Below are 144179 nucleotides of genomic sequence, written 5' to 3' on the forward strand. Positions count from 1 at the left end.
ACGTTAACAGAATGGATGCTGACATGCTGCTTGCACTTCAGACAGCCACTGAGGCAATGAGAGGCTCCTGGAGATCCTGGAGATCCTCAACACCTCGGCGTACGTGAAGTGCCACATTCCAGGGGACAATCTCCCAGGCCCGCGGTAAAATTGAGAAAAGTACTGGTGAACTTTCAAAGTGAGCAGTGAATCAAAGGCTACTATGGGCTAACCCAAGGAGTGCTGGGACCCACCTGCCTCAGTGTATTGATTACGTCGATGAAGAGAACAGCCCACGTAGCGGCTGTCCCCACCCACTTACTGTGGTAGTGAAGTGAACTTCATGTGTACATGTTACCATCAACCTGACTCGTGACATTCTTTTGCAGGCTCATTGGCCCAATTCTGGAACAAGAACCACCCAGATGACCTATAGACCAACATGACCCATCGACGTTGGAAAAATTAAGTGCCACTCAGTTTAATTGAATCAAAGACTAACCACACTAACTACAGAACTGTTTTTGCATAGTTCTGCAGAATCTGTCTATGTCATTTACTGTATTCAGAAATATTGTAAATGTAATGTATAGGAGAGATTGTTACTAATGTATATCGAAGTAAAGAAAATTATGACTAATTGCTTCCAAGCAATGGACAAGTAAGGTCCTCTTTATTGGATTTGCAAGCCAACAACAGACAGTATCCCATTTCGCCCAACCACCTGGGACAACCCAACCCACCCTCCACCTCACCTGTCCTTACCATCCCTACAGTCTGACCCCATACTTATCATGACACACTCAGTGTCTCCTGCCCCCCTAAAGAACAATAGGCATATACACCATGTCCAACTTTCATTTTCAATCTGTCATGTGTGGTCACGTGTTGCTCTCCTTGCGGACCAATTGACAATGCTCAGCAACTTCCAGCCTCAATCGTCTCAGGCAAAGGGCGTATGTTCATTGCTCACTGTCCCTGTTCTACTAGGGAAGAAACCTCCATTGTGGTACCCGGCACAAACCGGCCAAGTCAAAAGATGGCAGCTGGATGGCCTTCACACAGTGCCCCTGAGAGCCTCTCAAACTGCTGATATTAGCACTCCATACTGTGTGTGCTCCATTTTGGGACTCTTGGGAGCAAAAATTGGCTATATTAAAAAGATGACGGGATACCCTAACAAATGTCAGCTTTAACGTACTGACACAAGAAAGACCTCTCTTGCTTATATTAGTGCTAGACATAGTGCTTGTATCCAGTACATGGGAGACTTCCTAATAGATACACTCATTATTCCACCATTTTGATTTACGACCCAACCAATCATTTCCCTGGGGCTGCCATTGCCGACATGTATGTTACTAATGCACTTCCATGATAAAATAATGTGTGAATGAATGCATAGAAAATAAGTCATGATTAGAACATGTTGTACAGTGAACACTGAAATCAGTGTGAGCAAGCAGCTGGTTATTGTGTTATTAAATACAACAACACACTGCATGGAGCTGAGGAGTATTTACCCTCTACCTTTCCCATACCTATCCTCAGCCCTCCATCTGGTTACCCTAAAGCCCCCCCCATACCTATCCAACCAACGTACCCTAAGGGGGTTGCAGAATCTTATGCTCATTTAAGTGACAGCTCTAAAACCTCTGAGGGGATGAGGAGTTTGTGCTACGCTTGCACAAGAGACCTATAGCTGCCTTCAAGCCATGACAGCTGGTCTTGTGGGATGTCTTAACCTACTTTTGCTCTGCCATGCGGCATCACTGTGTTCTGATTGTGCCAAAAATAGTAAAATGGCCACAAAACCCTAGTGTGCGCCAAAACCCTGGAAAATCGCCCTTTGCAACGCACAAAAAGATGGCTGCCCAATCTGCCATGCATGTTGTCAGCGGTGGAACCGAGATCACACTCATGAAATATGTCACTGGGCTCCACAACATGTGAAGATGGAGTACAGAAGAAAAAGCAGTGCTTTGCTGAAGGAAACCCCAAATCTTGCTTTAGATCACTTTTTCTTTGTTGCTGAAACTGCAGAATGTCAGTATAAAACACCCTCAAACATCCAAAATTCTTACTGGGTGCTACAATTCACTTAGCGCAAGAAACCATTGTGAACTTACAATGTCCTGAAAAGCTGAAAGCATCAAGGGATTTCCACAGTAAAAGTGGATCTGTCAAAATCTGGGCACCATACCCTCAGCTGCCTGAATGACAGCTGTCAGGGGCCTGCAGGATTACAACTTTAAACATGTATAAACTAAAATCAAACGTTTGCAAGGAAAGAGGCCCGTTACTGAGAGTTAACCATCTTGTAATTGTTTTGATTCCATGGTTTAAAATCTTGAAGAAGTATTTAGCTGTTATTTGATCCCACAAGTTTGTTGTAAGCTAAGGAAAAATGCAACATAATTAACATTTAAATGTAAGCCTGGCTAAAGCAACCAAACTGAAATAACAGCTTTCCTCACAGAGGCAAGGCTTCTCCCTCCACCAGGAAATCACACCTAAGTGATAATAATAGGGTGGGGTAAGAACCTGGTCTGCAGTGGGGAAGGAAACGATGAACAGCTGCAAAGCGGGAAAGGCTAGGTGTGAGGACCGTCGTAAAATGGCCTCTGCAAAGAGAACAGGGTGGAGATTGCTCCTGAACTGCAGGGAGACAGAAGGAGGCGGAGACAAACAACCATCTGTGGCTAAATATTCACAAAGAACATTTTGTTTAAATACCTATACTGTGAAAACAGAAAAATAATATGAGGCCGGTAATCCCGAAAGGAAACACACCAACACAGGTTACAAAGAAACATACAAGTCCTTTATTTCAAGCTACAACAGTTACCAAGTCAACTGACAAATGGATAGCTATTCGGCTCTCAGTATAACATAACAAACTTCAAGGAGGGTTCAATGTGTTCAGTGATAGACCGCACATTGGAATACCCAGGCTATTTATACAATTTGTCCAGCCCTTGGCCAACCCTCTTGCGGGTTAACCATTCTGCGAAATACAATACTGGTCTTAGGGTTCCTTGCCAGGTCAACCTTTAATATATGCATTTTGATTAGTTTCGCTGATATAAGTAGTACATTTACATATACGTCAACAATAGGACAAGGTCTCTGTTCGCGACCCCGACAAGTGGCCTGCAGGCATATTAATTATTCAGCTGTACGGAGGTCAAAACGACCAGAATCTTATTCGGCATGTCATTTGGCCTCCATTTTTATGTTCAGGGTGACTTCTGCATAACAAGAGAACCTAAAATGGCGGCTTAATCCAAGATGGCGGCTTACATTGATTACACTGAGGTCAAGACCTTGCCGTGGAGTTTGTTCGCGCAAGATGTTTAGACAACTTGGTGTAGGCCAATACACATACAACTATTACAATAGGAGGCATAATATTATTTCTATTCCGACAAACCCTCCTTTTGGCCTATGCCAAGTGCTAATACCATTTCTAATGTCTTTGTAAATAACTCCATGCATTGTCGTCCATACATCCTGAATCATTATCTGTAATATCTATAGCCATTAGGTCGTTCACCAGAACCTCTTGCAACACAAACTCTTTAGATGCTGTATCTGGGGGATACACTTTATGTCCTATTGTGCTCACCGCCTGAACGCAACATCCCCCTAGCACTGCACATATACTAGGTAGACATTGGATACAGCAACAAAGGAATAGCAGAATTCCCAAAATAACCAGTATGACAGAAAGCCCCTTCCAACCCCAGGATGGTAAGGAGTCCCAGAACCAAGCACTAATACTCCAATCTCCCACAGGAACATGCACTTCTGAACTAAGGACGTGCAAGTTCTGTATTGCTTTGAAATTGTCGGTGAGGAATCTGTACGAAAACACAACAAGCGGACCCCACTAATTTACATACTCCACCACGTTCTGCCAGAATGACAACTAATGCCATCGGGTTTTGGAGCGCTACCAATCTTATTGCTTTCTGTTCCAGTGTCATATTATAGAGTATATCCGTGGTCCGGTTGATGGTTCTCTCCAGTACTCTTGCTAGCCCCCTAATATTTTCAGAATTTGCCATCTGTCCCCAAAATGGCACAACTGATTTTGCTATATCTCCCAAGATTTGCCCTGGGGTATCTCCATTCTCGTCCCACCATGGGTGAGCCTTAGAAACTTCCAATGTACTAGCTATAAATACCCCAGGTAACAGGATCCCTAAATAGCAGGTTCCCTGCCAATCCTTGGGCAACCAGGGAAATGCTGTACTATCGCAAACGAAATAGACAGGCCCCCCTACGTACAAAGGCCTGTTCTCACTGATCAGATTTACAACGTTCACACAACCTTCAAAATCTCCCATTGACCGGGTGCCATTCCTTTGTACACAGAAGGGAACTGAATCGAGGCTATGGTTCATAGAGTAGGAAGGAGGCACGGCATCCGTATTGCCTATCGGAGCCATTTTAAAGGAAATTAGAGTTTGGAAAGGAAGAGACAGTTTATCAGAAGGCCTAATAGAAGCAACATTAGGCTTAATTCTATTTGCAAAAAGCGAGCATCCCAGGTGAGTCAATACACGTTTCTCAAAATCATTTAAATTAGTTCCATCAAAGTTCCCTGATGCTATCATTCGAACGGCCAAAGAATAGCGCTCTAAGAGAGGCATAGCAAGCAGTCGTTAAAGGTAAAGGGTGAATATACCATCCTAGCCCCTTGTTCCCATGTTGCGGTAAATGGGTGCAGATCCAGCAGTTACTCTTATTAAAAATGGCATGCGTTGAATTCATTATTATCATTAAAGTGTTATTGTGATACTTTCATCTATGTTGGGAGTCCCTAGGTGACACAGTATGAAGGTGTACAGAGGGAGTCAGAGCAGTAGGTACAATTTCAATTGGCAAAAGAGGCTCTAGAGGATACATTTCTTCAAAGTACCAGAGTCCCACGGCAGTAACTATACAAATTCCAATTACTATTATCACAACACAGCAATACGTTTTCGGGGCCCAGGCACATTGTTCATTGTCCGAGTTGGTCACCCCCTTATTTACAAGTCCAATGCGGTGGAGGTGGCAGACATCGTAGTTTCTCAATTGACAACCCCAATGTTCGTTGCTGGCGACACTACAGTCGCGCGACTTCTTAGTCCTTCCCCAACCCTAGCCAGCAGAATCCCTTTTTTTTCCCAAAACTTTCCTTTGCAAGACCAAAACTCTCAATGACTCTTTTCTTTTCCAGATGCACAGGCAAAACCCGTGCCGTAGTTCTATTTTCTTCGTCGAAGGTTGTACCTGGTTGTTCCCGGTACTGTTTGATCCGGAAATAAGGTAACGTCACTTCCTGAGACAGAAGTCGCAGAACTTGAAACAACGTTTTCCGGAAGTAACCTTTCCAAAGAGTGTGGAGACAAAATGGAATGTTCCCCAAGCTCCACGGGCTCAGAGGGATTCTCCGACACACTCACAGCGCTATTTGCTACTCCAGGATCAGAGATTGTAGCATCAGCAAGGGGTTCTGCTTCTTCTGTAACGTGTGGCGTCGGGTGAGGAAGTTTCTTGACATGCGTCGCGTGGATCCAATGCTTCTTTCCAGCCACCCGCACTGCTGTCTGGGTGACCAACAGCACCTGGTAGGGTCCCCGCCAGCGAGGCGCGAGGCAGGAAGACCTTTCGTAGGCCTTCACCAGGACCCAACTTCCAGGCTGAATATTGTGTCCTGGGCCCGTAAACCGTACAGGTAAAGCAGATCGAACCTGATGATAAATGAAATACAGATTTTTAGTCAACTGGTTACAGTAGTCTGCAAGCAATATATTTTCAACATCTCTGAACGCTTTAGGCTTCGGAAGACCCCAAATATTAGCAGGCCTCCCCATCACCACCTCGAATGGAGAGAGCCCCGTCTTAGTTTGAGATGTGGCACGCATGGCTAACAACACAATAGGTAAGGCGTCCGGCCATTTCAGTTTGGTGCCGGCGCATGTTTTAGCAAGCTTATTCTTTAGGATACCGTTATGTTTCTCTACCAACCCAGCACTTTGAGGATGTCTAGCCGAATGAAATCGCTTTTCGATGTGTAATGCTGTGCATATCTGCAAAATTACTGCTGCAACAAAATGTGGACCGTTGTCCGACCAAATTACTATTGGCAACCCAAATCGTGGGAAGAATTCCTTTACCATAGTCTTCGCAGTGGTCATGGCAGTAGCATCTTTAACGGGGAAAGCCTCAACCCATTTACTAAAGGCACAAATGATCACAAGGACGTATTTTAGATTGTTACACTGTTCCATCTCAATAAAATCAAAGTGGATGACCTCGAAGGGGACAGGAGGAGGCCCAAAACTACCCCTTGGAGTTGCTGTCTCCTTCCCCACATTGTTCTGCAAGCAAATCATTCAATCTTGGACATAGCGCTGCACGATTTTCAAAATCTTATCATTTACCCAGACTTGTTCTAACATTTCCGTGATCTGCTGAGCACACACATGCGTAGGACCGTGTGCTATCGTAACCATCGCCAGCACATATGAATTAGGGAGCAACCATTTCCCTTCAGATGTGTACACCCAACACCCATCTTCATCTAGTTTCCCCATCCCTTCGGCCCACTTCTTAGACTCTTCTATTGTGGCATCAGCTTGGATATCTCGTACAGACCCAATACCCTCATCCATTACATAGGCATCTCTTGTTTCTCTTAGAGCATACATGTCTGTGCTAAGGTCTGTGGCCATTTGCCTGGCTATCTGGTCAGCAAAAGCATTCCTTTTCCCCACATCATCTATGACCTTACGATGCGCTGCACATTTCATGATCGCTAACTGACTAGGGAGCGCAAGTGCCGAGAGCAATCAGGGGGCCATGCTGAATCTTGGTCCCATGTGAGGTTAGGAACCCTCTTTCCGACCAGAGCCTCCCAAAGTTGTGAGCCACCCCAAAGGCATACTGGCTATCAGTATATATATTTCCTGTACGCCCTTCGGAGAGTTCACAAGCTCGGGTCAACACTATAATCTCTGCGGCCTGCGCGGAGTTATGCGGAATTCTCTTAGTTTCAACAACCGTACTCAATGTAGTGACTGCATAAGCAGCTGTAGATGTACCATCCGGAAGTTTGAAGCAGGAGCCATCACAAAACAGCTCCCCTTCCGAATTATCCAAAGGAGTATCTATAAGGTCTATCCTGCCCTTTGTTTCCTGTTCAGTAGTATACAGGCAGTCATGTGATTCTTCGTCACCGCAAACAGTATTTTGCGGGAAAGGTAGGAGTTCAGCCGGATTAAGAACACAACACCTCTTAATTTGAATGTGAGGGGCGAACAAAGTCAATTCGTACCTCGTCAGCCGTGCAGAGGTGAGGTGCTGTGTTTGGGTTTTATTCAATAGGACATCTACAGAGTGAGGTACCATCAGGGTTAAATCATGGCCTAGGACCATTCCCTCACTCTGTTTTAAAGACGCGGCAGCAGCAGCGATGGCTCTCAAACATCTTGGAAAAGCGCATGCGACAGGATCAAGGGCGGAAGAGTAGTAGCCGCACGGTCTATTCTTCCCTCCGTGTTCCTGTGTTAACACAGCCAAAGCACATCCATCACATTCATGCACAAACAACACAAAGGCCTTATTGTAGTTTGGAGTATCCAGAACCGCTGCAGAGCATAACGCAGTTGTGACAAGCTCAAATGATTGTTGATGTTCCTACTTCCATGGCAGCGGCGAAGAAATGCCCTTCTTCGTCAAGGCCAACATTGGTCTTATCACTAGTGAGAAGTTCGGGATCCACAGCCTACTGTCGGGGGGAAATTCTGCCGGGGTCGGCCGGGCCGTCCGCAGACCTCCGGGCAGGGAGGCCCCAACTCCTCCCGTGTATCCCAAAAGAGATAGAGTATGAGACACACGCAAGAAGCAAGGTGACTCTGCTGTTTATTAGACAAAACGGCAGGGATGGGTCAAGGAGCGTACGCGTCCGTCCTGACACACACACAATCGTGGGGCTCGCAGGCCCTTTTTACCTTAGTATGACGCGCTACTTGTGTCATCTTACAAAGTTTAATAAAAAACCTATTTCCACTCTGGATTGGTTACTCGAGTGGTAGGGTTAGTATAGCGCACATATAGAGAACGGTGTTAGTGGCTGAGGGTTAGTCAGGTGGTATACCTGGGCTGTCCCTTCAATTTCATACATGAAAATTGTTACATGAAGACCTCTGAGGATTGGTCAATGTGAATGGCGTCAGTGATAAGAACCCCATGTTCTAATTGGTCCGCTCGCGAGCCTCCCAGTCTGGGACTATCGCTGTTCCCAGCTCGCGGTGCACCTGTCATTTGCAACAATGTTTTAATATGAGTAGGTGTAAACAATGTGAGGATTTATTCATATGTTGGGAGGTCGAATACTCCCACTGCTGCAGATGTCCAATGAGTCTTTTAATTGTATCTGCCTGTGTCTTGAAACGTGGGATTCAGGCGTCTCCTTCCTTCTGGGCTTGGCATCTTGTCAGGTTTGGCTTTGTCACGTGAGGTGGGACCGTGTTTGAGGCAAAATTCAACACAATTAATATTGTTTTTCCTACTGTGTGCCTGGTTTATCTTGCAGGTGCGACCTTGGCGTTGGCTTGCAGCGTGCGAGATTGCAACATCGTGCCCTTGGCGGGGTGCCTTCGCCGGGCTCATTTTGCAGGGTCAGCAACCCAGTTCTTGCTCATTCAATGTTCATGGAAGCTTTTGCCTGCGGCCTACTTGGGCCTGGTGTATAGGTGGAACCGTTTAATGCAGGGCGCTTTAGATTGCGGTATCATATTGCTTTATCCTCAGTATCGTGTCCCCGTTATATTCTTCTTTATGGTACATGGCTCTTAGAAGAAGCGTGAGCAAGCCTTTTTATATAAGTTCATGATGCGTCTTGCGTTTCTGCATTTTGAGAGCCTATGTGGAAAATAATAAAGATGTACGTCCGTGAGTATGTCTGTCGCCTACGTCATTGCACTGAGTATATTCTTCGTGTAGATTGGTGCGGGAGTGTCCGGTGTGTATATTTGCACAGGTGTGCTGACCGTTGGCTAGGTCGTCATGGCATCTCTAACGACGTGTAGGTTTAGTCGAGTTGATCCGTGCCGCAGGTGTAGGCATGGACAGGGCGGGCTGCTGGGCAGGTAGATGGACACATCCGTATGTTCCTGTACCAGGGTATTTGGTTGTCCGGTAGATAGGCAAACTCCTCTCGTGGCGGGTGTCTGGGCCGTGATCCTCTAGGCCAAGCGCGAGAGGGGAAGGGCGGGAGCCTGGTCTTCCATTCTCCCACTTCACTACAGTAAGAAGCCATACCTATTAAGGCTCTGACTTCCTTCTGTGTATTTGGGACAGACATGCCAGAAATGCGTTTTATTCTTTCAAGTGTCAATCTTCTCCCCTCCTTTGACAGGAGATAGCCTAAATAGACGACCTCCTGACAACAATATTGAAATTTCTTAAGCAAAGCTTTATGACCATGTTCAGCCAAATGAATAAGCAACGATACAGTGCCTTCTTTACAAGCACTTTCAGAATCTGCAGCTAAAAGCAAGTCATCGACATACTGAAGCAGTGTACAAGTAGATGGCAATTCAAGGGTGTCAAGCTGCTCTTTCAAAGCCCTACTATAAATGGTTGGACTTTCAGTATAACCTTGAGGTGCACAAGTAAATGTGAACGAACGTCCCCCCCAAGGTGAACACGGACAAATATCTACTATCCTTGTGTATAGGAGTACTGAAGAAAGCATTCTTCAGATCCACAACACTAAAGTGAGTAGCTGTAGCAGGGATCATCGTTAGTATCGTTGTCACATCAGGCATAATTGGAAATTGTGGGGCGACAACTTTATTAATAGCGCGTAGATCAATTATGAAACAGAATGGGATTGCATTGTCACCTTTCTTGTACACGGGTAAAATCGGACTGTTACATAAACTACCTGCAATCTCTTCGATCACTCCTCGATGCACAAAATCGGAAACAATGCACTTCAAAGCACGCTCGCCCTCAACTGATATTTTATACTGCGGAATGCGTGGTAGTTTAACTCCATGTTTCAAAACTATTTTAACGGGTTCAACCTGTAATACCCCGACATCATTGTCGTCAACCGCCCACAAACATTCCGGGACAACGCTAAACTCAGGAGGCAATGGTCGAGTCAGAAACTGAGAATTGTGAAGTTGCTGTGGTGAAATCGTCAGTCGCACTCCGTCAGAGGAACAATGAATTACTGCATTTAATTTCTTCAACAGATTTAACCCCAGCAAATTCTCTCCACAGTTTGAAGTCAAGAGGAATGGACAGTGGTCCGTAAAGGGACCCAAAGAAACAGGCACCGGCGAAGAAACCGGACAAGCAACTGGTATGCCAGAAAACCCTACAGAAACATTAGTTTGCCCTGACAGTGGAATGTTTGGAACCCGAGAATGATCAATGGAGCACTTCTGTGCTCCAGTGTCTATGAAGAACCGATGTTTCCTATTCCCCACTAACAGTTCAACGTAGGGACCTTTTTGACTAACGGGAATAGGTGAAGGTTCCAAACCCTGCTTCGGGCAATCCTAACGAAACAAGATGTCGTCGAAAGGAAGCTCTTCAGAAAGGTAGGCAGCAGAAGGGTGATCAAATATGTTTCTTGTGTCCACACTCGAAGTCTGATTATCCCGTGAAAAAGGTTGCTGAGGATCTTGTGAGAACTGACCTCTATCAGGGCCCCCCACTCCGGGGCGACCTCTAGGTCGTCTACCCATACTCCCAAATGTGTTGTTTGACCTCTGTCGAAGGACGGGGCACTGTGCACGCCAATGACCTTCCTGGCGGCAATAGGCACATTGATTAATATTCACAGGACCCAAGGGGACGTTCCCTTGCGGAACATACTAACCTCTGGTCTGTGACTTACCTCCTCTGGGATTTCTAACAATTTGCTGTAACAATACTTTAGTCTTCAAATCTCCTTTCCTCTTCTCGACTCTATCTTTTTCATTATTGACACGGTTCTCGTAATACTGAGCCATGTGCAAAACTTCAGATTGGGATTTCGCCTGCCAAGCGCTCTCAGAGGACATAATCTGTGACTGGATGTCAGGCAGCAATCCATGGACAAATTTGTCTACAAACAACCTTTTCCCAGACTCTGTGTCCAAGTCCTGTCCACTGAAGTCAGAGAATATCTGTTCGAATTGATTAAAGAATTCGGTGGCACCTTCAGATTTTCCTTGAACACAGGCCGTAAGCTTGTCCCAAATAATTCTTTTCTCAGGAATTATGGTTTTCAATTTTGCAACAATCCTATCAGGCAAAGTGAGTTTTCCCTGCGGTGGTTTCTCACCAGCCGTTCTTTCCCCATCAAGCCTAGTTATGTTAGCCCACGTATCTCCCAACCCAGGCACATCGTCTATAGTTCGAACCTGCTTCAATAAATCTACGGGCAGGAGTACAGGGAATAGCAAGTCAATGTCACTTAGGGTGAACACAGAGGACTGTAAGACGGACTCTATCTCTTTGTAGAATCCTGTCGGATTTTTCCTAATATCAGGAATTGATTGTCTAATAGTGTTCACTTCCTGTCCCGAAAACGGGACGTGACCAAATTGTGATACATAATGTGCAGGAATGTCCACAGCGGGTGCACCTGTCCCAACGTTAGCAGGAATCTCAACCTTTGGGACAAATGTCGGAGGAACCTCTCTCATTGGCAACTGAGATATAGGTAATTCCGATCGCTTACTAAGCAACAGAGCCAGGTCGAGCGCTAAGGCAGTCGAAGAAGTGTCGGGCGAAAAAGCCCTCTTACAAATACCCAATAACTCTGTAGGACAACTAACCTTCTTCCTTACACATTCATCCTGCAGGTACTGAACCATTACCTGAACAATTTTTGTTCAGGTAATGGTGACAATCTTTGACCCCGCACCCTGATCAACTTCAGTCGGTACAGAACCACTCGGGAGCAGAGGTGCGGGCAGATTCAATGGAGGTATTACCATCGGCGCAGGGGGAAGAGGTGGTAGCATAGGTGGAGGAACAACAGCTGGAGGAATAGGGGCAATAGGTTGTACAGGGGGAACAGGAATAACAGCAGGAATAACAGCAGAAATGGGCAGAGCACCAGGGAGAGGATCATACGGAGGTGGCGCAGAGGCACCAGGCCTGCGTTCGTTTAACAATTTATCAATGAATTCTTCAGAAACATGAAAATCTCTAGAGGGATAGATTTTCTGGATACCGAGTGAGAAAGCCCTATCCATACTCTTGACTGACTCTGAATGTTTTTCCTTATCATATAACAACTCCTTTTCGGCATTCGTTTTATGACGGCGTGCATGCTTATCCCTACTTTTAAGCTGCTGCAATGCTTCTTTTTTCCAATTCTGCAAAACATCAAATGCTGCAGGTCTGGCCTTCTTCTTTAATAAGACCGATTCTAGGTATTCAATACGGGGGATCTCGAAACTACCATTGATTGGCCACTGAAATTCAGGGGCATGTCTGGTTTGTCTGTGCCAAATATCATTAAATACTTTACTTCCAATGCCATGCTTACAGTACATAGTACATGCCGGCGACCCCTCCTGTGGTGCCGGGCGGCTAAATTCCAAAGATTGTCGATCGCTGCGGAACAGTGCCCTAAAGCAGCTAGACAATTTCCCAGGCATTTCACAAAAAATTGGTGTTACATGGTCAATAATTGTGTCTGCAGATACAATACGCCAAATTCAAATTGTCAGGGTTAAATTAAGAGTTGCGTCACGACTACACCTGACCAAACCTAAGGAGGACTGTACAGTTTACCAAAGAACTTACCTAATGAATTTTACCTTGTGTTTGGTGGTTTCGACAAATCTGCCTGCCTCAAAAATGGACCCTCGTCAAGATGCCGTGTCAGACCACACGACTATCGTCCAAGGATCGGATCGTGCAGCGCTGCCGAGGTATCGCGTCTCGTTCGGTCAGGCCCGCAGTATCACGCTGTCCGATCCCGGTTCGATAGCCTGCGTCAACCTTCAATGATCCGGCATCAATCTTGAGGGTCCCTATTCGGGCGCCAACTGTGAAAACAGAAAAAATAATATGAGGCCGGGAAGCCCGAAAGCAAACACACCAACACAGGTTACAAAGAAACATACAAGTGCTTTATTTCAAGCTACAACAGTTACCAAGTCAACAGACAAACGGATAGCTATTCGGCTCTCAGTATAACATAACGAACTTCAACGAGGGTTTGATGTGTTCAGTGAGAGACCGCACATTGGAATACCCAGGCTATTTATACAATTTGTCCAGCCCTTGGCCAACCCTCTTGCGTGTTAACCATTCTGCGAAATACAATATTGGTCTTAGGGTTCCTTGCCAGGTCAGCCTTTAATATATGCATTTTGAGTAGTTTTGCTGATATAAGTAGTACATTTACATATAAGTCAACAATAGGACAAGGTCTCTGTTCGCGACCCCGACAAGTGGCCTGCAGGCATATTAATTATTCAGCTGTACGGAGGTCACAACGACCAGAATCTTATTCGGCATGTCATTTGGCCTCCATTTTGATGTTCAGGGTGACTTCTGCATAACAAGAGAACCTAAAATGGCGGCTTAATCCAAGATGGCGGCTTACATTGGTTTCTCTGAGGTCAAGACCTTGCCGTGGAGTTTGTTCGCGCAAGATGTTTAGACAACTTGGCGTAGGCCAATACACATACAACTATTACAATAGGAGGCATAATATTATTTCTATTCCGACAATGCCTTGCCACTTAAAATTGTCAAAAACACAAAAATAACAGAATTGTAAATCTAATTTTTGGCTGCACATTTCAAGAGGCAGCAAAATCGTGTGACATCATTTGGAGGGAAACGGCAGAAAATGTGATGTTACACCAAATGTATTTCTGCTAGAAGTATGAAACTGTATACACGTATGCCCATGTTATACGCGCACACTTGTAGAAATTTGCTGATAAATGGGACATTGTTTTCCTGATGAAAAGGGCAAAATTCTGGGAAAAGCAGACACAAGATCCCACAGCTACAGGGTTAGGAGGAGTAGCTGCTGTACAAAATATGTAATCTACCTATGTGGTTGTGATAGAGGTTGCATATGTGTAAATGTGTATTATGTCAAAAGTAGATTTTGTGTTCAAGAGGCTAGGGGTGGACTCTAAGCCTCATGAACCCACACCATAAAGGTGACACCCTGTTTTTCTCCTCCAAAAAAAGACAAACAGATTCACCCACTATCCGAATGCTGGTGGCGCACCCTGCTGCAGAACTTTCCATCTTCCTTGCTCCAGACTCCAGAAACTTGGCAAAGCAGAACCCATTGCATAGCTGAACCACTTTTCAGCTAGGCCTCAATTTTCAGAACCAGAACCAACCCCACAAACCTAAGGGGAACTAAAATACAGCGGGCTGCGCTGTACTGCTTGCCTGCTGAAATAATTATCATCAGAACCAAAAAGGGCAGATCCAATCCAGTCATGTGCCGTGCTGTGATCAGAGTGCATTGCAGATCAGATCCCGTCCGGTGTAGTGCGGTGTCCAGAGCGCCTTGACGCTGCCAAATCCGATGTGCCCAGCAGTCCGTCCTGACCATAATCATTGACCAGAATCCCTGACCAGAATCCTGACGGTTCCATTTGCAACATATCTAGTGAGTATCTATAGATAGAACTGTGTCACTAGCATATGTACCTTGCTTGGTCCAATCCCTATCTTAAAACCATCCTATCTTGTCTGAACTCTCTATCCAATCCCTCCTATCTTCCTCCTGTGCTAGTTTTGTTAAAACTATCTCTGGGCTGATCTTTTCTCATCTGAAGAAGGTGGGACCACTGTAGGCAGTCACCCTGATCAAGTGGCTGTGTTCCTGTGTGGTATTCATTATCCTCTAGTGTAAGAAATCCTATTTGTCATTTTAAAAGCGCATTCCCGCTTCCCATTCTTGCACCTATCTCGAAAAAACGACCTCCACTAAAACGTCCATAACTTCCTCAGTTTTCATGCTAGAAATGTCAACTTCTGCTTGTAGCTAACATCCACATCCCAAATCCTTACAGTTATCCTGTTGGCGCGATTATTGCGGAGTGAAAAGTTTGCCACAAATTTCGTTTTAGGGAAATTCTTGCATGTGTAAAACAGTTTATGATTGCTCCTGACCTTAATTTTAAGATTTCAAATTGATTCTTGGTATTAAATCATTGTTAGTGTTTGTCTGGAACTATCCAAAGCGGCTCCCATAAGAATTATAACAATTTCAGCAATTTAAACCATATTTAGTGTTTTTGCCCAATCCATTCTCAAGATAACTTTAAAAGCCATTCAGACAGCTTGACAATCAATTCTATTTTCTCTTGTGTTTGCTGGGGGGAAAGTGGGATTGTTATGTTTTTTGAATTCTGCCATTCATGAATACCTGCTCTCTCCTCCTATCTCTTTACATTGCCTATTGGGAGGTTGAGGGGTGTGCAGGGGGAACCTTCAACCACAGTACTATTTGATCTGCTCACACACAAAAAAAAAATATTATTTCTGTGCTGAATTGTTCTGATCATTATTACTCCTTGTGTATTAAAGAGATTATTCTGTGTTACATCACCCCATTGGTGATTATTGTATACCCATAAAAACATAGTGTAATTAAATTGTAAATACATAAATAAATATATTAACTTTGCAAACCAGCCTGATTCCTGGTTCAGTGTGACTGGGGGGTTTCCAGGAGAGGGGCGTGATATGAGTGGTACATCGTTCAGAATAAAAGAACTTTTAGACAGAAATAAATAAGGATTTCAGTTGTGCATTACACGCTCAGTGTTGACTTGGATGTGTGGCGTATTGAAATCACTTACAGCTTGGGCACTCGTCAGAAGTTCCTGAATTAGACATACCACTTGTGACAGTCTAACACAGCGTGCTAGCTGACGGGGTACATACACCTTGTTGAGTTACCACACTGAAATACTCAAAGGAGTTGGGCCTGTTTTGCAAAAATAAAATAACCCTGAGATAAGTCAGTAGGAAATTAACATTTCCGGAATGGTGACCTTAGTGGAAATCAATATGACAAAAGAACACCTATTGCACAAATTGTTTATCAGGGGTGAATGGGAAGAGCAGGACGAGAATTTTTGGCTGCAGGAAATCAAACAACAAGCCACTGCCACATAATTAGATACATGGCAGGACCAGGGTCCATTACACTAGGCCATTAGTGAACTGTATATGGCCCCAAGGGTAAAAGAAGAGCAATGTAAAATTGCCAAAGTAGCGGCATACCTGTACCTCCACATTGGAGTAATACAGGAAAAATATGCCGAAAACCTAGACCTGGCAAAAAGGCAAATACAATCACTAGAGAAGACTCAAACTGATCTGGACTCTGCAGAGCAAAGGCTACAAAAGAGCCAAGAGTCAGAGAGTGAAACCAGACAGCACCTGACAAAAGTAAATAAGATCTGGAACTCCTGCAGCAAGAGAGGGTAGAGCAAGAAACCAAATTACTGACACTGCAAAAAGAGTGCCAGTAAAGGTTGGATTCTCTACTACAGACCCAACAGAAGCTGGAACAGCAATTAAATTATAATGGGGCCTGCACAGGGCAGATAATCGCCCTGGAAAATCAGATTGATGAGATAAAGGAGGAAAATAATAAATTAATTGTGAAGGAGCTCCACACTCAAACAGATTTTGATGAGGAGCGCCAGAAATTATGTGCCATTAGAAAACAAAGGGGCGACCTGGCTGCACAGGGCTTTACTCTAATTCAGGACAGGGACGCCTTAGGCCAGGAAATCAGCCATTTAAAAACCAAGGTGGAAGAAAATCACTTGGCCCTTCAGGGACTGGCTGAACTAAACTGGACTATGAAAAGCTGTTAGAGCACACCAGGAGGGTGGAAGATGCTCTGACAAAGAATGACCAGGCCAGTAAGGACAGAACTCAGGAGGTGAGCCTCCTGCAGCAAAAATTGGCCAAATACTCCCAAATCAGACAGGAAGCACAGAGAGACAATGAGGCTCTCTGTGAGAAAAATGACAGGTTCCACACACAGATAGCCATGCAGGAACAACTGATAGAGACCAGTAAGGCCTTAATAGAAGAACAAAAGGGTCAGATTTGTGCATGCCATCAGGGATTAGGGGCTGAGAGAGATGAGGCCAGATGGGAGAGGGAAACCCCTGAGCATACCCTCAGGAACCCTGGCACCAGAGACTTTAATCTCTTAAATTCCATGGACTCTGTCACCCCCATGTCCACTTGCTCACATGAATCAAGGGCCACGGGGATGGTAGACTTCAACCCAAGGGGGAATATAGGGCTAATAGGTCAGCGCCTCCCAGAAATGGATGGGCGGGCATCTATGTACAGGTTCCCAAGTACTAGGGCCATCTTCTGTGAACAGGGAGACTCAGTGAGGGGAGAATCAGAGAAATGGATCCTCAGAAATATCGTCAAGGGATCAGGCAGTGAAATTTGGTGGGGAATTCCATGAAATTAGGCCCACTAAGAGCATACTAAAAACCTCTTCCCGGCTAGGACAGTGGGGGGGTACTCAACCAATCCGGGGGGCAAGGAAGATTCAGAAGATTCTTCTGAGCGCCACAGGATCCAAGGAACTAGGCCCCCACATTCTGCCAGCCATTCCCAAGCTCGCAGGATCTGGGAGAGTCTAGATGACCCGACAGCCACCACTGGTAGCAGTGTCTCTGAGTCAGCGGATGAGTGGACCAGGGTGACAAGATCTAAAAAGGCTAACAAAGTTAAGAGGGATTTACTCAAGGATCCCCTGAAACAAATAAAAGCTATTAGGAGCATCATCACGCCCTACCACAAAAATGCCAAATATTCGGATTGGGAGCACCTTGAATTATTTGAGCAGATAAAAAGGGTTGTGGGGGGCAGCCCACAATCAGAACCAAGGGAACCCAAAACTTCCCCCATATCTAGCTTTCACCTTTTCCTTACAGGTTCCCAAGATCTCAAACAGAATCCTGCCCAAATCACCTCTCTGTCAGTATCCAAAGCAAAGAAATTAACACACCAGTTGAACAAAAATGTGCATTATCTTTTCCCCTTTGAGGAAAAGGAGGGAAGATTTTATGCCCCGGTCCAAATACAAGGGCAATGTACAATTTTGGCACTGGTGGACACTGGATCCCAAGCCAGTCTTCTGTCAAAAAGGGCTTTTGATCAACCGAATTCGGGAAGGGGGAGAAATACCAAATTCCTCTCACCCCTCTTCCTGGACAACTTCAGACCTTTGACGGGAAGGAAATTCCCATCGAGGGGACAGCAGATTTAGACATTAAAATTGGGCGACACAAGGTGAAGCACCCAGTCATAGTTGTGACTCCAGAGGTCACACCTTGTTTACTAGGGAATGACATCCTGCGTAGGTTGTCTCCCCTCATAGACCTGGACCCAGACTAGCCGACCAATAAAATTGAAACATAATGTCAACCATGTTAGTTTAAATGGCACATGCCACATGGTTGAACAAAAACCTGACCAAATAGAATTTCACTTCCAGAATAATCAAATCCCAGACGTGACCGTAATGGCAGTAGGGCAACAAACTGTTGATGGCCAGTCCTCTCTTTTTCTGAAAATCAACCTTCCTTCCAGTCTAAGGGGGCATTACACACTGGAAGGAAACACTCTGAAATTCTATACAAATTCACAATCAGAAAATCCCATCCCTATATTCCAAAAATATGAGAAATCAGCTCAAATCTTGGATGATATTCAGAAACTTGTAGAGCAGTTGTTCATCCCTATTCAGTTAAATGAGGGGATGGACTCTGTTCTCGCCCGAGTGTGTGTGAACAACGGTAAGAGCTTCATCAGCGAGGCCATGTTCCTCACACTCCCAAAAGATCCAGCCATTCCCACATTGAAACTGGTAGACAAATGGGAAATGGACCTGGAAACACCCAATGCCATACATCACCTGCCTAGCAAGAGTATGCTCAAAATGTTCATAGGCAACAAGAGCATAGGCCATAATTGCTGGGTCGTGCGAGATGTCCCTGCTGCATTTTACTCAGGAAGTGACATTCTCAATCGCTTTGCCATCAGTTTGGACCTAATAAAATTCAAAGCTTGGTCCCAATTAGCGGGTAATCCCATGGACTTTGATGACCCAGAGAAAGCATTTTGGTCAGCACAACTACTGCCATGTGCAGTTGAAATTCAGATTGGTGAGGAAGTCACCATTCCAAAATGGACCCGACAATTCTCACTGGAAGTAAAAATCAAAAGAGGACAGAAACTGAAAAACCCTGATGCCTATGTCTACCTTAATGCTAATTTCCAACAGCAAGGGTTGGGGGTAAATCCAACACCACTAGTCAACATAAAACACAACACCATTCCAATAGAGGTGGATAACAGCGACCTAAAGAGTATCACTCTGGGCGCAGGCACCACTATTGGAATGGCGGTTGATGACCGACATTTTTCCATAGATTTAGGTAATGAACTGTTAGGACCAATCCCCAAGGACTGTTTTGACGGTGATAGCGACAATGACATAAAACCAGACAGGATCTTCACCCAGCATGGGGGGAATTTCCTGGTGTACTCTTCCTGCCCTTATGGCAAGGAAGATGTGACCTGTGACTTCAGGCGGGAAGAGGTGATCATCCAAGTCCACAAGGACTGCCTTCCTCACCTGAAGCCACCCGTCCAAATCAGAACTCTGACCAGGGACTTCTCCACCCAGCTGGTGGAGGCCGCTGAGATAGCCAAACCAGAAGTCTTTCCAGGCTTCAGGCAGAAGGTTGAAGTAAGAGTCAACCTAGCTGATGCCTGTGAGACTCTGGAGCAAAAGCAAAAATTGAAACAAGTTTTCTTAGATTTTCAAGATATCTTTGTGGTGGACTCATATGACTGTGGTCGCACTGACATTCACACAACAATTCCCACGGACCCTGGCATGACTCCAGTGTTTGTGAGGCAATATCACTTGCCTCTCACGTCAATGTAGTCCCTTACTCAAACAATTAAGAACTTTGAGTCCCGTGGGATAATTCGTCCAGTCCACAGCACCTTCAATAATCCAGTGCTGGGGATTTTGAAACCTAACGGCCAGTGGAGACTCTGTGCTGACCGAAGGGAGCTCAACCATACTTCCCGATGGCTTCTTCCCTACATTGACCAAGAGCTGGCCCAGATCCAGGGGTCAAAGGTATTCACTGGACTGTACCTGTCAGTAGGGAGAACCAATACAAGCTGGCCTTCGGGGGGCAGCAGTACACATGGACCCGGACGCCCTTCGGATACATCAACTCCGACAATGAATTTAACATCTTTCTACACAAGGCCATGCCCGACATGGGTGAAAGGGGTAACTTGGCCTATGTAGATGATGTTTTAATCAAAAGCTCAACTGTGGAGGAACTGTCAAGATCTGAGCGTCACAAAGTTATGTATACCTCCGTCCCCAGGTACCAGTCAGAGAGAGAGAAAACCACTCGCTGACCTATTATTGGGACCACAGGTGGTGGGGACAGAAACATGGATCCCAGGTGGCTGCAAGAGAAGGATAGGGTTAAATAAGAAAATGCAACAAGTACACAGGCTGTGATACTATGAATCAATGACACCTACCCATGGGAAGACTGTGGTTAATTCTTATACCTAGATGTCCCCCACTGGGAATTGAAGCGGTGGTAAGGTTCAACCAGGGTCCACCTGTGAGTTCTTTAATCTTGTAGGCAATACTGGAGTACAAGATGGGTACAGGAGTTCATGAATGTCCAAAGTCTCTAAGATTACCAAATCCAAAGGGTCAGCAAAAGCAATCCAGTAACCAAGTCCAAAGTTCACAAAGCCATGAAGGAAACAAACTAAGTTATGCAAATGCAGAAGGTTTATCCAGGGCAATTCAAAGTCCAAAAACTGTCCAAAATCCAAAAAACGGGTTCCAAGATGCAAAAACAGGTTCAGGGGCAGAAGTTGGCAACGCGCTGAAAGAACATCTGATAAGTGTATGACTAAGGTGGTGCGTTGTTTTTATGTGGAGTTTCCTGGTCATGTTACATTTGCCAAAACTGCCCCTGATTGGTCCTGACAAGCATCATGTGACCCGCGCGTATGTGTAGTTTGTCATACTACGAGCGTGGTCACGTGAGCCACCAGGACGTCGGAGGGTCCACCGGGACCACAAGCGCCATGGCTGCCTCCATCCGCCCCGTTGTCCCAAGCACCATGATGCCTGAGTTGCTGCATGGTGCCGAGCCGCAAATGACTGCAGCGGCCTGCGGCCCCTGTGGTTTGGCGCAGCACTCCCTGAAGGTGGCCCGTGCCTCTGCCAAAGCTGGGCCGGGCCCTCCGTGCCCCATTGCTGCAAGGTAAGTGTAGGTGGGATCGAGGGTAATTGCATGACAGAGCCCCTCCTCAAAGGTCCACGTCCCCTTGGACTACCAGTGAATTCCTTATGAAAATGGGAAATCAAAAGAGGAGCATGAACACCACTAGCGGGTTCGCAGGATCTCTCCTCCGGACCATACCCCAACCAGTCCAATAAGTAGTACAGACGTCCTCTGACAATACGAGATCCAAGGATAGCACTAACCTCATACTCCATGTCGTAACCCTTAAGGACGGGAGACGGGAGTAGACCAATACGCATGTTGGGCGGGCATTGTTTAAGAAGGGAAATATGAAAAACCGGATGGATCCGCCATGTACTAGGTACAGACAACCTATATGCCACAGAGTTGATTACTTTAATGACACGGTAAGGGCCAACAAAACGGGGCAGTAATTTGCGACAACCAGGTATGGGTAAATGTCTAGTAGAGAGCCAGACCCTGTCCCCTACAGCATATGCAACAGTATCTGTATGTTTCCTGTCAGCTGCTTGCCGAGTCCAGCACTGAGACTCTTTGAGATGCATTAATGTCTGGGTATGGATAGCTTTCATATCCCTAATGCAAGATGTGACGGCAGGCAGGTGAGTCACCGAAGGATCAGGGAACGGTAAGACACGGGGGTGTTGCCCATAAAGACAATAAAAAGTAGAGAAACCTGTGGATGTGTGGGGTGCATTATTGTAGGCAAACCCGGCCACATGCAGAATCAAATGCCAAGAATGTTGATATTGTAATGAAAGGCAACGGAGATACTGTTCCATGGACTGATTAACTCATTCAGTTTGTTCGTCTGTTTCAGGATGGTATGAGAAGGAATATCGGGAATCTATGCCCAGTAACCGTGTGAGGGATCGCTAGAACCGGGAAGTGAACTATGTACCTCGATCTGATATAATGATTGTTGGCAAACCGAAGAGACAAAATATATGGCGAAAGAACAGATCTGCTAAAGTTGCAGCTGTAGGAATGCCAACACAGGGGACAAAGCGGGCCATTTTAGTGAAGGAGTCCACCACAACCCATATGGTGTTGAATCCACCCACCCTGGGCATGTCTGTGACAAAATCCATAGTGATGGTGTGCCATGGTCGGGTTGGTGGTGGTAATGGTTGTAATAGACCTGCCGGGCGTGTCTTTTGATTTTTACATTGAGCACATATTGAACAAACGGCCACATAAGAGACTGTGTCCTTGTGCATTGATGGCAACCAGCACCAACGGTGGAGTAGTGCCACTGTGTGTGTTTGTCCAGGGTGTCCATTAATGACGGTATTGTGGGACCACTCTAGAGCGATCAAACTTGTGTCAGGTGTGGGGAGGAAGAGTTTGTTCTGGATAAATGTTAAGCCATCATGTATAGTGATATCCGATTCCTGGAGACGTTCAGGATGCGTGGAAACCCATTGGCGAATCATAGTCAAGAGATCAGAGGGAGGTGTACACAAACAGATTGCGTGTCTGTCTTCTAGGAGTGTCTCAGGGAATATAGGATGTGTTTCCCCTCCAAAAATACGAGAGAGTGTGTCTGCTTTACCATGGGCATTGCCTGGGTGATGTTTTATTACAAAATCGTAAGCAGAGAAAAACAAGTGCCACCGTTCCTGCTGACTATTGCTACACTTGAAGGTGGCAAGATCCCGGAGGTTACGGTGGTCGGTGAACACCACAACCTGATGTTTTGCCCCGAGTAAGTGGTGTCTCCAAGTCTGAAGAGTATCCTTCACTGCCATCAGTTCTTTCTCAGTGACCGTATAATGACTCTCCGCTTGCGTAAACTTCCATGAATGGATGGCAACTGGATGCAACAAACCAGTGGCTGGGCAAGATTGAGATAAAATGGCTTCCAAGGCGTATGAAGAAGCAGCCACTTCAAGCAGATATGGCAAATTGGGGTTGGGGTATTGAAGGATAGGGGCTGTGGTGAATGCCGTTTTAAGGGTTAGGAATGCTTTCTGTTGTTGTGGAGACCAGATGAATGGGACATTGGGGCAGCGATGGCTGAAACTCTGCGATGAAGCGCCTATAAAAGTTGGCGAACCCAAGAAATGACTGTAACTCTTTGATGGTTGTGGGAACTGGCCAATCTAAGACAGCACGGATTTTAGATGTGTTCATAGTCAGTCCTCCGGGAGTGATGTGAAATCCCAAAAAATCCACTTCTTGTGCATGGAACAGACACTTTTCAAGTTTAGCATAGAGACAGTGTGAACGGAGTCTGTTAAGGACTTCCCGCACGTGCATATGTGCTCTTCTGGAGACTGGGAAAAAATGAGTATATCATCGAGATACACTACCACATATGTGTCAATTATGTTGTGGAAGACCTTGTTCATAAACCTCTGAAAAGTGGCCGGGGCATTGCATAATCCAAATGGCATTACTGTATATTCAAATAAACCATAACGTGTGCAAAATGCCGTTTTCCATTCGTCACCCTTTCTGATACGTATCAGATTATAGGCACCTCTGAGGTCTAACTTTGTGAAAATAGTAGCATGGGTCAAACGGTCTAACAAAGGTGTAATGAGAGGAATCGGGTATCGGTCCTTGATAGTTATCGGATTTAATTTTCGATAATCTATACAAGGGCACAGATCCCCTTCCCTTTTGGGTATGAAAAATATGGGACTGGCTGCGGGGGATTGAGACTTTGTAATATGTCCCAACCATAGTGCATGTTGCAAATACTCCTTCAGGACTGCTTCCTCCGATGGAGACAGGAAGTAGATGCGTCCACATGGAATAGGAGCCCCTGGGACCAAATCCATCGGGCAGTCATAAGGACGATGTGGGGGTAAGTGTACTGCTGATTTCTTATCGAATACTTCCAAAATATCATGGTATTTGGGAGGTAGTTCGGTTGCTATAAGACCAACTACATGTCCCGAACTATCAATCTCCATTGTCTGTGGTTTGTGTAATGTTAAGTGAGCAAGAGCTCCCAGAGCTTGAGCGGGAGTCGTAGTGTCTGAAGCGTATATACAATGTTCATGACAAAATGGTGAATCAAAAACAACAGATCCTAGAACCCAATTTATGACAGGATTGTGGATTTGCAACCATGGGATACCCAAGATCAATCCATACTGTGGGGTGGTGATCAAATCAAAAGAGATAGATTCGTGGTGGGTGTCCTGTAGTATCAAAGTTGGTCTCTTGTCGGACGGGTCTGGAAACAAGGGGAGAACCATCTACCGCTTGTATGGGTTTAGGGTGTCTGTTATTCTGTAAAGGTAGATTAAAGGAAGCAGCCAGTGGTATATCGATATAGTTTCCTGAAGCCCCTGAATCGATAACCATTTGAACAGGTGTTAGGCAGAAACCTGTGCAGTTCCCTTAGGGACCACTGCAAAAAGTTTAAGACCACAGGAGTTAGCAGTAAACCCAATTGGTAGCAGTCTGCACCACCCAGATTTACCTGGTAGCTGTGGCTGAGCAGTCAGACTTCTCTCAAGAAGAGTTAGGCAGTATACAGAGCATACACAATAGGGCAGATAAACACAGTAAAACAAGCAAACACTGATCAGAGCTTTTGTTTAAAAGATATATAATGATTTATTTAAAAACACATCTATAAAACCACACTGGCACTAATATCAAGCAAGTTCAAAAACAGTCACTAAAGTATATACACTCCCTTAAAAGAATATTAGACAAGTCTTAAGTAAAGCACCACTATTTTCAGACAGCGGTGAGCGCTTAATGCAGATGGCATTCTAATAATTCGGTTTAAAAGGGAGAGAAAGGCAGAGAATAAATTGAAACAGATCCCAACACTTTCAGAAGAACACAGCAAGAGAGGAAGGCAGAATAAAACCGTGAAGTTAGAGTTCAGAAAGCCGGATCCACTTTAAGAGGATCAGTACGAAATGTGTCCAAGGTCACAAGGTTGAAAAGTGCACAAAAGTCTCGAAGGTTCAGAAAGAAGTTGGACCAACAGAAAGGGACCAGTTAGATGGGCAAGAGACCAGCCCACTCTAGAAGGTTAAGGATTTACTGTCACCTTTTTTTTAGCAATCCTTAGAATGGGAGGCCAGGCGGATACAGTACCATGAAATGGTGAGAACGCTGCCGCGGGGGCTGTTGTTCCTGGCAGCGGCTGCAAGTTGGTGCTTCGTCTGGGGGAAGAGAAGATCTTGTCTGGGAGGAAAGCAGAAGGTCGTTGCACTGCCAGGGAAGAAACCAGCCGCAGATTTCTCGATTAAAAGGAGCGGTCCTTTTATTCGCGGTTCAGTGGTAAGTGGCTATCCGGTTGCTGGGGTGCTTGGCACGGGCAATTCGACCACTAGACGTCCTGGTAGGCAAAAACGAAAGCGAACTGGTTGTCCTCACCAGCTCAAGGGGAAGAGACTCTCCGGCAAGAATATCTCCTCTGTCGTCGGGAAGTGGTGAGATGGTTCAGCAGGGCTCCACCGGTGGTGTCGTCGTTGCAGGTCAGCTCAGCTTCTCCCTCTTCGGATTTTCAGGTCCTGTGGTGACTTCTGAAGTTCCAGTCCCAAAAGCCCTGCTTTTATGCAAGAAACCCCCATTCATTCAGCCTAGCTGTCAATCAAACATGCTAAGTGGTGAGCGGGGCGGCTCACCACTTGGGCCAATCACGCAAGAGTGCAACTTGGGTTGGCAAGGCAACTTAGTCCAAGGTGCCTAAACCCCCTCCCACACCCCCGGTGGTACCCAGACAGAGTGGCACCACTTTGGAGGGCTTCTGTGTAGAAGCCTGCCAAAAGTGGAACAAAGGGCTCGACCTTTCTTTTGGAGTTACAGAGGCGAACACAAACGCCATTTTAAAGCCGAGTTCTGGCAAAAAGACCCTACCGGTGAATTAATATCAAATAAATAAACCGACAGTATCTTTAGCATTTCACCAAAAAGTGGTGCGTTTAAAATACATGGGAAAATCCCATAGAGAATATTCTTAAGGAATATTCCACGTGGTAACCACTGCCACCAGCCAGAAACTCGACGAGGGAGGACTGCACAGTACCCCCTCGAAAAACAGACCCAGGGGCAATCGAATTACCCCTACCATTACTTCCACATTATGATGGTTTGTACCAGTTCTGTTACTAAATTTAGGACTAGTAAAGCCAATGGTGACTTTACATGCCCTGGGAGACAGTAGTCAGTCCCAGGGTATGGAGTCTATAGTGGGGTGTCCCTATGACACCCCTGTGTCACTGCACTGAGGGTGCTGTGTAACACACATAGTAAAAACACATGAGACCCTATGGAGTAAAAGACCCCATAGCCCATAAAACACATCAACAGTCAAAGGAACCCATCAAATCATGTCCAAGAGTGTGAGGAAAAGAGTCTCACTCTTGGCAGGAGAAAAAAACAAACTCCAGAAATCCAGCAAAGCTGCTGGGGGACTCACTAGGTTAGGAAATTTAGCCTAAACAGAGTTTCCCCCTTAAGACTAGGAATTGGGTTGGAGTCTTCTGTGGAAGGTCCAACAGTCTGGAGGTTTTTGGCCTTAGACTTTTCTTTTCTGGTTTTCCACCAACACCGAGAATTACCAGTTCTCTTAGGCCTAGTTAGGGTTCCTGTAGGTCTATCCACCTTCTCCTCAGAAGCAGGGGGAGTCACAGACTCTATAACTGGGGGAACAATGATGGAGCTTGGTTGGGGCTCCCATTTCCCTAACAGTTTAGCCTCAAATTTGCCTGGGGCAGAGTTCAACTTACCAACACCAGGGCTTGTAGTGGGGTTCTCAGTAGAGGTTCCCACAGGCTTAGAGTGGTTCCCTAAGGTGGCCTCTCTAGCCAATTTGGTTTGGTTCTGGATCTCCATACTGGGAGGCCTGGGGGTACTGGATACTACTCCTAGAGTTCTTAGATCATTCCCCAACAGGACTCTCACAGGCACCTCAGTCTGAACACTGACAGGAATCAACACTGTCATGTCATTACACTAAATGAGGGCTGGTAGAATTGGAACCATTTGGACAGGGCCTCCAGACATCTTAGTGGGACCTTTGGGTGCCTTAGCAACATCCTCAGGCCTGAAAAAGCTTTCATCCACTACTGTTCTGTTGGCCCCAGAGTCTCGCCTGGCAGGAGTATCCTGGCCATTGACAAGAACACTGTCCATATAGTAAACTTTAGAGTTTTCTGGTATGGAGTTGTACACACTCCTATTCTGATCACTAACCAGACCCATGGACTCTACGCTTACACTTGCTTGACGACCCAAAGGTTCTTCAGCAAAGACTTCAAAGTGAGCACTAGCAATTCGACCACTAGACGTCCTGGTAGGCAAAAACGAAAGCGAACTGGTTGTCCTCACCAGCTCAAGGGGAAGAGACTCTCCGGCAAGAAGATCTCCTCTGTCGTCGGGAAGTGGTGAGATGGTTCAGCAGGGCTCCAACGGTGGTGTCGTCGTTGCAGGTCAGCTCAGCTTTCCCTCTTCGAATTTTCAGGTCCTGTGGTGACTTCTGAAGTTCCAGTCCCAAAAGCCCTGCTTTTATGCAAGAACCCCCCATTCATTCAGCCTAGCTGTCAATCAAACATGCTAAGTGGTGAGCGGGGCGGCTCACCACTTGGGCCAATCACGCAAGAGTGCGACTTGGGTTGGCAAGGCAACTTAGTCCAGGGTGCCTAAACCCCCTCGAACCCCCCTTGTAGTACCCAGACAGAGTGGCACCACTTTGGAAGGCTTCTGTGTAGAAGCCCGCCAAAAGTCGAACAAAGGGCTCGACCTTTGGTTTGGAGTTATAGAGGCAAACACAAATGCCATTTTAAAACCGAGTTCTGGCAAAAAGACCCTACCGGTGAATTAATATTAAATAAATAAACCAGCGGCATCTTTAGCATTGCACCAAAAAGTGGTGTGTTTAAAATACATGGGAAAATCCCATAGAGAATATTCTTAAGGAATATTCTGCGTGGTAACCACTGCCACCAGCCAGAAACTTGACGAGGGAGGACTGCACAGTACCCCCTCGAAAAACAGACCCAGGGGCAATCGAATTACCCCTACCAGTACTTCCACATTATGATGGTTTGTACTGGTTCTGTTACTAAATTTGGGACTAGTAAAGCGAATGGTGACTTTACATGCCCTCGGAGACAGTAGTCAGTCCCAGGGTATGGAGTCTATGGTGGGGTGTCACTATGACACCCCTGTGTCACTGCACTGAGGGTGCTGTGTAACACACATAGTAAAAACACATGAGACCCTATGGAGTAAAAGACCCCATAGCCCATAAAACACATCAACAGTCAAAGGAACCCCTCAAATCATGTCCAAGACTGTGAGGAAAAGAGTCTCACTTTTGTCAGGAGAAAAAAACAAACCCCAGAAATCCAGCAAAGCTGCTGGGGGACTCACTAGGTTAGGAAATTCAGCCTAAACAGAGAATTCTCCCTAACAGGATGCTTGAGGTTTCTTATGGGGCATAGAGATGCTTTCAGGTTCAAGGGGCTGGAGGTCTCTGATAGCGTTGGGGGAATATGCGAATGAACAGATTGGCTCATCCACCCCCCCGCCCTAGGGACGAACCTCCTGAAAACCCGAGATCTTCAGCTTGGGCCTTCTGGGACATTCCTTCACAAAGTGTCCAAGGGTTCCGCAATAAAAACAAGCGTTGGCTTGTCTACGGCATTCCAGTTCTGCGGGGGAAATGGGACTGTGTATACCCCCAACTTGCATGGGGTCACAGGTTGCCGAAGAGGAAGGTGACGTGAAAAATAGAGTGGTGTTTTTTTTATTTTCCGTCTTACGTGCGGTGTGTCGGGCATCAACCTGGAGAGCAAGATCTACTAATTTGATATACTTAGTGGGAAGTGCTGTTACAACTGCAAGGGTATCTTTCATCTGATCACTAAGAGCCCGGTAAAACACTGCAGATTTCTTATCCTCTGGCCATGCGGTCTCTACAGATAACTGGTTAAAGCGTGTGATGTATTCAATTAATGGAGACTTCCATTGTGTTAATTCCAGTAACTCCAGGTCTCGGGTTTGGGCTTTGTGGCGAGTATCAAACACCCTTGTCATTTTGGCTACTAATTGGTCAAAATCGTAGAGAACTGGAATATCATTTTCCAGAAGTGGATTTGCCCAGGTGCCGGCTATTCCACTTAAATGAGATAGAGTGAATGCAGCTTTAGTTGTGGAGTCGGGGAAGGCCTGTGGCCAGCACAGGAAATGTCATTTGCACTGGTTTAAGAAGGTGCAGAATTGACAGGGGTCATTCTGGAATTTCTCGGAAGCTGCCAGAGGAAACAGGCTTGGAACATATACCGGAATAGGGGGCCGCCGCTGCAACAGGGGGTCTGGTTAGGCAGCAGCAACCCCAAATTCTTCATCAGGGGGTAAAGCATGCCTCTCACTTTGGATGGCATCCAAACGTTGGTATATGGCCGCTGTGGCGGCAGTCATATCTGCCCTGAGGACTGTGATAGCTTGGACTAAGGCAGCCACCGGGTCCCCTGCAGATGCATCCATATCTAAGCGGAAGTAGGCTTCTCAGTCTGTCAAGATCTGAGCTCCACAAAGTTATGTATACCTCTGTCCCCAAGTACCAGTCAGAGAGAGAAAACCACTTGCTGACCGATTATTGGGACCACAGGTTGTGGGACAGGAACATGGATCCCAGGTGGCTGCAAGAGAAGGATAGGGTTAAATAAGAAAATTCAACAAGTACAGAGGCTGTGATACTATATAATCAATGACACCTACCTGTGGGAAGACTGTTGTTAATTCTTATACCTAGATGTCCCCCCCAAGGAATTGAAGCAGTGGTAAGGTTCAACCAGGGTCCACCTGTGAGTTGTTTAATCTTGTAGGCAAGACTGGAGTACAAGATGGGTACAAGAGTTCATGAATGTCGAAAGTGTCGAAGATTACCAAATCCAAAGGGTCAGCAAAAGCAATCCAGTAACCAAGTCCAAAGTTCAAAAAGCCATGAAGGAAACAAACCGAGTTATCCAAATACAGAAGGTTAATCCAGGGCAATACAAAATCCAAAAATAGTCCAAAATCCCAAAAACGGGTTCTAAGATGCAAAAACAGGTTCAGGAGCAGTAGTTGGCAACATGCTGAAAGAACAGCTGAGAAGCTTATGACTAAGGTGGTGCGTTGCTTTTATGCAGAGTTTCCTGGTCATGTGACATTTGCCAAAACTGACCCTGATTGGTCCTGACAAGCATAACGTGACCCGCGCGTATGTGTAGTTTGTCATACTACGAGCGTGGTCACGTGAGCCGCCAGGACGTCGGAGGGTCCACCGGGACCACAAGCGCCATGGCTGCTTCCATCCACCCTATTGTCCCAAGCACCGTGACGCCGGAGTTGCTGCACGGTGCCGAGCCACAGATGACTGCAGCGGCCCGCAGCCCTGTGGTTTGGCACAGCACTCCCTGAAGGCGGCCCGTGCCTCTGCCAAAGCTTGGCCGGGCCCTCCGTGCCCCGTTGCTGCAAGGTGAGTGTAGGTGGGATCGAGGGTAATTGCATGACAGGAACACATAGCAGAGATCTGTTATGTTCTGACACAGTTGAGGGCTGCCGGAGCAAAACTCTCCTTTCAAAAAGCACAGTGGTGCAGAACCCATGTCAATTTCTTGGGGCATGAGATAACTCTTCAGGGTCTCTGTCCCCATGAAGAGAAAGTGGAAGCACTCCAGAAAATAAAAGACACAACTCTGTGGGAACTATGGAGCCTCCTTGGACTAACTAATTACAGCAGAAAGTTCATTGAGGACTACCCAGAGATCACAAGACCCCTGATCCATCTTTTGAAGGGGGGGGGTCAAGTGGGAGGCAGGTTCCAGAACAAGCCGAGGCAGTAAGACAACTCAAAAGAAGCCTCTCACAGCACCTTGCCTAGCTTACCCTGTCAAAAACAAGGAGATTTTCTTGGAGAAAGGGTTCTCAAATCCATTCTTGACTGCAGTATTATATCGAAAGTATGTTAAGATCAATAAAGTAATCTCCTATGCGAGTAAGACTTTATCCTCTGTGGAGGAAATATTCAATGATTGTGAGAAGGTACTCCTAGCAACAGTGTGGGCATTGAAGAATTACCGCCCGTTTATCCAGGAGGAAAACATCATAGTGGAGACTCCACACCAACCTTTGCAATATCTTCAAAGTGACAGAATCCGGGCCAGAAATGTGAGTAATTCCCGAATTACTTCCTGGATTCTGTCAATGCAAGGCTTTCCTGTGGAGGTCAGATATGGCCAAAACAAAGAGTCCCCTCACACAAGGTCTGGCTGACTTGCATGATTGTGCCAGAGAAAACTGTCTCGTGGATGAAATTCTTAAAATCAAGGACAACATGGATGCATACCTTAATTCCTCACACAAAGTCTATGAAGAAGACCAGTGTGAGGGAATGCCCACTGTCTATGTGGATGGGTGCTCCTACCATGTTGACAACAACGGGGAAAAGGAACTTGTGGCTGGCATAGGAAATGCAGTGGTGAATGATGCCCCAGAAGCCTCCGCTGGGTACAAAATCGGTCCGCGAAGTAGTCAAGTGGCAGAGCTGATGGCTGTGCATCAAGCCATCCTCACTGCTGTCCAACACCAACTCCACAAATTGGTCATAATCAAGATTCAGATTATGTACGGAACGGGTTCATGGAGCACCTGGTTAACTGGAAAACCAGAAGCATGCTATGTGCTAATAATAAACCATTGAAATTTGAGAAATTAATACGAAATATTGACAATCTGGTCACCTCAAATGGGATAACCATCTACTGGAAAAAGATCAAGGGTCATTCTAAAGAAGAGGGACCAGACAAAACTGGAAATGATCTAGCTGATCAGTTGGCCAAAACTGGAGCCATCCAAGGGGATCTACTGGAGATCGAGTCCCTGTTGTGGGAAATCCATGTCACTGCTATCACTAGGTCCCAGACAAATGCTCACAATGAACTCTCAACTACACAATGGAGTAAGGAGACCCTAGATGCTGATTTGATTACAGCTCAAAAAGGAGATCCAAGAATTGGTAAGTTTTATCAACACATTGAGGACCCCAAGAACTTTCCCCTAATGTATACTGATTACATTGGGAAAGAGGATCTTTAAGTCTTGATGAAATGTCTAAAAATGTTCCGAATCCAAGATGTTTTGTTGGTGAGGAGATCCATAGCTGGCCATGACCAGTGGGTGGTCCCCACCTCATTCCGAAGCCTGATGCTAAGTCACACCCATGATGCGGCCACAGCCGGTCATCAGGGGTTTCATATGACACTAGAAATCTTGCGAGAGTTTGCATACTGGCCACACATGGGGCAGGAACTCGACCAATACTTGAAGGGGTGTCTTGTGTATGCACAATTTCAGCCAACATCACTCACACACCGTGCTCCCATACAAAAGAGTTGGATGACACTGCCTTGGTCAGATTTACAAGTCGATTTTATCGGGCCCGTGATTCGCTCCTCTAGGGGGAACAGGTACATGTTGACCGTAACATGCTTGTTCACTAAATGGTTGGAATGTCTCCCGGCCCCAAATTGCAAGGCAGAAACAGCAGCTGCCCTGATGATCAATCACATCTTCTCGTGTTTTGGACTACCCCATAGGATTGAGTCAGACCGAGGTAGTCACTTCACTAGCGAAGTGATGACAAAGATGTGGGAGATACTTGGGTTCAAAAGGAAACTACACATTGCCTACTGGCGAGCCTCTAGTGGTGGAGTTGAGAGATACAACAAGAAAATTGTGAGCATATTGGAACAGTTTGTGGCAGATTCTGGGCCAAGTTGGGACATTTGATTACTTCTTGTCCTGATGGCCATCAGATCTACCCCTTCTACTGCAACAAAAATGTCTCTGTTTGAGCTGATGACTGGACGAAGGATGCTGCTACCCCAGCATCTGCTCTACAGAACCCAAGAGCAGACCGTGATAAATGTCTCCACAACTCATGAGTATGTTGAGAATCTGAGAAAACACCTTCAACATCCTTTTGCCTATGCTCAGCAGAATCTAGAAAGATCTGCAGACAGTATGAAGACCCACTATGACCTTAAGACAACTAAAAAGGAGTTCCAAGTAGGAGATCATGTCTATTTGTACAATTTCCAAAGGAACCAAGCGAAACAGCGCGAATTTCTCCCAAGTTGGCGGGGTCCTTTTGAAAGTGTAGACAGAATCTCACCAGTCACCTACAAAATCCGTATCCCCAAGGGCAGTTTGGCAGAAGGGGAAGACAAGTGGGTCCACATCAACCAGCTTAAGAGTTGCCATCCCAGGCATACTTTGCGGCAAATAGAGGAGCCAACCAGAAACCCAGAAGGGGACATTCCGGACACCTAGAAGAATCCAACTGTTAAAACCATTCCACCTGCCAAAATCATTAGGAAATACAGGCGGTAATATTGTAAATGGTATTCAATGTATGCATCTGCCCCACTACATGAATAGTAGTGGGGAATGTTCCTTAACCATGCTCTGTTCTGTCATATAGCACTGAAACCAAGGATTCTAAGTACCAAGGAGGACCACTCAGAACTACAGAAGGAAAAGCAGTGCTTTGCTAAAGGAAACCCCAAATCTTGCTTTAAATCACTTTTTCTTTGTTGCTGAAACTGCAGAATGTCGGTACAAAACACCCTCAAATATCCAAAATTCTTACTGGATTCTACAATTCACTTAGTTCAAAAAACCATTGTGAACTTACAATGTCCTGAAAAGCTGAAAGCATCAAGGGATTTCCACAGCAAAAGTGGATCTGTCAAAATCTGGGCGAGTGCCCTCGTCCGCCTGAATGAAAGCTGTCAGGGGCCTGCAAGATTAAAATTGTAAACATGTATAAACTAAAATCAAATGTTTGCAAGCTAAGAGGCCTGTTATTGAGAGTAACCCATCTTGTAATTGTTTTGATTCCCTGGTTTAAAATCTTGAAGAAGTATTTAGCTGTGATTTGATCCCACAAGTTTGTTGTAAGCTAAGGAAAAATGCAACAGAATTAACATTTAAATTTAAGCCTGGCTAAAGCAACCAAACTGGAATAACAGCTTTCCTCACAGAGGCAAGGCCTCCCCCCCAACTCCCTCCACCAGGAAATCACACCTAAGTGATAATTATAGGGTGGGGGAAGGACCTGGTCTGTAGTGGGGAATGAAACAATGAACAGCTGCAAAGCAGGAAAGGCTTGGTGTGAGGACTGTCATAAAATGGCCTCTGCAAGAGAACAGGGAGGAGATTGCTTCTGAACTGCAGGGAGACAGAACGAGGCAGAGACAAATAACCATCTGTGGCTAAACTTTCACAAAGAACATTTTGTTTAAATACCTATAACTTGCCACTTAAAATTGTCAAAAACACAAAAATGACAGAATTGCAAATCTAATTTTTGGCTGCACATCTCAAGAGGCGGCAAAATCGTGTGACATAATTTGGAGGGAAACAGCAGAAAATGTGATGTTACACCAAATGTATTTCTGCTAGAAGTATGAAACTGTATACATGTATGCCCACGTTATACGCGCACACTTGAAGAAATTTGCTGATAAATGGGACATTGTGTTCCTGATGAAAAGGGCAAAATTCTGGGAAACGCAGACACAAGATCCCACAGCTACGGCGTTAGGAGGAGTAGCTGCTGTGCAAAGTATGTAATCTATATATGTGGTTGTTATAGAGGTTGCATATGTGTAAATATGTATTATGTCAAAAGTAGATTTTGTGTTCAAGAGGCTAGGGGTGGACTCTAAGCCTCATAAAACCTCACCATAAAGGTGACACCCTGTTTTTCTCCTCCTATCAAGGCAGGGAGGAGATTCTGACCAATCCCTGTCAAAGGGGTGAGTTTAGGATAAACCAGCACACACACACACACCCTGTATCATAGCATAGAGATAGCAGAGGGCAGAAAAAGACAGACAGGTTCACCCACTATCCGAATGCTGGCAGAGCACCCTGCTGCAGAACTTTCCATCTTCCTTGCTCCAGACTCCAGAAACTTGGCAAAGACAAACCCATTGCACCGCTGAACCACTTTCAGTTAGGCCTCAATTTCCAGAACCAGAACCAACCCCACAAACCTAAGGGGAACTAAAATACAGCCGGGCTGCGTGGTACTGCTTGCCTGCTGAAATAATTATCATCAGAACCAAAAAGAGCAGTTCCAATCCAGTCTTGTGCCATGCTGTGACCAGAGTGCATTGCAGATCAGATCCCGTCCAGTGCCGTGCGGTGTCCAGAGCGCCTTGACGCTGGCAAATCGGATGTGCCCAGCAGTCTGTCCTGACCAGAATACCTGACCAGAATACCTGACCAGAATCCTGAGAGTTCCGTTTGTAACATATCTAATGAGTATCTATAGATAGAACTGTGTCACTAGCATATGTACATTGCTTAGTTCAATCCCTATCTTAAATCCATCCTATCTTGTGTTCAGAACCTGCATTGTTAGGAGTACTTTTGAATTGTCTTAACTCTCTATCCAATCCCTCCTATCTTCCTCCGTGCTAGTTTTGTTAAAACTATCTCTGCACTGATCTTTTCTCATCTGAAGAAGGAAGGACCACTGCAGGCAGTCGCCCTGATCAAGTGGCTGTGTTCCTGTGTGGTATTCATTGTCTTCATAGTTATCCTCTAGTGTAAGAAATCCTATTTGTCATTTTAAAAGCGCATTCCCGCTTCACATTCTTGCGCCTATCTCGAAAAAATGACCTCCACTAAAACGACCATAACTTCCTCAGTTTTCATGCTAGAAATGAAATTTCAACTTCTGCTTGCTTGTAGCTAACATCCACAGCTTTAACTCGCATTTAAAACCGCATCACAGATCTTTACAGGTATCCTGTTAGTGCGATTATTGCGTAGTGATAAGTTTGCCACAAATTTCGTTTTAGGGAAATTCTTACACGTGTAAAACAGCTTATGATTGCTCCTGACCTTAATTTTAAGATTTCAAATTGATTCTTGGTATTAAATCATTGCTAGTGTTTGTGTGGAAATATCCAAAGTGGCCCCCATAAGAATTATAACAATTTCAGCAATTTAAACCATATTTAGTGTTTTTGCCCAATTCCTTCTCAAGATAACTTTAAAAGCCATTGAGGCAGCTTGACAGTCAATTCTGTTTTCTCTTGTGTTTGCCGGGGGAAAGTGCGATTGTTATGTTTTTTTAATTCTGCCATTCATGAATACCTGCTCTCTCCTCCTATCTCTTTACATTGCCTATTGAGGGGTTGAGGGGTGTGCAGGGGGAACCTTTAACCACAGTGCTATTTGATCTGCTCACACACAAAAAAGTATTATTTCTGTGCTGACTTGTTTTGATCATTATTACTCCTTGTGTTTTAAAGAGATTATTCTGTGTTACATCACCCCATTGGTGATTATTGTATACCCATAAAAACATAGTGTAATTAAATTGTAAATACATAAATAAACTAACTTTGCAAACCAGCCTGATTCCTGGTTCAATGTGACTGGGGGGGTTCCAGGAGAGGGGCATGATATGAGTGGTATATCGTTCAGAATAAAAGAACTTTTAGACAAAAATAAATAAGGATTTCAGTTGTGCATTACACGCTAGGCGTTGACTTGGGTGTGTGCCGGATTGAAATCACTTAGTCTATAGAAGAGAACAAACCCCCGATCCTTTTGAGCCCCAAACAAAACCTTTTGTATTTTGTGTCCACTTTAACATGACCTATTCCTGCACTAAAAGGGGTTAAGAAACTTAACTTGAGGTGAAGTATTATACCTGAAAGTTCAATAGTAAACTCTAATTTCTTTCCCAAAAATTCTGCTTGAATAGTTTGCCCTTGCTGGAATTTGTATGTTAATGGAATTCTTCCATGCTTACCAGTTGAGACAGAGACACATTTCCATCTTTACGTTATTTTGTCCCCTTTACAACACGTTAAGAATGACATACATTTTCGCCTGTCTCAAGCGAGTGCATACAACGTTTTTTTTTCTGAAAGCATGATTATTCATTAAGGTAGCTTTTGTAGCATCAACATTTGTAGTCCGAGCATGGCATGTATAGAACCAGTATTCCACTACATATGGAATTGGGACTTCTATGTATTGTAGATCAACTAGCGCTATAGCCGATCCCACTCTGAGTTGGCACCTGGACTCGTTAGTTCCACTTGAAGTGCCGAGAAGCACTGAATGATGTATTGTCATATGATAAGGCAAGTGATGTTTTACATACAAGGATACTTCTCTTTAAGTTAAAGTTGGAAGAGCTGTGGATTAGACCGGAGATCATTAATGTTGACACAAGACACATTTTTGTGGATGCCAAACACAATTACATTTGGGGTGAGTATGTTACCAAAAGTCTAAGGGCCTCATTACACGGATGGCGGAGAACCATGGCGCTATTAGCGCCATGGTTTATGCCGGTAAAATACCGGCACCGCCTTGGCGGAAAGGGGAATTACCGTCCCCATTCCAAGGTTGGCGGGGCGGTAATTCCCCCTTCCACCATTGCCCTTCCCCATTCCCATTTTTGCCCCATAGGGCATAATGGGAATGGGGAAGGCGCTAATTATGGTACCACAAATTGCGGTACCGTAATTAGCTCCCTGGGTCCCTTTGCGGATTGGTTTTTAACGCCTGCAAAAAGCAGGCGTTAAATTCCCTAACCCGCAAAGGGACCTCGTAGTAAGGCAGTAAGGATTTACCGGTACCGGTAAAATACCGGTACCGGTAAACCCTTACCGCCATCCGTGTAATGAGGCCCTAAATCCATCTATTGGGTATGAATATTTGTTTTGTAAAGATGATTTTGTGATGGAAAGTTATTTGTCTCTCATTGAAGATACATTAAAACGATCCCTGTTTGTAAAGATGAAGTTGGCGAATTTACCACTTGCTGTGGTAAAGGCTACATGGGTTAGTAAAAACGTACCCATGTGCCCCATTGCATCTCGATTAGGGAGTTATTAGAGCATTTTCTTTTTATTTGCCTATTATTTGATAATACAAGGACAAGGAATTTAAAAGCCTATATAAAGATTAGGGATAATCAAACACTGATTTCTGCGTAAAACGTATGCAAATGCACTAGAACCATGGCCATTATCATTGCTGTTTCAACGTTTAGTGCTCTATCTATGAAACCTGTGTATTGGCAGTGTAACGGTTTATTGAGAGGTCACCCTCAACACAGGGAGTTCCTCCCCTCACCAAGCTAAGTGTCACACAATAAACAGTTAATGTATTGCTCTGCTGGAAAGAAGGAGGAGTGCTCCATTATTCTGATGAAAGCTGAAAGCTTCCGCTTTAAGAAAAGTATATAGCCTCCCCCAGTGGCGCGGAGTGCAGCCGCAGAGCCTTGCGTCGAGTCCAGTCATTCGATATAATCTGGAGACGTGGCTGACTCTGCGTATTACTGTGCTGGAAAGAAGGAGAAGTGCTCCATTATTCTACTGAAAGCTGCCGCTTTAAGAGAAGTATGTAGCCTCCCCCTGTGGTGCGGAGTGCTGGCGCGGAGTCTGGCATCAAGTCCAGTCACTTGCCAGTCAGCCGACCTAGGCCGAGTAGACGTGACTCGTGGGGTGAGATAGAGTCTGAGCCCCTTTGTGGAAAGCACCAAGGATACTGCCAAATAATTATTGTGGTGGTGGCCTAAAGGAGGCTTTTGACAGAGTTCCTAGCCTTAGAAGTGCTTGCCTAACAGACTTTGTGCCATTTTGGAAACTGACTCACATGGGGATGCTGGTTTATTGAACAAGGAATCGGGTAAGAGCGATTCTCAGAACAGAGTTTCACTGATATCATTGCGCACTCCAGTGCTGCCAGTATTGTCAACAGCGGGGAGGGAGCCCTTAATCTCCCTCATATCCAATCTGCAAATGTCTTTACTGGTGGATCAGGGTCCCACCTAATAACGGTTGTGCCGGATTCTCTTATGCTAGACTCTCCGGGGGGCATTTATTCAGCCCAAAAAGATATCGACTACTGTTTAAACCCTCTAAGCTTACCATGCAACGAAAGCGTTGTAAGACAGTGATCATATTGCCGAACTGCATGAAGGGGGAGAGATGTGTGCCGAACCTGGGTGGGCATTAGGTGTTATTCAGCCGGGCAGAGACCATCTGCAGCAGACTCTGAGGCCGGAGAAGCACCGGAAATCTGCTAGGTGGACTTAAGGGCCTTACACTTGTGTAGCCCTATTGGCCAACTGTTTGATACAGAGGGCAGCTTGTCCACCAATTCGGGAGCATTTGACTGGTCAGGGGAAGACATTGACCAGGTCTATTGTCAACCAATGGAGACCGCCTCCTTCACGGAGTTGAAATCACAATCTTCAGTCAGATCCCGGCAAGATTCCAGAGAAATCACTACATTGAGCCCAATGGGGAAAGGGGAATTCCCGAATGGGCTCAATGGGGAATGGGGATTTCCTGTTCCGCCAAACCCGTGATCCGGCGCTAATAGCGCTGGTGGGTTTGGCGGTAGGGCTAATAACACCAGCGCTATTAGCGCCGGCATTACCGCCCAACTCATGATGAGGCCCTCTGTCAAAGCAATCGCTCTACTCGCTGTGCTATCAGACCTGCATAAGCTGTAGCACCAAGCTGTAGCAATTCACAAGCAATGACAAAAATGTCAAAAAATACTGTATTGTATACACAATATGTAACCAACCTACTATCTGTCCTTAGAGTCTTCCCGATGCCGTGCACCCATTAACATCCTGCACAATCCAGGCCTGGGCCCTCCAAGCCAGAAATCAGGCAGACCATTAGAGAAACACTGCATCTGCTCACCTCTCTGTTTGTTGTGCGCAGAAACTGATTTCAGGAGGCAGGTGCTGTGGCTCGGGAGGTTCAGTGAGGGACCCCCGGGACCCTCAGGGGGAACTGGTGATCATGCCGGAGTCAACACTTTTTTGACCCTCAAGAAAATCCAAACAATGGTGAGAGGGTCTAAATTGATCACTCTCCGCTCATCCACCTCCAACTCTCTGAGGGTCTGACGCTTCTCCAAGCAGGGAGTTGGGGGAAGATCTATCTCCTTGGCTGAGGCCTCCCTCTGGAACAGCCTCCCTGCCTCTCCCAAACTTGAGCAGAACCATCTCCAGTTCCCGAAGCAACTCAAGGCCTTCCTTTTCGCTTCCACTTTCTCTCTTCCTCTCCCCTGCTGATGCACCTGACTGCTCCGTGCACTAGTCACCTGATCACCCTCTGAACTCGGGCCCAGGGTCCTGCATGTTCCGTTAACCCCGCACTGCCTCCTCCGGGCTCCCCAGCACTTAAGGGTCTGTATCTGCAACCCTACAATCCCTTCTCTCTGCAATTATGAGCCACCCGCTGGCTGCACTTGTGAGCTAACTTCACTTCCCCTTCACCGCCCCCTGGGACTTCTCCCCTCCCCTCTTTCCTGCACTTGCACAATCTGAATGACACAAGGCCTAGTAAGATCATTATTTTATCCTCCATTGTTTCCCCTTCCTTGTCTTGTCGGGCCTAGAAACACTTGTGTACAGGCACGTTATAAATGCCACCTCATATCATATAATTGTAAATGCAAAATAACGTCTGGGAGAGTCAGTCAATCTCGTGGGACCGAAAAAGTGGAGAACTCGCCCCATCCATATCAGAAAGTAGTATTTAAAGACAAAAACTACAAAATTAGAATACGTATGCATGCAATCGATGGCCTTGAATTGGCTCAAATTGAATGGTGAGAAAACAGAGGTGTTAGTGGTTGGCAGAGCTACCCACTCTTTGTTTTGGACCCCTGAGTTCTGTCCCGAGAGCCTTGCCCCCCCTGTTTCATCGGTGAAAGACCTAGATGTTAAAATTTCAGCTTCATTATCCATGGCTGAATAGGTTTCTCGTTCCTGTCAGAAGGCTAATTTTAAATTGCGGACTCTATGGAAAGTTCTCCCTTGCATTCCACCTAAATTCCATGCTCTGGTGGTATCTTCATCAGTAATTAGCTATATCGATTACTGTAACGCCTTGTATTTAGCTCTCCTGCGACACTTGCTCCATCACCTTTAGTTGTTGCAGAATATGGTAGCTCGAGCAGTCCTCCATTCGGTGACCATATGATGCCACTTCTGCGCCAGCTCCACTGGCTTCCAATCAAACAACGCGTTAAATTTAAGTAGCTGTGCCTGTTTCACAAAGCTTTCTATATACAGGAGCAGAATACTGTCAAACAAAGTTCTTCCCCTACAAACCCTGCAGGTCACTTGGCTCTCAATCTTTGAAAACCATTCAGCCTCCTAGGGTTAGACTCTCTCGGGTGGTGGCCGTGCCTTCTCAGTTGCTGCGGCAAATGCATGGAATTCTTTCCCTTTTTGTCTGCATGCCATTGAGGCCCACCTCCCTTTTCGGCGGGCTCTGAAAACCTTTCTTTTCTAGTACTCTTTGACTCATCTGGTTCCGCTTCTACCTCTGCAGTTGTAGCGCCATTAAACCTTCGGGCGAACTATGTGCTTTATAATTATAGATAAGATAAGATATGATAATATAAGAATCTAAACATTATTTGTAACTATATTCTTAGTATCCAATGGGCTCCTGCCTATATAAAACCTAGGTCAGCATAAATTGTCCTATTCTAATTGGTTAGTAAATTGCCCTATTCTGAGTGGTTAGTACAATAACAGGATACATTTTAGATGTTCATCCGCGCATATTACCTAATCATGTGGAGGCAGTTTGAAGAGCCAAATCTGTCATCCCAACAATAAGCTAAATGCAAGGCCATTCTTCTCCATGAGACCAGATATTTTGGCATTCCTTGCTATTCCCTGGTCTTCCACATTAAAGCCTGTTCTCGTTACTGTCATATACTTGTCCTGCTATGCCAAGGACGAAATCCATGATTGCATAGTGTGCTCAACTCCCTTAGAAAGGATTTCATGAGAAAGTGTAATAGAGGCCTAATTCCTTAGAATATTAGCCAATACATGTGCTGCTAGGCCACCCAGCCACAAACACGGCAGCCTGAAGACTCTCTTGGATGCGGCTGAAAGAAACCTAATTCAACATGGCAGAGACACTAATATAAAATGGATACATGCTCAGAAGCCTACTTCTTAATACAATGGTTAATATTTGTGCTCCTAGCTCACTCTGCTGCGTACTTGCTGGTCCATGGACTCTCTAGAGGGATGCAGAAACAATGCCTAATTCAACAATAATGGCAAAAATACTCATGTTAATAGTAGTCCCTTTGCCTATATTTTCTCTTATGTTTAGGACGTTGCACCCCCATATTGACACATTTAAAGAATGTTCACTGTATATTTGGTTAATTAATTTGAAAAATATAATGATTACAATTTTGCATTCAAGAAAAAAGAGTTATATGGAGCAGTAACAACTTTATGGAGGAAGTTTTGGCAGAAATGCATCAGTTTCATATACTAAAGAAGGTTCTTGTGAACCACTTGTGTATAGTCACGTTATAAATGCCATATCATATCATATATATTTCAAAAATATAAAAACTGGCAAAAGCAATACATACTAACTAGTATTTTAAGGCAATGGCAACAAATGCTAAAAGTGGTTCCCTCAAACGAGAAGAGGGCATTTTGGAAGTTAATTAGTGATCAAACTACTACAACAAGCCAAAACAAATAACCCATTAGATTCTCCAACATGGGTTACATTTCTTAACTCATTATTACCAACTATTACATCATCCAACAAGTATTACATCATTTGGGTCCAAACGAAATGTCTAGAGTTGTGCAGTACTAAAAATATTGAAGAGATAATTAAAATAATAAAATCTTCAAGTGCATCTGGCCTGAATGTATTATGTGGCAATAAAGAAAGAGACTCGGTATTGCGCAAGAATCTTAGTGCCCTTATTTCAAGAAATAATTCAATATGGCCTCAAACCATCATCGTGGACCAAGGAAATTGAGATCCCAATACACAAAAAAGGAGACCGGTACAACTTCGGAACATAAGTAGCAAAATCTTTGCTGTTATAATGCTGGTTGAATTAAACATCAGGGGCCAGATTACAGAAACTTTGCAGCAACGCGTGCACAGTATTGCACTACATTTCTGCACCAGGGCAAAGTTTGCCCTAGTGCTAATAGGGAATGGCATTAGCACTAGGGCAAACTTTGCCTTGAGGGAAACATGCATCAAAAATGTATCTTTTAAGCACTAGGGCCATGTTAGCCCTGGTGCTTTTAATATGCCAAACTGTACTTGAAAGGTGCAATGTTTTTTTAATGTGTTCCCGTGTTTTTAAAAATAGGGCAACCTTTGGACTAGTGCTAATACTGTGCACAATTTGCACTTGCACCAGTTCAAAGTTTCTGTAATCTGGCCCTAGAATGGCTAAAAATGAAATCTTGTCAATCCAGCAGACAAGATTTCGCAAATGCTCATCAACGTATTGTAATATTGCAGTCTGAACATTTTTATCACATATTGTGGCATTTTTTACTACAGTGCACTTTTGACCATGTAGACAGAGAAAGATTATTGGGATGAATTAGAAGACAATATAATTATTATTAAAGCACTTTATAATGATACTAAGTCTAGAGTATGTTTAAACCGCTCAGGTGCCTGCTCAGACCCAATTGAAATTAGGCAAGGCATCAAGGAGGGATGCATATGGACTCCGACCTTATTTAATTTATATCTTGCGACCTGGATCAAAGATAAGTAGGGTCCACGCATTCCCGCCAAGATTAGCTAACCGCTCTATAACATGTGTAGTTTCTGCTGACAACTTGCACACTCTAGATTATGCACCAATTGGACTACAATGCTTTGTGAAGCATTTAGAGACTTACAGTATAGAGAACAATCTACATCAATAGCCCCCAAAATAATGAAATGTAGTAAAAATAAAATATCTACCCATCCTGTCATGTTGACAGGCTAGTTGTGGGAGCCTGGGAGGTTGGAGGCGGGACGGGAAGTGACGCCGCAAGGTGGAGTTGGTTAGTTCGAGAAAGGATGAAGAATAAAGAAGACATTCTGAGCATCAGCTCCGTCCATGTGTTTTATTTGTTCGGCACTGCCGCTGAGCTTTTGCGCGATGTGAAGCCCAGCTGTTACACTGGCGACAAAGGGAAACGCTAGTGAAGCGTATACCCACGAGGCCGTCACACGGAGCGGCCTAGAAGACGGCGGTCTCATAAGCATGGGAAGGCACAATTGCTGCTGGAGGCCGCACGGGGAACATAAAGCTCCGCCCACCCTGGAACGCTCAGCGGAGTGTCAAGAAAGCTGGGTTGCGGCCATGTCTTCTCTCACACGGCGTGAGGAGAAGCAGATCCCTCTGTGTGGAGAGTCCTGGCCACACTGGCACAAGCAAAGGAGCAGCCTTAAGCCCTGGGCTGCAGCGGTGAATGGCAAACACTCGGTGAGTGGGGGGAGTACAGCCATCAATGGTGCTCATGCCAGAAGGCGGCCATTGAGAGGCCCAGCTGCCCCACAAAGCCACATCTCCCTCACAAATACGGTGTTCGTGTCCACAGGCGGCCGCAAGGAGTGGGGAGGGTGAAGATACCAATCAGGCATGACACTGTCCAATGAAGAGGGGGCACAGGCCCAGGGCGGGGCCCCAGGGATGCTGAATCAGGGGAAAGTAGCCCCATAGGAGCAGCCACAGTCAAGGCTCCCAGACTCATTGACAGCCCAAATGCCGGGGGCGTTTGATGTGGTGGACACTAGCAATATGGGGCCAACATGGTCACATTGGATGACAAACTTTGAACTGTACATGGGAGAGAAGAAACCGACAAACATTTCTGCTGAAGCTGGCCATTGGTCCAGCCACATGCAACATCATTGATGAGATGCCGGCTACGTCTATAGGCTCCCTGCAGGACCTAAAGGATTCACTATCGGCTTATTTTACCCCACATACCAACATGGACTATGAGCGTCACCTGTTTCACAGTACCAAGCAAGCCAAAGGTGAGACCATGGACGCATATGTCATGAGGCTCAGGATCAAGATAAAACACTGCGATTTCGTGAACTACTCGAACACTGAGGCCCTGCGGTCACAGATCATCGCTGGGTGTGAGTCACAGACATTCCGCAGGAAACTGCTGCAGAAAGCCTGCACTCTAGATGAGATCATGACGCTGGCACGGGCAGAGAGGGCAGTTGACTCACAAGTAGAGAGCTTTAACGCCCCTTCCCGCGGCCGACACAATCCACCGACGGCAACAGGGTAGGAGTCGGAGGAACCATACTGCTTCAATTGTGGATTTGAATATCCACACAAAGGTTCTTGCCCGGCAAGTGGACAGTGGTGCGCCACGTGTGGCGAGGGAGGACATTTCAAGGCATTCTGCCACCTTCACAGAGACAAAGACAAAGATAGGGGCCGAAAGGCTCCCCTGAGACATAAGCCAAAGCCCCGACCCACCACATCCCAACCAGCGGGTACAACTGAAGTCCCTGCAACATCAATGGACCCTATACCTAAAGACCGAGACTCAGGGGAAGAGAGAAACCAAAGAGAGAGGAGGGAAAGGAGAAGGTACGTGACCCAGGTACGACCAGAGAGACGCTCACGCCGCCACGTGCAGTATCTAGTTGAACAGTCCCCGTCAGAGATGGAAGACAGCTCCTCAGAGAATGAACACCTGAGGAAGGCGTATGTCTATGCTCTAGGAAATGCTGTGGCCTCGGAACACAGCCCCACCCTCATCATCAAACTTAACGAAAGACCCACTGAGTTCCTCATTGACAGGGAGGCGACCATAAATGTCATAAGTGAGGAAGTGTTTTAGGAGTTACCACAAAGACCGAAGCTGTCCCCAGCTGCTGTACAAATATATGCATACGCAGCCACCACGCCCCTCACATCCGTAGGTCAATTTTAAGGATCCTGCAGATACAGGGTTAATGAAAATAAAGTCCTAATCCACGTGCTAAAGACTGGTAAAGAAAGTGGCTGCATATTAAGCTTCAAGACGGCCATAGAAATGGGTCTGATTCATGTGCTATAGAAAATCATGGTCCAGAAGTACATCAACCCTGTGCACATGATAAAGAATCTATGTCCGGGGCTATTTAAAGGCATCAATAAGCTCTGCAACAGGCATATCAAGCTACACATGGACGAGTCAGTGCGCCCTGTGGCACAACACAACAGGGGCATACCAGTGAACATTCAGAAAAAGATTGAGGATGAACTGCACAAACTGCTGGAACAGGACATTATAGAGCCAGCCACGGATCCCACCACATGGGTCTCACCCATCTTTCCTGTGCCCAAAAAGGGATCTGACGCTACCTGCGATATATCATACAACAAGCTGTGGCGGCTGGCATTGAGATGTCCCGTCTGGTAGAGGAAGTGGACGCTGATCAAGCTTCTCAGATTGTATGTGAAGGATTTTGCTCTGGCAAGTGGAGAAGGGCTGAGGAAAGGGGCTGGCTCGCCTCGGACCAGGTGCGCCAGGATGTAGACTGCCTTCTACAAGTGAAAGAAGAATTGGAAATGTCCAAAGACAATCTGTTACTCAAGGGCCACAAGGTCGTGATCCGTGCCAAGGTACCCGGAAGCACAAATTATATCATTGCTGGCGGTTCATCATGTGATACCAGTACTCAATCGCATATTCACTGCGTATGGCGTCCCACATCAGGTAAAGACGGACAATGGATCCCCGGGAGGGTGCTACAAGTGGCAAAGCTCACAGGGCAACCCTACGAACAAGTACTGCACCAGCTGTTGCAAGACTATCGCAGCACCCCACATAGGACCACAGGGAAAACTCCTGCTGAGATCATGTATGGAAGGGACATAAGGACTCGGCTACCCCAGGCTCGGCGACCTGAGGACTTGCCGCAGGCAGACGCGGAGGTGAGAGACAGGGATCAGGAAGCCAAGGATCAAGTGAAAGAGTATACAGACTGTTACAGAAGGGCCAAAGACTCTCACCTGGCTGTTGGTGACATGGTCACGGTAAAGCAGCCCCAGACTCATAAGCACAATCCACTGTTCCAAGAGGTGCCCCTCATCATCACTGAAAAGAAGGGCTCCATGATTACTATCCAAGGAGATCGGGGATCGACCATGCACAACTCGTCACACTTCAAGAAGGTCCCCCTGTCGGGCTCCAGACGTCTTAGTGGCAGTGTGGTAATACCCTGTGACAACGAGTCAGACGACTCTTATCAAGGTGATCAGGAAGATGCAGAAGTATCTGATCTGGAGAGCCTGAATGTTGGATCCAAAATGAGAGGCCCTGTCCCGTCCTCAGAAAGCTCGCACCAGGCCTCGCCGCCTCACCGACGAAATGGCATAAGGGGCCGTTTTCATGTGTATCAACCTCGTTGGGTCACTGTTTAAATTGGGTGGGATGTCATGTTGATGGGCTAGTTGTGCGAGCCTGGGAGGTGGGAGGCAGGACGGGAAGTGACGCTGCAAGGTGGAGTTGGTTAGTTCGAGAAAGGTTGCAGAATAAAGAAGACGTTCTGAGCATCAGCTCCATCCATGTGTTTTATGTATGCGGCGCTGCAGCTCTTGCGTGATGTGAAGCCCAGCTGTTACACATCCTTCATTTGGAAAATGGGAGGGAAAACATGGTGGTGGTAAACTAATTTAAATATCTAGGAGTAAAATTCAATACTAATATGAACGCAGAATACATAAAGAAGCAGGCATTTACGAAAATAAAATCTACGGTAGTAGCAATTAAAGGATTCAACGGTAGGTATGGGGGATCTACGGTGATCGTACTAAAGACATTCTATCTGCAAGAACCTGATCCACACACATAAGTTATGCGCTAATGACAGATGTAGGTCTACCATCTTCGGTTGAATAAATGGAGGTATTGCTCTGGAAACAGCTTCTAAGTTTTCCAGTTATCTGTTCAATGCAAAACATAAGAATTGAGTTTGATTTAACATCTTTAAGAATACTAATAAAACAAAGACATACAGCAGCCTTTTTTTTTTAAAATCGAAACAGCCAATGAGAGTGACACACGGTGGTGTTTAAGAGAAACTATAAGTAGTAAGTCCAGCAGAGTCTGTCAAATATTGGTCTGTTTAAACTGTTCAAAGAACGTATCAAACAGGATGACTATACACGTCGATTACAACAATGAAAAAGAAGAGCAATTTGTGGGATTGGGTGAATAATTATGAACTACTTTCAACAATAAAGCCAGCAAAACGAACTGATTATGTCACCAAGGAAAGTAGGAACGGCCACGCCATGTTTAAAAACAACGTCCCAGATAGATACTTGAGGACGGTCATGTATTTCAGATTGAATTTACTACACACCAATGAAGTGATAGCACCAAGGAATCTGGGTGAGGAAATCCAGTATGAATGGAGATTATGAAAGCAGGTTGGCTGAATAGAAACATCAAAACGCCGGGTGCTAGAGTGTTCGGCATTAGCTGAGAAGAGAAATGTTTGATTTGATACATTTGTTCATAATCCAAAGAGCCATTTCACTGAAGCCTTCTGGGAAAGATGTATGAAAGAAGATCAAGTTTCACTATTAATTGCAATTTTCTAAATGGGATCCTTAAGCATTTAGAATGATTGAAAGAATGCTCTGTTCGAAATGAATTTTAGGTTCATTAACATATGATGAACTGAGTAGATGCATAACTTTTTAGATTGATTTGTAAAAATTCCAGCATCTTGTTTTGTAGTCATTTCTGATTAGATATGCATGCATCTATGTCTAACGTACGTGTGGAAATTGCTATTTATTTGTGGTGTTGTATGTTTGGAATGTCTGCTGAAGCTTACTTGATAGATAACCAAATAACAAATAAAACATGCACATTGTAAAAACAAACAAACGGCTATTTAAAATGGCAAAATATTATAGTTCCCACAGGTTATGCAGCATAAATAGAAATCTTTCGGTAACAAATCCTTAAAAGACCTGAGACATTTGTGACACTGCTACCAGGCTGTTCAGATACAACTGGGCTACAATCAGGATAGATGAGTTACTTCTATCAGATGTATGTTTATGGTTGTATATAGTGCAAACGTAGCAAAAGAGTTGGGTAGAATGTTAAAAGTCGGATTACAACAGTGTGTAAGTGCAAGGTATGGCATTGTGGGCATCAGGCTTGTAGCGTAAGCCCGAGTGGGTCCTCCAAAGTTTGGAGCTATTTATTTGTGATATCTTCTAGGTATCCTTTAATTAGCAAATGCTCTAGCCCTTTCCTGAACTGAATGAGTATTGGATATTGTCTTGTTTAAACTACGATGTTGTTCAATTTGGCTAAAAATACCTGTTTCCGTGTTTTCTCCTCAGAGGCTATCATGGTTTCAAGTCTAGAGATAGTGTGGCTGGAGATGATCGAATAGAAAATGGGATGTTGTTTGAGTTGGCTGGAAGATAGCATAAGAATGACTATTTCCTTGTTTGTCTGAAGCCTGGAGAAGGTGTGGCCCCTAGATGTGTTTAAGTGATAGTTTCACAGTGAGGTAGGCTGGCAGCTGCTAAATGTGATGCATGCTGTTTTGCACAGTATTTTGTAACTGACTGGGTAGCCAATGTGATTGCAATTTTTATTGGACAGTTATGGTCACATGTGTTGGTTTCAGTGATTTGGCATGCTGGACTGCCTTCAGGTCATGAGATATGAGGGTGGGATTTGGGTTGTTTGACCGTGGTGGAATTATTTGCGGTGGAATTGACTGTAGCAATTTGCACCGCAAATATGTTTTTACAGCGGCAAAAGGAACCAAACCCATGTCCCCAATTCACCAGTAGATCTACAACCCCACCCCCAATTTACCTTTTCTCTGTCTGCTGCCTCTCCTGTACCCTGCAGTGCTAATTCTGTCCCTCTAACTCAGATCGAATCTGACTGTGAAGGGTCCCTTCTTTTTATTTTTATTTTTTTTCATCCTTGCTCCAATAATGAGGAATTGGGGGACACTCTTGGACCCCCGAAACCCAAAAATACCAAACATGGGGAGCAGGGACACCCCTCCAACCTCCACTCTCCGTTTTCGGTATTTTGAAAAATCGATCGAATGGTACTGGCTGAAATCGGTCAAATGTAATATTCGACCAATTTTTTACGATCAACGTGGCTAATTCCATGAGGGTGCACCCAGCAGGGATGGGATTGCTTCTAACCAGGTGTGAAAAAATCAAAGACTGAACTGTATGCCACACATCCAAGTGAGAAAGAACAATTTGTATTTTCTGGAGGAAAGCTACTTGGTACTTGGTGACATGTGATTTGTTTGCAATATGTTAGCAATGTGTTAGCAGAAGATAGATTAATGTCAATGAGGAACCTCATCCATTTTGCTGTTGGGGCTAGTTGAGATGAAAACCCCATTAAACAGGTGGAATTTCAGGTATGTTCATTTCAGCCAGGTTTAGATGGTTGTCAGACATTTTCTGAGATGCTATGCCCTGTGCTCAAGACGCTATAAGATATAGCTGTGCATCATCCACATACTGGTGCACTGATATGCCTGCATGGGTGAGGAGGGATACTAAGAGCTCTGAGTATAGGTTGGATATTAATGTGAAATGGATGGAGCACTGTGGGAATTATCTTGAGAGTGGTAACACATTTGGACTGATTGATGCTTATTACATAAGTAGGCAGTGGCTCCGCAAATTACTGTCAACGTGAATCCGATTCTTTCCAATAGTAATTTATTTGACATGGTGTGATTCACCATGCCAAGTGCATTAGAAAGATCTAGTAGTAGTGTTTTCTTTGACCAAATTCTGGATGGAATTTTCCATAACCAGTATGGTTGCTGTTTCTGTGATGCATATATGTCTGAAACCTGTCTTATGGTCATGAAGTAGCCCTTGTTGAGAAATTTGACAAGTAGATGGTAGGATACTGCATTCTCAATGATTTTACTTCTTAGCGTTGTCCGATATAGCAAATCCAGTTCCTCGCATTCTTCAACCATTCCATATTGAAGGTACTCCTCAATTCTATAGAAAATCAATGGCTTGAGACTACAGATGAGGCCCTAAATAAAAAAGACACCAGCATGGACTTAGAATGTATGCCATCAAGTGAGTGTTCAGCATTTAAACACAGGTTTGGTGTTTTTTACATAACAGAACATGATTTAGATATGCCATTTATTTTCCCTAGAACTTGGCTACCTGGTACATGTGCAACTACTGTCCCTGAAATTACACCACCACATTCCAAGATCACTTGCTAATATCACTCACTTGCCCTGGTCTAGTGTTTATATGCAGAAAATCTTTAATTATCCTCACTTGCTCAAAACAAAAGACTTGAAAAATGATGGTTTTCAAACATGTAATGAAGCAGCCCACACATTCTTAGTAATGTATCAGCATTGGGCCCTCTAATTGGCTTAGCAGATAGCCTTGTGATTTAGTGAGAGAATGCATTATGGTTCCTAAAGCACCCTAATTTTTAACTTTTTATGGGATCTAAGCATTTGTTTTGACCCGGGCTGACTGTCAATCATTACATAATAGCACACATTAGACGTAATTATTGTTAGCAATGATGCTATACACTCATGAAATCCTTGGCACTTAGTTTGTTAGATCATCTAACCATCCTTGCCTCTACTAGAGCAATGAGCAGAAAAGAAAATAAGAGCCTGTCCCAACCACTACGGCCACAGACCTGAAAAATGTTTCTGTTAGCTAAATTAGCAATTTATTGGAATATAACAGTAGGCTGAAAGCCAACAATGTTGAAGACATCCAAACCTTTGTTGAATGGAAGAAAATGGTTTCAATTTTCTAGACAAATTTACAAATCTTCTTTCCCTTCTCTAACACAAAAATTGGATGTCAAATGATTTGCCCCAGTGCAGACTTAACTCAAACAATGTCAACTATAAAGGACTAAGACTTTAGTCTAATGTAGAGGATAAAGCAATTCTGGTCACTCCTACTAAAGATTATATAAATAATATCTGAAAATCGGTGAGGTTTCTATAAAGCAAATACACTTGTCAATGAACTGAGATCCCTTCAAGCAATGGAGATCTAAGGGGCTATGCAGGAAGTTTGATAATATCCTTTTTATAACAAAAGATAGCAATCTATGAAGGCATGCAGAATAACACATTAAGAGTAGATATTTATTGAAACATGTTTTCATATGTCTGTTCTCTCAATAAACTCCTTTTAATAAGTAATTCAGTGCCTACCATAGAACTTCTAGCTGTGCAAGAAAAATATGGAATGCCCTGTTGTTTCCAATCTATTGGATGTATAGAGAACCATGCACCCCATTGTATGCCAGTACACTTTTAATTCTTGTGTGCACAATGATTGACCGTGTTCACTCTGGGACCTTTTGAAGATTCAAACCAAAGGCACTCAGAGACATGGCATTTGTGACAGCATAAGAGGAATTAAACAGTTTTGTTTTTTAAAACAATTATATCTGATAAAATCATGAAAGAAGTGTGGGAAACCTTGAAGGTTTGTGATGGAGGGTTTGTTGTGGCTCAACTGATGGTGGCATTAACATACCATTTGATAGTTAACAAGCTCTGAGAAAACAAATGCCTCACTTGAATCAGTGCACAACTCCAACTTTGATGAATCAACCATTAGAGAACTCACAATCATGGAACATAATCTAATGACTAGAAAGTATGATGCGTTTTTGTGGTGGGCAGAATTCTGGTTTGGATTAATAAGCCTGGACTGATAACATGAGGCCATTAAGGATGAGACCGGTAGAAATCAATGAAGACTTTGCAGTTTATTATAGAAAATGATACACCTAACAGTTGAAGATGCTAAAAGCCTACATGCTGGCATACCTTGAGGCCATACTAGTAGCAGCAGGATTCAGTAGAATAGTAGTACTCAAAATATAGGTTATGGTTAACACAATGATAGTGGCCGTCATTGACTTCTACTCTAGGAAAGGCTCAGAGGCTGAGTGTCCTAGAATGGAATTGTACTAAAGCTTTGTAACCATTGTAGTCTGCACACTACTAGCAGCATCCAGAAAGGCTCTATACGAGGGGATATGATTTGGCACTGTGAGAGAAGTGTGCATTACTGTCCTGCACAAGCAGCCAAATGATCTCTAGCACTTTATGGACATTGATATATGAACACATATTGTAGCAAGCATCATTTCAGATTTAATGAACACCTTAGAACAGCCTGATCAAGTCATGCTCATTCCCAACACATCTAGAAGTCGCAATCTAAGACAACCATACAATATGGTCAGTAAAGTGTATCAAGACACACTAGATGACGAGTATCCACTTGGTTCATTGCCTTGGAGATACTTATCGTTGTTGAAGTCCCTTGGACTGAAATATATTACATTAATATACACTAGGCCCTTGTCACGCTCACCTGGTGTCCGCGGGGGCGTAGCTCGTGGCTGAAGGCTGCTGTCTGCACTGGTGTTGCACTGCTTCTAAGATGGTGCTAGCCCGCGCCTTCCCTTCATTCTCACCTCGGAAGGTGTTTGCCTGCAACGGCGAAACAAGATATTAGCCACCTGAATGGAGCCGGATTGGCTTCACCATTTTTCCGATTTCCTTCTCTTCTTCTGGCTCACCTTGGGTTTTTAAAAGGTGGGCTCTCCGTCCTGCACACTCTGGCAGGGGCACGGTATGTACAGTCTTTCCCCAAGATCAAGTTACTTCACTGAACCGATGGAGGTTGCTGCTGATTTTGGAAAAACCTGAGTAAGCAGGTAAGTCTCTATACCAATGCCTTCTTGGAATAGATGTTTAAAGTCTCTGTCGCCCAAGTTTTTAACTAGCGTTTTGTTCTTTTCTTTTAGGCGTATTGTCGAGCGGTTTCCCGATGATGGATTGACTCTCCTTGCAATGTTAAGCAGGTTTCTTGCAGGTGAGTATAGCGCTATGCCAGGCACGCCGAATGTTTGAATAGCCTTTCTTGCTGTGCGTGACTAACCCGCGGTGTCTTTTCTATTCAGCAGGTGCGGTGCGATTCCAGGAAGATGATGGAAGGACCGCTCAATGATGTTCCTGGAAGATGCCGGCCCAGGTGAGGGTGGATGCTCGTGCGGTACCTTCTTTTCTGCTTCTTCTCTGCAGATGCAGCGGTCCGGGAATAAGCGGAAGGCAAGGCCGGAATGTTCGGTTGCAGGTAAGGCCTTCGTCGCTTAATAACTCCTGTTCTTCTCTTTTCCATTCACAGGTGCCGAAGGATAGAAAACTCTGCTGGACGGGCGTGGCTGAAGAAGAGCAGAGCATACACGGTGATCGTTACGCTGCAGGAGTGCAGAATAAGGCGAAGTGTGTTCTGTTTGCAGGGTGCGGTTTAAATAGCCTTGCAAGTAGTTCCAGGCAAATAGTCCCTTAACCGTATCCTGTCACTTCAGGTAAAGTAGTCCCACAGCCACACCCTGTACCGGAAGGCTCAGCCTCACTAAGCCGAGAATATAGTTCCATGAGTTCAACATCTACTATGAGCCTGGCGCCAGCGGCGCCAGGACTGAGTCCTGGAGATTCTAGGGTACGCCTTAGGGGCTTAATAAGCCCTTAAGGATGCCAGTGTCAAGGGTGCCCTCACCAGTTTCAAGGGTTTGGGAGCATGCACCATGACAGCCCTGGGTACGTGTCTGCACTAACGGAGCTGTATCGTGCATCTTTCAGTTGCAGCAGTGACAATATTTACATTGGTCATAGAGCCACTACGGCAGAAGATGAGGAAAGCCTGTCAAATTCAGGTGAAATGATCCAGGTTGTGTGCTCCAGGGGGTAGGCATCTTGATATCACTTTATGTAGATGACATCCTGCAGTAGTTAAGGAACACCTCCATTTACATAATGTTATTGAGTGCATATAAACCTGGGCTGGATAGTGGAACACATAGCTACAGGCTCACCTGACTTACAACTACTGGTGGTGTCCACCAAATTCAAGGAGAGATTTTTGTTGTTTAATCTTTATAATAGGCCTAATGGGGGTGCAAGGTTAGCAACGTTACTGAAGCTCGAGGAATTATGCAACTCAGAACTGCCCAAGATCTGTGGGAAGACCAGGATTCGGCCTGGTTCATCCCATCCCTGATGTCTACACCTATCAAGAGAGTCCACAAAGCGGCAGTGGAGTCTGTATGTATCATTGCCAATCTGAACCTTTGAGCTTGTCATGGCAGGTTGATAGGCGACCAGCCAGCCCAAACACCTTTAGGGGCCCCCAGGGTGAATCTCACATTGATTATTGCTTTATTACGGCCAGCAACCGGTTTAGGATCAGGGATCTGGTGGAAAATGATCAGAGTGAGAGTGACCACCAGCCCCTAACCCTAGCTATGATCTAGTTAGTGGTGGACCTCGCAGAGGGTCATTACGGAGGCTCACCCAAAATATCAACGTGGAGGGGCACGCCAGAACAACTTTAAAATGGGCGGCTTGGATCAGGAGGGATGGTAAAAATGAGGCCTACGCAGACATAGTGGACAACCTGGGTATTTTCTGTGCTGGTACCATGTTTGATGGGGCAATTGTTGTGCAATTTGAAACTCTATCAAAGATTTTAATACGATTCCTGACTACCCCTTGGGGCAAGGTTAAATTGAGGTTAGAGAAAAATAATCCCTGGTATGATGAGGAATGTGCAGTGGCAAAAAGAGAGATTGTTCTCCACATTAGATCCCATGCCCAATAGATAAGGGCACGCTATAAGCCAAATATTAAAGTACACACAGCTTCTATCCACAAAGAAAAGAGCACATGAAAACAGTTAATAGGAAGCTTTGTTTGAGGCAATGGTTCAAAGAGATATGCCCATGTTTTGGAAATTGGTCACCCCCTGTGCTCTTGGTGGCGAGCCGTCACTGCAATGTTATACACCGGCGTTGCCTGAAAGGTGCTCTTTTCTAATTTATAAACAGATTGAGGTTATTCGACTGAGGGGGATGCAAATAAAGAGCTGCCAGCCTCTCCCACTGAAGGGGCATTGGTTATTTCCAACAAGGAGGTGGGGGAGGCTTTACGCTCCTTGAAATTGGGTAAAGCAGCAGGGTCCGATTTGATACGGTTGGTCTTCTACCGGGACGAACCATTAATTTGGATTCTGGTATTGACTAGTCTTTTTAACGCAGTCATTTGTGCAAAAAAGCCACACGTACTTGGGCCGAGGCAAAAATAGTCCCAGTGTCTAAGAAGGGAGACAAGGAGCGGGCTGAAAATGACCGCACTCTATCCCTGCTGGACTGCATTGGGAAGTCATTTGGCAAAGTTTTACAAACCGGACAACAGAGGTGGGTGGATGACTCTGGTATTATTAGCAATGCACAGGCAGGGTTTAGAGTGGGCAGAAGAACTGATGATCATTGTTTTTTGCTATTCCTACTTATTCAAAAGTACACCAATTTGCTTAAAACATAGCTATATGTTATATTCCTCGACCTGAAATCAGTGTTCGATTCAGTGCCCAGAGAAACCCTGTGGCAATTCTTAAAGAATAGAAATGTTACTCAACCCTTAGTAGAAGCAATTAAATTGCTCAATGAGAAAATGTCAGCATCAGTTCGCTATGGGACTGGAGGTGAACACACTAAGCCATTTCAGGTTAATGGGGCGGTGCGCCAAGGCTGTTTCCTGGCTCCGCTCCTGTTTTTGCTCTATATCCAGGAAATAGTTGATGCCCTGGAACAGGGTGCATGGGACACGCTTGGGGAAATGCAAGGATCTTGGGCTAGAATTAAATATAACTAAAACCAAGGTAATGGTTTTTAAGCCAGCGTTTACAAAGTCCCATATGTTGAGAATTGAAATAGGTCGGAAATTGGAGCAAGTTAGGTATTTTGATTATCCGAGATCAGATTTAATGAAGTGGGAGGTTGGGCTGATCAATTGATGAAATCTAAGGTTAATTTATCGAATTACAGTGGGGGCATTTCTTCCTTTTTTCAAAGCCATGGATTTGGGGCAATCTTTCCGGCTATGTAATTGTTTGACAAGCTAGCCCTCCCAGCTGCGTTATATGGCCCTGAGTTATGGGGCTACACTCCCTCAAAAGGCCTATCTATAATTGACAAGGTGCAGCTAACTGTGGGTGGGTACGGAATGAGAAATCTATGCTAATAGGGTTGACTGCAGAAGCCCTTTGGACTGCCCCTCAGAATGCTGGCCTACCTCCAACGTTCACCTGAAAGTAAAGGCTAAGCTTATTGGCAGGTCCAACTTAGAGTGTGCAGGCTGTGCCTTGAAGAAGGGTCTGGAATTCCTACCTATCAGTACGATGGGGAATTGTAAACATAACTGGGATCAGATTCAAGTGCCCTATCAGCGCTTCCTTAATGCACTCTTTAGACTAGGGATTTTATACATTGCTCATGATACTCGATAATGGTCTGCTTCTAAGTCTGGTGTTTGTCATTTGTGTCGAATATTTCATGAAACCCTACTGCACTTTATGCTAATTGGCCCTGCTTCTTGATCTATGAGACATAGGTACATGAGGCCCCTCTTGTTGTGTATCTGAGTACAAGAAATACACATGATGCCAAGCAGCTTTTAACCTGTTCTCTGGAGTGGAAGGTTATTTATTCAACAGCAAGATATATGCATCGTGCTTGGATCTTAAGAAGTAGATTGTTGGGTGCTGCATGATTAAGCACGTGTAACCCTTGAGAGGCTGCAAACACACTCTCCTCTCTGGGGTATCCCCTTGAGGAGACCTTACTGTTAGGAAGAATGTATATGAGATTGTTTCTTTGTATAACCTTTATAGTATGTGCGTGTTTTAACCATACATATTAATTATAATGTATACAATTAAATGTCTATGGTCCTATTTTGGTAATGGTCTAACTGAATAAAGCTTTCAAAATGAAAAATTATAATGGTAAATAGATTACGGAAAACCTTGAAGTGCAACTAACTTCATTGAAATCCAAAACAAACCTAATTGTCACCTAATTCAGTGTCTGTCATCTCTAAGTGCAGTTCTTGAGATAATTAATCTCTTCAGGTTTTCAGGAAAACCATTGACCATGTACTTAACTTCCAGTTAGATTTAACACATTCACATTAATGGTGAATGGATATACTAAAAGTATGGTGTGGAATTTCTCGCAGAAAATATACGTGGGGACCTGAAATGTAGCCATTTATATGCCTGCACCTAAAAGCAACTTCCTTTTACGGACTGATCACTAACCTCAGTACATAGACTGACAGCCAAATGTGCATGAACCTTTGCGCTGGAACTTTCAAAGAAGTCAAACACATTGACCTTGGGATTCAACTTGTGACTTGGAGGTTGTACAAGTATGTCCACCCAAGACCAAACCTGGGTCGGAGACTATGACGGACAAAACCACCCTCCTCTTCCCAGTGTGTATTGATATTTGAAGTACCTGACTGTGCTCCCTTTCCATCATAGTGGGCAACCCGATTTTACTTATTTGCTTAATCATCTAATTTATTACAAATTCAGGCTACCTGCTCAAGCAGAATACACTTATCATTTGCTCCAATATCTTGTTTATTTTTGGTTTTTTCCTTGCAGTGCTGTTTATTCAATAATTTTAACTGCCATGGGTCCCCCCCCCCGCCCCAGGGCCAAGGCGTTTTTTGGTGATTTTGGTATTTCACCATTCAATGCCTTCTAACATTTTCTGTTTCATTAACCCCTTAAGAGCTATCTCATCTTTGGCAACAGGGTGGTAATCATAAGGACCAGATACCTCGCTCTTAGCACTTAACGGGTTAATAGATAAGATTTAACTCAATTGGTCCTCGCCTTCGATATCAAGTGTAATTAAAGAAAATATTTTACTGATTTGCAGGTTTGCTTTATTATTTTTGATGTGTCATTAAGTGAATATGTGCAGACAGATTGCAAATATTTGTACATTTAATCCATCTACAAATATGTGCATCAGAAGCAACTTTGCCTGAATGGGGGAAAAACATATGTCCTTCTGATAAACACAAATAACCCTACTTCAATCACTACCCTTCATCAGAGCACTTTTGATGGTTCCACAATCTGCACCTTCATTCAATGCCAGAACCCTGTCAACCTTGAATAACTAACTGTCGTGTTAACCTCGAGCCAGAAACTTCACCAAGGATTCCTTACACGTGTTACGAGGGATGTGCCTGTTCCGATCACTGCGCCAATACATCACTCACGCCCACACTAGCAGTAATCCTTTCACCCACGACTACCGCAACACTGTCCTAAGAATGTTGCTTGCCAGCACTATGTCCCAGCTCTAGAGGTATCAGAACATTGGAACTAGCTGCATCCTGGCCTCAATCATTCTGTTCACATCACACAATCCTCACACACGTTGCACCGGGTGGCTGCCAAATAAACAGAGCACTGCTTGCCAAACCAGCTGCTTCCACCACACAGCTCATTACAGCTGAGAAGTGGTCAGCTTTCAAAACACTATTCACTTGCTTGGGGTTACATTATACATGTCTGCATGCAAATAGCATGCTGTGCGCTTTGCCTCTGTAACATGGAATGTGGGCACAGTACCTCTGTGAAGAACAGTAACCACTGCAATGTATCTGCAACTCGGTTTGATCTTTGCTAATATCAGCAGAACATATGGCCGTGCCGACAGCATTAGCGATGGCCAAGCAATCCGCAGCTCTGGAATCAGGCTTTTCTTCTCCAGACTGTTAAGTGTGCTCTTGGCAGCATCATATCATTTCTTACAGGGGTGCAAAGCTGGGGTCTGCGCCAAGTGTAGCCTATGTATGATGTCCAGCATGTCACCCTAGGCTAGATGTCCCGAATAAGCCTCTCCAAAACCTGTTGCCTCTCCAGCCACGGAGTTATATCACATTTGGTGGAAGAACATTGAGGGTTATTCCAAGTTTGCCGGTATCCTGGTGGATAATCCACCGGAATACTGGCAAAGGGATTTACCGTTACAGCTACTTGGTCCGGCAGAATTACCACCAGATTACAAGTGGCACTAAGGGAGGTAAATCCTCATTCCATGACATCCCCATTGGAGGGAAAAGCCTGTACCGGTAATACAGGCAATTTTTTCTATTTTCTGACCAGCACACTTGGAATGACCCCCATTATATGCACATGGTACAACCTATATGTAACTTCCTCCCTTTCTCCTGCCCATGGAATCAGTTGCTTCAAAGTCTCTCTCTCCAGTCTTGACTTCCCAGAGTTCCTGTCTGAACAACACCAATACAAATTCTGAATTACACTAACCTAAACAGGGCCTCCTCAACCAAACCCCTATCACTGTACCCTACTTAGGGGTTTCCACTCGGCCTGTTCCCGTATAAAGAGTCAAACACTACGTTATGTTATTTAGTGCTATTGAATTTTTTATAAAGAGCAATGTGGGCCCTGCAATGGCAGCATGGCACTGACAGCTAAGACTTGAAAAGGTTTCATTTACAATCGTGTCATGGAATAGAACAAAACACTGATCGTGTATGTGAGGAATGCATGTACATGTCCCAACACATTCAAGCATTTGCTAAAGAGCCACGCTATTGAAACCTTTAATTATTTCAATCACTAGTTATAAAGATGGGCTATTGCCAATGCTGGCAGTAAAATTGGATACCTTCTACGACCATATCACCTTACGTGTCACTCTGAGGCAATACCTTTCTTTTTCTATTTATTTAGCCTGATATTCTATTAAAGAGGTTACATAAATAAATATTCACAAACATGATGCTATAAGCAGGCATCTGATCGCATGTTAGCCCACAGTTGAATTGCTTTACTTGCATCTTACATTATACGACTGCAAAATCTCTCTTTGAAAAAGGCAAGAACATTATTTCACGAATGTAATTATTCAGAGGCTGTGACTCGAAAGGAAATCCCCACTCACTAAGGTATGCTTGTGAAAAATGCACTCTATTCTCAAAAGGAAAGCAACAGGCACGCCCTAATGATATCTGCCCATTGTTCGTCATTCAAAGCACCCAGTGTATTCACAAATGGAAATGTAGATGCATATCACTCACCTTGCAAATGTTTGCTGGTTTTGATCGTCCGTACAGCTATAAAGTGCCCTGCCACTGTTGGGTGTTCTGACCCACGTTTGGACTATTATGCTACAACATTTGGTGCTGTGGGCTTAGGAAATCCAAGATGGCCGAAAAAGCCCACATGTGCGCCAGAATCTATGAAAACCGCGCAGTTGTGCACACTAAAATGGTTGCCTAACTTGCCACCCACCAATGCAAGCAGGATGGGCCGGGGTGCCATGAGTGAAATGGGTTGCCAAAGGAAAAACAGTAGCGCCGGTTAGCTTCAAAGCGCTTTAAAATTACCTTTGGTTTCCCTGAATGCAAGCTTCAAATGCCCATTTTAAACATTGCAGGATATGCAAAATTTTCACTGAACACCAGCAGACATTTGGCAGAATGGAGTTTTGTGTGCTTACAAAATCTGGAAGATGAAGAGCCCAGAACAGTGTTGATAACAGAACTAGCTGAGCTATGGAGTCAGCAGTTTTAAATTAAACTGAACTACAGACATTAAAAATCTAAATGTTTAAAAGAAATGAGTGACCTACTTTTGAGTGTCACATAGGCTGAAATTGTTTAAATGTCATAGTTTTAAACTTAGAATCAGCATTCTAGCTGCATATGTAAAAAAAATTGTTAGTTATTTGAATGCAGAAAACTGGGGAACAGAAACGACATGTGGCTAAAAACTGGCTTAAAGAGATTCCAATTTTGCCTGGCAACTACCCCCATCAGGAGTGAAACTTGATTCACAAGTAACTTCCCAGGCCTGGCTGTTTCCTGCTGGCCACACTAAGGATATGCCATCTCTCTGATAATTGAATTAAGGGGAGCCCCCACAGAATACAGGAGCTCTGAACAATGCAACCACCTTCACCCAGGCAGATGGTTTATTGCAGATGTCGTAAAACAGCTTCCTCTTGGCAGAAGCTGGGAGGGGCAGGGTCTCTGAGCTTGGCAGAAACTGGAAAGACTGGTTTCTGTACCATGTGACTTGAAAAGACCCACCCCTGCCAGCCAGAATATGGTTTTAGAAAAAGATGGATCATTCATAGAGCGGACTTGTGAAAATTATTTAAATGATGCCATAATTCTTGTGATTTTTCGGTGCACATTTGAAGACGTGTTAGGACCCGGTGGTATGTTCAGTGGGGTTTTAGCGGAAAAGAGGATATTACTCAAAATGTCTGCATGTGAAAAATTTGACACTTCATCAACTAATGTCCATACTCCTTGCGCACATGTGTGTAAATTTGGGTTAATGTCCGAAATTGCAAAATCAGTTAAAAAGTGCAAATGTTGCCATTTCTGAATGCAAGCCCCCAGGAAGAGCAGATTTGGACAGGGTATACCTCCTGTGATATGTGATGGGTGCGTGTAATTTTAAACGAATGTGTACCTGTGCAAATATGTTTTTTTTTATCAAATATAGATTGTGTGCAATTTGACAGGGGAGGATCCTCTGACCCATAAAACCTACAGCATCACTCTGACTCACAGTTCCTTCCCCAATCATGGGAGAGGGGAGAATTGGGCCAATGGGCAGTTGAGAGAGGGGCTGGCTAGTGATGCTGCACACACACCCATTTTCAAAACACATAAAAGCAGACAGTCAGGACAGATAGAGACCTTCAAATCCATTTGCTGCGGGACGCTCTGCCGGGGAAATCCATACTTTACCTCCATCAATCTCTAGAGAAAGCTGTGCAGAAAGATCCAGACTTCAAATCCATCAATCTCCAGAATCCAGAGAGAGAGAGAGCTGACCCAGATCACTGTGAAGTGCAGAGACCAGACCAGAGTCCAGTCTAAAACCTGACCAGATCCGTGGCGAGGCCCATTTAATTCAAGAATATAGTGTGAGTACCTAGAAAGACTGTGCAGAACCAATCTCTTAGTTAAAATAATATAATTCAATCTATTTTAATCTAAGTAGAACTGTCTCCTAACTGTCACCTGTCATTTGTAAAGCTGTCACCTGTCATTTTCTAGTTGCAAGCTGCACTTGTCTTTTTGAACTTTAAAATTTCAAATCTGAAAAACGACCTTTATTTAATCGCTCATATCTCCGGGACCGTTTGTCCTAGAGACTTGCAGTAACTTTCCTCAGAAAGCTTAGAATCGTGGCTTTCCTACGAACTCCCGATGCTTTTTCCGCAATCGCGAAAAACGCACTCGCGAATTTGCCGCGATTTGCAAATTTCTCAACGTGTGAAAACAGCAGTTTTCTTGCTTTCAGTTGCCAAAAAGTCGTTTAACCTGCTAGTTACTCCTAGATCCTTGCTAAAGTGAGCCTGGACTAATATTAACTTGATACCACTCACCCTGAACCTCTAGAGGGAATTAAAAGCATTTTAGCATATTTTTCACTTCATTGCCAGCACATATAAAAGCATTTTGGGCCTGTGTTTCTAAACTTCTGTAGTCTAAGCTTGCTGGGGTGAACTGAATTACAGTTGATTGCATTTCTGAGAACTGTGTGCTTTCCTTCCATTTCCTTGCATTGCATAAAGGGGGGAGGGGATTGCCAGAGAAAAGTGATTACATTGTTTTGTTGAACGCATATTGAGTATTTTCTGTACTGCATTTTCATTCCACCTTGCATCCATTTGAAACCATAAAGTATTGTTGCTATCTTATCCATCCTATAACCACTCATCATTGATTATAAAGAAGTGTGCTAGTGCCAGACTATCTATTATTGATTACTGCTCAGATTAGTTGTGATATTCAATTATTAAATTATTATAAAGTGTGATATATATATCTGTTGTTTAAATTATCAAATAAACCTTTTAACTTGCAAAACAGAACTACTTCTTGGCTCAGTGGGGTCAGGAGGATTCCAAGAGAGGGGTGTTATATAGGGGTAGTCATCCAGAACGCATGAACTGGACATAAAGATATATTAATAAGGGTTTCCATTCAGTATTCCAGACTAGTCATTGACTTAGCTGTAGTGTTGAATTGAATCCTCTTACAAATTGGGGGCTCGTGCCGGACGTTTGGATTAGAGTTATCACTTGTGCAGATTAATACAGTGTGCCAGCTGACCAGATACACATATCCGGTCGGATCACACGCTGTGTTACGCTGTAAAGCACTCCTCAAAGGAACGCTCTAAGGAAAAGGTCTGTTTTGCAAAAATAAAATACTCATTTCTGTAAGTCAGGACAGAGACCAATCTCTAGAATGACAACCTTAGTAGACATGAAAATAGCCAGAGAGCACTTCTTACATAAGTTATTTGTGAGAGGTGAGTGGACTCACCAGGGCCGCATGGTCTGGTTGCAGGCCATCACGCGACAGGTCACTGAAACAGGGTCAAATATATGGGGAGATCAGGGTCCCCTACATGTGGCCCTGAGTGAACTATACATGGCTCCTAAAGCTAAGGATGAACAAGACAAGATGGTTAGGATAGCCGCATACCTGTACCTATATATGGGAGACATGCAGGATAAATGTACTGAAAGCCAAGATCTGGCGAATAAGCGACAGATGGCGTTAGAGAAGGTCCAATCTGACCTGGTTTCTTCTGAGCAGAGGCTGCAGGGGAGCCAGGAGTCAGAAAATGAGAGTAGACAGCACATCATTAAAATAAAGAGGGATATGGAAATCCTGCAACAGGAAAAGGCTGACCAGGATACCAGATTTCTGGCCTTGCAGAAGGAGTACCAAGAAGGTTTGGACTCCCTACTGCAGAGCCAGAAAAAGCTGGAGCAACAATTAGACTTTAACAGGGCATGCACGGAGCAGGTAGCCACCCTGCAAAGTCATCTAGATAGAGTGAAGGCAGAGAGCAACAAGCTGATTTTGAAAGACCTGGATACCCAGGCAGAGTTTGATGAAGAACGCCAGAAAGCTGGTGCCTTTCAAAGGCAGAGGGACGACCTGGCGGCACAAATGCAGGCTCTTAGCCAGGAAAGAGACGCCTTAGGCCAGGAAGTCTGCCAATTGAAAAGAAAAACAGAAGAAAATCACCTGGCCCACAAGGGACTGGGTGACCTCCAAAAAGAACACCAGGACTTGCTAGAGCACACCAGGAGGGTGGAGGAGGCTCTGGCAAGACAGGAGCAGGCCAATAGGGACACAGCTCAGGAGGTAACCCTCCTGCAGCAAAGACTGGCCCAGTGCTCCAGGACCAATCAGGAAACACAGAGAGAGAATGAGGCTCTCTGCCAGCACAATGATAGGCTCCAACAACAGGTAGCGATGCAGGAGAGACTGATAGAGTCTAGTAAGGCATTAACTGAGGAACTGAAGGCGCAGGCTCTTGCATTGCAACAGGGAGCAGGGGCGGATAGAGATGAGGTTCGCTGGGAAAGAGAAACTCCTGAGCATAACCCCAGGAGCCCTAGTACCAGAGGCCTTTATTTCTCTCAGTCCCTGGACTCTGCCACCCCCATGTCCCCTGGCGCACATGAGCACAGGGCCACAGGGATGGCAGATTACTATCCAGCCAGAAGCATGGGGCTCATAGGCCAGTACCACCCAGGAATGGATGGGCAGGCATCCGGGTATGGGCACCCAAGCACAGTGCAATTTGATGGGGAACCCCAGGTGAGTAGGCCCATTAAGGGCATCCTGAAAACCTCTGCCCAGTTAGGTCAGTGGGGGAGGTACCCATCAAATCCTGGCAGCAAGGAGGGATCTGAAGACTCCTCTGAGCGGTACAGGACACAGGAGACCAGGTCCCCACATTCTGCCAGCCATTCCCAGGCTCGCAGAATCCGGGAAAACCTGGAAGATCAGACAGGAACCTCTGGGAGCAGTGCCTCTGAGTCAGAGGACGAATGGACAAGGGTTACCCGAACCAAAAAGGCCAATAAGGCAAAAAGGGCCTTGATTAAGGACCCATTGAAACAGATTAAGGCAATCAGGAGTGTCATCACGCCGTATCATAAGAACGCCAAGTACTCTGTTTGGGAACACTTGGAGCTCTATGAGCAAATGATGGAGACTTTTCATTTGAAGGACAACCAAAGCTGTATCCAATATGTAAAGTGGACATTCTCCCCAGAGTACTCCAGTTTCTTTGCGGGGCTGGAGGACCAAAATCATTCCAGGTGGTCCACCTATAGGGCGGCCATATTAAAACATTTTTCTACTCATAGAAATCCTCAAGAGGCTCGCAAGGCAAGCCTACAATTTACAATGTGGGGAGGATCAGGCCCCACAAGAATTTGTGCAGGAGTTAAAGCGTGCTTTTGCACAGACCACAAGAAGGGTGCGCACAGACAGCAGAGAATTCGTCAATACATTTTTCCATGCCTTGCCCAAATATATAATGACCCAGCTCGTGAGAGATTTTCATGAGAAAAGATCTTTAGACTGGGTCATTGAACAGGCTACCCGGATCTATGAGGTGCAGAAGCCCATAGAAAATAAAAGCAATACCCAGAAAAATCCCAAAACCAACAGCACCCCTGCTGCTGCCAAGGTGGCAGAGGTAAAGGTCACCCCCGTTTTGGATTTGGAGATAGGGGGGCCTAAAAACCTACCTGCACCTAATAATGCTAGGCCCAGAAGGTCCTCGGGCCAGTCACAGACAGGGAGCCAGGGAGGCAGCCCCACAAATGGGGTCCCTCGCTCTCCTGACTATGTAAGTCCCAGTTACAAGGGAAATCGACCCATCCTGGGTTATGTGTGGACTCCTCCAGCCCAAGGGGGGGGATTCAGCCAAGCACCTAACCCAGGGAACTTCCCTCCCAACTTCCCACAGGAGGGCAGAAATTCTCCAAATCCTGGGCAGAACTTTTTCCCCAGGTATCCACCCAATTTCCAGCCCCAAAATCCTCCACCCTTCTTTCCCCAATTCCCTGAGCCCAGACAACCGAATCCGGGAGAGGGGAGGCCAAGGGGGGAGGGGTATCCAAATCTTCCCAACGAGGGGTACTACCAGAGAAGGGATAGCTACCCTTCCCGGGATCAGCCCAGGGGAGAAAACAGGGCCCCGTATCAGCCTGAGCGGGTTTCCCAGTTAGAGCGCCAGGTTCAAAACATGGCGCGGGATCTGGGTCAAATACTGAGGGCTCAGCAGAACCCTCAGATCGGCATGCCGGCGCAGAACGCACCCAACTCTGGACCTGGTGCTCCAGAACAATGACGGGGGCAGCACCCCGATAACTCTCCGGTTCCCAGGGAGGAGGCACAAAGGGAAGGGGGGTGTAAAGCCTTGGAGGAAGCTTCCTTCCTCACTTGTAAACAGCCACTGGAAACCCAGGAACCGGAAACAAAATCTCTTGCCCCTGAAAGTCTGCCTCCTAAGGAGCAGAGGGGGGGTAGGAGAAACAAAAGACTCAAACAGACTCAGTTTGAGGAGGAGGTACAGATCTTCCAATTTGAGGGAGAGGGATCCTCAGAGGATCCTGGGAAAAGGATCTTCTCCTTCAGAGAGGGGGGAACTCCTCCCAAAGAAAAATGGGTCCCTAGGGATGCAAATCCAGACTGGGGAGATGTGGAGACTGAGCTACCGCCGCCCACCATCTCATCCCAGAACCAACCGCAAGAAAATCCCCTGGTTCAAACCCATCCTGGTGACTGCCTCCAAAAAGGGGGGGGCGTCCCAGAACCGGAACCAGGGGAACCCACAATGGCTCTGATCTCCAGTTGCCAACTTTTTCTTTCAGATTCCCAAGGCTCTCCACAGAATTCTGCCCAAATCTCTTCGCTAGCGATGTCCAAAACCAGAAAGTTAGCCCACCAGTTGTCCAAAAATGTGCATTATCTGTGCCCCCTTGAGGAGAAGGAGGGAAGATACTATGCCCCGGTACAAGTACAGGGGCAGGGTACAATTTTGGCACTGGTGGACACTGGATCTCAAGCTACCCTTCTGTCCAGAAGGGCCTTTGACGAACTGAATGCAGGAAGGGGAGGGAATTACCAAATTCCTCTCACCTCACTTCCTGGACAACTCCAGAACTTTGACGGGAAGGAAATTCCCGTCGAGGGGACAGCAGATTTGGACATTAAGATCAGGCGACACAAGTTGAAACACCCGGTCATAGTTGTGACTCCAGAGGGCACCCCTTGTTTACTGGGGAATGACCTCCTGAGGAGGTTGTCACCCTTAATAGATTGCGTAAACAAGGTCCTCTGGACCCAGACTAGCCGACCAATAAAATTAAAAAAGAGTGTCAACCATGTTAGTTTAAACGGCACCTGCCACATGGTTGAACAAAAATCTGACCAAGTAGAATTTCACTTCCAGAACAACCAAATTCCAGACGTGACAGTAATAGCAGTAGGACAACAGACTGGTGATGGGGGGTCCTCTCTATTTCTGAAAATCAACCTTCCTTCCAGTTTAAGGTGGTATTCCACACTGGAAGGAAACACCCTGAAATTCTTTACCAATCCACAATCAGAAACTCCCACTCCTATAGTCCAGAAAGATGTGAAATCAGCTCAGAGCCTGGCTGATATTCAGCAAATTGGAGAGCAGTTGTTCATCCCTGTCCAATTAAATGATGGGAAGGACTCTGTTCTCGCTCGAGTGTGTGTGAACAACGGTAAGAGCTTCATCAGCGAAGCCATGTTCCGCCAACTCCCAAAAGATCCAGCCATTCCCACCTTCAAACTGATAGACAAATGGGAAATGGACCTGGAAGCACCTAACTCCAAACATCTCCTGCCAAGCAGGTGTATGCTCAAAATCTCCATTGGCAACAAGAGCATAGTCCATAATTGTTGGGTCGTGCGAGACGTCCCTGCCGCCTTTTACTTAGGCAGTGACCTTCTCAATCGCTTTGCCATTAGTTTGGACCTAATAAACTTCAAAGCTTGGTCCCGGTTAGCGGATAATCCCATGGGCTTTGATGATCCAGAAAAAGCATTTAGGTCAGCTCAATTGCTACCTTATGCAGTTGAAATTCAGATTAAAGAGGAAGTCACCATCCCAGAAAGGACCCGACAATTCTCCCTGGAAGTGAAAGTTAAAAGAGGACAACATTTGAAAAACCCTGATGCTTACATACATCTAAATGCTTCTCTCCAACAGCAAGGGTTGGGGGTAAACCCAACACCATTAGTCAACATAGAACATGACACCGTTCCAAAAGAGGTGGATAACAGCGACTTAAAGAGTATTACTCTAGCCGCAGGCACCATTATTGGAATGGCGGTTGATGACCGACATTTTTCCATAGACTTAGGTAATGAACTGTTAGGGCCAATCCCCAAGGACTGCTTTGACAGTGACAGTGATGACAATACAACACCAGACAGGATTTTTACCCGGCATGGGGGGAACTTCCTGGTGTACACTTCCTGCCCCTATGGTAAGGAAGATGTGACTTGTGACTTCAGGAGGGATGAGGTGATTTTCCAAGTCCATGAGGGCTGCCTTTCCCACCTGAAGCCCCCAGTCCAAATCAGCACTCTGACCAGGGACTTCTCCACCCAGCTGGAGGAGGCCGCGGAGATAGCCAAACCAGAAGTCTTTCCAGGCTTCAGGCAGATGGTGGAAGAGAGAGTCAACCTAGCTGATGCCTGTGTGACTCTGGAACAAAAGCAAAAGTTGAAACAAGTTTTCTTGGATTTCCAAGATCTCTTTGCAGTAGACTCATATGACTGTGGTTGCACTGACATCCACACAACAACAATCCCCACGGACCCTGGCATGACTCCTGTGTTTGTGAAGCAATATCGCTTGCCTCTCGCATCAATGGAGTCCCTTACTGAAATAATTAAGAACCTTGAGTCCCGGGGAATAATCCGCCCAGTCCACAGTACCTTCAATAATCCGGTGCTGGGAATATTGAAGCCAAACGGCCAGTGGAGACTCTGCGCCGACCTCAGGGAGCTCAACAAACGGGTCCATACTTCCCGATGACCTCTGCCCTACATTGACCAAGGGCTGGCCCAGATCCAGGGGTCACAGGTATTCACTGCAATAGACCTGACCAATGGATACTGGACCGTGCCGGTCAGTAGGGAGGACCAATACAAGCTGGCTTTTACCTTTGCGGGCCAGCAATACACATGGACCCGGACTCCCTTCGGATACCTCAACTCCGGCAATGAGTTCAATATTTTCCTACATAAGGCCATGCCCGACCTGGGTGCGAGGGGCAACCTGGATTATGTAGATGATGTCCTCATCAAAAGTTCATCTGTGGAGGAACACATAGCGGAGATCCGTTATGTTCTGACCCAGTTGAGGGCCGCCGGAGCAAAACTTTCCTTTCAGAAAGCACAGTGGTGTAGAACCCGTGTTAATTTCTTGGGGCATGAGATTACTCCTCAGGGTCTCTGTCCCCAGGAAAAGAAAGTGGAAGCACTTCAGAAACTGAAAGACCCCACAACTCTGCGGGAACTAAGGAGCCTCCTTGGACTGACTAATTACAGCAGAAAGTTAATTGAGGGCTACGCAGAGATCACCAGACCCCCGATTCATCTCCTGAAGGGGGGGTCAAGTGGGAATGGGGTCCAGAACAAGCCGAGGCAGTAAAACAACTCAAAAGAAGCCTCTCACAAGCGCCTTGCCTAGCTTACCCTGTCAGAAACAAGGAGTTCTTCCTGGAGACGGGGTTCTCTAATACGTGCTTGACGGCAGTATTATACCAAAAGCATGACAAGGTCAATAAAGTAATCTCCTATGCGAGCAAAACTTTATCCTCTGTGGAGGAAAAATTCAACGATTGTGAGAAGGCACTCCTGGCAACGGTGTGGGCATTGAAGAATTACCGCCCGTTTATCCAGGGGGAACACATCATAGTGGAGACTCCACACCAGCCTCTGCAATATCTCCAAAGTGATAGAATCCGGGCCGGAAATGTGAGTAATTCCCGAATTACTTCCTGGATTCTGTCAATGCAAGGCTTTCCTGTGGAGGTCAGATATGGCCAAAATAAGAAGAGCCCCCTCGCGCAAGGTCTGGCTGACTTGCATGATTGTGCCAGAGAAAACTGTCTCGAGGACGAAAGTCTAAAAATAAAGGACAACATGGAGGCATACCTTAATTCCCCCCACAAAGTCTTTGAAAAAGACAAGTGTGAGGGAATGCCCACTGTCTATGTGGATGGATGCTCTTACCATGTTGACAACAACGGGGAGAAAGAACTGGTGGCCGGCGTAGGGAATGCATGGGTGAATGAGTCCCCAGAACCCTCCGCTGGATACAAAATTGGTCCCCGAAGTAGTCAGGTGGCAGAATTGATGGCTGTGCATCAGGCCATCCTCACTGCTGTCCAGCATCAACTCCACAAACTGGTCATAATCACAGATTCGGATTATGTACGGAACGGGTTCGTGGAGCACCTGGTTAATTGGAAAACCAGAGGCATGTTATGTGCTAACAACAAACCCTTGAAACATGGGAAGTTGATCCAAAACATTGATGATCTGGTCACCTCGAATGAGATGACCATCTATTGGAAAAAGATCAAGGGTCATTCCAAAGTAGAGGGACCAGACAAAACTGGAAATGACTTAGCTGATCAGCTGGCCAAAACCGGGGCCATCCAAGGGGATCTAATTGAGATTGAGTCCCTGTTGGGGGAAATCCAGGTCACTGCTATCACTAGGTCCCAGACAAATGCTCACAGTGACCTTTCAATTGCACAATGGAGTAAGGAGACCCCTGATGCTGATTTGATTACAGCTCAGAAGGGGGATCCAATAATTGGTCAATTTTACCAGCACCTTGAGGACCCTGAGAACTTTCCCCTGACGGATACCGATTATATTGGGAAAGAGGACCTAAGAGTGTTGATGAAATGTCCAAAAATGTTCCGAATCCAAGACGGTTTGCTGGTAAGGAAATCCAAAGCTGGCCACGATCAGTGGGTGGTTCCTACCTCATTCCGAAGCCTGATGTTAAGTCACGCCCATGATGCGGCCACCGCCGGTCATAGGGGGTTTCACACGACATTGGAAATCTTAAGAGAGGTTGCATACTGGCCACACATGGGGCAGGACCTCGACCAATACTTGAAGGGGTGTCTTGTGTGTGCACAATTTCAGCCATCATCCCTCACGCACCGTGCGCCTCTCCAAAAGAGGGGGATGACACTGCCATGGTCAGATTTACAAATCGACTTTGCAGGCCCCGTGATTCGCTCTGCTAGGGGGAATAAGTACATGTTGACTGTGACATGCTTGTTTACCAAGTGGGTGGAATGTCTCCCAGCCCCAAATTGCAAGGCAGAAACTGCAGCTGCCCTGATGATTACCCACATCTTTTCCCGTTTTGGTCTACCTCAAAGGATTGAGTCAGACAGAGGTAGCCACTTCACCAGTGAAGTGATGACAAAGATGTGGGAGATACTGGGGGTCAAGAGAAAGCTACACATTGCTTACCGGCCAGCTTCTTCTGGGGAAGTAGAGAGATATAACCGAACCATTGTGAGCATATTAAAGAAGTTTGTGGCAGATTCTGGGCCAAGTTGGGATATCCGATTACCTCTGGTCCTAATGGCCATCAGATCTACCCCTTCATCTGCAACCAAAATGTCACCATTTGAGTTGATGACTGGGCGCAAGATGGTGCTTCCTCAGCATTTGCTCTACAGGACCCAAGAGCAGACCCTAATAAATGCCTCCACAACTCACGAGTATGTGGAGAATTTAAGGAAACACCTTCAACATGCTTTTGCTTACGCTCAGCGGAATCTAGAAAGATCGGCTGATAGCATGAAGACCCATTATGACCTGAAAACTTCCAGGAAGGAATATCAGGTGGGGGACCGGGTCTATCTATACAACTTCCAAAGAAACCAGGCAAAACAGCGGAAATTTTTGCCTACATGGAAGGGACCCTTTGAGATCATCGACAAGATCTCCCCTGTGGCCTACAAAATCCACATCCCCAAAGGTCCTTTGGCAGCGGGGGAAGACAAGTGGGTCCACATAAACCAGTTGAAATGTTGCCATCCCAGGCACACTCTGCAACAACTGGAGGAATCCTCTGGAATCCTAGCGGGTACTGTCTCAGACTAATTCAGTTCCAACCATAAAACATACCACATCTAGTCTCTAAAATATTGTGATTTGCATGAAACTGTCTCTTAGTTATACTGTTTTTTTTTTCAAAATAAGAATGTAATGTTTCGTTATGATGAAATGCATATGCTGCCCCACTATCTCAACAGTGGTGGAAAAACGTCTATGAGTAGGTATTGCCGCTTTTGCTTTATCATCCTAGGAGAGATGAAACCATGGAGAATGACCAAGGAGGATGACCCAGGGACCGGGAACGAAGATCCAATGGGCCCGGGGTACCGCCCAATATTCCCATCAGGACCGGCGAGGAGAACCGATCGATCAGTACCGGATGGAGGAAAAGATGCTGAACTGTGCCATTTGCAGAATTGGAAGAAGATTATACGGACATACCAGGGCGTGGGTCAAAACCCTTGTGCACCCGACATCCCCTCGACTCAATCCAAGTGCCGTCGGGCGGGGGGGTTTGTTGGGTGTTCTGACCCACGTTTGGACTATTATGCTACAACATTTGGTGCTGTGGGCTTAGGAAATCCAAGATGGCCGAAAAAGCCCACATGTGCGCCAGAATCTATGAAAACCGCGCAGTTGTGCACACTAAAATGGTTGCCTAACTTGCCACCCACCAATGCAAGCAGGATGGGCCGGGGTGCCATGAGTGAAATGGGTTGCCAAAGGAAAAACAGTAGCGCCGGTTAGCTTCAAAGCGCTTTAAAATTACCTTTGGTTTCCCTGAATGCAAGCTTCAAATGCCCATTTTAAACATTGCAGGATATGCAAAATTTTCACTGAACACCAGCAGACATTTGGCAGAATAGAGTTTTGTGTGCTTACAAAATCTGGAAGATGAAGAGCCCAGAACAGTGTTGATAACAGAACTAGCTGAGCTATGGAGTCAGCAGTTTTAAATTAAACTGAACTACAGACATTAAAAATCTAAATGTTTAAAAGAAATGAGTGACCTACTTTTGAGTGTCACATAGGCTGAAATTGTTTAAATGTCATAGTTTTAAACTTAGAATCAGCATTCTAGCTGCATATGTAAAAAAATTGTTAGTTATTTGAATGCAGAAAACTGGGGAACAGAAACGACATGTGGCTAAAAACTGGCTTAAAGAGATTCCAATTTTGCCTGGCAACTACCCCCATCAGGAGTGAAACTTGATTCACAAGTAACTTCCCAGGCCTGGCTGTTTCCTGCTGGCCACACTAAGGATATGCCATCTCTCTGATAATTGAATTAAGGGGAGCCCCCACAGAATACAGGAGCTCTGAACAATGCAACCCCCTTCACCCAGGCAGATGGTTTATTGCAGATGTCGTAAAACAGCTTCCTCTTGGCAGAAGCTGGGAGGGGCAGGGTCTCTGAGCTTGGCAGAAACTGGAAAGACTGGTTTCTGTACCATGTGACCTGAAAAGACCCACCCCTGCCAGCCAGAATATGGTTTTAGAAAAAGATGGATCATTCATAGAGCGGACTTGTGAAAATTATTTAAATGATGCCATAATTCTTGTGATTTTTCGGTGCACATTTGAAGACGTGTTAGGACCCGGTGGGATGTTCAGTGGGGTTTTAGCGGAAAAGAGGATATTACTCAAAATGTGTGCATGTGAAAAATCTGACACTTCATCAACTAATGTCCATACTCCTTGCGCACATGTGTGTAAATTTGGGTTAATGTCAGAAATTGCAAAATCAGTTAAAAAGTGCAAATGTTGCCATTTCTGAATGCAAGCCCCCAGGAAGAGCAGATTTGGACAGGGTATACCTCCTGTGATATGTGATGGGTGCGTGTAATTTTAAACGAATGTGTACCTGTGCAAATATGTTTTTTTTTATCAAATATAGATTGTGTGCAATTTGACAGGGGAGGATCCTCTGACCCATAAAACCTACAGCATCACTCTGACTCACAGTTCCTTCCCCAATCATGGGAGAGGGGAGAATTGGGCCAATGGGCAGTTGAGAGAGGGGCTGGCTAGTGATGCTGCACACACACCCATTTTCAAAACACATAAAAGCAGACAGTCAGGACAGATAGAGACCTTCAAATCCATTTGCTGCGGGATGGCTTTCCTACGAACCTAGAACCGCATTCCTACCCCCGATACTTTTGCCGCAATCGCGAAAAACGCACTTGCGAATTTGCCGCGATTTGAAAATTTCTCAACATGTGAAAACAGCAGTTTTCTTGCTTTCAGTTGCCAAAAAGTCGTTTAACCTGCTAGTTACTCCTAGATCCTTGCTAAAGTGAGCCTGGACTAATATTAACTTGATACCACTCACCCTGAACCTCTAGAGGGAATTAAAAGCATTTTAGCATATTTTTCACTTCATTGCCAGCACATATAAAAGCATTTTGGGCCTGTGTTTCTAAACTTCTGTAGTCTAAGCTTGCTGGGGTGAACTGAATTACAGTTGATTGCATTTCTGAGAACTGTGTGCTTTCCTTCCATTTCCTTGCATTGCATAAAGGGGGGAGGGGATTGCCAGAGAAAAGTGATTACATTGTTTTGTTGAACGCATATTGAGTATTTTCTGTACTGCATTTTCATTCCACCTTGCATCCATTTGAAACCATAAAGTATTGTTGCTATCTTATCCATCCTATAACCACTCATCATTGATTATAAAGAAGTGTGCTAGTGCCAGACTATCCATTATTGATTACTGCTCAGATTAGTTGTGATATTCAATTATCAAATTATTATAAAGTGTGATATATATATCTGTTGTTTAAATTATCAAATAAACCTTTTAACTTGCAAAACAGAACTACTTCTTGGCTCAGTGGGGTCAGGAGGATTCCAAGAGAGGGGTGTTATATAGGGGTAGTCATCCAGAACGCATGAACTGGACATAAAGATATATTAATAAGGGTTTCCATTCAGTATTCAAGACTAGGCATTGACTTAGCTGTAGTGTTGAATTGAATCCTCTTACACCACTGACTCCATCCCCTTTTCCGGTGATGTGAACTTACATCCTTTCAAGGATAGCCCTGGGTTTCCTGGCTCCGAGTATCTGAGCAAGACTATTTTCCTGCTAATTCTCCAATGATGACCCGAAATAGGAGACTGCAGTCCCCTTCATTGGGACTATCAGCCTAAACTCGCAAGGCACTGGCAGCCCTGATATCCTGAAAGAAGAGCACATAGGATATCTGCTCTGTCATTATGCACTGCCCCTTCTGCACCACAGCCACAACTTATGCTGCACTGCAGGGTAGCTACTCCCATGTACCAACAGTAATGCATTGTCTGGCACCTAGGGCTATCACACTAGTGTCTGTCTTGTTTGACACATATTTTGGTAAACACTCTGAACTGAAAAAGGGAACCTTTGGGTTATTCTCGCTGCTCCAAGCCTCTGCAGGGGAGGAAGGGTTAAAACAGGTCTGTCCATGCTGCCATCAGGGGGAGGAGGGGAAACTTTCTGCTCGGCTCAGCTGGCAGAGCAATTCAGTTCAGCTCTGGGACTAGTTGCAGTCAGAACAGCAGGAGGCGTCCAACTCAGCCACATCGACAGACGGATCTCTGCCAGGCTCTGGGAAGAAAGGCTCGTCCAACAGAATAGAGTTCGGCAGTGAGTTCCAGTCTGCCTCAGTCTGTGTCTGCTAGAGGAGCTGCTGCTACAGTGTTGGACGTTGTGTTCAAGAAATTCGCTGCTATTCCTTTAACTGGAAGGATTACCTTTAAATATCCCAGCGGAGCGCGGCGCAGAGTTCGGCAGTGAGTTCCAGTCTGCCCCAGTCTGTGTCTGCTGGAGGAGCTGCTGCTACCGTGTTGGAAGTTGTGTGTAAGAAATTCGCTGCTATCCCTTTAACTGGAAGGACTACCTTTAAATATCCGTGCCGGCAGCCCCAGCAGACCCCGCTCGAGAAGCATGAATTACGGAGTGGCTAAAAGCGGACTTCTTAATAATGCGAGAATGACTAGAAGAGAGCTTTATTCAAAAACATGTTAAAGCCAGTGAATTGAGTATACCTGATAAAAAAGTGACACAGGAAACTAGTGATCAATGCTGTCAAACTCATCAAGACTGCTGATCAGAATAAGTAGGAAGCAGGTGCAACAGGCCAGTGCATCCTAGACTATACATATGGAAACAAGTGTCTAAGTATGTCTGTGGAGGGCTTAACTGGGCCGGCAGATGCACATACAGCTCAGCTGAGACAAAGAACGCACAGCACAGCCCTGCAAACACTGCACACTTCCCAAACAAGCAGCCGAAGACAAATATAGTTGCTACTTCCCGGTCCCCCCAAACCTCGTCGCCTGCCAGCTCTGTAGAGATCTGAAGTGCAGCAGCCTACACCCCAGCCCACAGTGTGTCTTGCCAGCTAAGCCGGGGCAATTAATCCTGCCAGGTCTGCAGAACGCAGACAGCAGGCAGAGCATCTGGAAGGAAAATCTAGATTGGCAACTGATAAGCCATGGACAGCTGTATTAAATTTATTTCTTGATGATTTATATGAAGAAAATAAAATCTGTCATACACCAGTTGTGATTTATATTGTGCTATCATAGCTATCGGCCGGGTGTTAGGGCATGCACAAGGCTGGTAATGGTTGGCAGCCTGTGTGCAGGCAGGCCTGAGGGAAGTGAAGTCTCGGCGAGGGCACAGCGTTACCTTCCCTGTGCACACCTTGAGAAGATGGTGTTAGCTATTCATACCACAGGTCCCCCCGTCCGTTGCATTTCCCCTCACAATGTCACAGGGTCCATGTGTTTTTCCCAATCTCCCAAGGATAAAATCATAACAAAAAGAAAAGCGAACAAGTCAATTTTGTGTTTCTATGGAGGGCCCCGAGGATGGGGATGGAGTTCAACTATCAGAACAGAAATCACTGTTCCTGCAGCTAAGTGGGTGGGATGGGTGGGAGAAGTAGTGCCAGATGTCATGGGTGCCTCAAGGGGAGGGCCAGGGTGGGGAAGGGAAAGGAACAGAAAAGACTTGGGTCAATGAGTAAATCAAGATGGCATTGCCCTGGGAAGGGCCTCAGGGGACAGACAGGACACTTTCAGTTCTCACCCGCATTTACAGTCATCAGATTGGCTGAGCACCCTTCCCCGGGTGAGAATATAGCTCTCAGTCCCATGTCAGGGTTGTACAGTTTGCCTTCTCGAGCATAGGCAGGCCCAAGTGAAGTGAGTGCCTCATGAAGAGCTCAGGGCCATGATCAGTTCTCTACGCCCCTGACAAGGGGCTGTTAGCTATTTGCACTCCAGGGTACCGTCTAGGGTGGGAATAGTTTTGATTTTTGTCACAGGAGGCTCTGCACGTATCCCGTGAGCCCAATCTCCTGTGTAAAAATAAAAAACAGATGGCTGTGTCCACAACAAATATAAAAAAAGATTATGCCCCTTTCTTTTCTCAGCACTTTGTATATCAGTGTCTTTTGTGGTACAATCAGTATGGCTTCTGGCCTTGGTGTAGAACTAAAACTGCTACCCTTCAGGTATTGGATGGTGATCTGCCCATACTGGACTCTGGTGGAGTCTGGCTACCCAGGCTTCTGGATCTGTCGGCAGTATCTGACACGGTCAAACATGCGGTGTAGCAGAACACCTTATACTCCCATATGGGCTTGGCTAGGCTCATACTGATGTGGTACACATCCTTTATCCAAAATCAGGTTGCAGTTTGTACAGATAGGCTTGGTCTGGTTAAGTTCACTACATATGCAATGCAGGGTTGATCAGTGTTCTATATTGTCACCCAAGAAAGGCTTCTGGGTGACCTGAGGTGCAGTTTGGGGCTCCAGGTGCATAGGCAAACTGATGAAACCCAGATATGTCTTTGAGTGCCATTGCCAGAATAGCTCATGTGCCTGCGGATCTGGCTCAGTGTCGATGACGAGAAGATGTCTTTATTTACTTTAATACCTTTCTGAAACAGACTTTCTTTTGATGTTTTACATGTCTCCTACAACAGAACATTTTCAAAAGTGCCTTTCACCATTCTCTTTGCTGGCTATCACTCATACCCTCATGCCCTCTGCACAGTCTCTTCGTTTTTTAGTTTTAGTATCGTCACAAAAGTTAACTTTCAGGCTCATATTTATCGCTTGTCCCATTCTTGTTTTTTCCAGTTGACTCTTCTATGGAAATGTGTGAACTGCGTCCAGGCTCTTGACTTATCTCACATTGTGTATAGAAGCATTATAAATTCCCAATAAATAAATCTCACCTGGATTATGGTAAAACCATTTTCACAGCTCGGTCAGTTTCGAATTTGGCTCAGCTTAAGACAATATTACACTGTGTGTCCCATCTGATATCCGTCACTTGAATATTTGAGCACATCAACCCTTTTTAATTTCTCTACGCGGGACATAAGTTCACCAAAATGTCACCGGTAGATGAAGTGGCAAACCCAATGACACCACAGAAATGGATGTCGTATGACCTTTGAGGCTGATGACATCACATGAAATAGCCTTCATTTAACCCCAATTTCATTATCTGGAGTGACTGGCGGGTGGGCAAATATGGGCATTAGCTTACATTTAATAAAATACCAAACCAGGACTGAGTTCTGATTTTTGAGCTACCAACCACATTTTAACTAGGTTGTTGCCTTGATATGCCATAGAGGGGATCATATTATGACGGGGTAGACCAAGTAGCTCCAACATGCGCCTTGGTCCTGCCATGTATATGCCACTCATTTGGCCATTTACAGCAATTTTATACGAAATATGGCGGTGCATGTCCTATAGATTAATCATATGCCAACTAAAGCCCAAGTATACCAAATGTAGTTTCATTTTGAGGACACTTCCAACTCATGTCTGTTAGCCTTACAGCCTCGATATGGTCAAAATATGTAAATTACATCTTTACATATCTAGTCGCTTCTTTCGTATGCCAAGTGCATTGTCAAATGTCCAGTAATGCCGCTTAATGTTAGCTAATGCCTTATATACCTTCTATACCTGGTATTGGATAAAGTCAGATGAAGAGCCAACTGTCATGAAATCCTTGTATATATGCAAATCCAGCATCCTAAGCGTGAGAGAAAGTACAAGTTAAGAAAATTGCTATAGCATGAGGTATGGGCCATGCAGGAGGCCAGCCACCTTGCCATTGTGCACGACGTTTAGGCCTCACGTGAAGCTCACAAAGGATAGATGAGATTTTGGGAGCAGTCCATGAACAAATATAGAGTAGGAATCTGAAGCATTTAACATAGTGTGAGTGTAAGCCATGTAGAGTAATGGATGAGGTGATTAGTATATAGAAGTGCATTAGAAATAGGATAAACTTGTAAGTAGAGGAAGGCGTATATGGCACTTCCAGTAGATGAAAAACGGTCTGTAGATGTATAATCAAAAATAGTGTAGAAAATAGTAGGGAACATAAATAAATGTGTGGTGGCAAGCTGGTGTTTATTAGCTGCAGTTAGTGCCATTTTAGAATGACTCGCATTTTGAAAAGCGCCTTTTGTGATAGTTGGAAAAATAGGCAGCAGAGAAGCATTCAGAGTTTCTTTGGTAAAATACACTCCATTTCTCCATGTCTCTGACACTGCAAGAAGCAAGGTTAGAACCTTTGAGGGAAGGTGCAAAAAGTCACTCAGGGATTGGTCAGAAACTTAGGTCGAAGCAGGTTCCCAAGACTTAAATGAAAGAAATTATAATATATAATGTTCTTAAACACTAGTCCAGGCTTGAAAGGTGAAGGCCATAGTTTGGTGAGAACGAGGAAGAGTGCTGAGATGTGCGCCAGTCAAAGTTGATCAGGCATCAGACATAGAAGCCCCTGGCAGAAAGTGGTATCATTGATTGAAGCTACAAGAACCAAGCAACAAGGACACAATGACTAACAGTAGTGGGAACAGGGATTCATGACAATAGAAGCAAGGAGACACTTGATTAAAGCAGGGAGCATAGTGGGGGCCATAGAAGGGTGGGGGGTAAAATAAGTATATTTTCTTCCTACCTAAAATAAAGGCATTCATATGAACCACAACATTCTGTCCTAGAGCGAGGTCATAGAAGTATTGTCTAGGAGGTGGTGTGTTCCCACGATGGGAAAGGAGGGATATGTCCCAGAAGGTGAAACATGTTTCAGAAGATAAGTCACAATATTAACTGTCATATGCACAGTCTCAAGGCTGAGAACGTTCAAAGGGTGCCAACATTCAGGTCTCATGAGAAAGCGATGAGGGATTTATCTTTTGTTGCCACACTGGCTGCACCTCACAAAATTATTGGTCAACACCAATGATTGAAACCCACCATAGGACACCTGAGGGTCTGAAGGCCAATTGAAAGGTGATCTGCATGTTCCAAAATGTAAAAATGTACAACAGCCAATGAAGTTAAAGAAGTTTAGATAAACTTATATTAGGTTGTTGAGGGACAGATGGATATGTCATCCATAGCTAATGCCCCTCCCCGAGCCCAATACCACCCAGGCATATTCACTGAGGCAACAATACTGCCCATATCCCAAGCAGGTGCAACAAATGATGAGCACAATGTGAGCTAAAGATGGCAATAAAAACCAGACAGATGATAGAATCATGCACACACATCCACTAGACATGAAGCACACGTGCACTCAACACGAAGAAAACACACTAGGTCAAATATGCATGCATACATGAAAAATATCGATTGCGTCCATCTAGACATGAAGTATGCTAACATAGACTGTGCATAAGCTGAATGGTATTCAAACAACTTCAATACCACACGTATATAGCTCACTAACACAGAAATTCAACAGTAATGGGCAGCCATCTTTTCCAAAATGGAAGCCACAGCACGCAGTTAACTGAATGAAAGGCCCCAAGACTCCACAAAAACTCTAACAGCTGAATTCACTAAAATACAGATCTGTACAGGGCACAGGCAGTAGCCACAAAACTCAGCCAAGGTTAGAAATATTTTAGGGAGGCTCTGCACGTTTCAGAGAAGACACCAGATAAAGATTCCCAGGACACAAGAATTATAGTACCAAATTGATTAAAGTCTGGAAAAGTACAACAGTCCATTGTAATCCAAATGTAGTGTAATCATGGGTAAAAGATTCTATGAAGAAAGAGTAAGCTCAAGCAAGTCTCTAGTGGTAGAGAAAAATATAACATTTGAATTAATAGCAGATAAAATACTCATAAATACAGGGCAAAATAATACAAAATGTGGCCATGGTTCAAGAAGACTGTTTATTCATTAGTACAGACACAGATAGGACACCTGCCGGGCCTCTGATGCATACATCGAGACACAGAGCACCATACCAGATTAACTACAATGCTGATCAATCTGGCCCATGGCCTTGGTGATGGGAGATGGCATTCTTCTTGAAGTAAATAAGCGGTTTGTGCACCTCTCTTCCTGTACTTCCAGTTTGGCTCATGTTTTAATGACCTGTCAGTTGCTCAATGTTGGTCAGTGAGATGCCAACCAATGAAAAACTCCAATGCCAGGCTGACCAATACATATTAACCTAACCAATCATTAGCTGTAAAGATGATGTCTTATGTCTGTTATCAATTTAGAGGTAGTCCCAGGAGGAGCCAGTAGATAAATGTTACCCAAGTAGAAGAATAACCCTTATAGAAATATTTGTGTAGTTTATCCCTTAACCTATCTCTTCACCCCGTAGGTTTTTGTCACCAAGATTGTAGCATGATGTCAGTAGTGATGTGTTTTTGATAATCTGTTGTTTTGCATGAGAACCTCTGAGAGTCACACGATTCAATGCTATCATGCTGTTCCTGCTTTATGTTAGATTGTAAATAAACACAGGTTTTGCCTTTCAATTTGAATTTTTCTGTTATTGAATACAGGATTTCCTGGCCTCTAATTTCTGCTCAAATGGAGGTTATCCAGACCATCTTAGCATATGGTAGCAGATATTGATGGTTGGCTAGAGCACACGGATTGATAAAGTTTCCCAGCCCGAAGACTGCGTGGTGACCTGTGGAGACCAGTATCATTCATGAACAGAGAGACATCGACAGGAGCCCCCTTGGAGATATTGCTGTCCGAACCCTACAGGGTACCCCACAGGGTGGAGGGCAGCTGGCTGATTGTGAGAAGCTTGATACCAAAGGCCCTCGGCTGATCCATGAAAGCATATAGCATCAGCCTGGCAAAACGGAAATGGGGAGGGAACTTGTTGTATATTTGGGGAATTGTGGTAAAATAAAGTATTAATAAAGATGGATAGCTTGTGATAAGGTCACAGACGATTATGTACTACACCTTGTACAAGGTTTTAATGGTAATGAGATATCCCAGGGCAAGCTAATGGAAGTTTACATAATACGCCTGTATGGGGTAATATTGCTAAATTGGATTACCTTTTCAGGAGTGGAGTTAATGTCCGTATTGTATTTGTGGTGTATTTATTTCGGTAGTGATTGCAAGCGCCAGCCGTAGGTTGTAAAGTTTGTGAAAAGTGACTTTCTGTGTATATTGGTGTATATTATAGAGGACATGAAGTTGTAGTTTGGACTGATGGGTGTGGTCTGGGGCATGGCAGCATTTGTCGTGTCAACTCGGTATTTTGGTGTGACATAGAACGTGTGGTGTTGGCAGGAGACGTAGAAGCATTGGCACTAAACGGAAACAATGTTGAGGGAAGAGTGTGAATGAGGGGTGGAGAGAGAGTAGGATGGAATTGAAAAAGAGGTTTGGTAAGTATTGATAGACTAAATTGTAACTTGCCATCATAGGAGACACTCCCCTTATTCATTTATGTATAGCAGTACCTCAGTACAAGGACAAGATAGTGAAATACCACACCCAATGGGTACGGGACACTGCAGGCAAGATTATGCATTGGCCACAAGAGTGCGCTCTTTCGAGATCAGTACTACAACACATGTCCACATATTTACATGCCGCATACCAAGGGAAGCATTTAGAGACATGGCTAGCCATTCTGGAACTATGGTAAACATATGGGAATGATACGGAGGAACCACCTATGAAAGTGTGAATGCTTAGTCAGCATGTATAGGGAGGGCAGAGTACCCTTGCTCCTCCTCATCCTCTCCAGACATATAATTTGCCCTTGGAGGAGCAGGGACTATAGCCTTCATGAGAGTGAAAAGCAGCGGCAGGATACACTAAACCCATATATGTGCCCTGTGAGGTTGACATCATGGAAGGAGACACAGAGAACAGATTCAAAGTTGAACAATGTTTTATTAAATAAACGTCAGGATGGATTAAGGCCTAACTTGCCCTATACTGAGGTGGGATTTCCATACCTGAAGAAAATAAGGAAAGTCAGTGTCAGTAAGTTCTACATAAAAATCTGTCTGTGTCTAAATACTATACTTGCCCTCACTACTAATACAAAACCATGTGTAGGGACACCAACCATGACTCGAATAGTGTTCCAAACAAAAAGTTCTGAGTTATGTCATGCTCTGGCTTACTCTTCAGCCTTCTCTCCCAAATGTCAATAAGTTTACCACAAGCTTCTATTTCCCCTCTTTTGAATACTAGAGGAAAAACAGTTTTATTATAGTTAGTGTGCCCTTCCCCAAGTTCAACACAATTCCAAGGCAACACAGTTTCAGGACACCAAAAATCAGGATTCCCTTCCCCAAGCTTAATGTCGATATCAAAAGGAAATATCTTGAAGCTTTTAGTCTTTCAACTGGACTAAAACAACTCAGGGTTCCCTTCACTGAGTCTAATGGTTATCAAGAGTTTGTTTCCTGATTTCACCACAGCAAGTTTCCTTGCTGACATAAAGGAGTTCTCTGGTCAAGGCACAGTTTCAGTCCACAAGGTCCACCCACTACAGGTCACGCAAATAGGAACTTTCAGGTTTCCTTTGTAGTTCAATATTATACTTAATAGCCAGTTGCTTAAAATGCAGCTTCACAATTCTAACACATTTGTATCTTTTCTTCAGTTTAGCTTCCTTTTGATTTGACTTCAATGTTCATCAAGGCTGGTTCATTTTATACCATTGCATTCATATAGTTAGTTCAGTTTATCTGGGTTGTTTTCAATTAATCAAATATCACTTGACTTCTGCCTTTCAGTTCTGTGTTAAAAAATAAAGGTCAGCTTACTTGATGTATTCAAATAGTGCAGCTTTTGCAATAACTGTGGCTTTTGTTGAGTTAATTCATTATAGTATTCAAAATATGTTATTTTCACTTGTTTTGTTCAATTCAATATTCAATAGGATCAACGTTGTCCTTTTCATTCATTGTGATATGCTGCTTTTACATATTTCATTTGATTCCGTATATTTCATTCAGTTTGGTGTTTAATAGAAGTAAAGTAATCTGTTTCATTCAATGTGGGACCTTACTTTTACTCTTTTCATTCAGTTTGGTATTCAATAGTAGTAAGATGTTCAGTTTCATTCAATACTAGACGTTACTTTCTGTCATTTCATTCAGTCTGGTCATATTGCATTGACCGCTATTATCAGTACTGCCTCCTTTGAGCACCCGGGTATTATAAGTGTCCCTGATACTTACACAGTTTCGGCAGCTCCTCTAGCAGCTCTGTTGCTTTGCTTCTTCCTCCTGAGGATCCTCCGAAAAGCCGGGCACTTCTCTTCACACTCGCTGGCTAATGTATTCAGCTTTGCCTCCGCATTCCTGCAGCACTTGTTGCTTAACTACCCATGGATTGGACCTCAAATCTGCATTTACAGTCCAGCAGGGATCCCAAGGGTTTCCTCTGGCGTCCTGGCATCTCTGCTTCTTCTTTTCTTCCACTCTGGCTCTCCCGCTGTGAAACCACCCCATACTCTTGCTCTGGCTCGTACTCTCGCTTTTTCTTTAGCTCTCTGTTCTGCCCTTAGCCACAGCTTTTGTACACCTCTGTTGGGCTAACAGGATACAGGTGGTTGTCAAGGGTTTGCCTTGTCTGGACATAATTAAGTGGATTGGTGGGACATGCCTGACCTTCAGGCCTCTTCTTCATCCCAGTACTTGAATAGGGAATTGAGGTAATCTTCATTGTTCCTAGTTGTTTCTTCTCATCTCAATATTGTCATGCATTTTAAAGGGGGAAAGTAGGGTAACACATTTATAATTATCCATAAAGGTCAGGGAACGATCAGGGGGACTATCCTGAGGAAAATGGGGGTACTGAGATTTATGCTCACGTATCTGATCTCTACCCTTCCTCTTCCATTGTTTAACCTGTCTTGTGTAATGCTGGTTGCTACCCTTCTCAGAGATCATAGGACTAGATGAACAATATTTCATAATCTTTATTGGTATAGGGGTTATTTTAGGAAATGAAGATATGGAATACTGTGTCTCACCTAGGGGCATCCCACTTGCAATCTCTGAGGATCCTCTATCAGGGTGACCCTCCCTCGTTTTTCCACCACAAGGGGTAGGATCCAAAAGTGATGGCCTTTCTCCTGCCACCTGCATAAAGGATCCAAAGGACATCGAAGTGAAACTATCCTCAGGTTCTTGCAGCCCTCCACATACAGCAGTCAAGATGTTATAACATGAACATTGTGAGCTATAGGCAAAACTGAGAGAGACTGAGGAGGAGGTCCGGAGCTAGAGAGACAGGCAATTCAACAGGCAGGAGTGGCAGTTGCCCCAGACGAATGGGTGGGTGGACGAATGGACGAATAATGCTCAAATTAGATGGAAAGGCTATGGATGATTTTAGAGAAAGGAAAGTCAGAGAAAGAAAGGAAAAGGAAGAAGAAGAAAATAGGGAACAGGAGAAAAGAGGAAAAGAACAGAAAAGTGAATGGGTAAGAAGGTATGAAGCAGAAAGGGAAAAGAAACGAGAGGCAGGCAGTGAGAAGGAGAGCAAATGAGAAGAGGAAAACAAAAAGAAAGGCAAAGAGATACAGAAAGGTAAAAGAAAAGGAAAAGAGAGGAAGAAAATAGGGAGAGACAATTAGAGATTGAGAGAAGCAAGGTAAGAAGAAATAGATGACATTATCAGGGGATGTATGTTCCCAGATAAAGAGAGAGACAAAGAGCAGGAATTGAGAGAAAGACAAAGAATTTGGGAAAGACGCATCCAGGAATTAGATGACATACTCAAAAAGCATACTCTTCCAGATGAAGATGAGGGAGAAGCCATGTGAAGAAGAATTGGCAATTTGTATAGAAGCAAAAAGGATGGGGCAAATAACAAAGCAAAGACAGGAGGAAGGTCTGTGCAATGCGAGTGAAGGAACGTCTTGGAAGAGGTAATGAGCAGAACATATGTAATGAGTCCTCTTGGATGATTAGATTTTGAGGACCGGGTGGACGATGAAGGAGATGGAAGTGAGGATACAAATGTTATAAATGTGGAGGAAGATGAAGATGAAAGGCCCACACAAGCCTCATCAACAAGCGCAAGAATAAGGAAGGACACAGTGTGGTCAGATTTGGAAGACCCAGAAGGGAGGAAGCCAGAACCTGTAGAATATCCCAGATGCCCAAAAATGCAATCAAACAGCTTGGATGAGAAACCCCATTTGTGAATAGATTGAGAACTTTGCTGGGGCAAAAGAAAGTTAGCATGACAGACGTGGTTATAAAGACAAAGGGTGCGGCTACACTCGGACAAGGGGCAGAATTGACACAGTTCCCATTGTTGGAGAAGGGGGGAAGACAGCCACAATATATTGCAGGGTGCAGATAGACAGGAACAATTTAGTCTGTAAACTACCACTGCTGACATCAGGAGCGGGCAAGTGGATTAATTAATTAGAAAGAATGACAGCAAGAGTGACAGTGGTGGGTGACATAAAAAGCTTGCTTGCTGTCATAATAGGGGAAAGGTCTGATGACATTTGGAAATGAGTGGACTATCCCAGAGTGACAGCCCAGAACACCCCCCATGATAGAGCACCTTTTCACCAATTCTAGGGCTGATGTATGGAGAGCACTTAGGGTTCAGTATCCCAATTTATTAGATATGAGCTCAATTATGACATGTAAAATGGGTGACAATGAAGACTTGTTTGCTTATATTCAAGAGATTCAGGAAAAATGCGGCTCAAAACAGGAGAGCCATGGGACAAAACTATATCAATTTTCTGTCACTTATTATGCCGGGGATGCCTGAGGCAGTGCAGAGACAATGAAAAAAGATAGTGGGAATGGAACGAAACCTTGGCCAGAGATTCTGTTGACTACAGTTCATCACTGTTAGTTAAAACAAGAGAAAGATAGAAAGATAATTGAGGAAGGAAAGCTGGAGGAGGCAAAACTTAAACAGAACAGAAAAAATGATTAAAGTTTTTAGTGTAAGGAGCAGTATTTGCCAGTGGAGAAGGGGTAACTACACAGGAAGCACAGCAGTTACAACCAATAGCTAACAGTAACTTTGCAGGAAGGGGAGAGCATAATTATATCGCATGAGGAAGAGGGGTTTCACCCAGAGGCAGAGGATTTGGATTTCCAGCTACCCTTGGAGGGAATTTAATGGAGGACAACCTAGGTTTGGAGGGTTGATACAGCAAATGTTGGACATGTGGAAATATGGGGCACATTTCCAGAGTGTGTAGAGCAGGGGAGGAATGCAACAAAATTGGCCAGATCAAAGAGAGGGGACATCATATCCCCCACTATATAGTGCAGAGCGACCTGAATATTATGGCGACAAATACAAAATACAAATACACCACAAATACAACATACTTAGCTAGGAATACCAACTCAAAACAACATGCACCAATGTCAGCACAGCAATCCCCTACATAGACTCAGCAGATACTGATGTAAACAGAGGCACCTGTACAATACAATACAGTTGCACCATGTGATGCGAACCTACTACCTCAGATTCCCACACCCAGAATCAGGGGTGCGACAGTAGTGGGAGTGAACCTCCTCCCGACACAGGACCGAATGTATACCGACAACAGGACAGCCCACAGAGAGACTTGATGTGTTCCATCCTTTCGTTACACCAGACCCACAAGAGGAACCAAGAGCCGGGTAACCATAGATGACAACAACATTCCTTCTTTGTAGATACAGGAGCGACTCGATCTTGTGTAAGAGAAGAGACATTTCCAATGTCAGGCATTGCCATGAATGCACAAGATTTTTCTGGAGTGACAAGTATGGTACTTTTACTGATGACTTACCTATTACTATAGAGGAATATGATCTTTCTATGCCATTATTTTATTCCTGCAAGATGCCAGTCAACAAATTGGGGAGATATTTGATGGTTAAATTGGACATGACATTATCATTCACCAACCAGAGGATAATATGTTCTACTCCAGGCATTCATTATGTAAATGCACAAGAATTCATAATAGCATTTTATGGCCAAAAGCACAAAGGGGAGTGCCATTAGACCCGGATGTAATTCTTTATGGAGTACACATACTGTTAGATAATTATTTCCAAGAATACAGGGTAGAATATTATGATTAACCACAGAATCCTTGTTTAGACCAGAAGTACCCATGGATGAGGAAGAAGCGCAAGTGGTCACAATAGAGTTAGAAGCAGCACTAGTGAGGAAAGACAGAGTGATTTTACACATGATGAGGGGAAGAATTGGAGAACAGTACTAGCTCTGGATGAGGAACCCATATTAAATGATTTGACAGATGAAGACTTGTTGAAAGACTATGACCAGATGATGAAGTAGAAGTCTCATGTATCGGCTAACAATTGAGAACAGAGGAAATACGCCAGAGAATGTCATTGGTAAAAAAACATACCGTCTTTTCTCCAGGGAGATTTGGCACAAGTACTGAGGATATTGTGGACCTGTAGTCCATATGATGTTGGTCTATTAAAAGGAGTAGGAGCAGTCCAAATTAATTTGAAGCAAGGAACTAACTACCATGGGTGAGGCAGTATCCAATATCAAAAGAAGCACACAAAGGCATTTATGACACCAATGCCGCCCTAGTGCAACACAGGATATTGGTGCCATCAGAATCCCCATGTAACACAGCTCTGTACCTAGTGAAAAAGGCAACGGGGGCTCATGGAGATTTATTCAGGCCCTAAGTCCCCATAACAATATTGTTGAAGCAGAATTCCCATTGGTTCCAAACCCAGCAACAATATTGTGCAATATTCCACCAAAAGCTAAGTATTTTGCATTGATTAACTTAAAGAATGCCTGCTTTTTTATCCATGAGGAGTCCAGAGATTTAAACTTGTTTACTGATCATGGAAAAAAAGTTTAAACATACTCATTTACCTCAGGGGTACTCTGAGTCACGCTCAGTCTTCAACTGAGTACTTCAGATTGACCTAGAATACTTACAGTTTGACAGCATAGTGATGCAATATGTAGATGACATTCTGGTGTGAAGTGAAACAGAGGAACAGTGCAGGATCGACTCAGTACAGTTGATGATAGTCTTAGCAGAGAAGGGGTACAAAGTAGACATTCGAAGAAAAAAAATATTGTCAGGAAGAGGCCCTATATATAAGTCAGCTAAAATCACAGAAATGGACAAACGTGACACCCGAAAGAGCAGAATCAATCATGAAGACACCCAGGTCAGACACAGTGAAAGGGTTACAACAATTCTTAGGCCTTTGTAATTATCGCAGGGCAAGGGTCTACGATTATAGCACATTTGTACAGTCACTCTTAAAAGGATTAAAAGAGGCACAGAAAGACAACAGTGACATCGCTTGGACAAGTGACATGATAGATGACTTTGATGAACTTAAATCAGCTTTCTGAACAGTGTTAGGGATTACTGATCATAATGAGGAATTATTTCTATTTTCCCATTTGAATGGAGTAGTAATTTCAGCAGTCCTTGCACAAAAGATACCATGGGACACAAGCCACTAGCAGTTTACAGTGGGATTTTCAATCCAGTGACGAGAAGTCATTATCCATGTGAACTAGCATTGGCGGTTGCAAATGTGAAATCTGCTTGCATCAGAATGGGCTGTGCATTAACATCATAAATCAAACATGCCCTGTTCGCTATTCATGAAAAGCCTAAAAGCACTTTGACCACACAGAGAGCCTCTGGCTACGAGGTGATTATATCAAACTCATCGATCAAAATTGTCAGATACAGAGAAGTGAATCCAGCAAGATTCATAGCAGAGCCAGTAAAAGAAGGAGACAATGTGCATGATTGTACCAAGTACACTGAATATCATCATGAGATACCACACATTAAAGAAAATGCCCTAAGTGGGGGGGGGGGCAATCCTCTTTATTGACTGGTTCTTTCCAATTAATCAGAGGACGGTCGAACGACACATCAGGATGGCAGTGGTAAAAGCAAAAGTGGATGACAGCTTTGAGACAGCAGTGCGAGATTGCCACTGCAATTCTCAGCACAAGCAGCAGAATTAGTAGAACTCATTTTGGCACTTGAAAGGCATTAAGAAGAGGCGCTAATGGTGAATTCCGCCACTGCCTATGTGACGTCAACAGTGCACACATGACTGTCATGTTGGAAGAGACGTGGCTTCTAAAACACAGACAGCATGCCAGTGCAACATGCACTGCTATTGTACAGGTGCATAAATGCACTTCAACTCCATTGTTGTGGTAAGGTGCACAGCACATATAAAAGGTACAGACTTAATTTCTCACAGCAACAAGGCCGCCGATTTAGAAGCAAAAAGAGCACCATATTTTCCAGAAATATCTGAATTTGACACTGCACCAAATAAGTACAAACATGCATGAAACATGGTAATGAAGGAATGTTAATACATTACCCATAGCCCAAATAACTGAGTTGCAGGGAAGAGCAGCACCAGAAGAACAATAAACATGGAAACAAAGAGGGTTCTCATTCTACCCGACAGATGCAATGTGGCAGCAGGAGTTGATCTCAGAAGACTGGTTCATCCTGAACCTGGCAGAGCATGTTGCTGAATGTGTAGTGAATTGTTTAACATGTACTGGTGGGCACACTTTGCGAACAGTGAGAGGAGCGATACCCCATCCTACTGGACCATGTTTGCATTTGTATATCAACTGCGTAGATATGCTCCCAATTGGTAATCGCCACAGCTATATTTTAGTAGTCGTGTGTCTCTTTTCCTGATGGATTGAAGCAGGTCCATGCACACATCTGATGCCACATGTGCTGCAAAGTTCCTCGTACATGAGGTGTTCCCAAGGTGGTGAGTGTGCAAAGTGCTCCGGTCTGAGAATGGACCACATTTTATAAATGAAGTGTTTGAGCACATCACCATTCTGTTGTTGAATATTAAGCATACATTGTAATCTGCTTACCAACCCCCCACAAGACAACCTAATTTGTGAATGCCTCAATAGCCTCCTGAAGGAGTGATTTGTCAAATTTAAAGGGACCCTGAAAAAGGATGGCTCCATTGCCTTCCTTCAGCCCTATTTGCATTACATAATCAGCCTGGCTCAGACCATTACCTGACTCTTCATGAGCTGGTGACGGGACACTGTATGCGTGTACCTCTTACTCCTCCCATTCAAGTGCAAACTGATGCCCATAGTGTTTCAAATGTATTGGGAACTGAAATGCATGATTATTTTACTGCTATGATGGCGAGTGTTAATGTTATGTCCCTACAGCTTTGAGTGCGGCTGGGGAGGTCGAAGAAGATTGATGAAGATGACAAACAAATTGATAACACAACAGTTCTGAAATCTTGTACTCTACACCCAGGGGACACAGTCCTCTACAGAAATGTCATACGTCGCTGGCACAGGACGAGGTTTGTAGTTCCTTTCCTCATAGAAGAAATGACACAAACAGCTGCAAGGAAGATGGGCATGTCTACACCTTGGTGTCATCAAACCCCACAAAGGAGAGACTGCTTTGCCACAACCCCCTGAATATAAGATGAAGAAGTGATGAGGCAAGTACAGAAAAGATTAATGATGAGAAGAAATCAACAAACAGAACTATAAAGGGACAGTGTTCATTTTTGTTCATATAAACAGCAACCAAGGAGACGTAGTGGATACTGTTCCAAGTATGCCTGCTTCAAACGGTGCCATGTGTTAAAATCGTGTCAAAAATGGACGTTTACACACAAAAATCACAGCAAAAAGGCTGTGGTTTTGCCGCTGCCATCCATCTGAAGGATGCAGGGGACAACCCCATAACCCCCAGATCCATTATACCATTTAAAGGGAGTGGGGGACACCCCCGCAACCCCTGCTCCCCTTAAATGGTATAATGGGGTACACCTTTACCAGGTCATACCACAGCATTTTTGCAGAGATTTTTTGTAACTGCAACATTTTAGCCGCAATTTTATTACTGCATATCCTTGAAACAAGGAGTAGATTTTAAACAGTAAGAAAAAAGAAAAAGAAAAAGAAAACATACACACCAAATGCTTCCTATAACAATCATATTTCTCATGGCTTTATCTTATGGCTGGATCTTATTTAGTGAATGCTTTTTCTGCTGTAGGAGTTTGAAATATAACCCTTGTGTTGTTGGTTAGCTTGAAAACATATTTTATTTTTGAAAGAGCTGTTCTTGCTGTATTAACACCATTGGTGGGGACTTTTTTGGCACGCAGAAGAAATGATACTCCTCTATGTTTCCGAAATAATGTTACAATAGATGTTCTAAAGAACACTTAGTGTAAACACATTTTTTATGTACCAGGCGTGAAATCAGGAACAGCAGTGTTAATGGATAACTGTTGAGCTTGTGTTCAAAAGCATATATGCAACTGCCCCCAAATTGTGAATGCCTTTGTCCCATAGTAACAATAGGCACACTAGCCATAATAGTACCTCTGAGTGACATACAAATTGGCAATTTTCCCCAAATTAATGTACACCTGCGAGACAAAAGATCTCTTACTCTACAGTGGATGACACTCAGCTCTCTTTCAGGCCCCCTCAGCCTCCACTCATTCCTGACTGTCTATCTGTGATTCAGGATTGGGGCACCTCCAACGATCATTGCCTTAATGCCAGGAAGATAGAGATCCTTCTCACTGGGACCCCAGCTCCTGCTTTCCCTCTCTCACTCTGGCGGCCCTCTTTGGGCCCTCTACCCTTGCCTTCCTGTGAGGCAAAAAACATTGGCGTCATCTTCAACTCCACTCTCTCCTTCTCTCCTCACATCACAGACCTTGCCAAAAAATCCCACTTACAGCTGCACCTCCTCAGATGTATTCTACCTTTTTTCACTTTCTCCCAGAAGCTCACTGTCTCCAGAGCCCGGGTTCTCTACAGGCTGGACTACTGCAGCAATCTCATTCTCAATCTGCCTACCTCTTCTCTTCGCCCCCTGCAACTAATCCAGAACAGGACTACAAGATTTATCCTGGGCTAAAGACCAGGGACCATTTTTCTCCAGCCCTGAAATCTCTCCACTGGCTCCCAGTGGCTGCAAGGATCAAGTTCAAGGCCCTCTCCAGCATCTACAAAGCTTTCTGGTGTCGGGCCCCCACTACATCCAACCCTCTCTTCCAAAATACCTTCCTTCTAGAGCCCTGTGCTCAGCTACCTCCAGCTCTCTGAGGGTCAGACGGTTCTCCAGGCAGAGAGTGCGAGCTAGATCTATCTGCTCTGCAGGTGCCTCCCTCTAGAATGGCCTCCCTGCCCCTTTCAAGTTTGAGCCGGACCACCTGAAGGTCTGGAAGCAGTTCAAGACCCTCCTCTTCTCGTCTGCCTTCTCTCGCTCGCTCTCTTCATAACTTACCTGCCTGCTGCACCAACTGGCCGGCTTGGTTCCCTCAGAGTCTCACTGGTTGCTGGGATCCTCCATGACCAGTCCTCCTTTGCACTGCCTCCTAGCCTACTGCAGACTTAGGGGCTACAACTGTATCCTCCACAGCCCCCGCCTCCTTGCACTTACCTAGAGCCATGCTGCCCTGAATTCACTTACTCAGAGCCATGCTGCCCTGGTCGCACTTTCCCCTGTCCTCTCCCTTGCACTTCTCCCTCTCCTTACCCTTGTACTTCCATTGTCACACTTGCACGATCCGAATGACACAAGGGCCAGCAGGATTGTTTGTCTTGTCCTCGCTATGTCTTCCCTCCCTTGTCTTGTGGTGCCTAGAAAAACCTGTATAAAGTAGCATTATAAATACAATTTCATATCATTGCGTAGGGAAAAGAAAAACGATTTTTCCGCTAAATGAATGAAAGCATTCAATGACATACCAGATGAGCATAAGTTGTTCAACCGTGCAACAGCATTCTTTATGTCCATTTTCTTTCCTGGGTTGCAGCCAAATCTGTGGCGGCTGGTGAGTTTGAAAGCTGGTGGGGCGTAAATTTCCCAGGGCGAATTTAGTAGCGAGCGTGTGCGGCGCCCGAGCACGCCCCCCACCCCCCAAGGAGGGTGCGGAGGGGTTCTCCCCCCGCAAGATTTTTGGAAAAATGGCCTACAAAATGTGCAATTTACTGTCCAAAAAACCCACCGGAATATGAAAAAAGCATTCAGTTTTACATATTAATGGTGGTACACTATTCTTATGTGTGCAAGTGTGATGGTGTATTTTACAGCAGCTTGTATCGATAATAGCTGGTACTATGGTGTATGCATAAAGAAATTCATTATATAGTCAGTAATGATGGAAACATATGTTTGTCATGCTGTTACTGGCATTCACATGCGTTCATCCTCTTACTAAGGTGGGATTTTAGGCATTTTCTGAAAGGGGGAAACTAAGCTAAAATATTACTTTAGTTTTTAACCACTTAATTAATGTGACATTTGTCCTACTGCTAATGGCTGTCTGCTTCGCTGAGTTGCCATTGCTTTAGTTGCTCAATGTTGCAACACGTGGAATGCACAGGTCTCAGAAATAGCACATACATATTTCATGGAGAAAAATGCAACAGAAATACTTTACTAAGTTTATTATGTTGAGTGCTTTATTATCAACCAACAACCATAACATCAAAACATACTTCACATTTCTCACTGTTCTGTCAAGTGGATCACTGCAACCTTACACAAAATCCTAACATATATAAGGCCATTGAAACAAAGAATTCAAGGTAACCCACAAAATAACTGCAAATAGCTTGTTTGTAACAGAACATTCACTGGTCAATCATTTTGAAAGTTTGTACACAAATTGTGCACGTCTATTTTTCAGACAGGCAAATTTATCAATAGTCCGTGTATTAAAGTCAGGGATCTCTTGAATTAGTTGTTTTTCCATGGACAGCATGGCCAAAGCATTCAGACGATCCTCAGTCATTGTGTTTCTCAAGAATGTTTTAATTCGCTTCAGGGTGGAGAAACAGCGCTCAGACTCAGCTGTTGTCGTGGGTGTAGTAATCAGAATTTTTAATAACTGCATTGGCTCACTAAATGCTTCTTCGAGATTGTTTTCAATGAACAATTTTAATAAAGAAATTGCCCCACTTGAACTACAGAATTCTGGTCTCTCATAAACAATTGACAGCTCAGTGAGCAGTCTTTCCTTGTTTAACATGGGGTACGCTTGGACAGTTGCATTCAGTGCATCATTGGGAAAAGACTGTCCATGTGTTTGAAATAGGTCACTCTGCAACAATTTGGCCCCCTCCAAGTGGTTAGTAAATGCAACGCGTTCTTGGGCTTGTGTAACTATAATATCAATACTTCTTTAGCCAAAGTGTTCATATTTACATTGCAACCTAAAAAAGTTGCCTCTGATGGAAGTTTAGCTTCCAGATTGTCAGTGCTTTCATGTACTCTGCCAATACACTTGATAAAAGTTGCAGTAGCTTTCTGCACATACACAGAGTCAATGTCTCGCTTCTGAAGCTGGTTATATAGAATTATGACATGGGTGTTAGGAAAGATTTCATAATTGTAGGTAATTTTCCTTCCATGTGGCAACCCCCAAACTTTTTGCTGTTGTTTTACACCCTGATCTAGACTTTGCCAGAGAAGCGCAGCCTTCCGCCGCACTCCTCTGGGCTTTCGCTCAATTCTTCTGGGGAAGCTGACATGCCCTTGAGACAGTACCGGGAGACTTTGTTTCCCTTAGTCCTTTCCTTATGTTGCAGATTTTGAGCAACATGAAACAAGAGTGCACCGTAACTTACATTACCGCGCTCTTGGGTCTCTAGTCATTCCAAAGGCCCTAGAAACTTTCGCTGGACTTATTATGTAATGTGCAAGTGTGTCACGGACGGGACTGGTGGCATCTATCGTTTCTTTGTGTTTTGAACCCCTTTTTGCCATTGTAACCGCGCTTCCTGCGTTTGTCCCAAATGGGTGGCCTGGCCTCCAAAATGGCCAGGCCACAAGGTTCTTTGTCCTGTCCGCTGACCATCTTGCCCCTTCACCTTCCCCCAGGTCGAGCCGACCCGGGGCAGTCCTTATTTGGTTATGCACTTTCCCATGAAACACAACACTTTTGCGGGCTTCTGCATGCCTTGTGTGTGCCTCCAGGATGTGGGCTGGGATGTCTGTTCCCAATACACATCCTGGGTGCCAGAGAGTCTAGAGCAGTGGTCTTCAAACTTTTTTGGCCAGGGCCCCCCTGAGCAAAATTTGGGCAGGTCGGGAACCCCCAGAAATGCCAAATGGACAGTATATATTGCGCGCCGTCACCTGCTCCCATCAAAGTCGCTGGGCTCCCTCATCCCACTCCTACCCAGTCGCTGGTCTCTCCCCACCCCATCACACACCCAGGGCTCTCCCCACTCTGCTCCCATCACTATCCCATGGTTCCCGCCCATTGTGCTCCCACCATAGTCCCTCGGTTCCCCCATCCCGTTCCCAACACAGTCTGAGGGCCAGTGGCGGCTGGTGAATCTTTTTTAAGTGGAGGGGCATTAAGGGGAGGTTCGGGGGGGTTTCCCCCTGTGAATTTTTTTTTAAATAATAGGTTAAAATGTTGCATTGTAGAGCATACTTTTAACAAAAAATTGGTAAATAGCCAAACAGTTTGCAATTGTTGCTGGGAGTCCAGGGGGCAGGCATTGATATTTTATTTCTATCGCGCTCGTACACAAGTGTTTCAGAGCGTGACAAGGCAAGGGAGGGGAACAGAGGAGAATAAAACAGCGATCTTACTAGGCCCAGTGACATTGAGAACGCGCAAGTGTGAGGGGAAAAGTGCATGGAAGGGGGGAGAAGTGGAAAGTGCGAAGCAGAGGAAAAACAGATAAATAACAATAAATAAATAATAAAGGCAACAAACAGTGGTAGTGCAGCCAGCAATTTGCAAGTGCTACGTTTAAGGCAGCAGACAGGGTAGGTCTGATAAGTGCAGGAAGAAAGATGGTTCTCCTCAAGTTTTAGAGTGGCAGGGCGCTGTTCCAGAGGGAGGCCCCAGCCGAAGACGGAGATCTACCCCCAGCTCGTTTCTTTGATAAACGACTGACCCTGAGGGAGTTGGAGGTAGAGGAGTGAAGAGCTCGAGAGGGGAGGTATTTGCAGAGGAATAGCTGAAGGTATTTTGGACCGGGGCCCCAGAAAGCCTTGTGGACAAGGCAGAGGGTTTTGAATGATAGATGTCCGGTAAAAAGATACCATCCCTGTCCCCTGGGCCCCACTGGTCCTAACACAATGAACATGATTATGTGTATATGCAAGGCGCTGCACATTCATACAGCAGTCACTCTATCATTTACATGAGCATCCATCACCATACACTCACTCATAACGCATCCATACACATGTTTAAATAAAAACAATGAACATAAACGTACCTTCTGCATTGGCCTGTGTGTGGGTGCTGCTCCAGCTGCTCTGTCCGTATGTGCGAGGAGGCGCAGGAGCTCCCCCTCGGACATACAGACATGCAGTGCCCCAGCCAGCATTTCCAATGAGCTATGCAATGCTGGCGAAGCAAAACGCCCCAGCACTTGCATGGCTCAGTGAGCATGTGCGGCTGGGGAACTAAACTGAACTGTCAAAGGGAAACAGTGTTTCCCTTTGACAGTTCAGCCAGCCCAGGAGCACTCCATTAGCTGGATAAAGCAGCTGAGGGAGTGCTCACTGTTTCACTGGGCTGGCTCCTTAGCTCCTCCATAATGGGTGAGGGGCCACTATGCAGTTAGTAATGTTGACCATTGTTGCTGAATATATCACAATTTACTTACATTTTAACACAAAGCACCCCTTTGGGTACTATTGAAACAGTGGGCTTCATAACTACTCTGGCGGTAGCTGTGCCGCTGCCATTGGAGTTGCATCCGGGTCTGGCACCCGCGAATGGGCAATTACTAGGTCATGCCGAGTTAGGCGGACATGATAATTGCCCTTTCGAAGGTGCCGGTAGATCCCCATTCCCATTTGAGCCCCATATGGCTCAAATGGGAAGGGGGAGCTCGGATGCACCGGCACTGTTAATAACGGTGCCGGTGCATCCGACGAGCTGAGGTCAGACCTGGCGGGGGCTGTCAAGCACCCACGAGCACAACTCTTACTATGGCGGAACGGTAGCAACGGTGCCGGTAGCTTACCAGCACCGTTGTTACTGGTCCGCCATAGTAGTAATGAGGCCCAGTCTGTGACTAAAGGAATGAATATCCATTTACAACTGTGGGCCACTTTTTCATTGTTGCCTGAGACAGTTTCATGCTTCAGCCCGCCCATGTGGGCCACCCCTGCCCATTTCTTCCAATCTAAAAAAAAAAAAAAAAAAAAAAAAAAAAATCTTTTTTCATGCTGAGCTCTCAGGGCCCCCCTGGGATGCACCCGCGGACCCCTAGGGGGTCGCGACCCACAGTTTGAATACCACTGGTATAGAGTGTCCTGAATGCCTTGGACCACCGTGGGCCGTGATAGGTCCACGTATGGTGTGAGTGTTTGTGAGCGGATCTTCAATTGGGCCCTCTCTGTTTTGGATCGAAGGGAACATTGGATAAGAGGAGGCTGAAAACACCACTACCATGTCGATCTCCTGAGTTCTCACAAACAAAGGTTCAGGAGCCAAGTATCCTGCAACTAAGAAGCTAAGTCGAGGAATCGCTGGTGACCTGCTGAAGGTTTGGCACCCTGCACTGCTGTCGTCCTGCGAGACCACTCTGCCTCTGATCGAACGAGAAGGTCTGCAAAGGTGCTTCGACCCTTTAGAATAGTGGGAACAACTATTCTCGGCATCTTCACCAAATCCTGTACGTAAGCCTTCGGAAGCATCCCTGGGCCATCCAGTGGACTGACCAGCCTACACAGGAACCTTGCTCTGTTAACGCTGTCTGGCTTACTGCTAATCCTGTGTCCTTGGCACTCTCACACGATTCGTACACTTGGCATTCCCATGTCTGAAGTGAGACGTGTGCTTTGGGACTGGAATACACACAGTTGCCGAGTTGCCCTGCTGTGGTAACAAACCTGTGCGGGTTCGCTGCATCTGGGACACCCTCGACCCTGACTGCTGCTGTCGCGGAATCTACATGGCGTGGAGACGTCCCCCTGATCGCATCTGAACCTGCCAGTACCGAAACTGAACCGGAGAAGCCTGGGTCTGCCTGCATCGGGGACCGGTGAGTAGTCAATACCCTAACCGGTCGCCCTCCCACAGGAGCCTGTAGTTTTCCATCGCTGTTGTAAATAGCAAACACTTTCCCGCACTCACGTCCTGCTTCTACCCGCAAGTGGAGGTCTTGCCTGAGTCCCGGGATTTGTTCACCATCTTTTCGTCCACCTTTCTGAACTGCCTGATTTCCCTGAAGAGACTCTCCTTTGCCCGTTGGCACCCGCGTGTGCCGGTACTTTTGAGCACAAGGCTCCACTCTTCGTAGGGCTCGGACTTCCTGCCAGTTAGGTGGCCTCTGATGTCGAACTGGGTCTAACGATTACTTGCACTGCCTGTTTTCCTCCCCAACTCTTTAGAACCCTTGGTCTTGTATATATATTGTAATGATTGTGAAGTGTTGGTTTACTGGAGTTTTACCGTGATTCTTTACTATGGTCGATGTTACAAAGGCTTTGTAATAAATGTGTCTATATTTTTAATATAACACCTGTCTGGAGTAATTTGTAAGCGTCCTTGCTTTGTGTGCTCATTGCGGGCTTTCTGTCACCCTCACCCCTCTTGAGACCTAGTCTTGACCGCCGCCATCGCTACCCTGATTGGTCTGACTTGTCCAGAGGTTACCCTGTTCCAAGAAACTAGGCTGGCCTTCTGAACATCTGCCCCTCCAGGACAGAGTTCAGAAATCAATCTTAACAATGGGGCATTATGTCATTGAACAAAAAAAGGAAGAAAAGGAACTCCTTCTCTTTCAGAGTTTGAATGAATCTCTGTGCCTCATGCATGGTAACCCCCTCAAAATCAGTCCGTCTTTCAATAATGATCTCAAAGCATGTACGGAGTGCTTCCCTGTGCTGATATATGGCTTCTACTCACCAAATATGGTAGCTCCAGCAAGTGCGAGATGGTTTTGGAAGTCTTTGATCTGATACCTCAACTAGAACTACGGTTCTTTTTGGAGAACGAGAAAAAATTTACAGAAGCCAGAGATATCACAAAAGAAAACTTGAGCTTCTGAGATTTTTGAAACAGCCTCTTCAATGATGAGGTTAAGCTGGTGTACATAGCAATGTACATAATGTGCATTTGGATACACTTCAGCTAATTTCTTTGGGACTCCACCAGACACACCCCTCATTACACTCGCACCATCATATGTTTGCGCAATTACTTTTTTTGTGGCAATCTTCAGGGAATACTTTGTCCAATTTTTCCATTATGGGAGTAGCAATGGTCTGCGCACAAGAGTTTTCCAGATGAGAGAATCCATAAAACCTTTCAACAATTCTGTATCGTTCATCAATGTAGCGATAGACTAGCACAGACTGAGTCTTAGTGGAAATATCAGTTGTATTGTCTGCCTGAATAGCCACATAATCTGTGCATTTAAACTGCTCTACAATGATCTCTCTGGTGACCGTGAGCATGCAGTCCAGCAGTTCATTCTGAATTGTTTTTGAAGTTCCCTTGAATACTGTTGCATTTTTTAAGTGTAGTTCCATTGCACTGTCTATGCTGGATACAAAATCCACCAGGCCTCTAAATACACCAGGATTTAAAAAGTCTTCAGTTTCATCATGGCCACGTAAAGCCAATTCAAATGCACCACAAAAACGCACACAGTCGATTAACTTTGACAAGATGTATCGGTTTTTATCCACATCTCATTATGACCTCATCACGCTCCGGCGATAGGCATCATCCAACTTTGTTGCAATGTTTACACTTCCCAACATGCGCAGCTATAATATATTCTCAATATGAGATTTGCACGATTCATGTCTCTTGCTTTTTTCTGACAAATGCTTTAAGTCAGTGACTCCTGTTTTTTTCCAGGCCGTTTCACCTCCAAACAGCAGGCAAGGAAAGCAGAACAAAGACCTCTTAGCAATGCTACCAGTGAGCCATGTCTTCTTTTCATACCACACCATGGAAAATGTGCGTGTGTAAGCCTTTCCCCTATCTTTTGCGGACTGTTAAATATTTTAATCTGGCCTAGTCCGGAAAATGGTTTTAAGAGTAATTGGTCCACTGAATTCATTTTCGGCAAGAGTGACACCTGTTAATAAGCAAAATGATTATGTACATGTATATGTATATCATGGGATCATGTAGTCATTGTTAGGTATGCTCTTTAATAACACATAAGTATAATTTGTCGGTACTAGACACAGATAACATCTGCAATTATCCACAACTCTGCTGTACTTATCAACGGCCAGTACAGTTGAGTATAATTGCCGATGTTATCTATGCATGCGTTAACACATTGCAAATGTGACACCAGCCACACAGTACATATTGCAGCTTGTTTGGCAAATTAGTACTTATGGAAGAAATGAGGCAAGTTTTGTTAATACTGTTCTAAAAAAACATTGTTTACAATGTAGAGAGATTTTTCTGACTGCGTCACGCAACCCCAACCCCTCCCACGCACTGTGGGAGCAATGGTGAAGATTAGAAAGAAGGTATTCTGATGTTTGAAAGATTCTTCAGCAGTAAAACAAATTACTGTATACCATTCAACTGGAAGATACCAGGACATCATGAGGTAAGTGGGAACCACCACCCAATCCTATCCTTCGAAAAACAGTTTCCAAATGGACAGGTTTGCTTCTGTTGAACCATAAGCGGGCCTTTTTGCATTATATGTATGACTTTCCATTTTTACATGCCACCCTCTCAGCTAGTCATAGATGCCATTCTGTAGTCTGTACTGTTCATCAGATTTTCCCCCACCTCATTGAACCCCACAAACATGGGCTTCTTGCCCAAAAAAATGTAAACAAGATAGCTGTGTGCCTTCTTTACTACAGATGAACACAAACAGAGTTGGAGTGCCCTGAGCGCCAAACCCTACAATAGACTCATGCTAGCTCACCTTGTTCTGGAGAATGGTCACTGCAATGAACTCCTTCGCAGGCTATGGGAAATCCAAATCCCGGAAGGTGCACTGTGGAGGTTGAAGTCCGATGTTTTTAGTTTCACAATTACCCTGGACTGGTTGGATTTGTTCATGTAAGGTGTTGCTGATGGTCTGTAAAGAGAAAGCGAGAGACTGATCTGAGAAAGGGCAACATAGGCTCAGAGCAGTATTAAAATGTTTTTCACACATGAAGGAGAGAGAGTTAACTGCTTGTAACATTGAAGCTGCACCAGAATAATCATTAGTACAATGTGTAAAGAAAGTACCAGCAGCTACCACCATGTGCCAGTCCAGTCATCAGTTGTATAACACTGCAATATATACATTTTTATAATGTTTTCGTTCTGGGGCTTTAAAAGTGTGCTTTGTGGAGCTGACATTACAAAATTAATTTGCTGCAGCCCTTCAGGCACCCGATTTATAAGCACTCTGCGTGTCCTTCGCTGAAGTCCTGTTAAAAACAGCATTGGCAAAGCCACCGAGATCCTGTTCAAACACAAGCATCGACAAAGCCAACCTTTTGGCCTTGTGCATACGGTGTAAGCTTCTGCTAGGCACTGCTATTAGATGCCCAGGAACTTGCACTATGTTTCTGCGTAAACAACAACAGGTAGTTAATTCTGCTACATCTGTCCTGGCAAGTGCCTTTCCCATGCTTACACAAAAGTCCAAACTGTTGACATTGTCATTGCTTTTTCCTCATAGCAGGGGACGCGCACCAGTTTAGTATGCATGTGCATCGCTCCCTGTAGTCAGGAATTCAGTGGTAATGCCTCCCTTTTCCTCGTGATGCATATGCGTTTCTTGTATTTGCACATGTGTGTTGCTAGATCATGATAGGTTTCTTGGCAAGATACCAAAATATCCCTAAATGTCAGAGAGAGGTATTGTAGTCAGTATATTCAGTACCAGAGTGACAACGCGCAACTCTTTCATGCAGTACATGCCAGCAAGTACAGTCTTAACTAAAGAAACAGGGCATGTATACTAGCCTAGAGGTAAACAATGCAAAGCAGGAGCACAGGAGCCTCTTACCAGGATTAGGAAAGTTAAGAAACGTTCACACCATTCCAACCGCTAGCATGGTGGTGTGTGTAACTAATGTACCCTACCTACAGGTAATGCATTCAGGTGGAGGTATGCACAGTGCAGTAAGAGGGCAGGAGCAAATATCAAACTGGTGCACTTTGGACACAGTGGTAATTCACAAATGTCTCTTTTGCAACCTTGTTCCCATGTCATTCATGTGCCACCTTCCTCAAGGTGGCACTCACCTCCCCCACAAAGATGTCTCATCAGTGACTGGAGTTGTAGCTCCTCTTACATTTGACTACAGTGCCGAGTGCCGACCACCATGTGGATGACAACCCACTGTCAACACCCAACAGCATTGAGTAGAGTGGTTAACTCACCGTCATTCTCATCCACAAAACTCAATATTGTTGCCAAAATAGTAGACGCAGTGCAGGGCTATTGCTTAGGTGCAAGGCTATTTGAGGGCAGGTGTGGGTTTTACACTAATGTTGATGTCCTTGGCGTTGGCAGGTAGTGAGTTTCAGGTAACACGAGGGCTGATGGAGAAGCAGGTGAGGGCAGCTCGGGTAAGTGGGCACTAGAGCGGGATGTGGGTAATGAGTATTGGGATAGACGCAGGGGGGCATGAGTTGATATCCAAGCGGTGGAACGTGAAGTGGGGTAAACATGTGTAGCCACATGCATGTAGCACATGTGCCTGATGCATGCCTGTGTACATCATTATTGACGCTCTCTTGTTGAACCACTGAGTGGCATTGCCACTAACCCGCATTCTGTGTGCCATGTCCTCTTCCATCTGAAGGAAGACCTCTGCTCTCAGGCGGGCAGCGAGCTCAGCGTTTCGCTTTAATGTTGCTTCTCCAGGGAAGGCCTGTTCTCCAAAGCACGCACATAGGACGCACTCCCCGCGTGCCCTCGAGGGGCGGGCACCGCCAGGTGCACAATTCAGGATGAGAGGTGAGCAGGACTGGTGCATAATTGCACCTAACAGAAGGGGTTTGACAATCCAAATTAGAAACCTGTTCAAGGCTGAAAGAGAGGGTGGAATAAAGGCGAGAAAACAGGCATTTGTGTTTCCAGGAGACTTCTGGCAGAGAAAGGCGTCCTCCTTCGAGGTAATTGCCCCCCTAATCGCTTCTCGACTTAAAGGGCACTGAGGCTAGACGCGCCTGAGATGCCTGCTGCTGCCAGCCAAAAATAAAAACTGTACAATCCAATGATGTTGCATAAATTAAAGAAACCAGGAGTGCCTGAATGGGGGACGTCTCCATTCGATAGATGCTGTAATGCAGTGGCCTGTTGTGCACCTAGTGTTATGTCTGGAGTCATGGACCCCTAGGGCACAAGCGCCAGGCACATGCTTGCTGGGGGCACCTATGATAGCAGCCGCCACTGGTGCCGCTGCTGCCCGTAGAATCTCCATGTGCCGTTTTATAAAATGCCGAAAATATAAAATGGGACAAGTCACATTGGGAGAGCCCTGGCCCCTGGCAGCACGAGGGAGAGGCCCGGCACCACAGTACAGCTGCGGGAGGGGGCAGTGGCTGCAGCAGATATCTACACCGTTGCGAAACAGCAGTAGCAAAGCACTACATTTTAATTACTATTATTCTTGTTAATGCATGCATTTTTTTTAACTCAATTTACCGTTCTTCTCCTAATTGAGTCACGAAAACGTTTCTCTTCTTGTTTTCGAGGTGCAGCAAATACTTGGGGTCGTCGCTTTGGATCACGGGCAGCCCCTGTGCTTCCGTCATAGTCACCCGTGGCCCAAGCATGAGGCATCTTTTATGAGGGCAATTTGGTAACTTATGCTGAACAAAACTACAAAACACGTGTTAAGACACGAGGGAATGGTGTGGTGGCCAGCGGTGCTAAGGCAGCGTGCCTGGGGCAGCAGATGGGCTCCTGGGTCACTTGTGCGGGCACCGGCTTGGCATCCCCGGCTGCTGCCGGGTAACTGCACATGGAATTCGAACCCCCAAAGCAAAAGAATCTCTTCCCCTGCAGCAAAGCTCTGTTCCAGTGTATCCGCATTGTCACGACAACCGTGCTGTGGCCTGCGGCTCTCCACCAATCAGATGCGGGTTGTTTGGGTAACGCCCAGAGCGGTAGTGTTGCATCGCATCTATGGGTGCTGTCTCGAGCTCCGCACCCTGAGGCCATCTGGAAAACCCCAGGAGTCCCTTGTTGACATTTCCTGGCATGTGGCTCTACTACGCAAATAGTGGACAAGGTTGAATCCTTGCCCATGCCGATACAGCTCATAAACCATAGCCGTGTGCCAATGCAACCTTTATAATAGCAATTATAAGATTTCTAGATAAATACATGTTGCCATTTTGGTTGATCAAGTAACAAAGGCACAGAAAGGTTTACTGATTTCCCCAAGATCAAACATCATGACCAAATGGACAAGCCAGGATTATAAATTCACACACACACACACAAACACACAGATACCTCTTGGCTCACCCTTATTTGGATGGTGGATTTCGTAGCTCATTAACCATTAACGTGTGATAATTGTATTCATTCATAACTTTGCTGTGCGCAATATCTGCGTTGCACACTTCTTATGTATGTTTACTGCTTATAACCCAACCCGTGCAGGCGGGGTGCCTATGAAATATGAAACTTGTTATTTCACAATGTCATCTAGCAAGGCAGCCTGCTGATTGTGTTGCCTGATGAAATCATTTTAAAATCGTTTTGATACATCTCCACCTGGGACTGGTGCAAAGTCCAGTAATGTGGCAAAGAAAGGAGTACACTTTATCGCAAATTAGTTTGACATTTTTAAAGTACACCCCCTCTTACCTTGATTAAATAAGGGAGGCACAGGGGAAGCCTTTTTGTACTCTACTCAGCCGCGGCCTGCGACCCCTCCCGCATGCGAGGCGTGGCCACCAGCCGTGCCGCGGTGCCGGGCCTCTCCCTCGTGCTGCTAGGGACTACCAGGGCTCTCCCTGGGTTGTTGTGCCATTTTATATTTTTGGCATTTTTTCTACGGACAGCAGCGGCACGCCTGCATGGGCCTTGCGGTCCATGGCCCAAGGCCCTTGGCCTTGTCCCACGGACCGGGGGTAAAGAAAGGCCCAGGAGGCCCCCGCATTGGTGGTAGCGGGCCCGGGCCAGCTACCACCAAGGCCCCGGGCTAGACACAAGGGCCACAGCAGTCAGCAACACTGAAAGATGTGTAGGCCTGCCCTGGCCTACACGTCCTTCAGTGCTGACTGGGGCCGTGGACCACGTGTGTTACAGACACTTCCCCGGCCGGGCCCAAACAGAAATAAGTTGCAACATTGGAACTTACCGAATACCGAGGCTGGCAAGCAGGACCAGGCCTTCTCTGCTGGGCTGGTGGTGGTCTGGAAAGGCCGAAAGGGGAGGGGAGCAGGCTCAGTTGAGCTTGTCCGTGTCGCAGTCCATCTCAAAGAAATCAGCCTCAGGCCAGGAGGGAGAGAGAGTGTGAAGGTGGCGCAGGCGCACGCACACACCCTGCACCAGTGATCTGCATACATACAGTATTGTCATTGGCTGGCAAACAGCCAATGACATTACTATATCCATGCAGGGGAGGGACTCGAGGGAATTTAATATCCTTAGTACGCTGTTTGTGCACTTTTTATACTGGCGGGACCACCCCTGAAGCGCCCTGCCAGCCTGCTAATTAAAGGGGCTTACGTAGAGTGTGTGGAGTTACAAGCTCCACGCACTCTACTATTGACAAAAGAAGAGTAAAACGGGACGCGCCCCACTGCGAAAGCCGGGCCCGTCCCTAGTTATGCACATACATTACACACTGTATTGTTGCCTTGCCACAGCGCCCCTGCGCTGTTGGCAAAGGAAATGCATCTTCTAGAAGCTAAAAGAGATTCAATCAGAGAACTTCTCTGATTGAATCTCTTTTAGCTTCTCCTCTTTTTTCTGGGGGGGCGGCGCCCGGCCGCCCTATGATAGCAGCCACCACTGAGCCAAATACAAATGCAAAGTGGTTAGAATAACCAGGTGAGAGTTGTTGCAAACAAATAATGCAACTGTGAAAGGTTTCAATGCCATAAAAGAAGAGTTGAGGGCCATTTGACTCATGACTCGCTGAAACAGATATGTACTTGATCTGATAATGGCCATTGAGGGCGGCGTGTGCGTAAAAATTGGGCCTTCTTGCTGCACATATGACCATCCCACGATGAGGAGAATTGGACCCTCTGAGAGGCCATATAAATGTTAACAGACTTGCACATGAAAATGGTTGAGGAGGTAGATGTAACTGAGAATGATGATTGGCTAACTGATCTGTTCTCATGGATCCCGACCTGGCAGGTGAATGCGTTCAGGATATTAAGAGCCATAGTAATATTCACCCGAGTGGTATTTTGTGTTGTAAGAGTGGCAATAAATGGTTGCAAAAAGACAGCCAAAAAAGCAGTTGGTTTGGAAGTAGTAATAAACATGGACACTCACATACATTAATATGCACAAACCAACAATCTACCTCATGTCCAACTAAAGAAAGCCCTATTGTTCCTCCAGGATCAAAATGTACGTATCCCCAGAACCCTTGCATTTGAATTGGACGATGGGTATTCTGAAATTTCAATGGTGAGTTCTGCTACATGAACTGGAGTTTGGACAGATACAAAAATGTTGGCTTTGTCAATTCTTGATTTTAACAGTCCTTTAGTGAAGGACATGCGCAGTGCTTTTAAATAAATTGGCTCAAGGCAGACCTGGTTAAGACCTTTTTATTACACCAGTAGCGAGTTCACAGGTCCAATTAAGTCATTAGCTCTCAGATAACTGCTTTGAAAAAACAATGGCAGGCACTCTGAGTGCAATGTTTGATGGTAAGGTTAAAAGTGATTAAATTGGGGACAAAGGCCCTCATTAGGACCCTGGCGCTAAGTGTTTAACGGTGCCATAAAAGGCTGCAGTGCTGTTAAACACTTAGCGCCTTAATACAAGGTCCCTTTGCGGGACCCTACCTGAACAGCTGGTCTAGACCCGCAAAGGGACCTTGGTGCTAAGTACGGTACCGCAATTTGCGGTTCCGTACTTAGCGCCTTCCCCAGTACCATTGAGCCCTATGGGGCAAAAATGGGAATGGGAATGGGGATGGGCCAATGTTCAATGGGGAATTGCCGCCCCGCCAACCTTGGAAACGGGTGGTAATTCCCCATTGAACATTGGCGGACTCGTTACGATACCGGCACCAACCATGGTGCTAATAGCGCCATGGTTTAGCGCCAGTATCGTAATGAGGGCCAAAGAGTTTACATGCTTCCCTGTGGGCACTACCCAGGCTAACATCAAAATGTTGCAGGTAATTTGAAACGGGGCAGTCTGTGCAGTCTGCAGAGTGGGACATTGATCACATGTGTCTGAGGCCCATCAGAAGCTGCATTGGCTTCAGGTGAACCAAAGAATACAATTTAAGGCATCTACTTTGGTGAGCCGGTAAAATAGCTCAGCGGGTTGAGCGCTCACTGCTGTGATCTGAGCGTGATCTGCAGGTCTTAGGTCCTAATCCCGGCAAGGCCAACTCAGCCTTTCATCCTTCCGAGGTCGATAAATGAGTACCAGTTTCAGTTGGGTGATATTGTATGTAAATATGTTCTCTGTAAAGCGCTTTGGATTAAGGCGCTATATAAATAACACATCATAATCATTATAAATGTCTGGCTGATAATGCCCCCACATACCATTGATCTCGAATTCATAGGACAGGTGAATGGCCTTCCGATGCCAGTGCATACACCTATAGTCAGTAACTGTCATTCTCAGCCATTTATAATCACTCATGCCTTGCACAGTAAACCTACGAAAGGAATATCCTTACATGCCTAGGTGCTGCCACCATATGCCAAGCACTGCCGCAATGGCCCCTGTATGATATGATGTGGCATTCATAACGCGTCTGTACACAAGCGTTTCTAGGCTCAACAAGACAAGGGGGGAAACAAAGGGAGGACAAAATAACATACTAGGCCTTGTGTCATTCAGATCACGCAAGTGCGGGGAAGAGGGAAGCAGAGACGTACCAGGGGGGAGGGGAAGATGTAAGTGCAGTTAACTCACAAGTGCAGCCAGCGGGTGGCTCATAAGTGCAGAGAAAAGGAACTGTAGGGTTGCAGATACAGACCCTTAAGTGCTGGGGAGCCTGGATGCAATATAAGGGCAACTGGACATGCAGGAGTATGGCCCAAGTTCAGGAGGTGACCAGTTGACCAGTGCGTGGAGCAGTCAGGTGCATCAGCAGGGAAGAGAAAGAGAGAAAGCGGTAGTGAAAACAAAGGTCTTGGTTACTTCCAGTACCAGAGATGGTTCTGCTCAAGTTTGAGAGAGGCAGGGAGGCTGATCCAGCGTTAGGTCACAGCTGAGGAGATATATATGCCCCCAACTCTCTGCTTGGAAATACATCTGAACCTCAAAGAGTTGGAGGTGGGTGAGCGGAGAGCTCGAGAAGGAAGATGTTTTGAAAGAGAAAGTTGGAGGTAGAGCGATCCCAGGCCCCATAAAGCCTTGTGGATGATGCAGAGGGTCTTGAAGTTGATCCTTGCAGCCACAGGGAACCAATGAAGAGATTTCAGAGCTGGAGAGATACAATCCCTGGGCTTGTGGCCAAGGACAAGTCTTGCAATCCTGTTCTGGATAAGTTGTAAAGATCGAAGAGTAGAGGCAGGAAGATTTACAAAGAGGCTGTTGCAATAGTCCAGCCTAGAAAGGTCCAGAGCTCTGGAGACCGTGAACTTCTGGGGTAAAGGGAGAAAAGTAAGAATACCTCTGAGAAGGTGTAGCTGATAGTTTGACTTCTTAGAGACATCAGAGATGTGAGGAGAGAAATAGAGGATGGAGTCAAAGATGAAACCAAGGTTTTTAGCTTCACAGGAAGGAGCAGGAAGAGGGCCCAGAGTGGACGACCAGAGAGAGAGAGAGAGAGTAAAGGAGGGGATGGTTGTCTCAATGAGGAGGATCTCAATCTTACTAGCATTAAGGCAGAGATCATTGGTAGCACTCCATTCCTGAATTTCCGGCCAGACAGTCTGGTATGAGAGAAGAAGCAGAGGTGGCTGAGGGGAGCCTGAAAGAGAGCTGAGTGTGATCCGAATAATATTGAAAATTTTAGCAGAAAGTAGCGATGTGGTGGGCAAGAGGTGCCAGGTAGTGGTTGAAGAGCTAGGGAGAGATGTTAGACCACTGGGGAGCATCACAAGTAGAGAGAGAAATTGAAGCGAGGAAAGACCCCAGTTGGACTTGAGAGGGTTGGTTGGTGAGAAAGGAGGTCAACCAGGCCAGGGCCTGATCAGTAATGCCAAGGTTGTCACGGAGGTGATTGAGCAAGATGGCATGGTTGACCATGTCAAAAGCAGAGGATAGATCGAGGAGAATGAGGACAGAATAGAAATTTGAGTCAAGATTGGAGAGCAAGTCTTCACTGGTATTCAGGATAGCAGTTTCCATGCTTCTGGCAGCTCTGAAGCCAAACTGGTGGTCATGGAGGCAACCAACAGATTCAGTATGTAGATTAAGCTGGGAGATGGCCAGCTTTTCCAAGAGTTTTCCCAGGAAAGGACTGATGGAGTTTGGGCGATAGTTAGCCGGAGAGGAAGGATCAGTCAAGGGCTTCTTTAGAATGGAGTGCACAAGAGAGTGCTTAAGATGCCAGGGGACTGCCATCAAATAGAATACAATGCCACATGCATTTGGTAAAGCCACCAAATGTAACATGCTGCCTCACGTGTCCAGATATGCCCTTAGTTGCAACATACAAGGTCATGTGTCACCGCAGTGCCATCTTGAGCCAACAACACAGTCTGATTCCTATTGAAAACCTCTCATTTGTCATTTTTAATAGCAACCACTATACATTTGAACACTTTTCTTGGGCTTGAGTATTTGAAAGGCACTTCCTCACCTACTCTGCTAAATATACTTTCACAACATTGCCTTCCATTATCTCAAACTCCTTCACTGTATGGACCATTTCATGTAACATTGTGCTGTCCATTTGCTTATTTCTTACCCATTAAGATTCCAGTCATTAAACTTTACATTTGCCATTTAAAGTATTGGTTTTCTCCTTCTGTGAACTTCAAATGTATTAAACCTGTCGCATAATGACTTGTACATAAGTACTGAAAAATGATAGGTGGACGTTTTACCAGAAATCCATAACACTACCCTGGTATAATGTGTTTTTTTAAGTGGTGACCTCATATGAAATCCTAGTAATTCCCATTATTGTCCAGGCTCCAAAATCTCAGATAATGTTGCACATCTATTTAGATCGGAAACCCAGAAAAGCCAGCTTTTCCCAACACTGATTAGTAATGATAAGATTGGATTGTGATGGGTCTATAGCTCCATGGGTGCTAATTTTGACAATCCCCTGGATAAGGTATTTTACTCTGTATTTATTTGTAAGTGCAGTTTGGAATTTGGTAGGCAATCTTATACCAAGAAGGACTTAAGCAGAGATGGTTTTTTAAATTGACGTTTGGGTTTAAAATATTGAAATGTGTTAGGCTAGATAACATCTTTATGTCTAGCTTTTGGTTTTAAGGCTCCTGGAGGCAGGAGCGGATTCTTTTTTAGTACCAGAACAAGTCAGTTGAGCTAACAGGAAGCTTATACTCAACTGGTGATTAAAGTAGTGAGAAATTCCAGTAAGCATCAAGCTCCATGACATTCATGATATAGACATTATTTAATGTAGAATGTCTCAAATTCGGTATTTGTGACTTGAGTCTGTGTTTCTTAATTATATTGGATAGGGACAGCTCTTTGTTCTATCCCTTTTAAATAGGCGGTGCACCATCCGACCCGTAGGGAGAGATTCTCAGGGATAGGTACAGGGTGTTCTTCCTGTAGGTAAAGTCTGTTTTTGTGTGTCAGTTTAAATAAGTAAGAAATTGGTTATACCTATACTCTACCTTCCTTATAATTGTCTCAGATACCGTTAAATAGTGTTACCAGTTTGTATCTTAAAAGCAGGAATGCAATATAGACCGAGAGGTCAGTAATTTATACCCTAGGTGTTACAGAAATCTCCAAGGTAACATTACTTCAAATGGGAAGGAAACTAGGTTTAGGAGTCACTCTCATTAGACCGCCCTCTTCATTACTATGTCCAGTGAGTTCAAAGAGGGTGGCTAAGGCTGCTGTTGCTTTTGTGTCACTGTCCAATCACATACATTGACCAATTAAATTTGAGAATTATACACACCTATATATTGAGTGGTTTCTGATCAACAAAAGTCCAAACCCTTAGATTCTGGGGGACAGAAAACACGCACTGACTGGTTGACAGGCAGAAGGAGAGAAAGGAGAATTGCTAACAGAAGTGGTTACCATCGGTATGCTGCAAAAGAGGCCTAACTGGAGTTAAAGCGCCAGGTCTATTTCAGTGGGAAAGACAGCAGACAGACCCAAATACGGGTTGTGGATGGATGCTGATGACTTATGGCCACCTATTCTAATGGGGCACAATTGAACCCATCCTTAAGTGGGTTCAACTTGTCTAGGAGACAGCCAAAAGAAAGTAATATGTTAGTATAATATTAAGGAGAAAGAATATTGAAGGGAGCGACACTCGAAACAGGACTAGATTAAACCCTGGTCCATCTAATGTTTAAGTACTTAAGGGTGAGTGTATATCAATTGACTGAGCATACCTTGGAATTCATATTTTAGAAGTGTGTGTGCTTCTTGAGTTATAGATTTGATAGAATATGGCCTATGGTGTGTATACTGGGCGATCCCCTGATGCCTTCTGTGTGTAATGACCAAACTCAGAAGAAGTATTCTGGGAGTCAAAAGGATATCTTACTGTGTGCATACCTAGAATAAAAACCGATGTTGTTTCTTGATTACATCACTAAGCAAAGTTCTGTTACTAGTGCTGAACCATTCAAAAGAAAGGTGAGACGTTGATTATTATCCAAGTTGTCCATTGAATTACACTTTTACACATTAGTGCAATGGAAGCACCACTGAAAGAAATATAGTGAACAGGCATATTAAACAGACATTTTTCTCTTTACAAGCGATGTTCAGGCATGAATGTCAATTAGCAGGTATTTCAATTGCGTTTTCTAGAATGCAGTTTGAAATTCTGACTTGTCCACTGAGTAAGGGGGAGGTATCTATTTTTAAAAAAGGGCAAGTAGAGAGGCTTAAATAGGCAGGGATGTTCTGACTTTATTTTGTTTCATCATATGAAAGCTAGGTCTTGTTTCCTTCATTTTTTCAATCCATAGTGGATGGGTGGTGCTCAGGGTAAATCAAATGTGACATCGTTATTCAATAAAAGTTTTTCATCTGGACTATAAAGAGTAGCGTTTGTTCACATTTGGGTCTCAGCATATCACAATTATAAGTCTCAGATTCACAAAAGGCATGTGGTGCCAGAGTATCACAGCCTGACCTCCATGCACATATAAGTGTAACTCACATCTCCATATTCACTGGGCAACCATTATCCTGGCTCGGATTGGCCTATAGGATAATAGGCCCATGGCCGAACCAAAAACACAAAATGCTTCTGTGGGCCTGTTTTTTGTGTCAAAGTGTCCCACTTTTTTGGCCATTGTGGGCCAGTTTGATGAGTTACTTCACTATGCGGTTAAAAGTTTTGATCAGAATAAATATTCTTTAAAGTGAACAATTTGTCTCACGTTGTATCAACAACAAAAAAAAACTTGGGTACTACTCAAACAGTGTCACAAAAGGAATGAATTAAGTATGCGCTATAAGTAGCGCTGTTTGCTGTCCTGTCCTGCTGCCCTACGAGTTCAAGATCTCCTGCTGAAACTTGGATTGCCTGATTTTGCTTTGCCTGACTTTGCTTGGACATTGGTACATACTCATATATAATTACTATTGACTTTTTATATGTTAATATAAGTACATATTACTTATATACTCTCCTCTTTCTCATTACTCTAGCTGGTCCCGCCCCCTACACACCAGAAGTGTATATAAACTGCTTCCCGCTTGCATTTGCGCGTGCGCACTAAGTACGCGCTATAAGTAGCGCTGTTTGCTGTTAGCTGGTAGCTTGTCGCTGTTGCCCCAATTAATTGAACATCAGGTAAAAGTGGGTTAAATAACTAACGCTCATATCGTTCATTATTTTACAGCTGTAAATACTCATTCACTGTTATTTTAGACACCTCTCGGTGTGTTCATACAAATAATGAATACACATATAAGCTGATTCACTGCAGCAACTTTCATTAAAGCTAATTCGATAATTCCTCCTCCGCTTTCCTCAACGAACATCGACTCTCTCATATGTCATGGAAAAACCTCATATGAGGAGCCGTTTGCTCTTGAGGATCATGCTCTGAATTCTATCAATGAAGAAACGTCTATACCTCGTTACGTTTCTCACGCTGCCAAATACATGCGCAAGGAATTCCTCCTATATCTAATCATACTCTTTCATTTACACTTCCGGACTCAACTGCTCTCAACTGCTCCATTAGTCCTGAAGTGCGCAAAGCTATTGATGATTTTAGAAGTTGCTCGTAATCTACTTTGGCCCTTGAAAATGACAGAAAACAATTCGACTTAACTATGGAGAAAATGCCAGCGCTTGATCAAGCTGTCTGTCGTTCTATTGGCACCTTGACGCCGGTAGTATTTAACTCCGTAAAGAAGCGCATGTCCTTCCACTCGCACTTGCCAAACCATTCTAAAAGCCCCCTGGATACGAGTATTGCAATTGTTGATAAACAAAGAGTCCCTTCCGCCTCAAACCATTTACTCTCCGGAACCTGAGGAAATGTATGTTAAGAACTCTCAGCTACAACCATCTCCAGATCTAAGCCAAATGCACCATTCCCCTGGCACTTTTCCGGTGATTATTCGAATATTAGATCTTCTCGACAAAGGTCACGACTTGACCCATCTCGAATTGAAAGAGATTAAAACAATGCTTCGACATATGTCCTCAAAAATGGACCATATTGAAGGGTTTATTGTCGCAGCTGAGACATTAAAAAAACTTAGAGATGATCCAAGACCTACTCAGCCGCCTGTGCTCCAACCAACTCTAACAAATAAAAATATTCAATGCTGCCTCGAAATAATAACAATTTTCCCGTTATTAAAAGATGATGAACTGACCAATACAAATGTACCATCAGCATTTGCCGACACCTGTAAAAGTGATTTCATTTGGTCCTTACCAATGGCTGAAAAAACAGACCCTTGTAATATAACTCATCAAATGATAGTAGTTAATGGAGAAGGAAAAGTAACATCTCTTATAGCACTACTCCTTTCAGAATCACTACCTCTGCAATGGAGTAATCAGGAGCCAAGCAACATATCACTATCCTCTGATAACAACTGCATATTGGTACACAGCCCTACTTTGCACAAATCAATTCCAGAAGTACAAAATACGACAGTACTCAGCCATCATGATATTTTAGATATTCTCAGGAAAGAACTTTACGAAAAATCTGTGAAAGCCGATTTGGAGAATAAACCTTTGAGCCCAAATTCGACCGATTTTAAAAATCATGTTCTCTCTAGAACAAATTCCTCCGATCCTCACTTAAAATATTTTGATCGATCCTCTGATAAGAAACAACACACCAATATGGAAAAATTCCATCTCTTAGGATTCGAAGGAAACCGTGAGTTCCTTGGTAAAAATCGCATCAATCGAGCCTTCCTTCTAACGCTCTTCAGTCGAATTCCTCAATTGCGAATGTTTAAATCAGAGGATATTCTTCGAGTATCATTATCAACAGAAAACAATTATGGAGCTGTTTGTTACTTAACCTCTGAAGCTGTTATGAAATACTTATGGTTTAACAGAGAAGGAATGAAAGATGAAGGTCTTTCGTTAAGTTCTATGGAAAACGAACAGGAAGCGGAACATTTCATTCAGCACAAATGCCCACAGGAAATAATTCCACAATCGCAATTTAGCCCGTTATCCAGTTTTAATGATGATACAAATGGAGCTATTAATGAATTATTGAATAGAGTGGGCAGTGTTCAGGGTCTACCATTGCTAGCTCCGATGCTTAGTGCTATTCTAAAACATATTGAAGCTCCTTCTATATCGTAGCTGACCCCAAAAACCTTCTTAACCTTTCAATCTTGGAATTCATGTGGCCATCTCAATCTCATGAAATGGCACTCAACGATGGACTCTAACAATCGTCCCTCAATACTGATGATCCAAGAAACTATGAAAACCAGTTTCTTTCCGCTACCTGATTATACCACCCACTCTATTCCTGCTACACGATCCCTAGCGGGCCGTCCATCTGGAGGTGTCTTGATAGCAGTAGACAATGCCCTAATGTTCAATTCTAAAATTATTTGGAAAGCCAATAACTTGATTGCGATATTATTAACCACAAATATGCATAAATATCACAACATCGTTGTAATTACGATTTATTGGAATCCGGCGCATATCCCAATTGAAGAAAAGATCGATATCGTTGAGACCTGCCTTGAATTTATAACTCAAGAACATCAAAATGCTGAAATAATTCTCAGTGGAGACTTTAATTGCGATTGTAGATCAAACGAGGAGCTCAGAGGCACAAAAACCAATCCACTATCTAAGCAAAGAGGTATGACATGGAGGAATTTCCTAAAAGACTGGGATTTAGATATTATTATACCAAATCAAAAGACTAAGTGGACTACATGGGCAAGAGATGCAAAATCTTCTATGATTGACTTTATATTTGTTACCCATAACTTGCTCTTAACATCATCCCCGTTGATAATCAATCAGATGACTTACGGAGATCACGCACAAATACTGGGCAAGATAAAAATCCACTACTCTTCATTGCCAGTTGATTACTCCACAGTTTTAGTGGAAATTGATCACCCGCAAACGTCTCTTAGATGGAGCCAATCCCTATGCAAACAATTCATTCAATTCGTAAAATTGTCTATTACAAACTACAACTTTAATGAGGGAATCTCCTCTACTGCAATGGCGATAACTTATACAGAATTGATTCAAGCGACATTAAGACATTTTGGTAAGACAATTTCTACTCCAAACCACCCGCATTCATTTGATCCTTTCTGCAAAGCTCAGAAACGCCTAAAAAACAAGGCTCTTAGACAGCTGGATAAATCTCATCCCCCTCGTGAAATATATCAATTACAGAATTCTGGCCACATATAAACAACAACTGAAACACATAAGAATACTAAGATATAACGAACAGAATTGTAAACTTATCAGAACGATAACTGAACATGATACACAAACTATATGGCGAACAATTAAGAGCAATCAGAATCAAGTACTATTTTCAACTCCTAATTCCATATCTGAGTCTACTTGGAACACATACATTAAAAACAAATTCCAGATTCCTCATAAATTTGTTAAGACACATTTCAAACCCCTATTATATCAAGACCTTTCTTGTTTGAATTGGACTGCAACAGATGTCAAGTGGGCTATTTCCAAACTTAGTCATTCTCAATCTGCTGGACCTGATGGATTCCCTCCCTGCTAGTACAAGACGGATCCTGATCTATGGGCCATAATATTGCAAACGAAATATCAGGCCATTTTTGACTCGGGGAGGATCCCTACTTCCTGGCTATCGGCTAATATTATACCAATATTCAAAAAGGGGGAGCCTTCTTTGCCACAGAATTATCGGCCTATTGCCCTAATTGATACTGAGGCAAAACTTTTTGCAATCCTTCTTCTTTTTGATCTTGAAAAATGCATTGAAAAGAATTAACTTTATTCTAAATACCAAACAGGGGGTTTAGAAAAGGGATGAGCACGTCGCTTAACGCTATGATAATGGCATTTACCATTGCAGGAGCAAAAAAAATCTCTGCAAATCCGGTTTATATTGCTCTTATCGACATGTCTTCAGCCTTTGACAATGTGATACGGAATTTACTATGGACCAAACTAATGGAAATGGGAGTACCGCTAGTGTTAATAGATTGGTTCATGGCCTTACATACCAATACCTCCTACAAAATAAAAATTACCTTTGAAGGACGAACAACAAAACCGATCAATACCGAAATAGGCCTGAAACAAGGATGCAATCTAGCTGCTACCTTCTTCAATCTGTACTTGGCAGACCTTGGTAAAAGTTGGGACGATGAAAACTTGTTCTCTGTAAGGATTGGTTCTATCAAACTAAAATGGATCGCCTTTGCGGATGATATTATTTTATTCGATCCGACTCCTGCAGGTTTACAAGCTAAACTAAGATTATTTGAAGAATTTCCAACGGCACACAATTTAACACCTAATCCAGCCAAAACAGCAGTCATGAAATTTGGAGTTCGGAAAAATACTGGTAAATTCTAATGGCACATTATGGGAATCACCATCCCCTGTATCACAGATACGATTTATCTAGGATACCACCTATCAGGGAAACACTCCATTAAAATGTGGACGGACTTATTAAAGAATAAGATCAGACCGCTCTCTTCACAATTAAAACTAATTCATGCGAAATACTGCAAATTCTCACTAACTCCAGTTATCGAGTTTTTAATGCTAAAAATTTTATACTCGCTGGATATATGTTTAGCTGAAATGGGTCTGATACTGGACCAACTACAAGGAACATTGTTGAAAACTGCCATGCATCTCCCAATGTCACTGCCTAATGCAGTTCTAAGACATGAGCTAGGTCTAGTAGCAATATCCACTCTTTGGAAATGGCCATTCCTCACACATTTTGCAAAAATAATTTACCCGCGGACAAATTCGCTATTTGTTGACATGAGTAAAACTATGGAATCAATGCTGATGACCTCTCTAGCAGATATTCAGACTAGAGCACAAGCGGTTTTGAATGAGGCCAATATCACAGTGGATGATGTTTATATTAGACCTGCTTATGCGAAAAAAAAGTTATTTGAACTTGATTGGTGTACAACGATTGATCAAATAGGGAGATATATACTCTACAAAGAATATCATCTATTTACCAAAAAGCGTCTACCTAGATATGATCATATCACCCTTTTTCCTTGTAATCATACGCGAAAAGTTTATCTTTGGTTCAAATTTAATCTGTTTCATACTAAAGAAAGGATCTCGAACTGGGATCGGAAACAACAAGCAAGCTGAAACTAAGCATTGTAGATTTCCTTTATGTACTGAAACTGTTGAAACACTAAAGCACTTAATTTTATACTGCCCACATTTTAAACATACTAGATCTATTTTACTCATGGAATTTGTGAATATTCACTATACTGATTGTTTAACATTTTTATGGGCCAGAATGATGCAAGGTACCCATAAACCTCTTATCTATGTATTAATGAGATTCTGTAAAATAATAGAAAAGGAACTAATCATTTATGCTAATGTTAGCTCCTGATAAATCGTGCATGATAACAATTGAATATTAGAGACTCAATATACCATGATTATGTTTAACCTCAAGTATACCTTTATGGCACTTCGCTCATTAATTACTGAAGCAAAGCAAGTCATATCATGTGTTACACAGTTATATTTATTCTAGCTTATTTTTATGAATGCTTCTAAAATGCACAACTAATTAAGATTGCTTATGATAACAAGCATCTTTTATGAACTTCCATTGAACAATGATATTAATTTTTTATCATATCTTATATTGTAATTATCAAGTGACACTATGTTTTTGTAAAGGTTCTGTTATGATTTTGCCTCGAGTGTGCTAGAGTGGAACTGCTGAGTGTTTGAGCCTAATTTTGGTGCCCCCCCACCATCTTGCCCCCATCCACCTTTTCTTAGCCCCACATCCACCTGTTTTGTCCTCTGCAACCCCTCCAGCTCCCCGCTTCCTGGTCTCGGGTCTCCCGCCTCCCGACCCACCCACCGTGCCCTGATTGGCCAGCAGGCCGTGTGTTTCTGGACTAAGAGTCCCATTCTTCCCCAAAGGGCCCATTTGCCTCGAGTGTGCTAGCGTGGGACTGGTGAGTGTTTGAGCCTAATTTTGGTGCCCCCCCGCCATCTTTCCCCCATCCACTTTTTCTTAGCCCCACATCCACCTGTTTTGTCCCCTGCAACCCCTCCAGCTCCCCGCTTCCTGGTCTCGGTTCTCCCGCCTCTGGACCCGCCCACCGTGCCCTGATTGGCCAGCAGGCCGTGTGTTTGTGGACTAAGAGTCACGTTCTTCCCCAAAGGCCCCATTTGCCTCGAGTGTGCTAGAGTGGAACTGGTGAGTGTTTGAGCCTAATTTTGGTGCCCCCCCGCCATCTTGCCCCCATCCACCTTTTCTTAGCCCCACATCCACCTGTTTTGTCCCCTGCAACCCCTGCAGCTCACCGCTTCCTGGTCTCGGGTCTCCCGCCTCCCGACCCGCCCACCGTGCCCTGATTGGCCAGCAGGCTGTGTGTTTGTGGACTAAGAGTCCCGTTCTTCCCCAAAGGCCCCATTTGCCTTGAGTGCGCTAGAGTGGAACTGGTGAGTGTTTGAGCCTAATTTTGGTGCCCCCCCGCCATCTTGCCCCATCCACCTTTTCTTAGCCCCACATCCACCTGTTTTGTCCCCTGCAACCCCTCCAGCTCCCCGCTTCCTGGTCTCGGGTCTCCCGCCTCCCGACCTGCCCACCGTGCCCTGATTGGCCAGCAGGCCGTGTGTTTGTGGACTAAGAGTCCCGTTCTTCCCTCATTTGCCTCAAGTGTGCTAGAGTGGAACTGGTGAGTGTTTGAGCCTAATTTTGGTGCCCCACCGCCATCTTGCCCCCATCCACCTTTTCTTAGCCCCACATCCACCTGTTTTGTCCCCTGCAACCTCTCCAGTTCCCCGCTTCATGGTCTCTGGTCTCCCGCCTCCCGACCCGCCCACCATTCCCTGATTGGCCAGCAGGCCGTGTGTTTGTGGACTAAGAGTCCCGCTCTTCCCCAAAGGCCCCATTTGCCTCGAGTGTGCTAGGGTGGTACTGGTGAGTTTTTGAGCTTAATTTTGGTGCCCCCCCGCCATCTTGCCCCATCCACCTTTTCTTAGCCCCACATCCACCTGTTTTGTCCCCTGCAACCCCTCCAGCTCCTCGCTTCCTGGTCTCGGGTCTCCCGCCTCCCGACCCGCCCACCGTGCCCTGATTGGCCCCTTGACCACAACACCGAGGCCATTAACAACCAACCTAGGGCAGCCCTCTGCCCGGGCAGCCCCACCGCTAAGAACCCCATTGCAAAGGACGACTCCAATGAGACAGCTCCAGATCGTATCTGCAGTTATCCGCAGGAGGAGCAAGAAGCCAACAATAAGTAAGTGTGGCAAGGGCAGGGACTGAAGCAACTACTTCACGCCATACTACCCTACCACTCATACGCCGAAAGCTAAACCGTTGTAATCTCTCCCATCTGTAGTTTAACTGCATATAGAAGTGTTCCTAAAAGAGTTTCCCTAGATAGCCTCTCTGTGCACAGTTGAATCTAGAAGTGTGCCTAATAGCACGCCCTGGTTGAATTTATAATTGTGCCTAAATATCCCCTCTCTGCATAGGGTTGGTTCTGTCTCCTAATTGCATTGTATGTTTTTTAGACTGTACTGATAGGCCCCTCTCCCACTATACAGGTCTCTCAAATTTAGCAGGGGTTCTGTCTCCAAATTGCATTGTATGATGTCTAGATTGCACTGATAGGCCTCTCAACTTTAGCAGGGGTTCTGTCTCCAAATTGCATTGTTTGATGTCTAGATTGCAATGATAGGCCTCTCTCCCACTATACAGGTCTCTCAAATTTAACAGGGGTTCTGTCTACAAATTGCATTGTATGATGTTTAGACTGCACTGATAGGCCTCTTCCCACTGTACAGGTCTCTCAAATTTAGCAGGGGTTCTGTCTCCAAATTGCATTGTATGATGTCTAGATTGCACTGATAGGCCTCTCAACTTTAGCAGGGGTTCTGTCTCCAAATTGCATTGTTTGATGTCTAGATTGCACTGATAGGCCTCTCTCCCACCATACAGGTCTCTCAAATTTAACAGGGGTTCTGTCTCCAAATTGCATTGTATGATACTTACATTGCACTGATAGGCCTCTCAAAATTAGCAGGGGTTCTGTCTCCTAATTGCATTGTATGATGTTCAGGTTGCACTGATAGGCCTCTCAATCCACTATACAAGTCTCTCAAATTTAGCAGGGGTTCTGTCTCCTAATTGCATTGTATGATGTTTAGGTTGCACTGATAGGCCTCTCAACCCACTATACAAGTCTCTCAAATTTAGCAGGGGTGCTGTCTCCTAATTGCATTGTATGATTTTTAGGTTGCACTGATAGGCCTCTCTCCCACTACACAGGTCTCTCAAATTTAGCAGGGGCTCCGTCCCCAAACTGCATTATATGAGGTTTAGATCGCACTGATAGGCCTCTCTCCCACTATACAGGTCTCTCAAATTTAGCAGGGGCTCCGTCCCCAAACTGCATTATATGAGGGTTAGATTGCACTGATAGGCCTCTCCCCCACTGTGCGGGTCTCTCATATTTAGCAGGTATTCTGTCACCTAATTACATTGTATGATGTTTAGGTTGCACTGATAGGCCTCTCAACCCACTATACAAGTCTCTCAAATTTAGCAGGGGTGCTGTCTCCTAATTGCATTGTATGATGTTTAGGTTGCACTGATAGGCCTCTCTCCCACTATACAGGTCTCTCAAATTTAGCAGGGGCTCTGTCCCCAAACTGCATTATATGAGGTTTAGATTGCACTGATAGGCCTCTCTCCCACTGTGCGGGTCTCTCATATTTAGCAGGGGTTCTGTCTCCTAATTGCATTGTATGATGTTTAGGTTGCACTGATAGGCCTCTCTCCCACTATACAGGTCTCTCAAATTTAGCAGGGGCTCTCTCCCCAAATTGCCGTGTAGGATGTTTGGATTGCACTGATAGGCCTCTCTCCCACTACGTGGGTCTCTCAAGTTTAACAGGGGCTCCGTCTCCAAACTGCTCTGTGTGGTGTTTAGATTGCGCTGGTGGACGTCTCTCCCCACTGTGCAGGGCTCTCAAACTTAACAGGAGCCTTGTCTCCGAATGGCACTGTATGATGCTTAGATTGCACTGACAGGACTCTTACCCACCATACAGATCCCTCAAATAATCTAACTGCGCTTAGTTCAGTACTCTACCAATCCCGGAAACCCACCACTACCTAACCCAACTAAATCCCATACTAGCAGACCGTTAACACCCTAACCCCCCCGCCCTCCACCAACAGTGCACCCTTAGGAAATATACCCCACCCACCGACTGAAAACAACACTGAGCCAGAGAGCACCCCAGCGTATCCAGAGAAGGAAAACCGAGGTCACTGCGACTGCACAGCACCGCATAGAGGACTAACTACCATACCATGCCTGCACCTAGACTGGAAAATGGCCCGTTCCAGAGAAGGATGCTGAGAAAGAGAACAAGATTGTGCAACAAGAGACGCCAACACACAACACCGACAGAACTCACAAGAAACAGCCCCTTTGGAAGAAAACACGCCTAAAACAGCCACAACCGGAACAAAATCCGCAAGAGAAAAATCCGTATACCTCACACCATACCTCACAACAACCACAGTACACCGACACCCCAACACGGAAACCTCGAAACATGCAAGAAATTTCCTGATACACGCGGAAAAAAGACGGGGGCACTCAACAAGAGAGTGGGAGGGCTCCGACCCCATTACCCCTTACATTACAAGAACAGAGGGGCAACATCGATTTCCACTACATCCCGCACAATACGACGAAGTACCAACAACCAGCAACGCCACCTCCCACCAAACAATCGGACCCAATGAAGAAACCACCGCTGATCTTCAGCCGAGTAGCATCACAGCAGAAACACCAAGACTAATCAACCCTGTTATCAACTTACTAGACCGCTTCAATGAAGTAGCAGCTGTCGCCGTTCTTCATCCTACCAACATCAATGCGGAAACTCCCCGAACAGACAATTACAAATTCGAGCAACAAATAACCTCAAAACAAAATCTCACCCAGAGAATCCACTGTAATCTAATAAACGCAAGGTCAATGTCCAAACACTCAACGGAAATATACGACCTCCTGTCAGAAGGAGGCATAGATATCCTATTTGTAACCGGAACATGGCTAGATGACAACTACAAGATCACCCTCAACAACTGCCTGCCTGAAGACTTCAAATGCATCCAAACAAACAGAAAATCCAAAAGAGGGGGGGAACTAGCGATTGTCCACAAGGAACAACTGGCCATCAAAATGGAAGAACCATTAAACATCGATAAATGCGAGTCCTTAATACTACGACTTTCAGTAAACCCCAAAACCAACCTGAAATTCATATTGATATACAGACCACCAACCTACGATGCGACTTTCGTAGACGCCTTCATGGAAGCAATCACTACCCTAGCCATCAAGTACAATCATCGGATCATCCTAGGAGATTTCAACATCTGGTTCGACGAAGAAACCACACCCACACAAAAATCCTTAACCGCCCAACTAGCAGCCATGAACCTACAACAACTAGTCAAAGGAGCAACCCACTCAGCAGGGCACACACTTGACGCAATCTTCGCCAACAAGGATCTCATCACCACGGCACCCCCAATTCAAATACCTTGGAGCGACCACCTCATTATTCCGTTCGTAATCACAACGGCCGCTCCGACAAAAAAGCAACAAGAAAAGCAACCCATCATGATGAAAAGAAATTGGAGAACCATAAAAAACTCCAACCTACCCGAGCTCCTAGAACTCAGCAAACCACAAGCATCAACCATGGAAGAAGCAAACCTAGACAAAAAAGTTGCCCTACTTCATACCTGGATCGCAACAACCCTTGAAGACATCGCCAAAGAAAAGCCCTTCACCCCATCACGCAAGAAAACTACAGCAAAATGGTTCACCCCACTACTCAAAGCCCTGAAAAGAAAAAAACAAAAACTAGAATCTGAATGGAGGAACAACAACAACACCACAAACAAATTTAAATTCCTACAACAGATCCGCGAATATAAAAAGGAAATACAAAAAGTGAAGAGGAAACATTACGACAACCGAATCTTCACAGCACCAAACGCTCAAAAAGAACTATTCAAAATCATAAACGAAATAAAAAACCCACCGGCCTGCAACAACACACCAATCCCATCGACGAAACTTTGCGAGGACCTCGGAGACCACTTCAAAAACGAAACAAACTCCATCCAACACACCATACAAAACAGACCGAGCGTTCACAGCTCAAACCCCACCGACACAGACGAGGAACATGCAAACAAGCTACGAAACTTCCCAGAAATATCAGTTGAGGCTTTCGTCAAACTGGTAAACCAAAGCAACAAATCGGGCTCTCGTGAAGACCCTTCCCCCCGGACATATACAAAACAATTCTCAAACAAGGAACCCCCATGGAATACCACAGAAACTTCCTCAACCTCTCAATCTCAACAGGTAAAGTACCGCAGGCCTTCAAATCGGCATACATCAAGCCGCTACTCAAAGACACAACAGGAAACGTAGAGGACCTATCCAACTACAGACCCAACTCCAACATACCCTACATAGCCAAACTGCTAGAAACGTACGTCTACCAAATAAGCCAAGAATTCATAGAAGAGCACTGCCTACTAGACCAGGCACAAGTTGGCTTCAGACCTATGAGAGGAACAGAATCGGCTCTCCTCTCAATATGGGATGACCTAAAAACAAATGCAGACTTAGACAACAGCACCACCCTGATTCTCCTTGATCTGTCTGCAGCCTTCGACACTGTCAACCACGCCATCCTCATAAAGAGATTAGAAGGACTAGGGATAACAGACACTGCCTACTATGGATCAAATCCTTCCTAACTAACAGAACAGAAACAATATGGATGAAACCTTGTAAATCCAAACCCAGAGTCTCCACGTGCGGAGTACCACAAGGATCATCCTTCTCCCCGCTTCTATTCAACACCTACATGTACCTACTAATCAAACTCATCAAAAAACACGGCCTCACATGCTACAACTACGCCGACGATACTCAAATAATCTTCAACATACAAGACACCCGAGAAGAAAACACCACACTAGAGAATTGCCTTTGTGACATATTCAACTGGATGAACCTCAACCATCTCAAAATCAACCCAGGCAAAACAGAGATAATGATTGTTTCAAAAAAGGGATGAGACATCAACTACATCCCCTGGTCAAGAGAGCTTGGCACCCACCAGAACCATCATCAACTGTAAAAAACCTAGGGGTCCTGATGGATAACAACCTCACTCTGGAGCCACAAGCAACCTCGGTAATCAAGAAATGTTTCTTCCTCCTGCGAGCAGCAAAAAGGATCCTACCGTTCCTGTCATTCGCCAACAAAGCACTTACCATCATCGCTCTGATCATGTCCAGAGTAGACTATGCCAATAGCCTATAACTGGTCATACCCGAACGACTTCTAAAAAAACTGATGCGCATACAAAATTCAGCAGTCAGTCTCCTCCTTAAGCTACCCAGAAGAGAACACATCACACCCGCGCTAAAAATACTACACTGGCTACCAATGAAACAACGAATAAAGTTCAAGGCCATGTGCATCACGCACAGAGCAATACACAAACAAGGCACAGAATTCCTAAGCGACAAACTACGCCTACACCAACCGACAAGAACACTAAGATCAAGCACCGACATACGCCTGGAACCAAAACCCTACAACAGAAAAAAACTTGAGGATCATCTTTCTCTCACCAGGCACCCAAAACCTGGAATGACCTACCTAAGAATATACGGAATACAACAAACCACCTAGCATTCAGGAAACTCCTCAAATCATGGCTCTTCAAAACGTAACCACAACGGAGACGCACTAGAATGCCCAGACATTAAAACAATGACGAAAATAACTCCAACCTCGACCGCTCTCAAATTGGACAAACCCTCAAACCAAAGAACCAACCATTCGACAGAGCATAAGACATCATGGAAAATATCCACAAAGGAAGGCTGCAGAGACTGACCACATACCTAGACCCAGACGAAAGCCCCAAGTGACACTCCCACTCGTACGTACCGGACGAACATATCCAGACCGGCAGATGCATCTAGATAGACGTTGGCCTGCGTCGCACCTGGATAGGATCGATTGAAGGATAACATGCCCGCGCCTAGGAAAAACATGAATGCTAGCATGTGCCATACCTAGAGTTGTGAACACCAGCCTGCGTGGTGCTCAGATGGAGTTGTGAATGTTAGCATGCCCACACCTGGATGGGTCGCTAGACACTTGCCTGTACCGCATCTGGATGGGGGTGTGAGGATTGGCATGACCACACCTGGATGGAGTCCTAAACAGTGGCCTGCGCCGCATCTAGATGGGAATGTGAGGGCCGACAGGTGCCACACTATGACAGAACTATAAATGTTAGCATGGTAAAGGTCAGGTAACCCACTAACCAATATAAGCTCAAACTCTGCATACTTATCTCACTAAAAAAACTCACACAACCATCTCTCGCACAACAAGCCGCACGCACTTCACAATACTGCAACAACACAAAAGCCGGAACAGCAGCACACGCGGACTGACTCCGATCCGATACCCACACTAAAGCTCAGCACCCGGTGTATACTGAGTTGAAGCTGCCAACAGAACACCACTCCTCTCACTATCCTACTCCCTTCTTCACCTTACTAACCCATCCCACCTTTATCGTTTACAGATCCGCCTGAGCGCCTGGGGACCAATTCCGTTGGTGACGGTGCGCGGTACAAATACCTTTTACATGTTATAATAGAATCAAGAACACATTTTAAAAAAAAATTAAAAAAAAGGAATGAATTACCATTTGCAAATGTGGGCCACTTTTTCGTTGGTGCCCGAGACAATTGTATACCCCAGTCCGACCCTGCCATTCACCCATATGTGTGCTAGATGTGCATTGAACGTAATACGTCTTAAACGACCAATCAGTGGCGCTGCTGTTTTCTCATGTGTGCCTCTGTTTCAGCTGTGAATCCTTTAAAAGGAAATCCACAAAGGAAATCAAAACTCTTATGCAAAGCACGAGTGTTTCTTTTTTAGGCGAAGCAGGAAGGGTCTGAAAATATCCATGTCTGTGCTGTGTTTAACTATGTGACTAGCGTGTAATAGAACATTTCAGAAACACAGCAAATAATCACACGTGACATGCATCCCTTTTTTTTTTTTAAAGAGAAGGTCTGTGGAATTCACCCGTGACTTCCCCGGCATGCCGCATAAAAACATATTTTCCCCATGTGAAAAAATGGGGCCCAACATACCGTATACATGCAATTTTAATTCTATGAATTAACACATTCTTCAAATGTTCTGTCTTGCCTGAGGGCTTGCACACATACATGAGAATACGCTGCTGTGCAAAAGGACATCATATTTGAACGTTTTCAAAGCAAACATTGAAAAAAAAATAGCTGGACATGCTGATAAAGCTAAAAACAAAATCTGAAGAAGACAATGGGCCTGATTTGAAAAGCGGTTTCCAATGCGATTGCACAATTGTGACGTTTTCTGAAAATCAGGCCCAATAAATCTTTCTGAAAGCTGGTGTGCTCTCTAATGTCGCGAAATCCGCAGTGTGTTAAAGGATTAAAGTGTGGCCTTTTACATTCTTCAAAAGTAATCTTTATGTTACCGAGTAACCTGTCAGAGCATGTGAAATATGCCTGAAGAAACGCCTGCGAATTAGGAGCTAAAATGATTAGCCTAATTAAACCGGCTCACTTTGTAAATTAGATGTTGTACCTTAGACGTACTGGCAGCAGAGTAATTGAAAACAAGTTGTAACAACAGTTGATGTTTAATAGTCTTCACATAAAAATAATAGCGAGTTGTGTGTTTTTTTTACAGTTGGCATTGTTTAGTAATGAGGTGAAATGACTTAGCTCAAAGTCTTTCCCTTTGAGAAGATAGGCACACTGTTAGTTATTCATATATAGAGTGGCCCAGACAAGTTATTTTTATCGTGATCAAAACGTTGATCTGCAGGTAATCCCGCCCCCTACCTCCTGTATGTTGCAAGCCTGAGATTGTGCCATGCTGGACACCAGCAGTTGTGACCATAGCACAGTGAATATTCGAAAGAAGGTACCCACTAAAAAACATTATCAAATGTATTCCCAAAGAGATGACAATCGGAGGGAGGGACTCCTTGAAGAAATATGAAAATGAGAGGAAGAGGAGCTGGTGACGTTACAAGAGACGAATGTGATGCACTGAGAAGACTGGCTGAAGAGAATCCATGGACCGTATAGAAACTGACAACGAAGTAAAGAATCGAGTAAACTTTCATATGCGAAAAGAAGATTACATGTGTGTGACGCACTGCAGAAAATGCAAGCCGTTCAATAACTGTACAGACGCAGCAATGCAAGTAGACTAAGTGATCTTAGAAGCTGGCTATACGTAGTGAATAAGACTGTAGGCAGAGCCGCCATTGTATAGAAAATGGACATTAGCGTCATGAATTTAGAAAGCTCGGACCCATGGAGAAGAAAAGCCGAAAACTGTGTCACAGCAACAATTAGCTGAGATCGCAGACTTGAATGGCGAAGCTGTTTGGCTTGTAACCATCCCTGGCTGTTTGGCCAAGGACGGTTATCTATTCTTGAGGGTGGTGAACATGAGAATCTGAATTATTCTTGTTAAGGTGCAAAGAAAGAACACCAGGCGTGCCAAGTATTAATAATTTAAGACATTTAAATGCTGCAAAATGGTCCAAATCATGATCTCCTGTCATGTGGGCCAAGGATGGAAATGGAGTTGGGCAAGGAGTTTGAGAAAAAGCGATAGTGCATGTTCGCACTCCCTTATATTAACACAGACAAGAATACACTGCAAGGCCAAGTTCAAAGACAACCTTCATGGTAGAAGGCATGGGTGATGATAGACGTTGTGCTAATTGGGTGGGAGGTACAGTCAAGTAGTCCACCTCCTGGCACCTGGGTATGAGCTTACATGCTGCTAAGTGAACCGAATGTTCCAGACCAGGCACAAGAATGCCAACCAATTGTAGAGGGCCATATAACGAAGGGCCCTATAGTTTGAGAGCCAATGATATATTGTGTACTTAATATTGTTGAAGATGACTTGCATTGGAGGCAGGCATAAGTTGTCCACCTGACAGTAGAAATACAATTATAATCCCACCCCTTATAGAAAGTATACTTAGATGTTCCTCTTAAGCCTATCACAACTCTTCGTAGGTTTTTCTTATTTGTCACGTAGTATGATTTCCCATAAGACTTATTTTTAGTATATAAATGTGTTTTTGTGTGAAATTAGCCAATAAGCTCGAGCGAACGTCCGTTGATGTCTGTTGTAACTCCCTGTTTTAGACAATTAATATTAAAAAAGCACATTTTACCATCTTCCTGAGTTGGTTCGATTATTTGGTGTCAGAGTTATTCTGCATCCCATCCATTGTATGCGTGCTACCCATAGGGTTCTAAGCTCACTGGGTAATTCTGATAATTAATGAGACTCCTCCATGGCATCTACTTACAAGACCCTCTGTGCTTGGCATTCAACTTCTTAGAGGGACAATGGGCATTAAGCCACATGGGATTGACCAATAACATATCTGTGATGCTGTCAGGTGTCTGGGGCTGCACGTGCACTGCACAGAATGGATCAGCGTGTGTCTTCGCTTTGCAAATAGGTGCGGGTAACCCGCTGAACTTTGTTTGTGACATGGATTGGGGTTTGCAATTATTTCATATGCACTGGGAATTATCAGTAAATGCAGGTCATAAACTGGTATGAATTTAGCCCCTGGCCTTTATGCACAGTACCCCTCACTATAGCTAAATGCTTAGATGGTTCAGTGAGTTCCCTGGATTGATCCTGCTGGGGTTTGGTGACAGCTTTGGTGGAGCGCTGAGAAGAGGATCAAACTTGATCACCCAGAGGAAGCGAAAGTGACAACATGGCTTCTGTGTGTGAACCTGGGGAAAGTTCATCAATGGTAGAGCAGCTGTTGCATCCCAGACATGCACACCCACATCCCGGGGGGCCCCTCGTGCCATGGTCCGGCTAGTGGATTGTTCCACGACCCAGCAAATGGATGTGAACGTCTGGCAGGGTTAGGTTAACCTGCTCGGAGAACACCAACCATGCACCAGCAAGGGAGCCCTTAGTGGTCCCTCTCCTCTATGAGCTGGCACTGGAGATGCCATGCTGGCCAGGTGCACTTCTCTCTCTGACCTGCTAGCGGGCGGGTGTTGGTGGGGGAACCACAGTCAGAAGAGAAGTCCTGAATGGGCAAATCAAGGAGCTGAGGGAAACCTGGCTGTTCTCAAAGGATGCCTCCCCCAGTGGACCGGGGGCCTGCCATGCTGGCATAGCTCAGAGCCATGGGCAACCAGGCCAACTACATGGGTGGGCTTTGAGGTTATGTTTGCCCACCACTGTTGGTGAGCAATAGCCATGCTTGCCGGTGCAGTGGGAAACATACCCTTGTGACCAGGTACCTGGAGCTTGGCTCCGTGTGACTGTGCAGGGGTTCGAAGACCCCAGCGGTCCCACCAAATCCCCACCCTGCCTGACTCTGGCCCTCCGCATCTCCTCCCTGAAAGGGGAGCAGGAGGACATGGTTGTTAACGGATGAGTGGATTAGTCGGGTTGTTCGGTGGTGGTGCTGCTTGCCCCATTCACTGTGGGAAGACCCTGCTGCTCTGCTGCAGAAGATGGTGGGTAGGCTTCCCAGGCTGAGTGCCCAGAACCTGTTCATTTTAAAACTGCAATGGTCTTGGCAGACTCAAAAGTGGAGAAGCTAGACATTGTGCTAGGCTGCCTCGCTGAGTGCGGCAGGCAGGACATGCAAGGCTGTGTCCCCCAGCCCTCCTGCATCTGCAGGTTTGGGCTGATGTCTGGACAAAAAATGTGCCTGTGACTCCTGGTGGTGGGTCATTCGGCTTGTGCATCCCTGGGGAAATCAACTAGCTGTGAGAATCAGTGTTAATTGCAGGACACATTGATCGACACTGTAAACGCACCTGTCGGGGGAATGTCAATACCCCGGGGACACTCCCCGGGTGCGTAGCTGGCATTGTTGCATGTCGCCATTCCCTTCTTCCCCGTAAGGGCAGACCCTGATCAGCACTGTCACAGGATCCATGGACATGGAGGCTTGCTCCTGGAGCATTCTGGCCACCCCGTTTCCACACTCCATGGTGTTGGGAGGGCCGGGCACCCAGTGTGCTCTGGTGTTGTTGGTGGTGACAGCAGCATAAAAACTGGACACACCTTCCCTCACCCCAGGGCAGCTGGCCATGCCACATATTGCTTTCTGTGGTGTCCCACATCTGCCTGCATGGGTTAGCCCAGAAGTACAGGCTTTGAGACTGTGTCTGATGGCCAACCCCCATCCCTGGCATTCTTTGGTGCTAATCGGGACAGTGCACACACAGCTGTGCCAGAGGCGGGGGATGGGGGGAAACCATGACCTCAGATCTGACATGGCGACACGCTGAATTGAAGAATAGTACTAAGTGGAGGAAAAGAGACTAACCAGGCTTCCCTCACAAATGTCAAGTGAAGAGGTAAGAACACAGCTCAGAATCTATGTCCGGCAGCAGGATGAGGCTGGTGGTGCCCCCCGGCATGCTGGGATTCAACCATCTTGGAGTTGTGTTGCTTGGGTATGCAGGCAAAAAGCATGTGGTAAACTCCATGTAAGGCCATATACAGACACATGACCGATAGCCAACAAGCACCATAAGTGAAAGTTAAAAAGAACTCTGAAGACATAGTACAAGAGGGAGTGAAACCATCAAGTGGAAAATGGGTTTGGTCCGTGCAGTCCACTCTGAGAATTCAAGACAGCAGGCAGGTCGGTTGGCCAGAATGATGGATTTTCTCTGAAAACTGCTGCTTGGGCCCACCCGGCCCCTGCAGGTTGCATTCCTTCCATAGTGGCGCACTGTGACTGGCTCTGGGTTGCCTGGTAACGTCTCAGTGGCAGGTGGCTCTCCAATCTGGCAGAGAGGGACACAGCCCCTGGCAGTTGTCCCGCCATGTCTGCGGGGCTGAGGGTGGATGTCCGCTGCTGCGCCCTACTCTGTCAACCATCCTGGCCCCTTTCGGCAGGTCATTGAGTCAGTGATAGAGGATGGCGCCCCCGATCAAAGAGCGACTGTCGACTGGGGTAGACTGTCCTCTGTGCAACACAACTGCATTATGCTGCTGGGTGTGGAGGGCCACAAAGCGTGCCAGGGGTCTGCAGTGATGTCAGTTACCCACCCGAACCATCTTCAAAAACAGGACAGAGTCAAATACGTGTGCGAGTCACAGGCCTGCACCAAACTCTTGGCACAGAGAAGGTGTTGTGGCAGCTGCACCACCAGCCCCCCTATTGTGCATTGTCAGGAAGTGAAGCATGAGCATGTGTGATAGAACCCAAAAGATGGTGAACAATGCCGGGGCAGGGCAAAGTCAGAGGGAACACTGGTGGCGGTCTGTAGTGTTCCAGATGTGGAAATTGGTCATTTGACCAGGATATAGGGAAAAACTCTAATCGAGCCAGCTAGTAGCTGGCTCCCTCTGAAGTTACCATCAGGAGAGCTGGCACTCACAAACCCCACTTTCACCTAGTAAAGCAAATAATCAAAGGCCTTGGAGGTGAAAGCATCTCAACCTATTCTTAAACTTAAAATAGGCAAGAAGCCAGGCTCAATGGTGTGGAGCCAGGTGTCGACTGCAAGTACACAGTGGGCAACCTTTGGCAAGCAGAACTGGCACTGCAGGATGAATCTAATGCTGGGTTAATGCGACCCCTGGCAACACCCATCAGACTCCAGAAAAAGTGTTGATACAGAGAGCAGGACGGTGGCCAGAGAAGATGGAATCTGCAAAGGAGTGAGTAACAATCCACCTGTTCAATCAACTGGCCTTGGAATGAATGGAGCTGGAGTCATGCAAGGACATCATCGATGTTGAGAGTGGGGGTGAACCTCTGACGAGTAGGAGGGCTGCTGTGGTTCATACGGACGCCTGGGTAAAGGCCTGGGTTCAGCCGCCACAAGTGCAGATCTTGGTGGGACAAGCAAAATCAAACAATTGAACTTTAAAGGCTGAAGTGGAGAAGGGTTCTATGTGAACAGCAGTTGAGTATGGGTAAGTCACTCCCAGGAGATGGGTGGACGTCGTTCAGAAGGAACTGGTGATGGCCTCTGTTGCCCTCAGCCGATTGAAAGAGAGCTGGGTTTGGATCCCCAAACAGGAGTGGCATTGACGGGCGCCCATGTGCCGTACAGTGCGTTAACACAAATGATCCTCGAGAAGCCATTGGGAGACCCAGCCCTCTTGGGAGGGTCAAGATCCAAGTTTTGGAGGTCAGAGTTCCTGACAGCAGTCCTGCTTTCTTTTATCCCCCACACTGCATGCCTATGAGAGTGGACAAGGAGATTGCGCAAGCCCTGATGGTGCCCCTGACCACCTGGCCCAGCCCCAGTAGCACTTCACTGAGACACCTACTGGACCATGGCACCCAGCTGGGCCTACAGCTGCTGTGCATATTTAGCCTTTCCCTCTGTTACCAGGCATGTTGGACCTCACGTTCTCTGGGGACACAGTCCTAGCATGTAGGAGCCTGTCCAGCTCCCGTGATACCCTTCTGTCCTATGGGGCGACACTTCACACCTATCGAGGAGCCTGGCTTCAGACAAATGTAGGAGACAGCTGTGCCAGGTGTGACTCAGGCTATCTGCTACTGACCGCTGTGGCCATATGGCAAGTTACGCCAAGTAGAAGGGCCAGATGGCCTGGGACATTAACCCACTATGATAGCCATGCGGTTGTGCCTACCCTAAGGCCACCATCCAGGGTCTGGAGCTGAATCTGCCATATGCAACCAAGGACCACCCTCTCTTTCCTGACTCCCATGAGTTGGATCCTGCCACTCAGCCGCTGGCTGGGCCAAGCCCATATGGTCTGCTAGGCTTACCGGAAAGGGAAAACAGTGCTCAAAGCTCATCCCACATCTCTGCAGGTCCACCACAGGGTGCATGGGAGTTTCCTGTGCACACTGTGGTGCACTAGTAGAAGTAAGGATAGAGACCCTTGTGGCACCAGCACTGCAGCAGCACCATTGATGAAACTGTGTCTCAGAGGATGACTAATAACAGATTGCAGCGAGATAGCTGCTCTGGTAATCATGAACACCTGACCCAGAATCAGGTTGTCTACAAATCATCATGCACGACATTCCCCACAAACATGAGTTGCACGACGGTTGAGAGAGGTTGGTCATTTGTGTCCACAACCAAGTCCAGAGGCAAGCTGCTGTATGCACTGCCACACAGTCTGCCTATCTCAGGCAAACTGAGGCTCCACAGTGCTGGGTTACCCTCACTGTTTTGAGGGGACACTGCTTAGAGGTCATAATCACACAGATGGCAACTTTGCCACACTGACTCCTCAGCCATATTGTGTATGATAATGGATTGAGGGTGTTTGGCCTCCAAGAACTGTAATCATTTTCCCCAAAAGTTTAAACAGGGGTGCTGTATATCGTTCTGTGTTCTGCTGTGCTCCACCCTCTTCTAGGTTCTCTTTTTAATGACTGCTCTGTTCCTGATGCCATGGTAACCTGATTTGCTCACTGGACTGTCTTGTTTTCTGCCTGCTCTTGCATCTGAGTTCTTGTCTACTTACTAAATCGTCCACTATTGTCTTGTCCCTTTCTGTCTCATCAGCTTGCACCCCTTCTTGTGTCCTCCTCTAGTGTCTCCCCATACCTTTCCCCTCCACACCTCTTCCTCTCTCTGCTGCCACCACCTACTCTATGGTGCTATCTGTTTCTCCTATCTTTTCAAACTGCTTCTCTATCGACTATCCTGCTCTCCTCATTAAGTCAGGTAGGAAGAAGTTAAAAACGGATATCCAGATCTCCAACCCAGGCCTCCCAATCGCTGACACCTATACCAGTGCTTCCTTCAGACAGACCCTCACCGACATCCTCTTTGTCATTCCCTCTCCAGACCAATGGACTCTTCATATGGTCTCTGTGCTCGCTCCTTTCCCTTCTTCTCCCATTAATGGTGGCACCCGGTGGGAGGCCCTCATGGCCCCCTTCCACTCCTCTAAGGTCATCATTAATGTTTACCCGAATGGCAACATTTTGGACCAAGACCCTCAGGCCAGCCTTCTCCTTTTTGATAGATGCTTCTCGCACCTCATCAATTTCCTTTCATCTCCAGCTGTCCCTTCTCTCCCTTCTTTGGCTTCCTTGCCTCCCCCCTCTGTCTCCTCCTTGGCTACCTGCCCTCTCCTCCTTCCTCTTCTGCAACCCCTTGGGCTCCATCTACACCTCAGCAGGGTGTACCTCTGATTTGTACCCCTCCCCGTGAGTCTTTCAAGGTTGGCAACCTTCTCTATATTGCCACTCTCAACTCTCGCACAGCTGTCAAACAATCCTCTGACATCTGCCGCCTCCTAAGAGAACTTGATCTCGATGTCCTCGGTCACACTGAGACATGGTTCATGGCCAGCTCTGTCACACGCTTTGACACTCTCCTCCCTGAAGGTTACAAGATCATCTCCGTGCCCAGATCCACCTTTCCAGAGGGGGTGCAGCCTTGATCTTCCCAGAGTGGATTCCTGCCTCTGTCATTCCTCTTTTGAATGTCTTGTCTGCAGGCTCTCTCTCTCTCTTCTGGCCACTCCCTTAACATGGCTACTATCTATCAGCCACCTGGTGAGATCACCTCCTTCCTCTCTGAGTTGGTGGACCTCTCCTCCTCCTTCCTGACCTCGACCACTCAACGCCTCCTTCTTGGAGACTTTAACATTTACCTGGATGCCTCCTGTGCCTCCTCTGGACTCTTTCGAAACCTCTGCAACTCCCTCTCTCTTTTTATTCTCCCCTAAGCCCGACTCACACTGCAGGGCACACTCTGGATGTTCTGATCTCCTCAGACCTCCCCCTCTCTATCCCCTTCACCACTCCTCTCTCCTGGAGTGATCACTTTCTCATTTCCTCCCATCTCTCCCTCTCTACCCCTCAGGCCAAGCCAACTCCAGCACTTCAACCTACCTTCTCGATCATCCGACCCATGAAGCGTGTGTCAGTTGAGGCTTTTACCGCCACTTTCTCACACCCTCCTCCTACTCTGGCTGACTCACATCCTGACACAGCCCTTTCCATGCTCCATTCTTCTATCTCTGATACTCTTGATGTTCTTGCCCCTGTCATGAGGATCCGCTTGAAGCCCAAAGACAAGTGCAACTCCCGGTATGAGTCTGACCTCATCACCCTTAAACGCAAGTGCACGGTGGCTGAGAAGAAATTGCTAGATTCTTGCGCATCCTCTGACAAACTGGCCTGCTGCCTGCTCCAAAGGCAATACCGGCTCTCTGTCCACACTAAGAAGAGAGCCCACATCCAAGCATGCATATCTGTGGCATCTAACAACTCGGCCAAACTCTTTAAACTCTGCAAGGAGATGGCCAATCCTGCTGCAGTCTCTACCTCTCCTGTCCCCTCCCAAACCCTCTGCATGGTGGTTCATAGTGATAATGTCGAATTCAAAAAAGTCGAATACAAAAATGTCGGAAAAAAAAAATTCTAATGTGTTTTTTTTAATGGGGGGGGGGGGGGGGGTTCCCCCCCAGCCCCCTGTTTATTTTTACTACCCAAACCCAAAAAAATATACAAATAAAAAAAAACACATTCTATTTTTTTTTCGACATTTTTCTTTCAACATTTTTGTTTGCGACTTTTTCTTTTTTGCAGTCGACATTATGATTGCCCACCCTGCATGGCCCTGGCTTCTCATTTTATCACTAAAACCCTGAACATCCTGTCCACCCTCCTGTACTCTCCTCCTCCTCCCTCTACTCTCTCCTCTACCTCTGACCCCCCTGTGGCCACCTCTCCTCCCTCTTTCTCTTCCTTTCCTCTGTTCCCCCCTGACAAGGTTTCTAGACAAATCTGATCTATGAAAGTGTCGTCAAAACAGGTTTTTCCCTGTTCTTCCAAAACCATCAAGGACCACATTGACACCCTCACCCCTACCCAGGCTGACTTTTACAACCACTCCTTCACCACTGGAGCCTTCCCTTCCACCTTGAAGGACTCTCTTGTGCACTCTCTTCTCAAGAAACCCTCAGCAGACCCCTCCTGCCTTGCTAAAAATCACCTGATTTCCATCACTCCTTTCCTGGGCAAACTCGTGGAAAGGCTGGCCATCTCCCAGCTTAATCTTCATAATTAATCTGTTGTTTGCCTCCATGACCATCAGTCTGGCTACAGAGCAGCCAGAAGCACAGAAACTGCTCTCCTGAACATCCGTGAAGACCTGCTCTATAACCTTGATTCTAATCTCCCCTCTGTCCTCATCTTACTCAATCTCTCTTCTGCCTTTGACACGGTCAATCATGCCATCCTGCTTAATCGTCTCTGTGATGACCTGGGTATCACCGATTAGGCCCTTGCCTGGCTGACCTAGTTCCTCCTTGAGTGACCCTCCCTGGTCCAACTTAGGTCCTTCCTTTCCTCTATCTCACTCTCTACCTGTGGTGTTCCCCAGGGGTATAACCTCTCTCCCTGGCTGTTCAACCAATACCTGGCTCTCACCCACCACATTGTCGCTCTCTGTTCCAACTTTCAGTGCTATGCGGATGACACTCAGCTTGTTTTCAGGCTCCCCTTTGCCACCTCTTCTCCTTTTCACATCTCTGACTGTCTGCTCTCCAGGGGTGGTGTGCTGCCAACGATCTCTGCCTTAATGCCAGTAAGACAGAGATTCTCCTCATTGGCACACCTGCACCCTCCTTTCCTGTCACTCTCTGGCCGGCCTCCCTTGGCCCTCTTCCTGCTACGACCTGTAAGGCTAAGAACCTCTGGGTCATCTTCGACTCCACACTCTCCTTTTATCCTCACATCTCTGATGTCTCTAAGAAGTCAAACTACCAACTGCACCTCCCCAGAGGTATTCTTCCTTTCCTCTCCTTCCCTCAGAAGCTCACTGTCTCTAGAGCTCTGGTTCTCTCTAGGCTAGACTACTGCAACAGCCTCTTTCTAAATCTGCTTTCTTCTACTCTCTGCTCTCTGCAACTCATCCAGAACAGGATTGCGAGACTTGTCCTTGGCCTCAAGCCCAGGAATCGTATCTCTCCAGCACTGAAATCTCTGCATTGGCTGCCAGTGGCTGCAAGGATTAAGTTCAAGACCCTCTGTATCTTACACAAGGCCTTCTGGGGCCTTGGTCCTCAATAACTCCAACCCTCTCTTTGTATATACCTTCCGACTCAAGCTCTTCGCTCCTCCACCGCTAACTCCCTCAGGGTCAGTCGCTTCTCCATGCAATGAGTTGGTGGTAGATCTCTTTCTTCGGCTGGGGCCTCCCTCTGGAACAGCCTCACTGCCTCTCTGAAACTCGATGAGAACCATCTCCGGTTCCGGAAGCACCTCAAGACCTTCCTCTTTGCTTCTGCCTTCTCTCTTCCTTTCACCTGCTGAATTACTGTCTGATACTGCACTGGTCCCCTGGCTACCCTCTGATTTTGGGCCCAGGTCCCAACCCGCACAATTGCACACCTGCACTGCCTCCCAGCAACCCTTGCACTTGGATCTGTATATGTCGGCCTACAGTCCCCCAACCTGCCCTTTTGGACACCTGCTGTCTTCACTTACCCTTGCACCTGCCACCTTCTGGCCGCACTTCTTGTTATTGTTTTGATCACATGTACAGCACTGCCCCCCCTTTCCCTGGCACTTTTCCCCTCCACCTTCCCTGTACTTGCGCAATCTCAATGTCACTTTGCCTAGTGAGATTGTTGTCTCTGTTTCCCCTTCCTTGCCTCATCGCGCCTTGAAACACTTGTGTATAGGCGTGTTACAAGTGCCATATCATATCATATCATCAGAGTGTTAGCTATCCTGAGTGCAATATCAGAGGGAACCAGACACTAGATGGTCTGAGTGTTCATCTGGCCCTATACCCATGTCAGACAAATAATTAGCATGTCTGGACCATAATGTCTCTCCACCAGAGTACCCTCTGCCATCACCCTGGCCAGTCATAGTGAACTATGTCTCAGGACATGTCACTCACGCTCATGCAACACCTCCATGGCAGAATGGATGAGAGGTGCTGGTAGCATCAACGGTGTAATAGGATCACACTTCAGCTGGTGTACCCTGTCCCTCACCTACATAGTGCCACAGGCTTTGGTTTTGTATACCAACTTGTACACTTTGGTCTGTGTCAAAAGATAAGTAGGGTGGGTAACCGACTTCACTGTAGACCACTGCCACCCTTTTTGGGCCTCCCAACCTGGCGCTGCTTTGTGGTCAGGGCACACTAGGAGCGGGTGCCTCTTTCCCCTGTCTCTGACCTGGTGACCCCTGAAAGATGCTGGGATGGTTGCCAGCAGAGTGCATGTTGGTGGTCAATCACCCTTGGCCACGTGGACATGTCAAAACTGGAGCCAGGGGTCAGTAACACAGTTTATTAGAGTGGATAGTCACCAGCCCCCCTCGGCTTTCTCAGTCAATCGGGAGCCAGTTTTGGTGCACCACAATGGAGGTTATGTGCCCTGTGTTGGCTGGATGTAACCGGGTGGTGGTCCTGCAAGGAGATCTGCTTTGTTGGGCGACCAAACTGACAACTGTGTCATCTCCCCACATGTTGATCCATAGAGGGAATCATGCCCTCTTCAACTCACTCTTCAAAGTACACTTCATGTGTTGCATTCCCAAGTACCTGACTCAGAGTTTACCCGTGCTGGTGGAAGCTACCAGCCTAACACTATCCATGTGGTGTGCTTTGAATACAAGGACTGGTCCCCCTGAGTGATGCTGGGGAGTCAGTCTTCTTTACACCACATTTCCTGCACCCACCACTGGACATGTATGCAGTCTGGGCTCTTCCCTCACCATGTGCTGTTACTCAGTGAATCCTAGTAAGTTACTTCATCCCTGCTTAGTGAGATGGTCACATTCAGCATCTCCCCGCATCTGATCTGAGGCCATACTGGGTGAGCAGAATTTGGGTGGCTGGGCTTGAGCCCGGGTGCTGTTGGGGTGTTGCCCCAGCATGGTACCTCTTGAGTTGTCAAGTGTTTGCTGTACAGACCTGCAACAAACACCGACTGGGAGTGATTGTGAGGCCTGGGCCCCACACCTGTCCCATGCTGGCAACTGTGGAATACCACAGACAGCCACATGCAGCACAGCCAGCTGCTCTTGTGTAGCGGAATGGTTATTGGGGGGTTCAGTGCACCACCACCCCACATGCATGCTGTGGGCATGCCTCACCTGACCACACAAGGTGTCAAACTGGGAGGACCGGAGGCCCAGGAAACAAGTAACTGCACCAGGTCCATGGATCCACTGATGGTGCTGATCTGGGTATGGGCTTAGGGGGACAAAGGAAAATGGGACCCTGTGACAGCCCCGTTACACACCAGGGAACACCAATTGATGTTAAAGTGACCCTCAGAATGGTGTAGTCCCAGGAGGAACACAGAGCTGTAAGGTGAGATTAAAGTGACGATGATCAATGTGTTGTACAAATCACACATTCAGATTGCATTTAGCTGCATTCTTCATTGATGCGTGAGCTGAGTGATCCACCAACATGAGTCAAAGACAACGTTCATCCATCCAGATGTTTTCCAGAATCTGCTAGCGCAGGAGAGGTTCAAGGGTGACACCAACAGCCATCCTGCCTGCATGGTGAGATGGGCCCATGCCCTTTTCAGCATCCACACTTTGGAGTCCAACAAGACTATTGTGGAACATAAAGCTTTTCATGGTGCATTGCCCTCTAAGTCTGCCCGTTGCCTTCTTTGGCAGAATGACAGCCCTTCACATATTATGGTAGTAATGCCAGGGCTGGGACAGGTATATGTGTGCCTTGTGCAAGAGCATTAGATCAATCACAAGATCCAACTAGGGGCAATTACAAGTGCAGCAGCTATAACATACACATGTGGACCTGGACTCACCATGGCTGCTGCCACCACACTTGCCCTCCAATAATTCCCCATTAAAGCATGTGAACTGAACACATTTCATTCACAGGGACCAATTACCATGCCTTCTGCCTTCCTTGGATGTGTTGGCTGTTTGTCAGGCTCACTCACTGGATATGAAACATGATTCAACCATACCTGTGAGCGCCATGGTAGGAACATGAAGTTGACATGCCAGACATCACTATGTATGTTTCTTGTCACTGGGAGGTGTGAAGTGACCAAGTGTAGCTACAGTCACTGAAGTTTACATGATATGCCATATTGGTCTAGGTCTGCTTAATGCACACATCTCAGGATGTCAGCATTTGCTGGCATGTATTAGCTGTACATCCACCACAAAATCAACATAACAGAACCAGCCATCAAAGGGCACATCACTAACTCAATTAACCATTTGCACTTTCACTGTACTAGTCATGTATACAAACACGTGTATGGCTCACTCATTGAATCAAGCATATTCACTGGCTGGATCCTCACAGTAGCTGCACCTGCTTGAGAGTAGCAATGGGATTCCAGGGGGGAGGGGTTGGCACCACACAGAAAGTTCATTCTGAACTGCTGCACATACCTGCTTGGTGGCGAAGGCTGAACAGCATGGCAGAGAGGGCCCGCACTCAGGCGAACCACACCCAAACCCGTCCACTCTGAACTGCACACCAGTGAACTTCCAGGATGGTCAGCCTCTGAAGGGGGCCCACACAAGGGGGCATACCCTTGACACAGTTCCAAGGCAGGTGGAATCCATTTTTTATAACTTCAGCCAT

This window comes from Ambystoma mexicanum, chromosome 6q (assembly GCF_040938575.1).
Source record: "Ambystoma mexicanum isolate Mex_15411 chromosome 6q, UKY_AmexF1_1, whole genome shotgun sequence".
NCBI classification, from domain to species: domain Eukaryota; kingdom Metazoa; phylum Chordata; class Amphibia; order Caudata; family Ambystomatidae; genus Ambystoma; species Ambystoma mexicanum.